The sequence below is a fragment of the Globicephala melas genome, chromosome 17, assembly GCF_963455315.2.
Source record: "Globicephala melas chromosome 17, mGloMel1.2, whole genome shotgun sequence".
Lineage (NCBI taxonomy): Eukaryota > Metazoa > Chordata > Mammalia > Artiodactyla > Delphinidae > Globicephala > Globicephala melas.
In genome coordinates this window covers 36,973,394-37,117,572 of record NC_083330.1, presented here as the reverse complement: position 1 = coordinate 37,117,572, position 144,179 = coordinate 36,973,394, and the positions used below count along the sequence as shown (strand labels likewise).

The 144,179-nt window shown below is 34.4% G+C and overlaps 1 protein-coding gene across 7 annotated transcripts; it reads left to right on the top strand.

Annotated features, from left to right (window-relative positions):
* The first annotated feature begins 47,825 nt into the window (after positions 1-47,825).
* Positions 47,826-138,638, top strand: TRIQK (triple QxxK/R motif containing). Of its 7 annotated transcripts, XM_060287359.1 has the most exons (7): positions 47,826-47,951; positions 48,936-49,114; positions 62,554-62,602; positions 64,667-64,826; positions 100,724-100,805; positions 132,942-133,027; positions 138,207-138,638. In XM_060287359.1, the coding sequence occupies exons 5-7, from the start codon at positions 100,745-100,747 to the stop codon at positions 138,318-138,320; spliced, it is 261 nt and encodes an 86-aa protein (XP_060143342.1). In that variant the 5' UTR covers positions 47,826-47,951; positions 48,936-49,114; positions 62,554-62,602; positions 64,667-64,826; positions 100,724-100,744; the 3' UTR covers positions 138,321-138,638. The 7 variants fall into 7 exon arrangements, with proteins under 7 accessions (XP_060143342.1, XP_030718733.1, XP_030718730.1 ...); XM_030862873.2 differs by lacking the exon at positions 62,554-62,602 and having other exon boundaries at positions 100,727-100,805; XM_030862870.2 differs by lacking the exon at positions 62,554-62,602.
* Positions 138,639-144,179: the final 5,541 nt, after the last annotated feature.

The following is a 144,179-nucleotide window of genomic DNA, read 5'->3' as shown; positions in this document are numbered from 1 at the left end:
AAACTGCATTAATATGGTTCATATTTTAAGTCCCAAAGTTAACCATTATTTGTGTTATTTTGATTCTTATATAGGTTCTTTTGTTTGCAAGAAACAGATTCATTCAGGTTACTTCATACACGGAATCTTACAAAAAATAAGGGAAACAGGAATCTTAGCCAATCTTCGAGGAAAGCCAGAAAAAAGCCGTTTTAAGCAAGAATAAGAAACACTGAACAGCTAGACCTTGTGGCAACTGGAATGCAGCCTCTGCGCCAATGCAAGTTGTCTCATTGTTTTCTCAGCTGCCTGGGCCCCATCCCCCGCAGTCAGCATCCAGTTTCTGCCTTGTCTGAGCTCCTTCTGGTATGTTTTCACTTCCATTTCCACCACCAATGAGCTACCTCTTTATGTGTCTCCCAGTCCAATCCTACCCAGGAAGAAGATTGGCTATCAGTGTCCTTGTGAAGTAACACTCTCACTTCATGTCATCTCAAAAGCCCCTGGACACCCTGAAGTTAGATGTCCACTGTAATAAATCATTGTGGCCAAGATCGCAGGGTCTGTTGGTAGAGAACATGACCACCCATGACCAAGCTGCTGCCTGGAGTCCTCACTTCAGGCGACTTATTAAATTACTAATAGTTACTTCTAACACTTTTAGTGTGTGACATAGTTTCTTTGTTGTATGCTGACATGAGCACTCTTTATGCAATAAAATAGTGGATTACTTTCCAGGAGCTTCAGTTTTCTCAGGAAACATGAGCAGCATGTAGACAAAATTGAAACCAGAAGCAAGTACATTATCTTTTGCATCAAACAACTTAAAAAAAAAATAGTAGTCAGTATCTGGCATTAAATAAAGTGGATGAAATAAAAATAGGATTTAAGTCTCTAGGGATTTACCAGATGAAGATTTATCAAAACAAAATGAAACAGTTGCCTCACTGAATTAACTAAAATAGGTGGTCAAGAACCATGAACTCAAATCAATGTGTTAGTTATTCAATGTTTTCACTGTTACCTCTGTGTTTTGGCGTTATACACCTATCACTTAGAATAGACATGTTGCAAATGGGCAAAGTCATGTAAATTGTTATAAATAATTTAAAATGTCAATAACCCATTTGCCAGCATTTATTGACTGCTTATTATGTTATATACTCTGCTATTTTGATATATTAACTTATTTAACATCTTAGCTCAGTGAGTTAGCAAATATTAATTTGCCCTATTTTCAGGTGAGAAAACTATATTATAGAGAGGTTCAATTATTTGCTCAAGGTCAACTCAAAGCTAGTGAGTGTTGGGGCCAGGATTTTGTGACAGGCACACTGGGTCCAGAAGCCCATTTTTTACATCATCATTGTATGAGCTCCTAAAGAGAAATGTTTAAATGAATAGATTATCCTGACTTTGGAGGAAGTTTTGCTTCCTCCAAAGCTGACTCTGGTTAAATTCATGCTAGGTCCATTTTGAGGTGTAACAATTGGGGAAAACAGGAGTGAGCAAGGCTATACGTGTAATTGTGTGTGTGTGTTAGGGGGGTGGATCTCTATGAAGTATTGGGACTCTGAAAACTACCTGTTAAATACAATACCAATGAGTCTTCACTCAAGCACCTTTAAGCTTACTTGAAAGGCAAGGCTAAAGGAAACTGTCAAAGCCATACATTTTATTCAACTTATTTAACTGTAAAAACCTGCCTTTCTTGTCTTTGGGGTAAAATAACTCTCTTTAATGAGCAGATTATTTCTCCTACCATTGCTAGAATACTGGATATTGAAGAAACTCTGCAACAAAACTAAACCACATACAAACTGAACTTTGGCTACATTAACAGTATTTTTGTCTCAATACCTGTATGAAATCAGATGCTCTGAGGGGCAACATCTTTCTCCATTCATGGTTTCCATCACGAGGGATTTTCCATAAACACATGTCAAGAATCAGAACTGGAAGGATGCAAAAATAGTTCTATAGTTTGTGCCAAGTTTTTTCCTTTACCAGATTTCTTTTTCTTTCCCCTCATTTCTGTTCAAAGTGATCCTTAACCCAGGAAATGGAACTCAGGCTCATTAAGTTCAGAAGCAGTGTGGCTTCAATAAATTTTTGTCAGTTGTTCTTAGAACCTAACCCATCTACAAGGCATTCGAGTGTCTTCAAGTTCTGTTCTTAGTCTACCTTTACTGCTAACATTATGTCCAGCCTCATACTTTGTGTATGGAAATATTCCAAACTTAGAGAAGAATCAAGCAAGTATCATAATACACATGTATCCTTCAACGAAAGTAAATGAGTGTTAACATTCAGTGGTGCTTTCTTCAGAACATTTTTAAAGAAAATAAGTTCTTCATTTATTCAACAAGTATTCTTGAGCACCTACTGTGAGGCAGCAGTTCTTCTTGGTGTTTAGGATACATCAGGGAGAAAAACAGACCCTAATAGCTGCTAGTGGGAAGTTTGCATTCTTCATAAGTTATTTTTAAATCTTCTAGAGGAGGAAATCGTACTGCCCACATGTGCTGTTTCCTTATACATAGAGGTAACTGTCATTAGCACAGCAAAGCTGATCTCTTGCCTCTCTTCTGAGAAGGGGCCGCTTATCTTTTTTTTTTTGCGATAAGCGGGCCTCTCACTGCCGTGGCCTCTCCCGTTACGGAGCACAGGCTCCGGACGCGCAGCCCCAGCGGCCATGGCTCACTGGCCCAGCCGCGGGGCATGTGGGATCTTCCCAGACCGGAGCACGAACCCATGCATCGGCAGGCGGACTCCCAACCACTGCGTCACCAGGGAAGCCCGGGGCCGCTTATCTTGTTGGTGAATCTGGATAAAAAACCTGGGCCTGGGTGTTCATCTCCTCCTCCTCAAACAGTAAAATCACAGTATTTCTCTCCAAAAACACATCAGTTTTACAGGGAGAAAGATATGACCCTACAGGAATGATCTATATAAGTCCAGAGCTGCTAGTGACAGTGTAGACAATTTTGTCTAAGTCTACTTTCAATATTAAGAAATCTATTTTTCTGTATTTCTACACTACAGTCCTCAACCTAGACTTGATCAAAATAGAGGCACTATTTTGCCCTTCAGTTGCCAATTTTTTTGCTTGTTTGTTTGTTAATTAATCCTGAGGTTAGTAAAGGGGAGAGTCAATTATCAAGACCTCTCAAGCACCCTGAATCATATTCCTCTTCCAATCTCCCCAGAGCAATAACTTTCTAATATTGGTTCATATTCTTCTGGTCTGTGGTTTTGTTTTGTTTTGTTTTTTGACTACGTTTGTGTATAACCATAAAAAATTCAGTATTAGTTTATGTATTTTTAAACTTTACATAAGTGTTCTACATGATATATATTCAGTATCCTGTTTTTTTCCACTGAATTTTGTTATTAAATTCTATTCATGCTAAACTGTGTATAGCTAGTTTGTCTATAATCATTGTATAATTTTACATCATATAAACATAACATAAATTTCTTACCCATTCCCTCTGTGATGGGACTTCTTTAGCTAGCCTTCTGACTTTGCTCTAGCTGTACTTCAGGTCTCCTGACGCACAGTGTACTCAGCTCTCGGCCTTTGCACCTGCCACGAATACCTGTCCCTACTCAGCCCATCCCCCATCCCCATGCCCTATGCCCATGGACTAACTCCAGTTTTTAGGATTCAGCTCAGACATCTATTCTTTCATGAAGTCTCCCCTAATCTGCATCAGGCCTTGCCTTGCCCAGATCATAGGGATCCACATTTCAAAAATAAGGCCTGAATTTGAAAGTGTTTTCTAAGCTGGATTGATTTCTCTATATAAGTGAAGTATTTGTGAGGTTCATTCTGTAAATTCTCTGTGTGACATCTCAGCAAAATTAAAAATAAAAGTACACTTTTCTCCATTGTTGGTAAGTCTGTTTCTCCAAGACTAGCTTAGAAAAACTAGTTGGTAATGAAGCCAAATGTGCATCTCATACTCTCTTTTCTACATATCACACTGAATAATTTCTAATTAGAATCTTAAAATACCCCCGATTTAAAATCTCTCCATGAGATCAATGCCAGAAGACACACATAAAAGCAAAAAATTGGTCTCTTTTGAGTTAGCAAGTGGGCAGCATTTTGTTTTAAATAAGAGGCATTGCTTTGCAAAATGTACTTTGTTCATTTATTGTGATTGCTGTACTCTAGTTTAAATTATTTATGATGATACTTTATACTATATTATAGTCTGAGGAATATGAGTCCTCACTAAAGCGCTTTGCTATTAAATCTTTGCTAAGAAGCCTTGAAGATCTAGTTTTCAGTGAGGATTTCCAGAATTAGTAAAAGAATTAGTATGTGTTTAGGGTATAGTATACATAATAAATTAAATTCTGAGGAATATAAATCTGTGTGCATAGCCCAGGGAAGTTTTTGGTTTTATTTTATTAATTTTTATTTGGGAAAAAAGATGTTTTTGTTTCTGATGTACAAGGTGTTTTGTGGGTAACACTCATTAGGGTTAATGGGAGTAAGATGCAAAAATCTCTCCTGCTTTGTGAGAAGTACAGGCCCCATAATGTTTCCAGGAGGAATACTCTGAAACCTTCATAAAACATTTATATCAGTTGGATAGAAAGAAAAAAAAAGAAAAGAAAAATCTCCTTTAATAAAACATTTGCCCCTATTACACTATGCTGTCATTAAAATTTTATTTATTCAAGAATCATATGTAATAAATTTGCATTACATGTACATTTTGTAAAGAATGAGAACATGCCAGTGCCCTCATGTTAAATAAAGATAGCCTTCTGCACAGTGAAAGTGAGGATTTTGGTAAAAACTTGCATGTTTCTCTGCTGTCCTGAGTTTATGTGTATGCCATCCCTTGTATGTATTCCAAGATCTTTGTACAAGCTTTTGGCCTCAAATTAATATGAAAAAGAAGCTGAGAAAGCTTATCCTTATCTAAGTTTCTGAATGAAGGGTGAGTAAACCTATAAAACTAAAAATTTATAATGGGAAAAAATAGCCAATTTCAAAAATGAAAGAAATATTTTTGCAGAATAACCTCACACTAAATTTATTTGCAGTACTGTCTCTCTTTGATTATATGTTATATATTATAATTTAGCTGGAATTTTAGAAATATGCTGGAACTATGGAGAGGCGTTTTAAAACAATATACTTTTTGAAAAGTCTCTAAATAAATAAATTTTAAAAATCACAAAAGAAAAAAAAACTTCTTTATATATTACTTCATGTCCATACATATGCATAATTTCATAAATTCTAACAAAATATTATTTCTGGTCAGTTTCTGGTAGAGCAGTATACAGTTAATATTTATACTGAGTGAAATATCTCATTCTTCTTGAGGAAATGTTAAAATGTTGAACATCTATGTTCTCTGCAAGTAAATAACACACTGTATAGCTACATTATGACCAGATTATATCTATTAGTTACTGCTGTGCACCATGTAAATCTCTAGAGTCTCCTGGGAAATGAGAAAATCATTTCAGACTTCAATAACTAACAATCAGTTATTGCTCTGGGCAATAATAAAGCTGAATGCAATTACCTAAAGTGAAGTTAGCAGTGTAACAAATGAAATACAGATTTTTTTCCTCCTCTCTTAAAATAAATGTAGCATCTCACTCCACACTAGTGTGTAGTATAACAGGGTCTTCTAAACAATGTATTCTCTGCATAGTCTATTTGAGATTTGAAATATATGTGATTAAAAGTTATAAAGTTACTTTTTATGGTATCACTTGATTGTTGCTCAAAACAGCAACAACAATTACAAACAAACAAAAATCAATAAGTAAGATCCACAAAATTGCAAAACATAAGATATTTATTTTATTTAAAAAATTTCCTAGACAGGCTTGTGTCTAAAAAATATTGGATTTTTCCAATGAAAATGTTAAAACTTTTTCTTAGTATTCTGTTCATATAGCAAAATGATTTGTATGAAAAAAATGAAAAGAATTTTTCAGGGTTAGCTATAATGGGCTTACATGTATATCATTACTCTATTGAAATGCATATTAAAAAGAAAAAAATTTCTTCACAATAATGACTAATTTACAAATTTTACTCTTAGAATTTCTTTTTTTTCTGTAACCTTTATTTATTTATCCACAATTGATTTCTAATTCATTATTTGCATATATTTCCTATTTGTCACAACACAGCACAATTATACTGAAACAGATTTCCCAGTAGAAAGTTAATCCTGCTGTTCCACATTTTGTTTAACCATTTTTTATGTATAATTGTAGTCTGTGTTTTGGCATAGACTACTCCTGAAACAGTAGATTTTCTGGCAATTTGGCTGTTAGCATACATTTGATGGTGAATATAGCCTTTCATTAGCTCTGTATTCAAATAGCACTGCCAAAGTATTTTTCATGTTCTTTACTCATTTCTGTTTATAATAAATCCTTGGAAGCTTGAAGCTGACATCTGTTTTCTGAAGTAATCCTTTCTCTTTCCTCTGTATGGGCACATACTGACCTATTATTGTATGGTTGTTTATTATATTTGGGTTGCTAGCAATTATTATTATTTAAGAAAAATGGATTGTTTTGTTGGGGGGAAACACTTAGGAAAACTGCATGAATAATGTTACAAAAGGATATGTAAAAACTGGCACCTACAAACACTGACAGCATCTGCTTAACCGCATATTTATATCCTGTAGTTTTATTATATGTTGAGTAATTTGAGAGATGTTTCTATTTCATGGACCACACACTATTTGAAAATCAAATTCATGCACCGTAGTAAAATCTTTATTGAATTTGTGTGTCTGAAAACCGTATTTTAACTCCTTTATCTTATTCAAGTTGATTCTTCTTTCTCTCCCTCCCTCCAAATCTCCCTTCCCACTGTCTTCTTTCCTTCCAATAGCATTTATTATTTATTATTATTATAGCTTACTGTGTTCCAGGCTCTGTCACTGACAAAGGCAGTGTAAAAGTCAGTGAGATGTGGTCCCTAACCACAAGAAGTTCACCATCTAATAAGGAAGAGAGATATATAAATGGACAATGACAATTATTTTTTTAAGTTGGATAAGAGTCAAGCTAAATAGTCAAAGTGTTTCTAAATAAAACCTTATTGAATAAGCACATATTCTCTTTAATTAAGGATTTTCTGTGAAAGGGATCTTGGGGAGACTTTCTCTCTAACCACCACTGAGTGATCAAAAGTTCTTGTAATGTAAAGGTCTTAGAAATCTTCTCTTAGTATACCCCGGACAATTCTTAAGTGTTTTAGCGAAGACAGTTTGGATGATTCTTCTTGTGTACGATGTCATCTTTCTTCACATTCCCCTCACACACACACAAAGATCCACTATACCAGTGATTTTCAAATTTAGCGTACAGCAGAATCACCTTGAGGGCTTGTGAAAATGTAGTCTTCTGAGCCCCAATTTCCATTGTTTCTTGTCCAATAGGTCCAGAGCCAGGCCTGTTCTGACAAGTTCTCCAGTGATACTGATGCTGTTGATCTGGTTTTGATTTTGAGAACTGCTGCATTATATCATTTAGGAATATTTTCCTAATTGAGAGGGTTTGGTAAAGAAATCAAACTTCCTGACAAATTGGTACTGGAATTCAAGATTTAAGCAGGTGCATCACCTGTTAAGAGATGGCAGGGCTTCCCTGGTGGTGCAGTGGTTGAGAGTCCGCCTGCCGATGCAGGGGACATGGGTTCGTGCCCTGGTCCGGGAAGATCCCACATGCCGCGGAGTGGCTGGGCCCGTGAGCCATGGTCACTGAGCCTGCGCGTCTGGAGCCTGTGCTCCGCAATGGGAGAGGCCACAACAGTGAGAGGCCCGCGTACCGCAAAAAAAAAAAAAAAAAAAAAAAAAGAGATGGCAAATTATTGCTATTTTATACTCTGCCTTGGTAACAATGTACAATTAATGGCAAACTATGAAATATATCTGAATTTTGGTTTAAAATTAAAGAATTAAAGACCAGGAAAACTTTTCAATAATTTGCCAGTTGAGTTTTCCTTAACCGTTTCCGAGGTAAAACAAATGAGGCATTGGATATTTAAAACCATGACCAAGAATTTGCTCTCCTGAAACCACTGTGTCTACCTGTAACCACAACTTCTCCTTCCAGTTTGTACATTCATGAAATTCTGGCAGGTGGACAGAATCTTGGACACTCTGTGTTTCACCTGATCACCAACAAACATAGTTCAAACTATGCCTTTGGCTGGATTTAGGAGGTTTCTTCGTACAAAGTAAAGCCAGAATGGTAATCATTTTAATGTAAAAGAAAAAGTGGAAAAATAATTTTACCCTCTCAACAAAATTCTGGGCTCAAGACTTACAGGAGTATGATTGATCCATCCAATTTCAAGAATCCAAAATTAGCTCATCTTTCCTCTCATCCATTTTTTTTTTAACATCTTTATTGGAGTATAATTGCTTTAAAATGGTGTGTTAGTTTCTGCTATATAACAAAGTGAATCAGCTATACATATACATATATCCCCATATCTCCTCCCTCTTGTGTCTCCCTCCCACCCTCCCTATCCCACCCATCTAGGTGGTCACAAAGCACTGAGCTGATCTCCCTGTGCTATGCGGCTGCTTCCCACTGTTTTGCCTTCATAGTCCTATGCTAGACATTTGCTTTATGTCCTCTCGAGATACCTTTCTCCAGTTTACAAATATTTCCCCTCTCTCCCCTCAATTCTCCATCATCCACTCCTATCTTCTGCTCTCAGCATTTGCATATAGTTGGTTTTAATATATTTGCAGTTTCTAGTATGAGGATAGTGGGAAGAGAATGTGTGTTAGGTTTAGACTAATTTGAGTGTACGACTACTTTTGAATGCAGCAGGGAAATGCTGTTTAGGCAATTATATTTATTTATTCAACATTTCCTGAGAAGAATGTGATCTAGCTCATATCCATCTCCTCTCTCTCTCTCTCTCTCTCTCTCTCTCACACACACACACACACACACACACACACACACAGAACTCTGAATATTATTGTGTTACCAAACTCTTTGTAAATACTAGCTTGTAGCTCCCTGAAGCTAGAGACTTGTTCTTCATTGTATATCTAGCACCTCAGACACCTGGAACACAGTAGGCATTAAATAAATATTCTTTTGTGCTTGGATGAACCATGCTCTTTCATGTCTTTATGATTTTGAATCTGATGCTCCCACAATTCTATGTCCCTCTGCCAAAAACATTCCTTTCCTATCTTACAGCTTTTCTAATGGTCTCTAGAGACATTTTTGTAAATCTTTCTGTAAACTCTGAGATGTTCTTTCTTCACTGCTCCCAGTGAGCCTAGATTTTCACCAATTAAAGCATATTAGGCTCTTGGAAATGTTGATTTGTCTGATTTTACCACTGAAACATTAGTACCTTAAAGTTGCCATTTCATTCTTGTAGCTTTATGCTTAAAATAGTAAAGAGTAGGGCCTCTATAACTATCTTTTGAAATAAATACAAACTAATGAAATTACTACTTTCTTGTTATTTAAGATATCAGTAATAATTTTTCCAAAAGTGCTGTTGTAATCTTATGCTTACCTATAACTCACCTTATATTATACATAAAATATTTGTCCTGTTCACAGATTGGGGAAGTTTTGTTTATATCATGATAGTTCTCAAATTTTTTGACAGTGTTGTTGATGAGCTATAAAATACAGAGGTTTAAAAGTATTTATTTGGGCTTCCCTGGTGATGCAGTGATTGAGAATCTGCCGGCTAATGCAGGGGACACGGGTTCTAGCCCTGGTCTGGGAGGATCCCACATGCTGCGGAGCAACTAGGCCCGTGAGCCACAACTGCTGAGCCTGCGCATCTGGAGCCTGTGCTCTGATAGTGAGAGGCCAATGCACCGCGATGAAGAGTGGCCTCCGCTTGCCACAACTAGAGAAAGCCCTCGCACAGAAACGATGACCCAACATTTCTGCCAATTGTCTTTCATAAACTGAATATAAATCCTCACACTGAAGCTTAAACTCATTTTCCTTTTTCTCCACATTTTTATTATAACTGTAAATGGAAATAATTAAAATGAATATGGAAAGAGAATTAAAATACATCGATATTAAGTAGGCTAAATATTTAATATTTGATTACATAATACAATCATTAATAATTCATTCATTTATCCTACAAACATTTACTGAGGGATCATTAAGGGCAAAACACTGTGTTGGGAGCTTTATATAAAATATGAAAAATTAAAGTTACTGTTTATTGAAGTTTTAGCACAAAACTTTTTGCCTTGGGGCCAACTGACTGAGCATTTATATTTTTTCATTTGTATTGACAATTAGTCTTGTTTCATATATATAATTGTATATATCTGTGTATAGATATATTTTAAAAAATTTTACTTATTTATTTATTTTTAAAATTTACCTGATTTATTTAAATATTTAGAAAATTAATACTGTAACCAATTAATTTGTTGGGATTAATGAGTATTATAACATTTCTAGACTTCATTTTATTCTATTTTTGTCAGTTTTGTCTTATTGTTGGAAATCTTTTAATACTCTTTCTTGGTCTGTTAGGGCTAGAAAGATGCCCAGAGATCAAACTCAAATTCACTACATTTATGGATAAGAAAGCTGAAGCCTGAAGGTATCTCTACTAAACTCAGTTCCTTGACTCCTCATTTCATTCTTTCCTTTGTTCATTAATTATATCACTCATTCATGCATTGATTAATTGATTCATTCAACAAATATATATCAAAGTCTATTTCTCCATTTCTTCCACTAACACTCTTTCTATTGCTCATTAAGGATTTTTGTTAATTTATTTTGAAGATTAATTTAGCTCTCAATATCCACTGCAGTCTTATTATTTATTTATTTATTTATTTATTTTTGCAGTACGCGGGCCTTTCACTGTTGTGGCCTCTCCTGTTGCGGAGCACAGGCTCCGGATGCACAGGCTCAGCGGCCATGGCTCATGGGCCCAGCCCATGAGAATGTGATTGAATTTAGTTGCCATTCTTAATTTTTAAAAACTGAATTTGAAAGAAACTAATTAAATATAAAAAAGGATAAGTTCACAGCAACAAATAACATTTATTCTGAACCATGAGGCTCTGTATTATGAATGATAGTGATTCTTCCTGTTGCCATTATTTTCAGCCCACCTGAAACATTGTTCATGATCTTCCATGTTTCATTTTAATTACCAACACTTAAAATCGTATAATATCACTAATCATTAGAGAAATGTAAATCAAAACTACAATGAGGTATCACCTCACACAAGTCAGAATGGCCATCATAAAATATCTACAAACAATAAATGCTAGAGAGCATGTGCATGTGGAGCAAAGGGAACCCTTCTACACTGTTGGTGGGAATGTAAATTGGTAACGCTACTAAGGAGAACAGTATGGGGGTTCCTTAAAAACTAAAAATGGAGCTACCATATAACCCAGCAATCCCACTCCTGGGCATATACCCTGAGAAAACCAAAATTCAATAGAGACAGGTACCACCATGTTCATTGTAGCACTATTTACAATAGCTAGGACATGGAAGCAACCTAAATGTCCATCAACAGAGGAATGGATAAAGATGTGGTACATATACACAATGGAATATTACACAGCCATATAAAAGAACAAAATGCCATTTGCAACAACATGGATGGACTGTCATACTAAGTAAAGTAAGTCAGGCACAGAAAGACAAATATCATATGATATCACTTATATGTGGAACCTAAAATAAGGATATAAATGAACTTATTTACAAAACAGAAGTAGAGTCAAGGATGTAGAAAACAAACTTATGGGCTTCTGCACACAGCTGCCAAAGTGTCCAGCACAGTGTTTCTATGCTGGGAACACTAATCTAACGTGTTAGGTGCAAGACTTCTGCACGCAGCTTCTATAGACAAGTGAAAATAGACTAAGCACAAATGAAGGTAGACCTTATCACCTGGATTCCATCGTACTTTTCCTGGGGACCCCAGTGGGCTTTGCTGGTGACACCATGGGTGTGCTCTGAAAGAAAAGAGAGAGACAGGGTTATACAGGCTTGCACAACTGGATGATGGTAGATCTCTTAAGAATACCTCTGGAGACCTTCAAGATGGTGGAGGAGCAAGACGTGGAGATCAACTTCCTCCCCAAAAATACATCAGAAATACATCTACATGTGGAACAACTCCTACAGAACACCTACTGAACACTGTCAGAAGACTGCAGACTTCCCAAAAGGCAAGAAACTCCCTACGTACATGACCATGGGGTTGACAGTGTCTTGGGGCTCCTGCCGGGTGTAAGCCCTGTACCTCTGAGGTGGGAGAGTCGAATTCAGGACGTTGGTGCACCAGAGACCTCCCAGCTCTATGTAATATATACAGGTAAAAGCTCTACCAGAGATCTCCATCTCAACACTAAGACCTAGCTCCACTCAACTACCAGCAAGCTACAATGTTGGACACCCTATGCCAAACAACAAGCAAGACAGGAACACAACCCCACCCATTAGCAGAGAGGCTGCCTTAAATCATAATAAGGTCACAGACACCCCAAAACAGACCACTGGACATGGTTCTGCCCACCAGAAAGACAAGACCTAGCCTCAGCCACAAAACAAAGGCATCAGTCCCCTCCACCAGAAAGCCTACACAACCCACTGAAAAAAACATAACCATGGGGCAGACACCAAAAACAATGGGAACTACGAACCTGCAGGCTGTGAAAAGGAGACCCCAAACACAGTAAGTGAAGCAAAATGAGAAGACAGAGAAACACACAGCAGATGAAGGAGCAAGGTAAAACCCCACTGCATCAAACAAATGAAGAAGAAATAAGCAGTCTACTCAAAAAATAATTCACAGTAATGATAGTAAAGATGATCCAAAATCTTGGAAATAGCATGGAGAAAATATAAGAAACGTTTAACAAGCACCTAAAGAACTAAGAGCAAATAAACAACGATTAACAACACAATAAACAAAATTAAAAATTCTCTAGAAGGAACCAATAGCAGAATAGCTGAGGCAGGAGAATGGATAAGTGACTTGGAAATTAAATAGTGGAAATAACTACTGAGGAGCAGAATAAAGAAAAAAGAATGAAAAGAATTGAGGACAGTCTCAGAGACCTCTGGGACAACATTAAACACACCAACATTCTAAAGATAGGGTTCCCATAAGAAGAAGAGAAAAAAAAAAAGGGACTGAGAAAATATTTCAAGAGATTATAGTTGAAAACTTCCCTAATATGGGAAGGAAATAGTCAATCAAATGCAGGAAGCACAGAAAGTCCCATACAGGATAAATCCAAGGAGAAACATGCCAAGACACATATTAATAAAACTATCAAAAATGAAATAAAAGACAAAATAATAAAAGCAGAAAGGGAAAAACAACAAACAACATAAAAGGAAATTGTCATCAGGTTAACAGATGATCATTCAGCAGAAATTCTGAAAGCCAGAAGGGAGTGGCAGGACATATTTAAAGTGATGAAAGGGAAAAAAACTACAACAAAGATAAACCCAACAAGGATCTCATTCAGATTCGATGGCGAAATTAAAACCTTTACAGAAAAGCAAAGCTAAGAGAATTCAGCACCACCAAACCAGATTTACAACAAATGCTAAAGGAACTTCTCTAGGCAGGAAACACAAGAGAAGGAAAACACCTACAATAATAAACCCAAAACAATTAAGAACATGGTAATAGGAACATACATATTGATAATTACCTTAAATGTAAATGAATTAAATGCTCCAACCAAAAGATATAGACTGGCTGAATGGACACAAAAACAAGGCCCATATATATGCTGTCTACAAGGCACCCACTTCAGACTTAGGGACACATACAGACTGAGAGTGAGGAGGGGATTGAAGAAGATATTCCATGAAGATGGAAATCCAAAGAAAGCTGGATTAGCAATTCTCATATCAGGCAAAATAGACTTTAAAATGAAGACTATTAGAAAAGACAAAGGACACTACATAATGATCAAGGGATCAACCCAAGAAGAAGATATAATAATCGTACATATTTATGCACCCAACACAGGAGCACCTCAATACATAAGGCAAATGCTAACAGCCATTAAATGGGAAATCAACAGTAACACATTCATAGTAGGGGATTTAACACCCCACTTTCACCAATATTAGTGGGATTTAACACCCCACTTTCACCAATGGACAGATCATCCAAAATGAAAATAAATAAGGAAATGCAAGTTTTAAATGACACATTAAACAAGATGGACTTAATTGATATTTATAGGACATTCCATCCAAAAACAACTGATTAAACTTCTCAAGTGCTCATGGAACTTTCTCCAGGATAGATCATAGCTTGGGTCACAAATAAAGTTTTGGTAAACTTAAGGAAATTGAAATCACATCAAGTATCTTTTCTGACCACAACATTTTGAGACTAGATATCAATTACAGGAAAAAATTTGTAAAAAATAATAAACACATGGAGGCTACCAATACACTATTAAGTACCCAAGAGACCCCTGAAGAAATCAAAGAGGAAAACAAAAAAAATACCTAGAAACAACTGACAATGAAAACATGATGACCCAAAACCTCTGGGATGCAGCAAAGGCAGTTCTAAGAGAGAAATTTATAGCAATACAATCCTACCTCAAGAAACAAGAAACATCTCAAATAAACAGCGTAACATTACACCTAAAGCAATTAGAGAAAGAAGAAGAAAAAAAAAAGTTAGCAGAAGAAAAGAAATGATAAAGTTCAGATCAGAGATAAATGAAAAAGAATTGAAGGAGAAATAGCAAAGATCAATAAAAGTAAAAACTTGTTCTTTGAGAAGATAAACAAAATTGATAAACCAGTAGCCAGACTCATCAAGAAAAAAAAGGGAGAAGACTCAAATCAATAGAATTAGAAATGAAAAAGGAGAACTAACAACTGACACTGCAGAAATACAAAGGATCATGAGAGATTAGGACAAGCAACTATCTGCCAATAAAATGTACAACCTGGAAGACATGAACAAATTCTTAGCAGAGCACAAACTTCTGAGACTGAACCAGGAAGAAATAGAAAATATAAACAGACCAATCACAAGCATTGAAATTGAGACTGTGATTAAAAATATTCCAATAAACAAAAGCCCAAGACCAGATGGTTTCACAGGCGAATTCTATCAAACGTTTAGAGAAGAGCTAACACCTATCCTTCTCAAACTCTTCCAAAATATAGCAGAGGGAGGAACACTCCCAAGCTTGTTCTACGAGGCCACCATCACCCTGATACCAAAAACCAAACAAAGATGTCACAAAGAAAGAAAACTACAGGCCAATATCACTGATGAACGTAGATGCAAAAATCCTCCACAAAATACGAGCAAACAGAATCCAAAAGCACATTAAAAGAATCATACACCATGAACAAGTGGGATTTATCCCGGAAATGCAAGGATTCTTCAGTATATGCAAATCAATCAATGTGATAAACCATATTAACAAATTGAAGGAGAAAAACCATATGATCATCTCAATAGATAGAGAAAAAGCTTTCAACAAAATTCAACACTCATTTATGAAAAAAAAGTCCAGAAAGTAGGCATAGAGGGAACTTACCTGAACATAATAAAGGCCATATATGACAAACCCACAGCCAACATCATTCTCAATGGTGAAAAACAGAAACCATTTCCACTTAGATCAGGAACAAGACAAGGTTGTCCACTTAACATAGTTCAACATATTTTTGGGAGTTTTAGCCACAGCAATCAGAGAAGAAAAAGAAATAAAAGGAATTCAAATCAGAAAATAAGAAGTAAAACTGTCAGTGTTTGCAGATGACATGATACTATACATAGAGAATCCTAAAGATGTTACCAGAAAAGTACGGAGCTAATCAATGAATTTGGTAAAGTAGCAGGATACAAAATTAATGCACAGAAGTCTCTTGCATTCCTATATACTAATGATGAAAAATCTGTAAGAGAAATTAAGGAAACACTCCCATTTACCATTGAAACAAAAAGAATAAAATACCTAGGAATAAACCTACCTAAGGAGACAAAAGACCTGTATGCAGAAAACTATAAGACATTTTTGAAAGAAATCAAAGACAATACAAACAGATGGAGAGATATACCATGTTCTTGGATTGGAAGAATGAACATTGTGAAAATGACTATACTATCCAAAACAATCTACATATTCAATGCAATCCCTATCAAACTACCAATGGCATATTTCACAGAACTAGAACAAAAAATTTCACAATTTGTATAAAAACACAAAAGACCCTGAAAAGCCAAAGCAATCTTGAGAAAGAACAACGGAGCTGGAGGAATCAGGCCCCCAGGCTTCAGACTGTACTACAAAGCTACAGTAATCAAGGCAGTATGGTACTGGCACAAAAACAAAAATATAGATCAACGGAACAGGATAGAAAGTCCAGAGATAAACGCACATGCACCTTATCTTTGGTAAAGGAGGCAAGAATATACAATGGAGAAAATGGAGAAAAGATAGCCCCTTCAATAAGTGGGGCTGGGAAAACTAGACTTATACATATAAAAGAATGAAATTAGAATACTCCTTAACACCATACATAAAAATAAACTCAAAATGGATTATAGGCCTAAGTGTAATGCCAGATACTATAAAACTCTCAGAGGAAAACATATGCAAAACACTCTATGATATAAATCACAGCAAGATCCTTTTTGACCCAACTCCTAGAGAAATGGAAATAAAAACAAAAATAAACAAATGGGACGTAATGAAACTTAAAAGCTTCTGCACAGCAAAAGAAACCATAAACAAGACAAAAAGACAACTTTCAGAATGGGAGAAAATATTTGCAAATGAAGAAACTGACAAAGGATTAATCTCCAAAATTTACAAGCAGCTCATGCAGCTCAATATCAAAAAAACAAACAACCCAACCCAAAAATGGGCAGAAGACCTATATGGACATTTCTCCAAAACTACAGATTGCCAACAAACACATGAAAGGATGGTCAACATCAGTAATCATTAGAGAAATGCAAATCAAAAGTACAATGAGGTGGGCTTCCCTGGTGGTGCAGTGCTTGAGAATCACCCTGCTGATGCAGGGGACACAGGTTCATGCCCCAGTCCAGGAAGGTCCCTTAGACTGTGGAGCAGCTGGGCCTGTGAGCCATGGCTGCTGAACTTGCACGTCCGGAGCCTGTGCTCTGCAACGGGAGAGGCCACAACAGTGAGAGGCCCACGTACCACACACACACACAAAAAAAAGTACAATGAGGTATCACCTCACACTGTTCAGAATGTTCATCATCAAAAAATCTACAAACAATAAATGCTGAAGAGGGTATGCAGAAAAGGGAGCACTGTTTGTGGGAATGTAAATTGATACAGCCAGTATGCAGAACAGTATGGAGGCTTCTTAAAAATCTAAAAATAGAGCTACCATATGACCCAGCAATCCCACTACTGGGCATATACCCTGAGAAAACCATAATTCAAAAAGAGTCATGTACCACAATGTTCATTGCAGCTTTATTTACAATAGCCAGGACATGGAAGCAACCTAAGTGTCCATCAACAGATGAATGAATAAAGAAGATGTGGCACATATATACAGTGGAATAGTACTCAGCCATAAAAAGAAATAAAATTGAGTTATTTGTAGTGAGGTGGATGGACCTAGGGTCTGTCATACAGAGTGAAGTAAGTCAGAAAGAGAAAAACAAATACTGTATGCTAACACAAAAAATAGAACCTAAAAAAAAAAGAAAAATGGTTCTGAAGAACCTAGGGGCAGGACAGGAATAAAGATGCAGATGTAGAGAATGGACTTGAGGACACAGGGAGGGGGAAGTTTAAGCTGGGACAAAGTGAGAGAGGGCATGGACTTATATGTACTACCAAATGTAAAGTAAGTAGCTAGTGGGAAGCAGCTGCATAGCACAGGGAAATCAGCTCTGTGCTTTTTGACCATCTAGAGGGGTGGGATAGGGAGGATGGGAGGGAGATGCAAGAGGGAGGACATATGGTGATATATGTATATGTATCGCTGATTCACTTTGTTATACAGCAGAAACTAATACACCATTGTAAAGCAATTATACTCCAATAAAGATGTTAAAAAAAAAAAGAAAGAAAGAAAACAAACCTATGTTTACCAAGGAAGAAGGGTGGGAGCATAAATTGGGAGATTGGGATTGACATATTCCCACTACTATTTATAAAACAGTTAACTAATAACGACCTACTGTATAGCACAGTGAAATTTATACTCTGTAATGGCCTATATGGGAAAAGAATCTAAAAAAAAAATTGTGGATATATGTATATGTAAAACTGATTCACTTTACTGTACACCTGAATCTAACACAACATTGCAAATCAACTATACTCCCATAAAAATTTAAAAAGTCAACTGTATAACATACTGTATATTTGGCTTATTTTTCTGGTTTATTGTCTGTGTCATATTGATCTTGATCAAGTCCATGCGGACAGCGTTCTGGTCTGTATTTTTCTCTGCTATATCCTCTGATCCTTGAACAGTGCCTGGCATAACAAGTAAATTAAAAGAAGAATTAAATAAAAAAAGAAATAAGTAATCTTTTCCAGTTTACTTTTGAGGTAATAACTAATGCAATAAGATAAGAAAATTGTGTTAAAAAAGACAAAATTACTTCTTTGTTTTGACAATTGCATACATAAAGAAAACCTAAGGACACAAATTAAAATTTTTATAGCTACTAAAACTAATGAACTGTTTGGTAGGAGGTGGAATCTTTCTTCCAGTAATTTAAATCTGGACTGGTACCTAAATCTTCACCGTGGTGGCTACTACTGGAATTGAGTCATTCTGTTAACTGTATCCTAATACACAGTTCCTAGGCCCTTGCTCCTGACATCTCTGAAGCTCCTCTAACTCGTGGTTCTCAATTCTATGACCCAGCAGTAAATTTAATTTTTTCTGGCTCAAGTTAATCAGTCAGTTTTTGTCACTTGATATCAATAATCCTACCTGGTTGCACTACCTGGTACAATAGGTAAAACTTGATTTTTGTGTTTTTCTTTAATTTAAAGATCAAAAGTATAAACAGATCTTTGGGAAGTCTAATAAAAAAAATACAGAAAAAGCACAAAGAGAAATCATAGAAAATAAAACAGAAGGATCATCACAGCAAAAATAGCCTCAATAGTAGCATCAAATTGACTGAAATTCTTAGAGAAGCAGGTGTTCTGGTTAGTTTAATTTTCTTATTAATTGACAAAAAAGCTCCCAACACTTGAGAAAATATTTATGAAATATATTCCTTCATTTTATTGTTTTAATAAGCAATGTAGAGAGCATAATATAAAATTTCTTTGGTGATTCCAGTGTTATGTTTCAATCTTACCACATTCTGACCAGTATTGAATATTGTTATACCAATACTATATTTTTAATCTGCTTTTAATGACCTTAGTTATTGAGGTATTAGTATTTTTTTAAATATTAAAGTCATTAAACTTGGGGCAATCTTCCCATTATTTGTTTGCCTGATTTTTTTTTTTTTGACAAACGAGTTTTTTCAAAAAATACTCTTACATAGTCAAATGATTCTGTAAATTCCTTGATCATTTGTTCACTTACTTTCATACTTAAATGGTTCTGATTATCCAGATATTATGCCATATTTTATTCTAGTCATAATTTCTTCTATGCTTTAGTTTTAACTTTTGATACACCTGGAATTTATTTTTATTTTTTGGTTGAACTCTAGCTCTAAATTTATTATTTTAAAATAGAAACATATTTTACTTACTAATCTTTTCATTCCTGACATGTAATATTACATTTATAACATGTTAAATTAAATCCTCATGGCTAAAAGTTTTGTTTACGGATTCTCTGTTCTTTTTTAGTGATTTGTCCACATATTTTTGCATCTGTAATGCACTAATTTTCTTAGCTCTTCTTATTCATTACTTTTCCAGATAAAATATAAAATAGTTTTTGCATGTCCACTGTGAAAAGTGAATAAATCACTGCTCTTGGAGTGGAACTAAAATTACAAATTGGGGGAAAGGGGTAGAAATTTTTATAATATTCACTTCAACTTGTATTCATCATATAACATCCAAAGGTATAAGAAGTTGAATGAGATATAATCCCTGATTTTCAGAAATTTATGGTCAATAAAATTAGCTAAGTGTTTGGAAAAGAGTCTTCTGGTGTAAAGAGAACACAGAGAACTGATATATGGGCCAAACTGGGGATCTTGGAAAGCTTTGGGGGACAGATGGTGTTTGAGATGACTAATCTGTTAAGGGTAAATTTTACTCAAGTAAATGTTGGAGATTAGGTAGAACAGAGACAACCTGAAATAGAATAATTTTAGAAGAGTTAAATTACTAGACAAATTATAATGTTTGAAAATAAAATTGACTTTATGTTTTCTGATATGAAAGTAAAAAATAAGTATACCCCATCAATCTAGTGCCCTTTTTGATTTAAATGCCAGAAAAGGTGGCATGGAATTTAAAAACTCACATACTTATAAAAACACACATTTCGGGCTTTCCTGGTGGCGCAGTGGTTGAGAGTCCTCCTGCCGATGCAGGGGACACGGGTTCGTGCCCCAGTCTGGGAAGATCCCACATGCCGCGGAGCGGCTGGGCCCGTGAGCCATGGCCGCTGAGCCTGCGCGTCCGGAGCCTGTGCTACGCAACGGGAGAGGCCACAACAGTGAGAGGCCCGTGTACCGAAAACAAACAAACAAATAAAACAAAAAAACCCCACACATTTCTTCCTCTCTCCTTCCTTCTGTGACAATAAAGAGAATAAAGAATGAAAAGAAAACTTGGAGGCTTTAAGACATGTCAGACATGGACAAAAAAATAAATATATGAAATTAAATGTTAGCCTTTGGCTTTCCACAGCAAATGGAAACTGAAAGCAGGGTGAAGCCAAATCTCTTCTAACATCTCTAAATTAAGCTATTCCTCCATTTCTTGTAGGAAAAGATTGGTCCATTGATTTCACTTACCACTTATTATACGATGGGAATTGTTAGGAAATCAAAAAGAAAGTGGAAGAAGAAATAGGGGATGGAGTCTAGAAGCTATGGCATGGTCACAAGGAATGAAAACTTCATGGTCCTTAGCAAAATTTTCAATAAGCATTTACTCTACAGACATTCCCTCTCTCTTTTGCCTACACATACACATTTCAGTTCACTTTTTAGCAAAAAAAGCTATGTGTTTAAGAAACGATCTCATACAATTTTGGAGATCAATAATGGTCATTCAAAGTCAATCACAGTGTCAGTCAAATTTGAAAAAGAAAACTAAATGAAAAAAGTATATAGTAGTATCTGACTTGAATCTAGGAAAGAAATTAAGATAATGTGTTTATTAACCTTTGGACACATGATAGGTTGAGAGAACTTTTTCCTGATAACTGACAGAAGGACTATTTTATTCTTACATGGAATTTTGTTCAGTTAGAGGTAACAAGTGCTGCATTATACATAATTGTTGAATATCCTTTTCATGATTTCCAGATTTTATAAAGACATAATATACAAAATCAAGAAAATTTGTGGAAAAATCATGAAAAAAATGTAGGAAAAAGAGAGGGAAAGGCAAAATGGAAAGTAAGAGAGGAAAGAGAAAAGAAAGAATTGTTTTTCAGTCTATCTAAAAATTATAATGTGGGCCTTCATAGAACTGGCATACCTTCTGATTTGCATGAAAAACAATTTAATCTTAAGTTGCAATTTAGATGATTAAGGACAGGGTTGTGAATGTTAATGTTATTGGAAAGGAAATACGTTTTGAAAGTTAGACTAATGTCTATAATAGAATAAAAGGGGAACTAAAGAATTAAGTTCCTCTTTTCAATTCTTTGATGAAGTATTAGCTTAAGGTGGAAACTAAATTTTTTGTGGTGAGCTTGCTGTAGTGTATATGGAAGTAGAAATATAATGTATGCATTGAACTTACATAATGTTATAAACCAATGTTACCTCAATAAAAAAACAAAACAAAATTAGAGGATAAATTCAAGAGGTTAAAAAAATAACAACAAACAAAACCAACCCTACTTAGGTTTCTCTATTATTCCAATATCTAATATAATGTTGATGACCAACTGAATTCTCCACTTTTCAGACCCCAGCCCAACCTGACCTTTAAAAACTCCTTTCTTATCGCCTTCTGAATCTTTGTCTTCCACACCCTTGGTTCATATGTAATGGTATGATGTTCTCTGTGATGACTTCATTTTTTTTTATATCATAGTTTATTTGAATCATGTCAGTACAAGAAAGTGTTAACTAAACATAGATTCCAGCTGTATAATACAGGTGAAATTCAAATATACTTCTGACATTTAAACAGCATGATTTGCACAGGCTTGCTAATGGATTTGATGAAGACAGGGCAGAGTGGAATGGAATGCCAAATCATTATTATAGTAATTTTTCAGCTATCTTTTCATTAGTAAAAATAATGCCTCATACTTCCTAATTTATAAACACATTTTTATGTATATCTCAATTTAACTTTCCATTTCTGTAATTTAGATAGACATTTTTCAGATAACCAAAACTGGAGGAGGTTGAATGACTTGAACTTTACAAAGAGCTAGGTATAAGAATCCAGCACTGAAGCAAGATCTGCCGAGCTAAACTGATTAGCAAATTATAAACTATTCCTGCATTTACTCTTAAGTTTAATAAAAAATTGGATGTTTACTTTTAAGACTGTAAGAAAGGAGTGTGAAAAAAACTTAGGTGAGGAAATTCAAAAGAAAAATTCAGTTGACTCCCTGCCCTTTTTCTGGCATCTGACCAAATGACATCTCTGGCAGGCAGAAACAATGCTACGTATTTACCAAACTCTGTTTTCTTTCTGACTTTGTACACACAGATTATATCTCTAAACCTCACCTTACCTAGTTGATGGGATCATATGACTTAAGTTCTAGCCAATGCAACATGAAAAACTTGGAAATAACACATACAACTTTTATACATGTTCCCTAAAGATACACCCATGTTATTCTCTATTCTTACTCTTTTTTACTTTTCTTTCTTGCTAGATGCAATAGATTCACATGTGATCTTCAACACTCTAGGAATAGTGGAACCTCTAGATGAAAGAAACTTCATTCCCTGGATGACTTCATGGAGCAGAGGTCTCACTGTCTTCCTATATAGGAGTCAAAGAAATTGCAAAGTCAGCAAGAAATAAAATTTGCTGTGTTAAACCACTGGAATTTGGCACTTGTTTCTTTCATCAGTTAATCTACTCTGTGCTTATAAACAATCACAAAATATTTTGTCTTGATTTGACCTGAAGTCAAGATCTTTCATCTCCTGTCTGCTTCTACTTTGTGTCTCCTGTGGCATTACTTCCAAGGGAGCTGTCTGATAGGACTAGTATCTGTATGATAGGATAGGTAGCAACCCTGTTCCTCTCCTTTGTCCAGCACTTCTAGGGTAAATAAAAGTAATTTATTGTAAAGTTAAATTTAGGAAACCATATCATTCATACCTTGGGCCTTATTGTATTTATAACCTTTCAAACACTATTTTATAATAATTTTTACAGCAGCACTATGAACTGGATATTATCAGACTAATTTTATGGATGAGAACTCTAAGGCACAGAGACATTAAATAACTTTCGCAATCTGTCACATATAGATTAGATAGACCTAGCATTTAAATTCAATTCTGAAAGTCCCTAGAGCTCTTCAAAATGGATTGCAGCAGGGTCCAATTTTCTAAAATGTCTTTTAGTATTAAGGCACCACAACCCCTACCTAGGAGGAGGAAGAAGAACCTCAATATCACATCACAACTTCATCCTACTTCTGGGCTTATAATGTGACCCTCTTCAGGAAGCATAACAGAAGACAGCTGGCTACATGAAAAAGAGAATGTAATAGTTCCCATTGATATTGGGACATCTGATCCTACAGGAACACTTAAAAGACCAACATATCTTTAATCTACTCAACTATTTGAAAAATAAAAACAATTATTTATCTCTGATTTTTTTTTTTTTTTTTTTTTTTTTCGGTACGCAGGCCTCTCACTGTTGTGGCCTCTCCCATTATGGAGCACAGGCTCCAGACACACAGGCTTAGTGGCCATGGCTCATGGGCCCAGCCGCCCCACAGCATGTGGGATCTTCCCGGACTGGGGCATGAACCCATGTCCCCTGCATCGGCAGGCGGACTCTCAACCACTGCGCCACCAGGGAAGCCCTAACTCTGATTTTTGCATCAGTTCTGGTAGACATTACAGCATGAGAAAATTGCCTAGAAAGCAGTCAGTCATGATCTATCCCTCATCCTGGATATTCCCCACCAGTAAAGAATATAGGGTTAATTCAGTGAACGACAGGTTGCTAAAGGATTCTTTTTTTTTTTTTTTTTTTGTCCAGTATCTATGCATTTGGCTGACTGACAAAAAAACATTATTTATTTATCTATTTAAAATACAGTTTTATTTAAGACATTGAATTTTCCACTTACAACACACTGCTTATAAAGTGCAAAGTTATTTCCTTTCCTTGTGCACATATTCCATGTTCAAGTATCAAGAATGTCCAGTTATTTACTATAGCAGCTCAACTTTAAAACTGTCATGGAATTTGCTACATATTTGGGTCCTTCAATGTTTTGTGTGGAACAGTGCTAAATCTATGCTAGGTTTTAATTATCCATAACACATATATCATACATAAAATCTTTATTTCCATTAACATACAGGGAATGTACATGACTGAAATTAACTTGGGGTCAACTATGTTTTCCTTCATTAAGTCTAATTGAAACTCAAAATTATGTTTCCCATAAAAAAATTAAAATAAGGTAGTACTGCAAATTATGATGTTGCTAATTTGGCAGATTTCAAATAAAAGGTGACCAAAGAGTAGCCAAATTTCCAAAACGTAATGTCTTTTACTAGTGATTGCTAATTTAAGTATTTCTGTTTTGTCTCTATTAATTTCTTTTTCTAAGATTCTTACAAAAATAGAAAGCCTTATTTACTTTTTTTCTGTACAGCGTGAAAATGAAGCTTTATTGTATGTTCTGAAATGTACAATGAAAATTATATTTTCATAAGGAAAAGTAATGCTCTTAAGATGTCATGAAATGCTGCAGAACTTAAAAATACTATAATGCACTAAGATCAAAATAGCACACTAGTTAAATGCTACATCCTCTCCCTCTGTTTCAATTTATTGGATTTGGTATTAAAAATATATTTAAAATATTCATTATTGCACTGGAAAACAAAAAGTATATCCCATTTTGGTCTAGAAACTATCAGAAATTTAAAATATTCAAAGAAGATTGAATTCAATGGAAGTAGGAAACCTCACCTGGAACAAAATGACACAGAAATATTGGAATAAAAAAATAAAGAAAAACAGATAAGCCAGAAACTTGTTAAGAAAAAAATGAATAGCAACATTAATATTAGACAAAATACAATTTAAGGTAAGCAGCATTAAAGGAGGTGAAAGGGATAGTTCATACTGATTAAATATAATGTAGGAATTTTAGCAGTATATAGTAGTAATTGTTCTTTATGTATCAATGAACATAGCTACAAAATATATAAAATGAAACTGATAAATACACACAAAAAAGTAATAAATCCATAATCATAGTGACAAACTTTAGAAATTTTTGATTTGTTGAATGGCAATGTGAAAATAAGTTAGGATATAAAATATATGCATAACACAATTAACTAATGATGTAGTAGATATATGTAGAATTTTATATAAGATTGTACTCAGCAAAGGATATAAACACAAATGGAACACCAAAAGAAAACAGAAATCAAGTGACTATGTAATAATTACAAAAGGAATCTAAAAAAGATACCAAAAGATGTTATCATGGAGGCCATATTTACTGAGAATGTTGCAAGAAAATAAGAAATCAGTCACAAAATCATAACACTTCTTCAGGCTCCCTCCAAATATACAAACATATTGATTAAAGAAAATGTTTCTAAATAACGCTAAGAAATACTAATGATAAACTTTTAAAGGGTAAAAGACACTATTTATTAAAGTGTATACTCTATGTCCATGATAGAACACAGGTAAAAATTTATAGACCCAAATGCACTATTAGAAAACAATAGACTAAAAATAAATAAAAAACAGCAAACAGAAAAAAAAGTCAATAAAATTAAATATATATTAATAAAATTAAAAAATAATTTCTAAAGCTGATCAACAGAAAATAAAAGCAAGATTTTGGAGAGATTAATATTAAAAAACTGCATTTAAAAAAAAATATTTCTGATCTGATTGTTATGATTTCTTTCCTTCTACTAATTTTTTTGTTTTGTTTTGTTTTTTTTGCGGTTCTTGTTTCTTTTTGTTCTTCTACCTCTAATTACTTTAGGTGTAAGTTTAGGTTGTTTATTTGAGAGTTTTCTTGTTTCTTGAGGTAGAATGGTATTGCTATAAACTTCCTTGTTAGAATAGCTTTTGCTGAATTCCATGGTTTTGGGTGATTGTATTTTCATTGCCTTTTGTTTCTAGGTATTTTTTTATTTACTCTTTGATTTCTTCAGTGATCTATTGGTTGTTTACTAGTGTATTGTTTAGCCTCCATATGTTTGTATTTTTTACAGTTTTTTCCTGTAATTGATATCTAGTCTCATAACATTGTGGTCAAAAAAGATACTTGGTATGATTTCAATTTTCTTAAATTTACTGAGGCTTGATTTGTGATCCAAGATGTGATCTATCCTGGAGAATGTTCCATGTGCACTTGAGAAGAAAGTGGACCATGTTGGTTTTGGATGGAATGTCTTATAAATATCAATTAAGGAAACAATAGTGAAGATCAATAAAACTAAAAGTTGGTTCTTTGAGAAGATAAAAAATAATGATAAACCATTAGACAGACTCATCAGGAAGATAAGGGAAGACTCAAATCAACAGAATTAGAAATGAAAAAGGAGAAGTAACAACTGACACAACAGAAATACAAAGAATCATGAGAGACTACTACAATCAACTATATGCCAGTAAAATGGACAACCTGGAAGAAATGGACAAATTATTAGAAAAGTGCAACCTTCCAAGGTTGAACCAGGAAGAAATAGAAAACATAAACAAACAAATCACAAGCACTGAAATTGAAACTGTGATTAAAAATCTTCCAACAAACAAAATCCCAGTGCCAGATGGCTTCACAGGTGAATTCTATCAAACATTTAGGGAAAAGCTAACACCTGTCTTCCTCAAATTCTTCCAAAATATAGCAGAGGGAGGAACACTCCCAAACTCATTCTACGAGTCCACCATCATCACCCTGATGCCAAATCCAGACAAAGATGTCCAAAAACAGAAAATTACAGACCAATATCACTGATGAATATAGATGAGAAAATCCTCAACAAAATACTAGTAAACATAATCAAACAGCACATTAAAAGGATCATGCACCATGATCAAGTGGGGTTTATCCCAGGAATGCAAAAATTCTATAATATGTGCCAATCAATCAATGTGATACACCATATCAACAAACTGAAGGAAAAAAAATGTATGATCATCTCAATAGATGGAGAAAAAGCTTTCAACAAAATTCAACATCAATTTATGATAAAAATTCTCCAGAAAGTGGGCATAGAGAGAACCTACCTCAACATAATAAAAGCCAAATATGGCAAACACACAGCCAACATCATTCTCAATGGTAGAACACTGAAAGTATTTCCTTTAAGATCAGGAACAAGACAAGGGTGCCCACTCTCACTACTATTATTCAACATAGTTGTGGAAGTTTTAGCCATGACAATCAAAGAAAAAGAAATAAAAAGAATCCAAATTGGAAAAGAACTAAAACTGTCACTGTTTGAAGATGACATGATACTATACATAGAAAATCCTAAAGATGCCACCAGAAAACTACTAGAGCTAATCAATGAATTTGGTAAAGTAGCAGGATAAAAAATTAATGCACAGAAATCTGTTGCATTCATATACACTAATGATGAAAAATCAGAAAGAGAAATTAAGGAAACACTCCCATTTACTATTGCCACAAAAAGAATAAAATACCTAGGAATAAACCCACCTAAGGAGGCAAAAGACTTGTATGCAGAAAACTATAAGACATTAATGAAAAAAATTAATGATAATACAAACAGATGGGAAGATATACCTTGTTCTTGGATTGGAAGAATCAATATTGTGAAAATGACTACACTACCTAAAGTAATCTACAGATTCAATGCAATCCATATCAAATTACCAATGGCATTTTTCACAGAACTAGAACAAAAAATTTTACAATTTGTATGGAAACACAAAAGATCCAGAATAGCCAAAGCAATCTTGAGAAAGAAAAACAGAGCTGGAGGAATCAGGCTCCCCAATTTCAGACTATACTACAAAGCTACAGTAATCAAAAGAGTATGGTACTGGCACAAAAACAGAAATATAGATCAATGGAACAGGATACAAAGCCCAGAGGTAAAGCCACACACATATGGTCACCTTATCTTTGACAAAGGGACAAAAATATACAATGGAGAAAAGACAGCCTCTTCAATAAGTGGTGCTCAGAAAGCTGGACAGCTACATGTAAAAGAATGAAATTAGAACACTTCCTAACACCATACACAAAAATAAACTAAAAATCAATTAAAAACTTAAATGTAAGACCAGACATTATAAAACTCTTAGAGGAAAACATAGGCAGAACACTCTATGACGAAAATCCCAGCAATGGGTTTCCCTGGTGGCACAGTGGTTAAGAATCTGCCTGCCAATGTTAAGGACATGGGTTCAAGCCATGGTCTGGGAAGATCACACATGCTGCAGAGCAACTAAGCCCATGAGTCACAACTACTGAGCCTGCGTTCTAGATCCTGTGAGCCACAACTACTGAGCCCGAGTGTCACAACTACTGAAGCCTGTGTGCCTAGAGCCCGTGCTCTGCAACAAGAGAAACCACCCAATGAGAAAAGCCTGCACACTGCAATGAAGAGTAGCTTCTGCTTGCCACAACTAGAGAAAAGCCCGCGTGAAGCAACAAAGACCCAATGAAGCCAAAAATAAAAATAAATAAAAAAATAATTTTTAAAAGAATCACAGCAAGCTCCTTTTTGATCCACCTTGTAGAGTAATGGAAATGAAAGATAAAAACAAATGTGACCTAATGAAAGTTCAAGTTTTTGCACAGCAAAGGAAACCATAAACAAGATGAAAAGATAACCCCCAGAATGGGGGAAATTTGCAAACGAAGCAACGGAAAAAGGATTAATCTCCAAAATAAACAAGTAGCTTATGCAGCTCAATATCAAAAAAAAACAACCAAATCCAAAAATGGGTGGAAGACCTAAGAACACATTTCTCCAAAGTAGACATACAGACTGCCATTATACACAAGAAAAGATGCTGAACATCACCAATCATTAGAGAAATGCAAATCAAAACTACAATGAGGTAACACCTCACACTGGTCAGAATGGCCATCATCAAAACATCTACAAACAATAAATGCTGGAGAAGGTGTGGAGAAAAGGGAACCCTCCTGCATTGTTGGTGAGAATGTATATTGATACAGCCACTATGGAGAACAGTATGGAGTTTCCTTCAAAAACTAAAAATAGAACTACCATATGACCCAGCAATCCCGCCACTAGGCATATACTCTGAGAAAAACCATAATTCAATAGAGACTGGTGCCACCATGTTCATTGCAGCACTATTTACAATAGCCAGGACATGGAAGCAACCTAAGTGTCCATCAACAGATGAATGGGTAAAGAGAATGTGGTACATATATACAATGGAATATTGCTTGACCATAAAAAGAAACAAAATTGAGTTATTTGTACTGAGGTGGATGGACCTAGAATCCGTCATACAGAGTGAAGTATGTCACAAAGAGAAAAACAAATACCATAGGCTAATATATATATATATATGGAATCTAAAAAAAAAAATGGCTCTGATGAATTCAGGGACAGGACAGGAATAAAGACGCAGAGGTAGAAAATGGACCTGAGAACACGGGGTGGGAGAAGGGTAAGCTGGGACGAAGTGAAAGAGTAACATTGACATATATACACTACCAAATGTAAAGTAGACAACTAGTGGGAAGGAGCTCCATATCACAGGGAGATCAGCTCCATGTTTTTTGACCACCTACAGGGGTGGGATAGTGAGGGTGGCAGGGAGATGCAAGAGGGAGTGCATATGGGGATATATGTATACATATAACTGATTCACTTGTTATACAGCAGAAACTAAGACAACATTGTAAAGTAATTATACTCCAATAAAAGTGTTTAAAAATAAATAAATAAATAAAATAAGAAATAGAAGATATTGCAACAACAGCAACAACTAAAAACTAAAAATAGAACTACCATATGACCCAGCTGTCCCACTACTTGGCATATACCCTGAGAAAATCGTAATTCAAAAAGATACATGTAGCACAATGTTCATTGCAGCACTATTTACAATAACCAGGACATGGAAGCAACCTAAACGTCCATCGACAGACAAATGGATAAAGAAGATATGGCACATATATACAATGTAATATTATTTAGCCATAAAAAGGAACGGAATTGAGTTATTTGTAATGAGTTGGACTGACCTAGAGTCTGTCATACAGAGTGAAGTAAGTCAGAAAGAGAAAAACAAATACCATATGCTAACACACATCATGGAATCTAGATAAACGGTACTGATGAACCTACTGACAGGGCAGGATTAAAGATGCAGATGTAGAGAAAGGACTTGAAGACACAGTGGGGGAAGGGGAAGCTGGGACGAAGTGAGAGAGTAGCATTGACATATATACACTACGAAATGTAAAATGGATGGCTAGTGGGAAGCTGCTGCATAGCACAGGGAGATCAGCTTGATGCTTTGTGACGACTTAGACTTAGAGGGGTGGGATAGGGAGTTGGGAGGAGGCTCAAAAGGGAGGGTATATGGGGATATATGTATACATATAGCTGATTCACTTTCTGTTAGTTTCTGTACAGCAGAAACTAAGACAACATTGTAAAACAATTATACTCCAATTTAAAAAAAAAAACTGGAAAGTATGGTCATGAAAAAGGGGAGAACACATTAGAAACTCAAACTGACAAAGTTATTGAAATAACTTTACAAGTTATTTAAGATATTGTAAGAGAATGTAGAATTCTAGGCCATAAATTTTTAAGCCTACATAACATGTATATGCTTTTGGGAAAATGAATTTTTAAGTGTGTTCAAGAGAAAGTAGAACAATTGAATTAAACCTTTAACCCCAGAGTAAACTGAAGCAGTATCAAGACCAGAAGATTTTTCCCTAGATAGCGAGTTCTGGTAAGACTCTACTAAATAAACAATTTTCTAACTTCTGCAAAAGATTCCCAGAGCAAAGAAAATAAGGTGAAGCTACCTACCTCTTTTTATTAACCTAATATATTCAACAGTTACCAAAACTGGGAAATGATAGTAAACACACCCACACACACATACATGCCCCACAATATGCCAATTACACTTCCTAAATAGGTACAAAAAAACATATAAAGTATTAATCAGCCAAATTAGGCAGCATGATAAAAAGAAAAAAAGGCACGGCTCAGTAGTGTTTCTCCATGATAAAATATATTCTCACATTAGAATATCTACTGATGTAATAACTGTAAAATGCTGTTGTTTATTTCAATGGGTAATAATAAACATTAAATAGAAACAAATATTCATTCCTAATAAAAATATTTAACAAAACAAATCTAGATTAGAACATACTTAATAAAGTACCAGAGATTTAAGTGAACGTCATGTCACAATGCTGAAACGTTAGAAATATTTCAAATTAGAATTGATACACAAGATGAAGATTCTCTTTATTGTTGCTATTCTTCAACATCATATTGGAAGTCCTAGCTAAGGGAATAATAAAAATAAAGTGGTATATATATTGGAAAGGAGAAAAAACTCTTATCAGTCATACATGATTCCAAATTCCAAGACAGTTTATCATTATTTGTACATGATTCTAAATTTCAAGAGAATCAACAAACTTTTGTAGCAGCTAAAAAATTAAACCAAGTTGAATGGCTTTATACATGATCAGTTTGCAAAAATCAATAGCTTTCCCACAAACCAGTAGTAAGCACTTAGAAAATATAGTGCATGTAGTAAATGCAATTCATAAAACCACAAAAAATACAATATTCCAAAAAAAAATCTAAAAATAAATATGCATGACCTGAATGGAAAAAATTATACAACTTCAGTTAATGAGAGCTAAAAAAAAGACATACTATGTATGTTCAAGAGTAAGAACACTCAATATTATAAAGGCATCTAAAAATCAATATAGGCATACCTCATTTTATTGCACTTCACTTTATTGCATTTTGCAGATACTGTGTTTTTTACAAATTTAAGGTTTGTGGCAACCCTGCATTGAACAAGTCTACTGGCACCATTTTTCCAACAGCACTTGCTCATCTCATGTCCCTGAGTCACATTGGTAATTCTTGCAATATTTCAAACTTTATTATTATTATATTTGTTATGATGATCTGTGATCAGTGATCTTTGATGTTACTAATGTAACTGCAGATGTGATGGAAATAGCAAGAGAAGCAGAATTAGAAGTGGAGCCTGAAGATGTGACTGAAATGCTGCAATCTCATGATAAAACTTTAATGAACGAGGAGTTGCTTCTTATGGATGAGCAAAGAAAGTGGTTTCTTAGGATGAAATCTATCCTTGGTGAAGATGTGAACACTGTTGAAATGACAACAAAGGATTTAGAACATTACATAAACTTAATTGATAAGCAGGGGCAGGATTCAAGAGGTTAAGCCTCCAGTTTTGAAAGAGGTTCTTCTGTGGGTAAAATGCTATCAAAAAGCATTGCATATTACAGGGAAATCATCCATGAAAGGAAGAGTCAATCAGTGCAGCCAACTTTATTATTGTCTTGTTTAAAAAAATTGCTAGAGCCACACCAGCCTTCACCAACCACCATCTTGATCAGTCAGCAGCCATCAACATCAAGACAGACCCTCCATCAACAAAAACAATATGACTCACTGAAGGCTCACATGATGGCTAGAGTTTTTTAACAATAAAGTATTTTTAAATTAAGGTATGCATATTGTTTTTTTAGACATAATGCTATTGCACACTTAAGAAACTGTAGTGTAAACATAACTTTTTATCCACTGAGAAACCAAAAATTTGTGTGACTCACTTTACTGTGATACTCACTACATTGTGGCATTCTGCAACCAAACCCACAGTATATCCAAAATATGCCTGTAATGAATATCAGTGAAATACCCACCAAAAAATGGATAATATTTTTGTGGAACTTGAAAAAATGATTCTCAAATATATATGAAAGTTGAGAGTTCCATATCTAGTGATATTTTATTGAACCTAAATATCCCGATCGACCTCTGGAATTCTTCATGCTGAAAACAAATAAAAATGCTGAAGACTGGATATAGATATAGACATAGATATAGATAGATATAGACATATCTCCAAAGACCTAATGAAACAAAAGCATTTTTCAATCACAAATGTAATAGAGGGTATGGAAAGTTGTATTTTCCAAAGATGGACACAATAATATTTTCCATCTCACAGATCTGCAAGGTGAGAATTCCAAGCCACTGAAATGCTATGTACAGGTCCTCTTGTCAATAGTCCCAGCTAAGTGCAATCCAGCTTTCAAAACATCCTAACCCAGGTAGCAGACATTTGTATAGAGGAGCTTAAAGATGATTGATTCCAATAGCCAGCCATTTGAGTCATTCCCCAGGAGTTTAGGTTTCCCTGCTGAGACCCCAGACATTGTGGAACAGTCAAGCACTTCCTGTTGAGTCCTGTCCAAATTCCTGACCCATAGAATTTTTGATCATAATAAAATTACTATTGTTTTATATCACTAGATTTTTGGTGGTGTGTTTTATAATAACAGTTAATTGAAACAGCTGTATTTCAGCAAGTGGCAGGAATACAGAAACTGCTTTTGCCCTGAATGTGTATGCAGAAGCTGGAAACTTCAGTGGTTTTCACAGCCTTCATGAGTCAGGGAGCACCCAAGGTAGGAAATCTAATAAGAAACTCTCAAACCCTGAGATGGGAACGTCGATGCAAGGAGGAAGCAAAAGTAAATATACGCATGCCTCTATCCTCAAAGGACTATGGTAGTCCCGACTCTGAGCAGAGAAAGGAAAAAAAAAAATCCCTGGGAAGTTGTACCCACAAGGTGGACTTTGAATATATTTGCAGTCAAAAGTTGAGACTCTTATGCTTCAATTAAGTTTTAAATTATTCTACATCCTTACTGACCTAAAGTGCTTACAGTGGTAATACAAATCCTCTCTGGAATAATACTCCTTCCTCCTACACCCAAAAATTCTGATAATTAATTTTCAAATAAAATGGAGTAGCACAAAACTTCTGTTCCCAGCTATGATTAAGTAATAAAGATCAGATCTAACCTTCACCTAAAACAACTACAAACTTGGTGGAGTAGAAACTCTTGAGCTTACCTCCCTCACAAAAACACCAAAATCACAGCAAACTGCTGAACAACCATCAGCAAAAAAATGCTGGAACCTACAGAAAAGATATTCTACATCCAAAGACAAAGAAGATGTCACAACGAGATGGTAGGAGGGGTGCAATCATGATAAAATCAAATCCTATACCTGCCAGGTGGGTGACCAACAAACTGGAAAATAACGATATCACAGAGGTTCTCTTACAGGAGTGAAAGTTCTGAGCCCCAGGTCAGAATCCCCAGCCCAGGGGTCTGGCATTGGGAGAAGGAGTCCCCAGACCATCTGGCTTTGAAGGCCAGTGGGGTTTGATAGCAGGAATTCCAAAGGACTGGGGGAAACAGAGACTCCACTCTTGGAGGGTGCATACAAAGTCTCAGGCACACCAGGACCCAGGGGAAAAAGCGGTGACCTCATAAGATCCTGGGTCAGACCTACCTGCTAGTATTGGAAGGTCTCCAGTGGAGGTGGGGGGCAGCTGTGCCTCATTGTGAGAACAAAGACACTGGTGGTGGTAGTTTTGGGGAGTACTCATTGGTGTGAGCCCTCCGGGAGGTGGCCTTTTTCTCACCAAAAATTGGACATCTCAAATAATGTTTTCTTTTTTTTTAACATCTTTATTGGAGTATAATTGCTTTACAATGGTGTGTTAGTTTCTGCTTTATAACAAAGTGAATCAGTTATACATATACATATGTTCCCATATCTCTTCCCTCTTGCATCTCCCTGCCTCCCACCCTCCCTATTCCACCCCTCTAGGTGGTCACAAACCACTGAGCTGATCTCCCTGTGCTATGTGGCTGCTTCCCACTAGCTATCTATTTTACATTTAGTATTGTATATATGTCCATGCCACTCTCTCACTTTGTCACAGGTTACCCTTCCCCCTCCCCATATCCTCAAGTCCATTCTCTAGTAGGTCTGTGTCTTTCTTCCCGTCTCACCCCTAGGTTCTTCATGACTTTTTTTTTTTTTCTTAGATTCCATATATATGTGTTAGCATACGGTATTTGTTTTTCTCTTTTTGACTTACTTCACTCTGTATGACAGATCTAGGCCCATCCACCTCAGTACAAATAACTCAATTTTGTTTCTTTTTATGGCTGAGTAATATTCCATTGTATATATGTGCCACACCTTCTTTATCCATTCACCCTATAATGGACACATAGGTTGCTTCCATGTCCTGGCTATTGTAAATAGAGCTGCAATGAACATTTTGGTACATGACTCTTTTTGAATTATGGTTCTCTCAGGATATATGCCCAGTAGTGGGATTGCTGGTCATATGGTAGTTCTATTTGTAGTTTTTTTAAGGAAACTCCATACTGTTCTTCATAGTGGCTGTATCAATTTACATTCCCACCAACAGTGTAAGAGTGTTCCCTTTTCTCCACACCCTCTCCAGCATTTATTGCTTCTAGATTTTTTGATGGTGGTCATTCTGACCAGTGTGAGATGATACCTCATCGTAGTTTTGATTTGCATTTCTCTAATGATTAATAATGTTGGGCATTCTTTCATGTGTTTGTTGGCAGTCTGTATATCTTCTTTGGAGTAATGTCTATTTAGGTCTTCTGCCCATTTTTGGATTAGGTTGTTTGTTTTTTTGTTATTGAGCTGCATGAGCTGCTTGTAAATTTTGGAGATTAATCCTTTGTCAGTTGTTTCATTTGCAAATATTTTCTCCCATTCTGAGGGTTGTCTTCTGGTCTTGTTTATGGTTTCCTTTGCCGTGAAAAAGGTTTTAAGTTTCATTAGGTCTTATTTTTTAATTTTTGTTTCTATTTCCATTTCTCTAGGAGGTGGGTCAAAAAGGATATTGCTGTGATTTATGTCATAGAGTGTTCTGCCTACGTTTTCCTCTAAGAGTTTGAGAGTGTCTGGCCTTACATTTAGGTCTTTAATCCATTTTGAGTTTATTTTTGTGTATGGTGTTAGGGAGTGTTTTAATTTCGTGCTTTTACATGTACCTGTCCAGTTTACTCAGCACCAGTTATTGAAGAGGCTGTCTTTTCTCCACTGTATATTCTTGCCTCCTTTATCAAAGATAAGGTGACCATATGCACATGAGTTTATCTCTGGGCTTTCTATGCTGTTCCATTGATCTATATTTCTGTTTTTGTGCCAGTACCATACTGTCTTGATTACTGTAGCTTTGTAGTATAATCTGAAGTCAGGGAGCCTGATTCCTCCAGCTCCATTTTTCATTCTCAAGATTGCTTTGGCTATTTGGGGTCTTTTGTGTTTCCATACAAATTGTGAATTTTTTTGTTCTAGTTCTGTGAAAAATGCCAGTGGTAGTTTGATAAGGATTGCATTGAATCTGTAGATTGTTTTGGGTAGTAGAGTCAGTTTCACAATGTTGATTCTTCCAATCCAAGAACATGGTATATCTCTCCATCTATTTGAATCATCTTTAATTTCTTTCATCAGTGTCTTATAATTTTCTGCATAGAGGTCTTTTGTCTCCTTATGTAGGTTTATTCCTAGATATTTTATTCTTTTTGTTGCAATGGTAAATGGGAGTATTTTCCTAATTTCACTTTCTGATTTTTCGTCATTAATGTATAGGAATGCCAGAGATTTCTGTGCATTAATTTTGTATCCTGCTACTTTACCAAATTCATGGATTAGCTCTAGTAGTTTTCTGGTAGCATCTTTAGGATTCTCTGTGTATAGTATCATGTCATCTGCAAACAGTGACAGCTTTACTTCTTCTTTTCCGATTTGGATTCCTTTTATTTATTTTTCTTCTCTGATTGCTGTGGCCTAAACTTCCAAAACTATGTTGAATAATAGTGGTGAGAGTGGGCAACCTTGTCTTGTTCCTGATCTTAGTGGAAATGGTTTCTGTTTTTCACCATTGAGGACGATGTTGTCTGTGGGTTTGTCATATATGACCTTTATTATGTTGAGGAAAGTTCCCTCTATGCCTACTTTCTGCAGGGTTTTTATCATAAATTAGTGTTGAATTTTGTCAAAAGCTTTCTCCGCATCTCTTGAGATGATCATATGGTTTTTCTCCTTCAATTTGTTAATATGGTGTATCACGTTGATTGATTTGCATATATTGAGGAATCCTTGCATTCCTGGAATAAACCCCACTTGATCATGGTGTATGATCCTTTTAATGTGCTGTTGGATTCTTTTTGCTGGTATTTTGTTGAGGATTTTTGCATCTATGTTCATCAGTGACATTGGCCTGTAGTTTTCTTTCTTTGTGACATCTTTTTCTGGTTTTTGTATCAGGTTGATGGTGGCCTTGTAGAATGAGTTTGGGAGTGTTCTTCCCTCTGCTATATTTTGGAAGAGTTTGAGAAAAATAGGTGTTAGCTCTTCTCTAAATGTTTGATAGAATTCACCTTTGAAACCATCTGGTCCTGGGCTTTTTTTTGTTGGAAGATTTTTAATCACAGTTTCAATTTCAGTGCTTGTGATTGGTCTGTTTATGTTTTCTATTTCTTCCTGGTTTCAAATAATGGTTTTAAACACTGGGCATTATGCAGCAGGACAGTCATTTCTGAGGGAGAAAAAAAATATTAACTGAGGGCTATTACTGCCTTACTTGCACCCTGCATAGTGTTTCCAGCCCATAGTTCAGGGAGAAGACACCTAGGTGGAGCCTGGTGGTGTTGCTCAGTTGAGATAATGAAGTTGAGAACTGGTGAGGCCAAGGCAGCTGCAGTTCACAGGGTCAAATAGCAGAGAGGAGAGTCCTATAGAGTGAGAGCTCTGCATAGATAAAGCAATTACTTCTTGAATTTCAACTGAATACTGATCAGTGAATCAGTGTCAGGAAACTACCTGAATTTTTAAAAAGTACTATTTGGAAGAAACAGAAAGAAAAATCTGCAGGGTTAACACAGGGTCAGGAAAAGTTTGTGTCCTTACCAGCCAAAGTAGTAATTCAATAGTAGTAACATCATAATTCAAAGGGTTAGAATAAACAAAAGTGTATTTGGTCAGTGGTGGAGAAATATTAATAGACCAAATTCTCCTCTGCTTCTTCCTACAAAACTTAAAACAACCCTGAAAAGGATTAAATTGTGTCTAGTAACACCTGCTTTCCACAAAAAAAATCCTCAGGTATATTTTAGGAACATAAAAATATCTAGCATCCAGCAAGGTAAAGTTCAAAATATCTGGCATTCAATAAAAAAATTGCCAGATGTGCAAAGAAATCACCCATATAATGAAAAGAAATATTCAATCAATAGTAACAGACTCAGAAGTGACAGATGATAGAATTAGTAGACAAGGATAATAAAACAGTTAATATAATTATCTTCCAAATGTGCAATAAGGTAGCGGGAAGGATGAATATATTAAGAAAAGTGATGAATGGTATCAAAAAAGTATCAAATTGAATTTCTAGCTCCATAAAATATCTGATATTAAAAATATACACTGGGTGGGATTAACATCAGAAGATATAAATGAACTTGAAATATAAAGCAATAAACAATAAAACTATCCTAAAACAATAAAAACTATCCAAAATTATATATATAGAGAAAAAAATATTAAAACATACTAACAGATCAAGTAGTCCAATGTATGTGTCTGGCGTACTTGAAGGAGACAGAAGAGTAAGGAATAGAAAAAATATTTGGAGCAATAGTGACTGACAATTTTACAAATCTGATGAAAATTATAAAACCAAGAATCCAAGAAGCTCAACACTTCAAACAGAAGCAACATGAAGAAGTCTATACCATGACATACAATCAAATTTCTTAAAGTAACTGCTAAAGGGAAATTTTTAAAAAACAGCCAAAGAAAAAAGAATCATTACTTAAAGAAGAACAGATATAAGATGATTGCAGATAGAAAACTTCTTTTTGCAATCAATGCAAGGCAGAAGAATGTGGAGTAACATTTAAAATACTGAAATGAAAAATGCGAACCTGGAATTCTATACCCAGCAACAATATCTTTCAAAAATGAAGGCAAAATAGAGACTTATTCAGGCATACAAAAGGTAAAATAATTCATCATTAGCACCATGAGTTATGTTCAGGGAAGTCCTTCAAGCAGAAAGAAAATAATACCAGATGGAAACATGCATCTACACAAAGAAATAAAGAACACTGCAAATGATAAATATGTGGGTGAATATAAAAAAAAACCTCTGCTTATTTTTAAAACGTTTCTGAAGGAAAATTAAATTGTTAAAGGAAAAATAATAACATGTATTATCAAGGCCATAACAAATGAAGAAATAAAATGTATGATAACCGTATCACAAAGGCTGAATAAATGGAAGTACACAGTTTTAAGGCTCTTTTACTGTATGTGAAATGATATGCTATCACTCATTTCTTACCAGCAGAAACTGCGGTGGCCATAGGAGCAGGCCACCCGGGTAACATATCTTATACACCAGGTATCCTTCTTTGTGGGAGTTCCTTTCATGCTCACTGGTGCTGACTGGGGAAGGGGGACATACAATGGAGGGTGGATGTCTGTAAGAGTTAGGCTTGCTAGTAATAGCCCAGTAGAGGTAGATTCAAAGGAGGATAGAACCCCAAAACCAAAGACTTTTTTGTTTCCCTCTCAGCTTCTGTAGGAAGAAGCAGTGCCTTCTGTCTGTCTTACTTGTATTTTTGGTGTTGCTGAACTACCACACATCTGGAATCCAACAGAATTCTGTGCTCCTGGGGCATCCAGAACTCTGTATGCACATGGGATGCCCAGGAATGGTGCCAAACATACTGTGCTTATCTCCTCTGCTCACGCACATGCTCCTGTATCCAATTCAACTTCCTTAACAAAGGACAAGTTCAAAGATAAAATTATTATTAAGAATTTCATGAAGGGAATAGGACAGCATTAACCAAACAGGAGGCCCTTCTGCAGGTTCTGTGTGCCTGCACAGTTCTCATGCCATAAATCTGGCCCTGAGCGATACATCCAGGAACTCAGTAAAGATCGAGTGAAAGTCTTGGTTTATGTTAAGGGCTGAGCACTGGTTGGCCTTCCACTTGGTGGGATTGGCCTTATTGCTTCTTTTTCTGTTCACTTCCCTGATACCTTGCCCAGGTACAGAGGTAGTGTTTTTACCCTCCTGGTTTTGTTATCCCATGTAACATGATGCCAAAAGATGTAGAAAGTTTCTGGTTTCCAATGACCCACTGAAGCCCTGTGTACTGGCAGCTGTTCACCTTGGCCACCAGTCAGGGCTTCAGCTATACCTGGTAGGATGGTGGGGGAGCCACTGGGGTTAAATTCAACATTGAAAAGTATTAATTTAAGCCATAACACCAATAGGAAAATTTGCAAATCTTTATGATCATTTCAAAATGCGCAGAAAAAGATTTGATAAAACTAACATCCACTTGTGATTTTGTTAAAAAAAAGTCTTTGAAATCTAGATATAAAAGGGAACTTCCTTAACCTAATAAAGAATATTAAAAAAATTACACCCAACAAACATTCAGTGATAAAATATTTAAAGCTTTCCCTTTGAGAATACAGAATATGTAAGAATGCCTTCCATCATCACTTCTATTTAACATTTTAGCATGAAAAAGACATAAAAATTATTTTAAAAAGAAAAATAAAATAGTCATTATTTACTGGTGGCATAATTATGTAGAAAAAAATACAATACAGATAATTTAAAAAGAAGTTTAGCAGAATTGCAAGATACAGAATTAAAATACAAATGTCAATGTAGACTTCTGCCTTAAACCATGGAAGAGTAGTTAGTAACAGACTAGCCTTTCTACTTAAATAACTGGACAAGTTATGTGAGGCAAGATTTCAGGCCTTGGGCATGAGTCAGCATATAGCTGTCATCCCTGAGAGAAGTAAAAAACATGATATAAAGTCCCATGTTCACTGCAGCTCTCTGTCTGAAGTCAATTTCCTGATTACAGCTTACAAAGCTGGAAAACAAGCAAAGCACATCAGTTCCAGTTGCCTGTGGAGACAGATTTCAGAATTTGGGGCTGTCAGATTAGCTGGAAACTGCAGGGCAGGCGGGAAAGAAGAAAGATGCACATAAGGCAGGAACCAAAAGTCTCGTTGGGGGTTCCCTATAAGTCCTTACTCAAGGATTAGGCTGTGCCTATACCATGAAAACCTTTACAAGGCTTACTAAAGACTAGCTGTTGTGAGATTGAGAGAGTAATAAAGATATTAGAGGTTGGCCAGAAATGGGAAATGAAATTCCCATCCAAGTAGAGTGAGGAAACCTCAGAAACACTCAGGGATAAAACTGAGACACCAGAAAGGCCATAGCTTAGGTGCAATGACCACTAAGGCTTACTGGAGACCTATACTAACAAAGCTCAAAATCAAGCCTGGACAAGAACAAGAGGGAATTTGAAGACAGTCAATGTAGAGGGTCTTGGAAAACATTTTGGAATTTTCACTGATCCACTGTAACAGAGTATACAGCCAAGCCTACATAAATGCAAGTTGATTGGATATATTGAACTGACTGCAAGAAAAAAAACAACAACAACACTTTTCAGAGGAATATAACAGAATTCAGTGTCCTTACAGCATATCACCCACAGCATCCAATACACAATGAAAGGTTACCATATCTGCAAAGAAACAGGAAAATATGACCAACAACAAAGAAAAATAGCAGTCAATAGAAATAGTTGTTGAGAAGGCAGAAATGTTTAATTTCAAGGTGAAGTGTTTAAAACAGCTATTATAAATATGTTCAAGGGCTTAATGGGAAATATGGTCACAATGAGTGAAGAGTCAAGGAATCTCAGTAGTGAAATAGAAATATAACACTTAAATGGAAATTTAGTGATTCTACAGTAAATGACTTTTAAAAATTACTGAATAAGCTTCAGGGCAGAATAAAGACAGCTGAAGTGGGAATCCAATCTGAAGAACAGAGGATAAGAGCTTGGAAACTAACAGAGCCTCAGGGATTTAGGGTGACACAATTATCACCATATAACTGGAATCCCACAATGAAAGATCACTTATGATGGGCCAGAAAAATTATTTAGAAAATATATCCAAAGCTTTCCAAGTGATATAAAGTATTGGCTTATAAATCCAAGAAGTTCAGCAAAATCAAAGTAGGGTAAATACAAAGAGAAGTACACCTACACACCTAGATATGTGATAGTCACACTGCTGAAAACCAAAGGTAACACGTGGAAAGCAGTGTGAGGTGGAAAAAAAAAGATAGATTGCAACAGAGGACTAGTTAGGTAAATAATGGCAAACCTCACATCAGAAACATGGAGGCAAGACGATCCAGAATTCTAAATAACCATCAAAAAAGAGAGGGAAGAAAGACCTTTTCCGATAAATAAAGCTGAGAGAAAGTATCACCAACACACTTGGTGTTGCTAATTCTGCAATATGAAGGGAATTGGTTCCATTGGAGATGTAGGAAAGAACAAAACACCAGAAATGGTAAATATTAGAGTAAAAATTTTAAGTTGAGGTTTTACAATGCATTTAAAAGAAACATACATGACAACAATAATACAAAAGATAGGGTGGGAGTGTGAAAAATAGAATTACACTCTTACAAGGTTTATACATTTGTGAAGTATCATATATGAACAGGAGGTGTGAAGTACTGTGTGTGAAATGTGAAACTGTGAACTCCAGCTCTGGAATACTGGAGTTGGGGAGAAAACTGAGGGTAGTATGAAAGAAGAGCATAGGGGGATCCCTCCTAAATATGTAATATTAATGGATATAATATTGATGAATCTTAGCAATTATTTAAGTATGCATACTATTCATCCTAGAATTGTAGAACACTACATTTAACAGTTGCAGAATACACATTCTTTTCTAATACACTGAGAGCAATCATTGAGATAAACCATATGCTGGGCTATAAAATGAGTCTCAATAATTTTCAAAAGTTTGAAATCTTATAGAGTGTGTTGTCTAACAAATTGTAATGAAATTAAAAGTCAGTAACAATAAGATATTTATAAGACACCCAAATACTTGAAAACTAAACAACAGAATTCTAAACAAATAACAATGATAAAAGAAAAACTCACAGGGAAATTTAAAAATAATTTCAAATGACTTCTAGTTAAAACACAACATACTAAAATTTATGGGATATTAATAAAGCGGTTCTTAGGGGTAATTTTCTAGATTTAAATGCTTATATTATTAAAGAATAAAAGTTTAAATCAATTTTTTTTAGTTTCCATCTTAAAGACATAGACAAATAAGAAAGTTAAATAGAAAAAAAGAAATAACAAAGAGCAGAAATCAATGAAATATTAAACAGACATTAGAGAAAATTAACAAAGACAAAATTTGGCTTTCTGAAAAGAAATACATTTGAATCTCAGAAATACTTCTGTTAGGAGAGCAAAATAGTACAGCACCTTGAAAAAACACTTTGGTATTATATTTTCATTTAGAATGTGCACATGCTCTAGAAATCTGTGATTTTACTCTAGGTTATAAGCCAAAGAGAAATTCTTGCGAATCTTCACCAGGAAAATCATATAAAAATATTTATAAGCACCCTGTTATAGAACAAACCTAAAAACAGCCCTAAAGCACTATCACAGGACAATAGATATAGGAATTGTGGCATATTCATGAGTTAGAATAGTATAAGGAATTAAAACAAATCGATGACAGCAATTAATTTAATTAAAACTTTTCTTGTGTACCTATTAGGTGTTAGGCACCTGGGATACGTCAATTAATAAAACTGACAGAATAGATCTCTACTCTCAAGCAACTTACATTCTGAGGTGAAGAAAGATAATAAACAATTTACATAATATATAAGTAAATTATGTATAAATTATACTAAAAAGTGATGAATGACTATTAACAAAGGAACCAGTAAAGCATGGTTAGGGGACATTTGAGTTGGAGAAACTGAGGAAGTAATACACAAGGGGAGCATATTATCAATATTATGTGTACCACTAAGAAGGAGAAAATGCTATCAGGGAATTATTTATGAGCTGCATCCTGATTTGAGAAATGTTTGTGAAATATGTCATTGACATTTTGGGTTAAATGCTCAATAAGCAGAAAAAAAGAAGTAAATGTGAACATTTTCAGCTCACTACAAGTTATGCTTTTTATGCATGCCATTTGATGATTAAAGAAATAGCTGACAACTCTACATTTGACATTATATCCTCAAAATATTTGTAATATATGGTCCATATTTCTTCTGTGTACATAAAATAATTCTCTATATATGTTCTCACTATTAATCATCTGAAGAATTTTTTGAGATAATTTTCTTCTAGATTTCAGAGACAATATTGCATTCAATTATTCAAAAAGCAAACAAACACTGAAATATGTGTTTAATAACATGTCAGTTCTCTTCATGGAGTTCATTCTATATATGTGCTCTATAACTGTAATTTCAAATATAGAAATCAATAAAAATGTTTTTTTAAAGTTTATTAATTTTCTGAGTTTTGAAAAGGAAGGCTGTCTTTAAGAAAACATACCCATTTTCCAGGTTTTGTTAAGTGATTTAAATATAGTACAATAGATTAAAACCAAGACTTTCAAGTACGGACTTAGAGGATCACAGAGTTTTTAAATGAACTTACATGAAAAATCATTCGTTTAAATTTTTAAACAAAATTCACCCTAAACACCTCCCTGATGTTGTTCTAGGACAATCCCACAGAAATAATAATATGTGTGTTTGACCTAGTAAGTAGCCGATTCCAGCTACTGAGAAAGCAAATTTGGATAATTCAACTTTTAAAATCTAAGGCAAAAGACTGCTTAACAAGATTAAGTAATTTGATATGCTATTTCTTATTTTAATATATTCAATGAATTTCATACATTTTGACAGGATTATAATTTCTGCAAATTGATCCAAAATGATTCTCCCAAATTTCAATCTATATGCACATTTATCTAGACTAAAGATGATGGCACATATAATTATTAGATTCTAGTTTACAATTCAACTTACCACAAATTTAACTAAATGACATATCTGCCACTATATAATAAAGAAATAGGCATATTCATAACATGTATCTGGATGTTTAATTTTATGTAAAGCCATTTATTTCTTGTTCAATGTCCCTAGATATATTTTATTTGATATTTGGTTAGTGTATTCCTCATAATTTCTTCTAATATATATTTGTGCCTAGGAGGGAATTTTAAATTATACATGTTCCAAGTATTGGAGAACAAGCGTGAGTTGAAAAATAAATAATGGAGGCCTGGATAACATGAGACTCTCCCACACCAAAAGTGTAAAGTATTAAAAGTTAATTTGAAACATGATTTTTTGGAGTTTAATTATTTTAAAAGATGCTTGCAAAACTACTTTGCAATAGCCATATTCATGGAAGGTAAGTTCGCTAGTGCCCACCTTATAGATCAGTAAACTACTTGCAGACAATTTGCAAGGAAAAGCTATCTCATAAGGATATGTTCAAGATAAGAAATTCATTGGCAGAGACTCATTACCCACTGTTCTAACCTTATTTCCTCACTGTGGATACAGTTTGAAAATTTATTCCTGTGTATGTGTAACACACTATTTTCTACGAGATGTTTAAATAGATATCAAGGTGTAGAGTTCCAGAAATTTGAATATATGCTTCAAACATCTGGAGTTATACATATGGGGAGTATACAGCTGTGTTTATTTCAATGATTACACATTTACATGCATACAATACATTTATTTAAATGTATAATTTCTTATATATGTGAGAATATTCAAACACATTTGCTGTACTTATTTGAATATGCAATTGAAAAAGGATTCAAATAAATAATTCACCATTTTTATTTAACTCTTACAGTATTTATTTGTATAAGGTACTTATTAATATACAATCAGAGCACTTTTTAGTGTAAAACCAAATATTTTTAAAAGATTGAAGTAACAATCGGGATCATGAGTCATACAAATGAAGAAATTTTTTGTACGGAGGTATTCATAGCTGGCAAACTTTCAGAAGAATTTGGAAATTCAGCAGGACGAGAATAAAAGCATTTGCAATTGGAATGTGTTTCTTTTATTCTAACAATTTTATCATAGTATAGTGGCCATTTTAATTGAATCTCAAAGCACTTATCCAGAGGCATTGTTTTTGTTTGTTTGTTTTTATTTTCTTTCTTACTACCTTATCTGACAAGACAAACACTTCTGGGTATTGGTATAATATAGAACAAAAAAGGATTTTATTATTTAAAAGCTGCACACATGCAAATCTGGTCAAGAGTATTAGTCTCATTTAACTCTACCTTTATTTCTGGAAGAGGAACTGGAGACCAACAAAGGATTTAGAAGGACAGAAAATAAAAGTACATTTTTAGACTCATATTAGTCTCATTTAACTCTACCTTTATTTCTGGAAGAGGAACTGGAGACCAACAAAGGATTTAGAAGGACAGAAAATAAAAGTACATTTTTAGACTCAATTCCTGGCCCTGGTATCTTGGGAGATTTCAGAGAATCTTCCAGTTAGTCTGTTTATACTTGTCCAGTTCTTTTGCATGCTATTTCCTTTCTCAAGGTTTTCTTTTGTTTGTTCGTTTGTTTTGAAAGATTTGATGGGCTGTCCTAGAAAAAGTGACTTATATTTCAGCAAAAGAAAAATTATATTGGAAGTCACAGGATTTTTTTTAAAGAAATTTGAGTTCAATTTATCACAGTATAAAAATAATGACTGCAGGCACTTTTTCATGTGTTGAACGACTGAATAAACGTCACTCACAGCCTCAGTTTCTTTGTTCTTAAGCTGTGGATAATAACATCTCACAATGGGTGTTTTGACGATTATATAAGATAAATCATTCAATTGTCAGATGCTTTGCAAATAATAACTAATAACAATATTTCATTCCAATTTTGTAGGTGTGAAGACTGGGTACCTGGACATATCTCCAAATCTTAGTTGTTGGTCAGATTTCAGGAATCACCTTTCCTAAACTGATTAATCTGTTAAAAGCTTGAATCTGCAAACAACATCGTTTTCAGACAGTTCATTCTTCCATCCAGGGATGCCCCCCCAGAGTGTGGATGGGGATGTGTGTATCTGTGTTACGTGAGAAAAATTCAATAATCAAAAGAACGTATTTCTGTGCTTTATATTGAAAAACAAGTCGCAGTCCTTATTTTCAGTTTCCACGGTCACTTCGTGAGACAGGTATCAGAGCCTGGGAATCGCGTCAAAAGAAAATGCCACAGGTTCCGCGCATTTCCTTCCAGGACCCGCGCAGAGGCGGGAGAGAGAATGACCAATCGGAGCGCAAGTTTAGGCTACTCCCGCCCCTTTCCGTCGAGCCCCGCCTCTTTTCCGTACCGCCCTCTAGGAGTAGGGGTGTGCAGCAGGCTCGTCCCGCCCCCTCCTCTGAGTGACAGGACCGTGGACAGCAACATTTCCAGCCGGACACATAGTTTGTTGGCCCTTGCGTTGGCTGAGCTAAGGTGTGTGTGTCCCGCGAGGGCGAGGGGATTGGGGAGGCCCTGCCCGGGAAGCTCGGGGTCGGGGACTGAAAGCAGGCGCACCTCCTTAGTGGGCCCCCAATGCGTTTAGGAGACGTTCGATCCGCCCCTGGGAGCGGCACTTGGGCGGGCTGGGCGGAGGGGGGGCTCTGGAAGAGGAGGAACCCAGAGCCCGGGAAACCCAGTAGGTACGGTAATGACTTAAGGACCCTTCCCGGAGAGCAGGGAGATCGCGGTGGGGGTGGGGATGGCGGGCGCGGGATTAGTGCGGTGGGTGGGCGTGGCCGCCGTGGTTGCTAAGGAACGCGCGGTTCCCGCCCTGCCAGCGTGTCTGGCGCTGGCTGCTGGGTCCTAGAACCGTAGCCCCACCCACATCCCAAGGCCTTCCACTAGGGTAGGGGCTGGCTCCCGTGTGCTGTCAGTTAATTCGCGTCTGTTAATTTCACTGTCCTGATCTCTGCGTCTATAGTTCCCGCTCAGGCCTCCCTCTCTCTTGTTACTCTTCTCAACATTTTTTCTCACCTCCCCTTCTAAAACGAACAAGTATCTGCAGACCAAAACATGTGCAGAGAAGGGCTTCAGGCAGCCTGAGGTGGCTTTATTGCCAGGATGGTGGGGCGGGATGGGTCTTTTCCTGGTGTTTGGTGAATCCCTTAACCCACGTGGTGTCCATGTGGATGACTAGGAAAAGGGAGATAGAAGATCTGATTTCTTCCACCTGGAATTCTTTTTAATCGGTGCTGCTGTTTGAGCTCAATGACCGTCTCAGGAAGTTGAGGCAGTTCATTATTGGACATGCCCTAATATATGATCTCCCTTTCGGACCCTATTATGGAGAAGGGTGGTACTAACCCTATAAAGCCCTCTTTTGCGTCACTGTCCCATATTTAATGATTACAGCAGAACAAACATTCCAGAGAGAAAATACAAAGGAGCTAAGAGTCTGCTTTTACTTCCTTCTGCTAGGTTTACTGTATAAATCCCCAAGAAGGAAGCTTGTACTACTTGTTACCACTGGGAAGAAGACTGGCCTAAAAGTCAGGAATGTAGCAGAGTTTGGAAATATTTGCCCTTGGGCAGTAACCCTCATAACTGTTTTCTCATCTGGAAAGTGGAGATACTTATGTGCCCTTTATTTCTAAAAAGTAAGGAGGAATAATTGGTTGTGAAAGTGTTATTAAAGTAATGATCTACACGAATGTAAACTGTTATTGATTACACTTTTAATCTATCTTTTTGTCTCTATGATCTCTGTTATTGATTCTGTATTAGTTCTTGTTAGTACCTGAAATGTCTTGCATGATATATATTTTTTTCCATTGACATCACTAGATTTTTCTCAAGTATATTCATAGCCTGAAAGAATTGGTAAAGAGTACTTTCTAATTCAACGATGAGTGACCTTTTTGGTGTCATATATCATTGTAAGAAGCCAAGGGAAGCTATTGATTCTCCCCTTAGAAAAAAACACAATTACAAGCATAAGTGGACCTTGGATAAAGAACACCTGTTTTTGATCAACTTCTTGAGGGTTAAGGAAATTACTCTCCCACCTTACCTCACTCCAAAGACTGAGTAATTTATATCCAAAACTGCTTGGCTGGGAGCAGAATTGGGTCTCTTTCCTTTCTTACACAGTGCATCTCACTGTAGCTTACCTTAGTTCATGGTCTTCAGTGAATCCTTTTTCTTTTCTTTTCTTTTCTGTTTTTAGTGTTTAACAAACATGAGCTACCAATGATCAATAAACTGTTGCTGTCTTTCAAAACCATGTAAATTGTATTTTATTCCAGATGCCCTTTGATCATCCTCTTAAAGAATATTCTTATATTTAAGCAAGTAAAAGATAAATTATTGTCAAATATTTTGGGAAAATGTAAAATTTTATTTTTGTAATTCTCTCTTCTATGAAAGTCCATTTTGGACAAAGAAAAGCTGATTACTTTTAGTGTATGCTACTAGAATTATTTAATTTAAATGAATGATCTTTTATAACATTATAATTTCCCGTGTCTAAAAAATATTGTGTTTGATTCCACTTTGGCTCTTTTCCTCTTTTCTGTATTAAAATGGAAGGCTAGAAATAGAGATATTTTGTTTGTTAATGTACCTTTATCTAGCTTTATCGGTAAAAGTGGGCATCAGTAGTAGATACTATCATTAGACAGAGAAAACAATGAAAAGGAAAAATATATAGCTTTTGTAATAAACATAAGAGTATATAGGAGCACTGATTGTTTAGCGCTTATAATTTTACTCGAACTGTTTAATATTTATTCCTTTGTTTACTCAACTCACTTCATTTCTAGTGGAGAAACTAGAATAAAGACAAACTGATTATAGCAAGAATTCTAATGGAATTAAAGTTTTAGGGCCTCAATAAATAATAGCTCTTCTCTTGAATTTGTAAACAGACAGGTGGAGTTGGCAAGATCTGCTTCCTTACTACAGAGCTGATTGGACATAGTGCTTTCAGTGGGAGACCAAAAATGAGTACTAGAACTTCCTTCCCCTTTTTAGCTCCACTCCCTTTCTCAGAACCTAGACTTTAGTCCAGTGAGAGAAAATTTCAGTTTAAAGAACAGATGCACTTACTCTGAATTGCTGGTCTGTATGATCCAGGGCAGAGAGGGAAGAGAAAGAAGATAAACCCCTAGTGTTTACAGGTTTATAACAGGTTATCTCTACCCATTGGAATAATATGGGCCAAAGGATTTCAGCTACGGATCATGTAACTCCCCTGTTGGGAAGCTGTGAATACAGAGTGGGATCTGAGGCCAGGACTGTTAATCTAGTGCTCTGGTTTTTCATCCTGGAGTGTACCTCTGGGCCATTTGAAACATGTGGAGGTGTTATTAAATTATTATGATATCTTTAAAAGCTACTGGCTTTTAGGACCCTGACATTTAAGGATGCTGAATATTGTATAATGTAGAGGTCCACCAGCTCAATGAAAGCTTTCCTTCCCCTACTCCAATGCCAAAATCATCTCGACTATTCCAGTGGAAGTTCCTCCATATAGAAACATGAAACTAGGCCAAATTTCACCCTAGTCTTTGTTCATATGTGCCATGTTTTTTCTTTCTTTTTATTTTTTTTAATTGAAGTGTAGTTGATTTACAATATTGTATTAGTTTTAGGTTTACAACAAAGTGATTCAAAATTTTTATAGATTATACTCCACTTAATGTTATTATAAAATATTAGCTGTATTTCCTGTGCTGTATAATATATCCTTGTGGCATATTTATTTTATACATAGTAGTTTATACCACTTAGTCCTCTATCCCTATCATGCCCCTACCTCTTCCAGTCTCCCCACTGGTAACCACTAGTTTGTTCTCTGTGAATCTGTTTCTGTTTCATTATATTCATTTGTTTGTTGTATTTTTTTGACTCCACATGTAAGTGGTAATTTACAGTATTTGTCTTTCTCTGTCTGACTTATTTCACTAAGCATAATACCCTCTAGGCCCATTCATGTTGTCACAAATGGAAAGATTTCATTCTTTTTATGGCTGAGTAATATTCCATTGTATATATACACACCACATCTTCTTTATCCATTCATCTATTGAGTATCTACCATGTTTTTGATATGAATAGATTTGACTCTAAATGTGAAGGTCTTAATAAAAACACTGCTTAGAATGTAGTTATTTTTTGGTATTCTCTCAGAATGACTAAAATTACATTAATGGAAAATAGCAGTACATAGTTCATCATATTTAATATCCTTAAGACTGAATATATCCTTACTGAACATATAAGAATCATATAAGCTAAATTTCTTTCACCCCTATTATATACATTTAATTCTTTCTTATATGGTACAAGTGTTAAGTATCTTTGCAACAATATAGTGAGTAGGTATATATTTTCATCAAAAAGAAAAGATGACTTCTTAGCTTACTTTTTAGTTTTGAAATGTTAACAATAGAAAGATAAATACTCTGTACTCAGTGGTTTAACAAACTCTGTTGTGTTGAATCAGAAGGTGGAGACAGTTCTGTAAATGAGAGGATCTTTTCAATTTCATGGTTTTCAAGCCATTAAACATGGAGAATGAAGCAGGAATAAAGTAGCTTAGTTCTTCTATAGTAGTATTATGTAGGACAAAGTGCAAAAACAGCAGACCAATTAGATTGAACAACTTAAAATTTTGGGGAAGATGAAGGGAAGATAGTTTAATACAAAAAGCATTTTTTACATACTTTGAATTTTAAAATATTCAAATATTGCAAGATATAGAATAAGAAATTATATGGATACCTGTGACAAAATCCTAATTGTAGATTACAGTTTATAACCTACACCAGCTAGAAAGTGCACTGGACTGAAAGTTTTAGACTTGGCTCCAGCAATAGATATATCATTTGTTGGGTTTTATAATGTCTCCAGGCATCAAGTTCCTTATTTGTGAATAGAAAGAGTTGAAGATTTATTGTTTTCTACCAGTTTTTTCTGAAGAATATGCTTGAGTATTATGAAAATTCTCATTATTCACAGTGATTCACTTATAGCAGTTTATAGCACTGAATCTTTCTGGGCAGGAGTGTATTAGATATTTTTTAGGTATAATTTTAAAAAGAATATCCCAGTTCCTGATTTCATTTTGTCTGTTCATAGAGGTCTATTCTCTGTCTCTTCTCCTTCCCTCAACATCCCCCTCACCCTCCACACATGCACACACTTGGAAAACACTGGGCTATGTAGAAATGATCTATACAGGCTCTTTCAATGCCAGGACTTTCTGGATAAATTCAGCATTTGAAATGAATAAAGTGGAACAAAAAATTCCCACAAAACCAGGGAAAAGGAAATTGGCAGAATATCATAGGCATACCTGTGAAAATCTGAGAAGAATTTTAAGCTAAGGAAGAATATTTGAAGGAATTTTTTGATATCTAACACATGCAAGAATGCATAGCCTCTATGGATAGGAGAACTTCATATAAAAATAGCAACAATTAAGTGACACTAGGAAGAGAATAAGATAAAAAGAGGACAAAAAAACTGAAAAATGTGAGAACTGTATTAGTTTTATATTCATGCTGTATAATTTCTATATTTCAAAGTCTGATATAGGTTTTACTGGGCTGAAATCAAGGTATTGGCAGGGATGCATTCCTTTCTGGGGGCTCTGGGAGAGACTGTTTCCTTGCCTTTTCCAGCTTCTGGAGGCTACCCACATTCTTTGGTTTATGGCTCCCGTCCTCCATCTTCAAAGCCAGCAACATTGCATCTCTCTGACTATTCTTTTGTAGTCAAATACATTATGACCACAACTAGGAAAACTTAACAACATTTAAAGACTCAGCTGGATAATCCAGGAGGTTCTTCATTTAATCACATCTGCAAAGTTCCTTTTGCAATGTAAGGTAACATATTCACAAGTTCTAAGAATTAGGACTTGGACATCTTTGAGGAGGGACATTTCTGCCTATCACAATAACATATTAAAAGTTCATATTTGAGGCAGTAAAGAGCAGAACTGATGTTACGGTAGAAAATCTAATGTGTGGAGAATAGACTTGAAAAAATGTCCTAGCTGAAATACTGAATGCATGAAAAGAGAGAAAGATGAAGTCCATTATATGAACATTTGGAATTTCTGAAGGAGAGACTAGAAAATAGCTAATTGTTCCTAAACAAGAGAACAGAACATTTGAAAAAAAAGTAACAAACAAAGAGATAACAGGAAATAAAAGTTTTATTAACTAAAAAATGACCAATGTATGCAGAAAGGATATTTCTTATATGAGATATAACAACTCAGAGACACAATATCAAAATTTTTTTCAAATTATAATGATAAAGGAAAAAAAAATTTCATGTGTATAGAAAGAGAGAGAAAAAAATTGCATATTATTATCAGGAAACAAAAATTAAGCTGGTCTCAGACTTCTTTTCTGTAGTATTAAATACGAGATGACAACAGAGCAACATTTTTAGAGTTTAAAACAAAATTCCATGCAATCTGTCTTGTTCACACACAGCGACAGAAAACCACTCTTAAGTATACAAAGAACTCTAAACTACATACTTTTTGCTTTGGGGGGAAAAAGGACAATAATTTATAAGAAGCTGATACAATATAAATACAAAAGTGATGGTATATTAAAAAACAAACAAAACTGATGATATATCTCAGAGCCCTAGAATATAGAGGTGGCTTTAATAATTACGTTAAGTCTAGTTAAAAATTCAAATGTAACAAAAAAAACTGCATGAGAAGGTATATAATGTAAAAATTAATTCAGCAACAGCAACGTAAATTTAAATAAAACATTGTGATTTTTTGATTTATTTATGCCAGAGATGAAACCTGGTAATTCAAGAGTATGAATAGATTAAAAAATAAACCATAGCTCAGCAAGCTATGACCTGGAGCCCACCCACATCTGGCTTGTTTTTGTAGGACCCATGAACCAAGAATAGTTTTTATGTTTTTAAATGGTTGAAAAGAATCAAAACAATGATATTTTGCAATGTGAAAATTATATGAAATTCCAACTTTATAATTAAAGTTTTATTGGAACACAGCTACACTCATTTGTTTACATATTGTCTATAGCTGCTTTTGTGTTAAAATAGCAGTGTTGAGTAATTGCAACAGAGATGTAAATGCGGTGCTCTCGTAGTAGCTTTGCATTGCTTCTCAGAGCACTACAAATCACAGTGACAAAATTGAGTTATAACTTAATTTTGTCTCTTGACCTGCAGAGCCTAAAATATTTATGATCTGGCCCTTTACAGAAAAACTTTGCAACTTCTAACCTAAACTATATATATGGACTTTAGTGTATAAGACTGAAACTTTCTTTTCAATTCACGGTACCCAGATTTACTCAGTTATTGCCCTTCAATGTTCTACTTACCCTAGTAACTCTTTGGTCTTATATGGACTTGGGTTAAAACCAAGAATCTATTATTCTTTATATTTAATAATCCAAATTTTCTCTTTTTCACCTCTGTGCTTTAGAAACAAAATTCTTGTAAAGATTTTAGAATATCACTTCCAAAGACAAAAATCAGTTAATACTGCAATACTGTAAGAAGAAAAAATGAGTACTTTACTATTGTATGCCAAAATTCTATGTGCTTATAGAGATAGATAAGCATGTACTACATTTAATAAGTAGGTTATATGTCAATCATTTAATAATCAAATATTTGTTTGGCAAGTATAGGTGAATTATTTCAGAAGAAGTGACATTGAAACAAGGTTTTGAAGGATATTTGTAAATTTAAGGTAGTTAAGGCTGGGGCTAAGGTAACATGGAGAATAAGATTTGTAAAGCCACTAAACTGTCAGTAGGGTCATGTGATTGGGAAATGTAAGAAATTCAGTAGCTGGAACAGAATTTGGAAAAAAAAAAAGTGGCTGGAGTTGAGGCAATAAGACCTGCTAGCCCAGGCCAAGAAGGCTATTATATGTCATGCAAAGCAATTCTCATCTTGTGGGCAATGAGGATCCATTTCAGATTTTTGAACTGTAGAGCAACATGATCAGATTAGTATTTAGAATAATTGTTCTTAAATTTTTCAAGTACAGCACTCCCTAAAATTCTTTAATGTTATGACTTATAACTTCATGAAGCAAAAGTTGCCTTGGGATATACCCATTTATGTTATATTTATAACAGTTTTTCCTCTGAGGGGGATATATAAACAATCCCCCAATTTCTTTTCTCCATTTTACAGATGTAAAGTCTATATCTCAGATAAATGATCTGAACACACTCTTCCTTGTAGAGGAAAGTGAGTGTGCTCTGTGATTAGACAGATTTGATTTTAAATCTCTACCCTTACCTTGTTAACTGCATGCTTGGAAAAGTCACCTAATCATTAGAAAACCTAGTTTTCCCAGTTGGGGTTAATTGTACTTATCCCACAGGAATATTATGAGAATTTCTGATAATGCATGCGCCATGCTTAACACAGTAAATGGAAACTGCTGCTATTATTATTATTAGTAATATTAATCATCATCATTATAAGGCTTCAACACCCATTATTCACATTTTCAAAACACAAAAGTTTTGAAAAATTATTTTTCTCTAAGTTTTCACAAACTAATTGGAGGCAAACCATCTTTGAAATGACAAAGTACTACTTATACAGTATTTATTTTTCTAGTCAGTGTCAATATCGATAAGATTTTGCTGTGAAGTATTGATGTGCTGCCCCTATACTCCTCTAAGAGTGTCATGTAATTATGGTAGATATGGGACACATTACCTTTCTATAGTCTCCAAAACACATCTCGCCCATTTTATTTTATTTTTATTTATTTATTTATTAGAATTTAAAAAAAAAAATTTAAAAATTAAAAAAATATTTAAAGTCTTTTAAAAAGACTTTAAAAAATCTGGACCATCCTTAAAGTCTTTATTGAATTTGTTACAATATTGCTTCTGTTTTACGTTTTGGTTTTTTGGCTGCGAGGCATGTGGGATCTTAGCTCTCTGACCAGGGATCGAACCCGCACCCCCTGCATTGGAAGGCAAAGTCTTAACCAGTGGATCACCAGGGAAGTCCCTCAAACATTTTAGATAAGGACTACAGATCTATATTATTGTGATTCTTTTATTTTAATAACAGCTTCATCGAGATATGATTCACAATCATAAAATTTATCATTTTAAAGTGTACAATTCAGTGAGTTTTAGCATATTCACAGAGTTGTGCAATCACTACTATCTAATTTTAGAATATTTTCATCACCTCAGAAAGTACCCACTATCAGTCACTCCCCATCTGTTCTGCTCTCACCCTCACCGTTAATCAAACTTTTTCTGTCTCTATGGATTTTCTCATTCTGAACATTTAATATAAAGAGAACAATAGGAATGATGCATTAATTGGACTTTTGTGAAAGGCTTCTTTCACTTAGCATAATGTTTTCAAAGTTCATCCATGTTGTACCATGTATCAATATTTCATTACTTTTTATGTTGAAATAATATTCAATCATATGGTTATACCACATTTTGTTTATCTGTTTATCATGGATTGTTTTCACTTTCTGGCTATAAGGATAATGCTGCTATTTACATTTGTGTACACATTTTAATGGGAACATACATTTTCATTTCTCTCACATATATACCTGGGAGTGGAATTACTGGGTCACATGGCCATTCTGTTTAGTTTTTTGAGGAACAACCAAACTGTTTTCCAAAATGGCTGCACCATTTTGCTTTCCCACAAACAATGTATGAAGGTTCTAGTTTCTCCACATCCACAGCAACACTTCTTATTATCTGTCTTTTGGTATAGCCATCCTTGTGGGTATGATTTGAATTGTGATTTTGATTTGAATTTCCCTAATAACTGATGATACTGGGTATCTTTTCATGTGCTTATTGGCAATTTGTATTTATTCTTTGAGGAAATATCTATTCAGATCCCTTGCACATTTTAAAATTGTTATTTGTGTTTTTACTGTTGTAAGCGTTCTTCATATATTGTCTGTATATGACCCTTATCAGTTATACAATTTGCAAATATTTTCTCCCATTCTGTGGGTTATCTTTTCATTTTCTTGATCATGTCTTTTGGAATACAAAAGTTGTTTTATTCTGATGAAGTCCGATTTACCTATCTTTTATTTTGTTGCTTGTGCTTTTCATGTTGTTTCTAAGAAACTATTGCCTAACACAAGGTCATGAAGTTTTACTTCTGTGTTTTCTTCCAAGCATTTTATAATTTCAGCCTTTACATTTAGGTCTATGACTTGATTTGACTTAATTTTTGTATATGGTATGAAGTAGGAGTTCAACTTTATTCTTTTGCAGCATCATTTTTTTTAAAAGACTATGCTTTCATATTGTGACTCTTGACCTGAATTATCATCATTATTTTCAAATAGTCTAAAAATTGCAAGCTATTTTTTTAATTGAAATACAGTACGTATGTATGTACAGTATGTATTGAATACATACAGTACAGTATGTATTGAAATACATTATGAAATGATCACCACAATAAGTCTAGTAACCATCTGTCCCCATATAAAAATATTATTGACTGTATTCCTTATGCTGTAACTTATTTATTGTATAACTGGAGTTTGTATCTCTTAATTCCCTTCACCTATTTCACCCACCTCCCCACCTCTCTCCCTTCTAGTAACCACCCATTTGTTCTTTGCATCTATGAGTCTCTTTTCATTTTGTTTTGTTTGTTTGTTTGTTTTCTTAGATTCTACATGTAAGTGAGATCATGCAGTATTGGTCTTTTTCTTCACCTGATTTATTTAACTCAGCATAATACCCTCTTGATTCTTTTGCATATAGCTATCCAGTTTCCCCAACACCATTTATTGAAGAGGCTGTCTTTTCCCCATTACGTATTCTTACCTCTTTTACCTCTTTTGTCATAGATTTATTGATCGTATAAGTGTGCATTTCTTTCTGGACTCTGTTCTATTCCATTGATTTGTGTGTCTTTTTTTTGTGCCAGTATCATACTGTTTTGATTACTGTAGTTTGTAGTGTGGTTTGAAATCAGGGAGGGTGATACCTCCAGGTTTGTTCTTCTTTCTCAAGATTGCTTTGACTATTCTGGGTCTTTTTGTTTTTCCATACAAATTTTAGAATTGCTTGTTCTAGTTTGGTAAAGAATCCTTTGGGGTTTGATAGGAATTGCATTGACTCTGTTGATTGCCTTGAGTAGTATGGTCATTTCAACAATATTAATTATTTCAATCCATGAGCACAGTATATTTTTCAATTGTTTGTGTGGCTTCAATTTCTTTCATCAATGCCTTATAGTTTTCTGAGTACAGGACTTTTACCACCTTGGTTAGATTTATTTCTAGGTATTTTATCCTTTTAAAGGCAATTATAAATGGGATTGTTTTCTTAATTTCTCTTTTTTGATAGTTCATTGGTAGTGTATAGCTATGCAACAATTTTTGTATATTAACTTTATTGAATTCATTGGTGAGTTCTAGTAGTTTTGCGGTGGTGTCTTTAGGATTTTCTATGTATTTATATATGTATATAAATTATATAGTATATACATATTTTATATATATGTATATATATTTTTATATATATGTTCATGTCATCTGTAAACAGGGACAGTTTTACTTCCTCCTTTCCAATTTGGATTTCTTTTATTTCTTTTTCTTTTCTCATTGCTGTGGCTATGACTTCTGATACTAGGTTGAATAAAAGTGGCAAGAGTGGGCATCTTTATCTTGCTCCTGGTCTCAGAGTAAATGATTTCAGCTTTTCACCATTGAGTATAATGTTGGCTATAGGTTTGTTATACATGGCCTTTATTATGTTGAGGTGCATTCCCTCTATACCCATTTTTGTCGAGAGTTTTTATCACAAACAGATGTTGAATTTTGTCAAAAGCTTTTTCTACATCTATTGAGATCATTTTTTTTTAAATTTGATAATGTAATGTATCACATTGATTGATTTGTGAGTATTGAATCATCTTGTGTCACTGCGATAAATCCCACTCGATCATGGTGTATGATTCTTTTAATGTATTTTTTGATTTGTTAATATTTTTTTGAGGATTTTTGCATATATGTTTATCAGTGGTGTCGGCCTGTAATTTTCTTTTTTGTGGTCTCTTTTTCTGGTTTTGGTATTCAGGGTGATGTTAGCCATGTAAGATGGGTTTGGAAGTGTTCCTTCCTCTTCAATTTTCCAAATAGTTTGAGAAGGATCAATGTTAACTCTTTAAATATTTGGTAGAATTCATCTATGAAGCCATCTGGGCCTGGACTTTGTTAAGAATACTTTTTTTTTATTACTGATTGAATTTGTTAATTAATGATTGAGTAAATTAATATTAATTTATTTATTAATGACTGAATTTCATTACTTGTAATTGGGGGTCTTCATATTCGGTTGGCCAAAAAGTTCATTCGGGTTTTTCCATTACATCTTGCAGAAAAAGATGTATGTTTTCCCATACGTCTTACAGAAAAACCCAAACGAACTTTTTGGCCAACCCAATATTTTCTAAATTCTTCCTGATCAAGTCTTGGGAGATTGTACATTTCTAGAAATTTATTCATTTCTTCTAGGTTGGCACATAATTGGTTGTAGTAATCTCTTATGAGCCTTTGTATTTCTGTGGTGTCAGTTGTAACATCTCCTTTTTCATTTTTCATTTTATTTATTTGAGCCCTCTGTTTTCCTTGATGAGTCTGTCTAATGGTTCATCCATTTCGTTGATCTTTTCAAAAAACCAACCCTTAGTTTTATTGAACTTTTCTCTCTCTCCCTCTTTTTTTTTTGTTAAGTCTCTGTTTTATTTATGTCTGCTCTGATCTTTGTTATTTCTTTCCTTCTACTAACTTTGGATTTTCTTAGTTCTTTATTTTCTATCACTTTAGGTGCAAGACCATATTGTTTCCTTCAGATTTTTTGTTTCCTGAGGTAGGCTTGTATCACTGTCAACTTCCATCTTAGAACTACTTTTTCTGCATCCCACAGATTTTGGATTGCTGTGTTTCCATTTTTGTTTGTTTTCAAGTATTTTTTTACTTCATTTGATTTCCTCTATTACTGATTGGTTTTTTAAGTAGCATATTGTTTAGCTTCCACCATGCTTGTATTTTCTGTAATATTTTTTTTCTTGTAATTGATTTCTAGTCTCATAGCGTTTTGATGGAAAAAGATGCTTGATATGATTTTAGTCTTCTTAAATTTATGAAGACTTATTTTGTGGCCTAGGATGTGATCTATTATGGAGAATGACCCATGTGCACTTGAAAAAAAATGTGTATTCTACTGTTTGGGGATGGAATATTTTATATGTATCTATTAATTTCATCTGCTCTAATGTGTCATTTAAGGCCAGTGTTTTTTTACTGATTTGCTGTCTGAATGATCTGTCCTTTAATATAAGTGAGGTGTTAAAGTCTTCTACTACTGTATTACTGTAAGTTTCACCCTTCATAGTGGTTAATACTTGCTTTATTTATTTAGGTGCTCCCATATTGGGTGCATTTATATTTACAATTGTTATATCTTCCTGTTGGGTTGATCCCATTATCATTATGTCATATCATACTTTGTTTCTTATTACAGTTTTTGTTTTAAAATCAATTTGTCTATCAGTGCTACCTCAGTCTTTTTTGTTTCAATTTTCATAGAGTACTTTTGTTTTCATTTCCTTACTTTCAGTCTCTGTGTGTCTTTAGAACTGTAATGACTTTTGTAGAAAGCATATGTATGAATCTTAATTTTTTAATCCATTCAGCTGCTCTATGTCTTTTGATTGGAGCATTAAGTCCATTTAAATTTAAAGTAATTCTTGATATGCATGTACTTATTGTCATTTTGTTAATTGTTTTGGGGTTGTTTCTGTAGTTTGTTTTTTTTTTTCTCCTTTCTTCTTTTGCTTCCCTGTTGATTTGATGGCTATCTTAGTGTTATGTTTAGATTCCTTTCTCTTTTTTTGTGTCGGTATCTATTTTAGGTTTTTGATTTGTGGTTACCCTGTGGTTCATATATAACAACCTATATATATATATATATATATATATATATATACACACACACATATGTATTGTGTATGTATGTGTGTGATTATTTTAAGTTGATGATCTCTTAAGTTTGAAGGCATTCTAACCGTCTTGTATTTTTATTCCCCCACCACCATGTTTAATGTTTTTGATATTATATTTTTGTTTTTGTGTCCCTTAACTATTTATTTTAGATATAGATGATTTTACTACTTTTGTCTTTTAATCTTCCTACTTTATAAGTGGTTGACTTACTGTATGTTTGCCTTTATCAGTGAGTTTTTTTTTTCCTTTCATAAGTTTCATATTTCTAGTTGTGGCCTTTTCTTTTCTGATTAAAGGAGTCCCTTTAATATATCTTTTAGAACTGGTTTGGTGGTGCTGAAGTCTTTTAGCTTTTGCTTGTCTGTAAAACTTTTGATCTCTCTATGAAATCCGAATGAAAGCCATGCCAGGTAGAGTATTTTTAGTTGTAGGTTTTTCCCTTTCATCATTTAAAATATATTGTGCCACTACCTTCTTGCCTTCAGAGTTTCTGCTAAAAGTCAGCTGATAGCCTTATGGGAGTTCCCTTATACATAACTTGCTGCTTTTAATAACCTTATGGGAGGTCCCTTATATATAACTTGTTGCTTTTAACTTGCTGCTTTTAATATCCTTTGTTATCATTAATTTTTGCTATTTTATTTATAAAGTGTCTTGGCATGAACCTTCTTGTGTTCATCTTGTTTTGGAATCTCTGTGCTTCCTGGACTTGGATGTCTGCTTCCTTCCCCAAGTTAGGGACTTTTCAGCTATTATTTCTTTAAATAAATTATCTGCTCTTTCTTCTCTTTATTCTGTGACTCCTATAATGTGAATGTCAGTTTGCTTGATGTTGTCCAAGAGATCTGTTAGACTATCCTAATTTTTTAATTTTTTTTTTTTTTTCTGTTCAGCTTGGGTAATTTCCAGTAGTCTATCTTCCAGATTGCTGATCTGTTCCTCTGTATCTAATCTACTATTGATTTCTTCTAGTAAATTTTTTTTATTGCAGTTATTGTAATCTTTGCTCTGTTTCTTCTTTATATTTTCTAGCTCTTTGTTGAACTTCTCATTGTGTTCATCCATTCTCCTCCTGCATTTGGTGAGCATCTTTATAATCATTACCTTGAACTCTTTATTGGGTAGATTACTTATCTCCCCTTTGTTTAGGTCTTTTTCTGAGATTCAACTTGTTCCTTCATTTGGGACATATTTCTCTGTTGCCTCATTTTTCCCAGTTCTCTGTGTTTATTTCTACATGTTAGATCAGTCAATTATGTTTCTTCATCTCGGAGAAGTGGCCTTATGTAAGAGATATCCTATGTAGCCCAGCAGCATGTTTCCCTCTGGTCACCAGAACTATATGTCTTAGGGGTGTCCCATACATGGGCTGCATGTGCCCTCTGTTGTGGCAGGGCTGACTACCATGGTCATGCTGGTAGGTGAGGCTGGCCCCAACCTGGTTGGCTGCGAAGCCACATGTTGTGTGGTAGCTGCAGGCCTGCTAGGGGATGGAATGAGCTCCCCATGCAGTTGGTTGTACAGCCTGGGGGCAATAGGACTGCTGCTCGCCTGCTGATGTGTGGGGCTGAGTACTAGCATGGCTGTTTGCCTGGTCCAGGTGGGCACTGAGCTGGCACTGGCCTGCTAGAGAGCATGGCCAAGTCTCTGGGCGGCTGTCCACACAGTCCAGGGAGGCATGGGTCTGTTGCTATCCCACTGATGGCTTGAGGGAGGATTTCAAAATGGGGATTGACAATGCTGGTGGTATTGCTGTAGAATGAGCTCCCAGAAATGGTTGTTGCCAGCTTCTCCATCCCCATGGGGAGTCCCAGTTACCTCCTGCCTCTCTGGGAGGCTCTCCAAGATCAGCAAGTGGGTTTGACCCAGGTTCCTCTCAGACTACTGCTTCTGTGCTGGGATTCAGAACATGTGAAGTTTTGTACATGCCCTTTGAGAGCAGAGAGTTTGTTTCCTATAGCTGTCTGGCTCTCCCAAACATAAGACTTGCTGGTTTTCAAAGCCAGACATTTGAGGATTTGTCTTCCTGGTGCAGGACCCCTAGGCTAGGGAGCTTAGTGTGGGGCTCAGGCCTCTTATTCCTTGGGGAGGAACTCTAAGATTTTGATATTTTTTCATTTGTTGTTTGACAACCTGAGGAAGTGTGCTGACTATACCACATCTCTGCCTCTCCTATTCATCTTCTTGTGGTCCCTTCTTTATATGTTTAGTTGTGAAAAATCCTATATGCTAGTCTTCATGTTGTTCTCATGGAGAATTGCTCTGTAAGTAGTTGTAATTTTGGTGTGTCCGTTGAACTCCAGGTGAGTTCATGGTCTTCCTACTCCACCACCTTGGCCACCTCTGCAAGCTATTTTTAATGATATAATTACAATTAGTAAAACTTGTATTCTCAAATACTTTGAGTTAAATTTTATGTTGATTATTATTGTTAGACAGCAGTTTGGAACCACTTAAATTTGATACTCTTGTCTATGTGAGAGCAATTGTGGCATAAAGCTAGAGATAAGTTCAGTGCCTGGCACATAATAAGTATTTAATAAATATTCATTGAACAAAAATGAATAAACCATACATTATTTGAATGTTTTCCTTGTTGCTTTTTAATTGGCATTTGGTTTAGAAAGTAACATGTACTTAACAATTATGGTTGAATAAATATATTTATAGGTCAACTCTACAAATTGCAATAACAGAAAATAAATTAAAATTAGTCTCTACATTCATATTTAAGTCTAAAATATAGTGGAAACATCTCTTAGTACTTTTCAGATAATCACTATACAATGAACCATTCTTCAAGTGTGATCTGCAGAAATAGTGTTACTGTTTATTACAGTGGAAGGGGGTCTTTACTTAAAAAAATTTAGGACACATTGGGTCAAGTAAATTTAAATAGGCTTTTCTATTATAGGACTTCTCAGAGCTTTTTTATGAAAGTGTACCTTGTGTAAAGGGGGAATAGTATGCAATGTTTTTCAAGTATACATGGCCATAGAAACTTAATTTGAATGAACATATAACAGAGTTAGCAAACCACAAACCACAACTTGGAAAATGCTACCACAGTGATTTTATTTTGTGGATGTTAAGGAACTGGAGATCATCCATTTAATATTTCCATAAACTCTGTTTTGGATTCCAGTAAGAAAAAGCAACCAAGAGTATTATTATTGGTATCTGGAGTTGAATTTTCCAGGAATGCGAGCGCAGCTTCCTCAGTAAAGATCTTGCCTTTGGAAACATCTTACTCCTTGACATCTCTCCAGAGTTAAGACTTGGCAGCCTCAAGGACACAGCACAAGGTGTGTTTATTTGATTTAACATTTGCCAAAAGGTGTTTTGACTTGTGGTTTGTTTTCTTTCACTTTGTTTTTCTTGTTTTGATTTGTTTGTTTTTGGCAATGAACTTGAGTTTGGAATTAGTTCTTTTTTATGGGAGGCAGGATTACAATGGGGAAATGTTTTTACTTGGATTTATTTTATGATTTTGGGTAAATCCAAGAAGATGAAGCAAGATCCATAAAACTATAACATTTTATCTGATTAATTTGTTAAATCATTTAGTATTATTGTCTATGAGAATTTGTTGCCACATTAAATATTTGATCTCTCTTGATGTTTGATACACTATGATACTTTGATACATAACTATATGTTGATAATTATATATTGGTTAAAATCAATGTCCCTGCATAGTAAGTAATGAACAAATTAAGATCATCATAAAATATCTATTATTCAACATTATTTTAAATCTTTCTTGATTAATTGGTATATCTATGTCTCACATGTTTTGTGGAGAGAGGAAATATGTTATAAAATGGAAGAAAATGGGCCCCCATTATATCTGTGACCCTATCTTCTACTCTCTTCTTCCACCCCTCATTCTAATTAGAACTCTTCAATGGCTCCCCATTTCACTCAAGACAAAAGCTAAAGCTTTGAAACTGGCCTGTATGTCTCTGCAAGACCTGGCTCCTTGTCACCTCTCTAATCTCATCCCTAACTACTCACTTGCTTAGCCATACTGTCCCCTTGTTGTTATTTGAACATGACAGGCGTGTTCCCATCTCAGGGTTTTTCCATTATTTTCTCTACTGAATTGCTTTCTCCCTGATATCTGCATGACCAATTTATTTACTTTCTTTTGGGTTGTTATTAAAAGGTCACTTTCTAAATGAGGTCTTACGTGGTCACCATTACAAAATATCCCTGCTCTGTGTTTTCTACTTAGCATTTATCTTACCTAATAAACTATGTATTTTATACTTATTTGTCTTGCTTACTGTCATTATCATTTGCAAGAATATTAGTTATTCCTATGAGGGCAAGGGATTTTGTTTGCTCTGATTTTATTCTAGCTACCAGAGTAGTCCCTGGCCTTTGATGAGTGAATGAATGAATGCTTAATTTAGCAAATATTTTTTAAGGACTTACCATGAGCAGTGCTAGTTGGTGAGGATAAGGAATGAAATACACAGTTCCTGCCCTCAGAAGTACACTTTGAAGGAGGTAGAAATTGCAGCAGTATGAACAGAACATTATCATTACTTGGGGAAGCAACATTTAATCAGACTGTGTTGGGCTCATGAAAGTCTTCCTGAAAAATGTAACCCTTTGAATCACTCAAATAGCCTAGGTTATGCTGTAGGAACAAAGAAGCCCAAAGCTCAGTATCTTTCTTTTTAAATTTTTATTTTATATTGGAGCATAGTTGATTAATAATGTTGTGTTAGTTTCAGGTGTACAGCAAAGTGCTTCAGTTATACATGTACATGTATCTATTCTTTTTCAAATTATTTTCCCATTTAGGTTATTACAGAATACTGAGCAGAGTTCCCTTCCACTATACAGTAGGTCCTTGTTGGTTATCTATTTTTAATATAGCAGTGTACAAGTCAATCCCATTCTCCCAATCTTAGCACAACAAATGTTTATTTCTCACCCAGACTACATGTCCAAATTGGATTGGTAGGGACTCACAGTGACCAAAGACACTGAAGACTTCATCTGAATGTATTTCCATGATCACTGCAGAAGTGAGAAGAAAGAGTGGCTAGTTATGCACTGGCATATAGAGTTTCACTGGTCAAAGCAAATTGCTTTATTTCAAATGGGGGACTGTGAAGTACAATACTGGCCTCTACGCAAAGGGAAAGGAAAATTGGAAGATATGTGAACAGAATTAATGACTACCATCTTTTCTACTGTTTTAAAGTAGTATAAGATACCCACGTAAAGAAGTATTTGAAAGCATTTTCAGAGAAAGGAAGGGCATGGGCAAACCCAGTAAGCTGTTACATATTATGATCATTTCAGAAAACTACAAGTAGTTAAAAGTAGTTGGGGTATAGTGCATGCGTGGGATAAAGACAGATAAAGAGATTAGTGGGAAAACAGGGGTTAGATTATAGCACACTATGGAATTAGAGCTCTATCCTAAAGGACTTAGGGAGCACTGAATGATATAATATACCTCAGAGGAATTTCTTGATTAAATTTAATTTGTGAGAGATTATTCCTGTTTTTGTTTGTTTTTTTTGTTTTTATTGAAGTATAGTTAATTTACAATGTTGTGTTAGTTTCAGGTGTACAGCAAAGTGATTTTATATATATATGTATATATACATATATATGTGTGTGTGTGTATATATATATATATACTTTTTCAGATTTTTTCCATTAAAGATTATAACAAGATATTAATATAGTTCCCTGTGCTATATAGTAGGTCCTTGTTGTTTATTTTATATATAGTAGTATATATATGTAGTAGTATAGTATATGTTAATCCCATATTTGTATCATTTTTATTAGATTCCACATGTAAGTGATATCCTATGATATTTGTCTTTCTCTGTCTGACTTGCTTCACTCAGTATGACAATCTCTAGGTCCATCCATGTTGCTACAAATGACATTATTTCATTCTTTTTATGGCTAAGTATTATTCCATTGTATATGTATACTACATCTTCTTTATTCATGTGTCGATGGACATTTAGGTTGCTTCCGTGTCTTGGCTATTGTAAATAGTGCTGCTATGAACATTGGGGTGCAGGTATCTTTTTGAATTAGAGTTTTCATGTGAGATATTATTCTGGAATCAGTGTGGGGGATGGCTTTGAGGGGAGGAAAAACTGGAGACAGTAAGACCAATTATGATACTAATGCAGTAATGCTGGTGAGACCCTGGATAAAGACAATGACAGAGGAAAGAAAAGGAGGGGAACAAAAGGTAAAAAGACAGGAAAGTGTTTATGGGGTGGACTCCAGGACACAGAGGAAGTAAGATACTTCTTACACTGGCAGTGTTTGTGCCTGAGCATGTGTATGTGGATTTTTGTTTAGTGTGTGTGTAAATGTGTATGTTGCTGTGTGTGAGAGAGTGAGAGTAAGCTTGCAAAGTCAGTTGGCATTACCTAAAGATCTATGTTTTCTTTGTGATTTGGTAAACAAGCTCATGTGCCCAGATTGAAACGAAGATGGGTTTCAGGAGAGCCCTGCAAGCTGGAATGGCTACTGAGTCAAATGGGAGATGGGATCACCTTGGGGCTGAGAAGTTGCTGGGTAGTGTTCTGTACTTGTAAAATATCAGATTACACATTTTACAGCAAAAATTGCTTTGGGAAGTTCAGTTGCGTTTTTCTTTAAATTGTTTAGCGTTCAGCAATAATTTGAAAATAAACATTTTAAATGAATTTGTGTATGCTATTTCCATTAGAGGGGCCCATGATATATAACCTATCCCCTGCTCCCAAATTTTGGTTAATGTGATAATGAAGACCCAATCATTTTATAATAGAGGAAAATTTTCTAAAATTAGTGAGGTAGTTATCCAATGTTTTTATAAAATCATTTTTGATGATAGACTGAAATAAAATACTATAATGTTATAGTGAAGTTTAATTTTCAAAAAGAAAATAGAGAAGTGATTGGAATACTTATTATATTTTTCTTAAAGTTTTTTGGAAGACATTGGAATGTACTATAATTTAAAGATATTCTGAAATTGCATTTCTTGTTTGCCATTGTATGTTAGACCCATGGGCATTTTAATTATTTGGGATGCTAAACTTATTACTGCAAATTCAAGTCTGGTCATTGAAAGAACCAGTTTTATCTAATGTCAGACTACTGCTCTAGTAGAAAGAACCATACTGACCTGCCCAATGCACGTGGTGGATATATGAGAGAAATTGTGACATATCGACTTAGAAATAACATCAAGAGTTTACAACTCCTGAACTCCTGATAAGAGAATATCAAAGAAGTCGTGGAAGTGTTGAACTGAGAAGATTCTTTTCTTAGAATGGAGAATAATTGGAGATTTCTGACAAAGATAAGAGATTCAGTTGTTAGTTTAAAAAATGGGGACTAGTGTTTAAGATTTTTGTTGTTGTTCAGAAGCCTTCCATTTTAGAAAGTATTTTTGCATACTGATTATGTACATATACTGTAAACATATAAGTAATAATCTATTTATTCAAAGTTTTCAACACACTAACAAGAAGACAGCATATGTAATTTGGCATTTTAAAAGTTATCCAAAGATACTTTTGCTGAAACCACTTAGCTGATTATAGAAGATAGTTAGGAGACCAAATAATAGCAGAAAAGGTACAATTTATATGTAATTAAGTTACACATAAGGTACATATTATGAGACCATTCTTTTCTTTTTGTATCTCATTGACTTTTTAAATGAATGTGAGCTCATCAAGTTCAGGTTATTATTTTTTTGTCTAAAAAAACCTATTTGGACTGTATGGTGCCTCAACAATGAGTAACTGATTAAGCCAGAATGATGTAATAATACTAACAACATTTATCGAGCACTTACTATGTGAGAAGCACCATGTCAAGTACTTTAAATGAACTAGCTATTTAATTTAATGCTTACAGCAGCCACATGGGATAGGAATTCTTACTGTACTGATTTTAAAAAATGATAAATGAGCTTAACTTCATAAACAACTAAAAAGTAACAGAACCAGAAAGGAAACGAGTTAAAGCAGGGAAGAGTTAACTCATACTTTATCAGGCTCATATTCTTATAAAAGATAGAGAACTTATAGTAATATTTTAAAACTCAAAGCATTTTTAAATTAAGTTTATAATAATTAAGCATAAAATGTGGATGTTTTAAGTTAATGTAACAGTCTTCTGAAAAATATATCTACTCAAAAATATACTGAGTGTCTACTATGTCCACAGTGTTCTAATTGTTTGAGATTATTTAGTGTACAAACAATTGTGGTACTACATTCTAGTGGAGGGAAGTCAGAAAATAAGCAATAGACTAAATTTAATATGAAAAGAACTTTTTAACATTTTAAAAGTAATAGTTGATAGGTCTAAGGTAAAAATAACTTTTCTTTTGCAACACTGATCGTATACTTGTTCATAAAAAAGGTGAATATTGATTGCTATAATATGGTTATTTATTTTAAATATTATTGACCATTACTTTGAAGAAATCTCTCCTTTCCTCCCTCCTTACACACTGAAGATGCAGCATTCCAAGAAAACAATTAAATGTCATTTGTAAAATAACTTTATTTTATTTAATTACAGAACTAAGTGCTCCATGGCTTAAACAGAATGAAAGTGAAAAGTCTTAGGACATATTTTTCCTATGAAGAACACATTTAAGTGCATTTTAGCACCAAAATAACTGCAGATGCCATGATTAAAGATTCAGTCGTTGTCCTTTTGTTTGCAATATATAGGGGTATGTTTATGTGTGTATGAGAAAAAGAGGAAGGGAAAGAATAAACATGAGAATGAGAATGAATAATGCCAAAGCTCCCTAGGTGCTTTTGTTTTAGTAGCTTCTCAGAATTCTACCTCTATAATTCAGGGAATTGACTAAACATTTATATATATTGTTAAAGTAAAGGATGCCATTTTCTCTGTTCTATGTTTCTTCTATTTTCTCTCAAGTGGTCTCAGTATTACTATACTGGATATTCTTTTATGTAGCTGTCTCTATTATACCACTCTGTAACTACTTGGTAGACCATCTTACACCTATTCTTTCTTGTGTATGCTTTAAGGAGTTAAAAAATGGATATAGTTTATGAACTTCATTATTGAAGTAGTAATGATGTGGTACAGTGAAAAATTAAAATGTTCAATCACAAGGTCATTAACAAAGAATGAAAAATAATTAAGGGCAAAAGATGAATAAAGGTTTTAAGATAAAATCGAAACTCAAGTATGAAAAGACCACTGTGTTGAGAGAGGCATAGGAAAGATTTTTGCAGAGGATATAATCTGTATTAAAAGTCCAGTTCTGTTAGGAACTAGACTTTTGTACTGAATGAGATAACATGAAAGTCTTTGGAACAGGCTGTAAAAAAGTTTTGGAAAAAGTAAAGGTAACAAAAGTGACAAATGTAGTTAAAAAATAAGCAGTAAGGAATATGATTCATTAGGGAGAATTTTGGACCATCCAGAGATTGTGATTATGGCCAATAATGTGAAAAATTTGGAAAACTATATTTTTCTTTATTAATTGCTTCATCAGTTTATTCATGCACTAAGAGTTGTTTACTTTCATAAAATCCCATTTTCTGATCTGAACTAAACAAGGCAAGTTTAAAGGCAGGGACTCAGAACAGTTCACAGCCTTTTCACTACATTCATTTCTAAATGCCTTATTTGAAAGAGAATGCCCTGGTTTATGATTTTCATATCTTTTTCCCTTTTAGAAAGAGGCAGATGGTATGAAAACTGGACTCCCTTATTTAAAGGGAATGTTGATATTTATAACCAAGCTTATCTCCAGCAAGATTTGTTTTTTGCAGCTGTTCCAGGTTGAAAAAAATATTATATTAAAGCCCTGGCTTGTTTTTCTTTCCATATTTGGGGGGGGGGTAATCTTCAGAATGTGAAAAAGTGATGTTTGATTTTAAACATGAATGCAATGTAAACTGTGATTTTTTGCTTCTATATGTGAATTTTCTGTTTGTATGCTGTGATGATATTACTCTTTTTGTTTCACTAATCTATTTCCTAGATACATCACACTTGAGAAATAATTTACTCATCTTTTTCCTATCATCAAAGTATTCTAGGAAGTATAGTAGATTTTCACTGAGTTAGCCTTTATTATTAAACAAACTATTTTCTAACTGTCCATTTTGATATGTTAGTCATTTTCTTTCTGCCCAGAGTGAGTATGTTTCACTGGGAAATCAACTTTTTCTGTTCTTTTTTTATAGTTATATTATTTTTTGTAAGATATGTTTTTCTTTCTTATTTTCTATTCTTTGTTTCTATTTTCAATTATAAATGCTGCTATTTTTCTCTGAACATGTTTTAGAAACTTTCTTTTATAATTTAATAGAAAATTAATTATATTTTATACTCTAAACTTAATACTTAGAGCTATCTTTTTGGGCATGTGTTGACATAGAATGAATATCTAAGCTTATACACACACATAATCTTTGTTCATATGTGTTCTTATTATGTACCCACATGTACAAAATTTTCCATAAAGAAGGATATTTTATCAATAGATATATTGATTTATTGTGAATAAATGTGATTATTGATTTAAGTGGACATAACTTACACAGCTTGCTTGTCAAGTTAAAGCAAGCCCCACTATTTTCATAAAGATTACCTTCTTGAATATGAAATATTATGCAAATTATGATTATGTCAGACATATATTTTTCCTTTTTAATAATTAAAGCTGAAACTTTTATTTAAAAGTTTTTAGTGTTTATCAGCACTCACAATTAAACTATTTAATTTAATATCATGAAAACCAGCATATTGCTTAAATTTACAAAACCCCAACCATTATTAGTAGTAAACAGTTTATTTCCAGAGAGTTTCTGGCTGTTTTCTAAATAAACCCTTTAAACTTCAATCTTTGATTCATAAAATAATCAATCTCTCTCTTTAACCACATAGAACATGAGTAACTTTAATAGATTTTATCAGTTCAGTTTATTCCACACCTCCCTTTATTCTTTATAATGATAATCACAGTTAAAAATGTTAAGTGAAGAATATGTGAACTCTTTGTTGGTGTGTCATCTCTCTCCCTATCTGTTTGTAAGGAATGCTTTTCACTCTAGTATGTTAGTTCATTGTACAAATGCCATTTTTTCCTTGCATGAGTGTTTGCCTAATGTGGGTTTAGTAAAAATTTAAATGGAATTCTCAAAATAAACAAATTGACTTGAAACACTTAGTGAAAGCTGCCAGCATTCTATTATTCTGTACTCTCACCATGTAACAAAGCAAGTGATTCTACAAAAGGTATGAAACTGCAAACAAAAGTCTTTCACCTTACTATTCCTGGTTTTATTATTATTGCTGCATGTTCCCAATGGATACCGTATGAGTGAGCATTTAAGGATCCTGTGACCTGGGGTTGTCTATATTCATTTTCTACTTCTTTAGCCAGGAGATCTAAAGTATATATTTCTCAAATTCTTTGAAAATAATAAAAATAATAAAGATAAATAAATATAATAAAATAAATAAATAATTTATTTATAAATAAAAATAATAAAGGGTGTTCTTTCAGTCAGTACCTTGTACATCTAAATCTCACATAAGTTCAAATACAAAGAGCTAGGGCAGAAATAAAATACATTCTTTTATTATATGATATGGCTGAAGGAGATGCTTTGTTTAGTCGTATAGAAGTAGTAGTGTATAAAAAAAGTGAAATAAAATATATTTATAAACTATATTAAAATAATTGAAATTTTAATTCAGAAAGTATTTATGTGTTTCCCAGGCTTGCAGCCTTTCATTTTGAACATCAGTTATCATTATTCTATTAGTTCATGGGGAAAATAGCAAACTGCTCACAATAATCACCCTCTTTTTTTGAAATATCCTTCTAGAGGACCTGATTCCAAGGCAAAATGTTAGCTTATGTGAAGGAGGATTTAATTAACACTTGAAAATTGACCAGTGGGAGAGAGAGAAAACTTGTAGAGTAGTAATGCCATTTTATAGTGAATAAAAATTGATTCTAAATATAATGACACTTTAATTTCTTAATAAGAATGTAGTTTAGGAAGGATCTAACAAACGTGACACATTATTTATTTATTTATTTTTGCGGTATGTGGGCCTCTCACTGTTGTGGCCTCTCCCGTTGTGGAGCACAGTCTCCAGACGCGCAGGCTCAGCGGCCATGGCTCATGGGCCCAGCCACTCCGCGGCATGTGGGATCTTCCCGGACCAGGGCACGAACCCGTGTCCCCTGCATCGGCAGGCGGACTCTCAACCACTGCACCACCAGGGAAGCCCTACACATTCTTTTATCTTTAAAAATAATTACTGGGAATTCCCTGGTGGTCCAATGGTTAGGACTTGGCGTTTTCACTGTGGGGACCAGGTTCGACCACTGGTTAGGGAACTAAGATCCTGTAAGCTGTGTGGCACAGCCATAAAAACAAAAAACAAACAAACAATAAATAAAATAATTACTAATAATAACCAACATGACTATGTTTAACTGATTCAATAAACTAGATATTAGATAATTAATTTCCAGGTATGTATTAGTTTTCTATTGATGCATAACAAATTACCATAAACTTAGTGTCTTGCAACAACAACCATTTATTAGCTCACAATTTTGTGGGTCAGAAGTCCAACATGGCCTGAATGGATTTTCTGCTCAGGGTCTTACAAACCTGAAATCAAATGCCAACCAGGCTGTTCAAGGCTCTGTGAAAGAATCCACTTTTAACCTCTTATATGTTCTTGGCAGGATTTAGTTTCTTCTGGTTGTAGGACTGAAGTCCTCATTTCCTTCTCAGCTAACTGATCTATTTCAGGTCAGCCTTATTTTTTGCCACATAGCCCCCTCCATCAATGGAGAATTTCTTATACCCAGAATTCCTTTGACTTTGAATTTCTCTGACTTCTCTGGCTTTGACCTCTAGACCAAGATTTAAAATGCTCATATGTGAAACCCCTTTGCTGTTAATGTAGCATAATCACAGGAGTTATATTTTATCATATTCACAGATTCCACCCACACTTAAGGAGGGGAAGAGATTTACAAAGAAAACCATATTGGAGGTCATCTTAGAATTCTACCAATCACATTTGATGTAGTCATTACTTATCAATATGAGTGTATGGATAACTTTTAATCGACGGTGTGCTCTAGGATTACCTCATTATTTTTGTAGCTAATACCAGGTCTTTCTTGCTCTGCTCACTTAAAATTTTTGTATTTACATCTAACATTTTACTTCCTACATCTCTGCTGCATTATCATAGTTTTCTTCTTATCTGTGTTTAGAACAGGTGAGACATAGGACCACACATTGAGATTTCTACTTTTAAAAAGCAGCTAATGAATTCCTAGGGAGAGTTATTCTGGGTCTCTTTTGGACATTCAAAACTGTTTTGAGAAAACACAGTTAATTGCAAAAAGCTGTAAGGTATTTAGGAATTGATGGGGCAGAAATAGAGTAATGAATTATATATATATTATCACACGTTCCCCAGACAACAGATTCTGAGGCTCAGCTTAACCTTGAGTGCAATACTAGGGGGACAAGAGTGAGTGAAAAATGGAAGAAAGAAAAACTTTAGATAAGGAGGAAAAACAAATACAAGGTGGTTACTAAGCTGGCCATAGGTGCAAGAGAAAATGTAGACTTTTGTGTAGTCATGTGGGACTTCTCCAGGCCGGCTGTATAGAACCAATTAGTTGGGTTGAGCAGAAGAAAGTAATTTATCTGCCAGCATCTGCCTATCTCTTATTTTTCACTGGTCAAAGCTCACCTCATGGTTTGTTACTATCCCTGTACTTTTCAGATTGTTGTTCTATGGGGCTTGGGATTTGGAAGTGGCAGGAGGAGCCAAGCTTCCTATGGGTCTAGGTGTAGGTATTGCTGTAGCTGTGGAGGTAGTGTTGGAAGCTGTACCTTCACCTTCACCCCCAGAGGAAGCCAAGTCAGCCAGTGGTATTTGAAGATTAGTTGAGGTTCATGGCTGGTGCTATTGGGTAAGTGATTGAAGATCCAGGAGGCAGTGAATCTGCGGAAGTACATAAATTGGGTCTAACATAGAATGACATGTAGTGATTGCATCTGGTCAATTTCTTTAAAGATTCCTTATAATATGTAAATGGGCCTTTAATAGTACCTATGTCACAGTTAAAACTCACTAAATGTTTATGAAGTTTAATTTTTAGATAACATCATCTCCTTGGTCATCAGATAGTCTTTTCAAAATTTAGATAGTTTATTTGTTAATAGATGGGGAAATAATCAAGCATAATTAATGTGAGAAGCAATAGATATCATTCCTTTGGATATCCATTGTTAATTGAGTCCTAGAGTTATACCGAAAGGCACTGATCTTGTGGATGTGTTACCTTTCAAATATGAGTATTCAACCAGGTCAATATTCTTTACAAAAGCCAATTGTCTAATTTTCACACCATTACTGTAACAGCAGAATTCAGATTAACATTTACATGGTCTTCTTATACAAAGATTTTGTTATTATTTATTTTTTGTTATTATTATTAGGATCAGGGTAGGATTGAACCCAGGTTCTCTGATAAGGCTTGTTGGACTGTCCAAGGTATAAAGGTTAAGAACAAATAGATGTATTTAATCTCTGAGGTTTCTTCTGATTCTGTGATTCTGTTGTACTAAATAAACTATTGTTTATACTCAGATCCTTCCTTTTATATATTTAAGGTAAGTTCCATGGCTTTAATACTACCATTCTCATTCAAAAACTGAGGTATATTCATATGTCTGTCTTTTAGTTAAGTTCTGTGGTTTTAACTACCATGTTTGTCCCAGATTTTTTTTTTCTTTCAAACTAACCTCAAATATTAATCTCTGGGACTATATTTTGATTGACTTTTGGAAAATTCTAACTATGAAGAAAATAATAGCTCTCTAAATTTTGTGGTTGATTGAGTGAACAAACAAACCAATCTAAGTTTGTATAATTCAAGTACATTTTCATTGTCAGTTGTACATGAAAAGCATATTATCTGTTTTATAATGAAATATTTCATTATCAAATGAAATGTTATATAACAATGTTATAAATATCTATGTCTCACCCCCAAGAGTAAGAAATAAAATTACAAATTGAAAGCTTCATCTTATGGCCATGGTGGAGGAATATGGGCCACACTTTGCCTGCTTTAAACAACTATCAATAACAAACTGGTATATTTCAACAATTTTAAACATTGGACAACAGACAGTAGAATTGTGATTCCTAAGAGAAGGAAAACGGTGAGCACTGGATTTCTTCCTGGAATTAATTTCCTGCTTGTGGGTATAGAGAGGAGGAACCCAAACAGAACCCAGCCACCTCACTGAATTTAGCTGATATGGATTGGAGTTTGGAGAAGCTGAGTGGGCTATATATGGTGGGGCAGAGTTCTGGAGGGAGCTATGCAGTCAGAGCATTTCAGAAATCTACATAGGGGTTCCCTTGCATCTTTATTGTGTGCTATGCCATACATGTGTAGTATGTAACTCTATTTGGCTGGGCATAGCATGGGAAGGGTGTGTTAAATTGAACAATTATGAGAACTTACACAGAGTGGGGAGATTAGAGCTTTGGCCAGTCAGAATGGAGGGACTTCATGGTCAAGTAGGGCATTTAGTGGGACCCTAGAGATTATAATGCCTTAGAAGTAGGACTGATCTGAGTGAAGGCTGTGCCAGACCCAGCCTAGAAAAACTTAAATAAAACCTGATCAGAGCTTCCCTGGTGGTGCAGTGGTTGAGAGTCCACCTGCTGATGCAGGGGACACAGGTTCGTGCCCTGGTCCAGGAAGATCCCACATGCCGTGGAACGGCTAGGCCTGTGAGCCATGGCTGCTGAGCCTGCGTGTCTGGAGCCTGTGCTCCACAACGGGAGAGGCCACAACAGTGAGAGGCCTGCGTACCGCAAAAAAAAAAAAAACACCTGATCAAACTGATTTGTAACTTAACTGCTTTCCCATCCTCCCCTTCCCCTAAAAGAAACCCAAAATGTTTCAAAGGAAGAAAATGATATCCAGACACTCAACAATGTAACATTTACAATGTTCATCATCCAATAAAAATTACTAGACATGTCAAAGTGCAGGAAAATGTGATCCACAACCAGGATAAAAGATAGTCAATAGAAGCAGACTCATAAATGACAGATTTGGTGGACCTACCAGCAAGGAATTTAATTAGTTATTATGAATATTTAAAAATTTTTGGTGGGAAACATGAAAATAGACAAAACATGAACAAAATGGAAGGTATTAGAAAGAATCAAAGGAAGTTCTAGTAATAGAAAATACAGTTTATGAATTAAAAAAATTTACTGTATGATATTAATAGATTAGACACCGTAGAAGACAAGATCAGTTTGGACATATTGTAAGAAAATCAGCCCCGAATGGAAAATAGAGAGAAAATGATTGCTTAAAAATAAAACAAACAACCAAAAACCCACAGAGCCTCAGTGACTTATGAGACAATATGAAGTAGCCAAATATATATGTAGCTTAAGTCCTAGAAAGTGGGGGGCAGGAAAATATTTGTAGAAATCATGGCAGAAAAATTTTAAAATTTGATGAAAACTTTAAACTCACAGATCTAAGAACTCAAGGAATCCTAACCAGGTTAAAAAAAAAAAATTAGACACCAAAACACATCAAATTGCTGAAAACAAGGATTTAAGAAATCTTCTAAATTAGCTAGATCAGGGGAGGAATATGAAGCAAAGAAAAAATGGTGAATTTGAAGAGTGTTCATCAAAACTATGCCAGCCAGAAGACTGAAAGGAAATATTGTGACCCTAGAATTCTATACCCAGCAAAAGTATTCTTCAAAAGTGAAACACAAAAAAATACTTAAAAAAAACCTTAGAGAATTTGTTGCCCAAACACTTGCATTACAAGCAATATTAAAGATAGTTCTTTAGGAAAAATGAAAATGAAACCTCAATTTATACAAGGAATAAAGAGAACTGGAAATAGTAAATATGTTGGTAAGTATAAAATATATTTTTCTCATTTCATAAATTTTTAAAAGGATGCTGGTTTAAAGCAAACATATTAACTATGGCTTGGAGTGTACTGTTGCAAGGCCTTATACTATGTTAAGTAGTAGAATGTTATTTGAAGATAGACTGTGATTAGTTATGTATGTGGGTTATAAATTCTGGAGTAACCACTGAAAATGTAAAACAAAGAGGAATAACTAATAAATTAAAAGTGAAGATAGAATATTAAAAAATGTTCAATTAATCCCAAAGAGGCAGGTAAAGAAGAACAAGGAAAAGAACAGATGGAACAAATAAAGAACAAATTGCATGATAGTAGATATAAACAGAAATATATCATAAGTCCAATAAACAAAATTATCTTAAAACTCCATTTGAAACAGGTATTTTCAGCCTGGGTAAAAAGACAAGCCGCAACTATATGCTATCAACAGATATAATTAAATACCTCTGTGCAAACTATCTCAATTGTTATCTTCCTTCCTCGTTTCCACCAAATAACTAAAGAATTTGGTGTTTTGGTGTTTATTATTAGGAAGCATGAATATACGTATATATAATATTGTATATATTTTACCTAAATAATATTGGCTATTGATTTGAATGTTTTAAAATGTTATATAAATGTATTAACACATGTATTTTGTCCATATGTTTTACTGCCTTATATTTCATTGATGAATAAATTGTGATGTACATGCAGGGCTTTTTTTTTTTTTGCTGTTATTAAAAATGTTGCACTGAACATTCTTTCTAGTGTTTTTGTGCATGTAAATCTAGAATTGTTTTTCTAATTCATATAACTAGCAGAGGAATTGATGATTCTGGTGAATGCATATTTTAAATTTTACTAGATATTGCTGCATCACTCCCCAAAATACTCATTAGTTACTGCTCTTATTTTATTACAGTAATCTATTCTCTTTAAAAAGTTCTGTAAGTGATCTTGCATGCATTTTAGAGGTATTCATAGTATTTATAGGTATTTTATAGATTTTACTGTTATAGTAATTATGATCTTTGTACCTAGATTTAATATACAGTAGCCTTGCTGAGCCCTTGTAAAGAATGTTGCACACATTCTAATAATTTGCCTGTAGTTTCCTTTCTGTCTCCCCAGTCATTTTATTTGTGAATAATAAGTTTTTTTTCTTTCTTTCCAATCCCTGTATCCTTTCTCCCCTTGTCTCACTATATTACCTGGATTTCTCAGTACAATGACTGTATTTGTCTTGTTTATGATTTTCACTATTAAGGATAATCTTTATCTGTTTGCCTATTCATAAGCAGAGTGAGAAAGTTCTTTTCTATTCCTGTTTCCTCCCTCCCTTTCTCCCCTGCTCCCACCCAACTCTTCCTTATTTTCTTTCTCTCTTCTCTTTAAGAATCAATGGGTAGTAGATGTAACTTTTATTTTTGCATCTATTGATTGAGGACTTTCATTTTTTTCTCTTCTTTAAACAGTTACATGCAGAATATTATTAATGTGTTATCTAATATTAAACTATCCTTCCATTTTTGTTATTGGTCCAGCTTCTTCATGGTGAATTTTGTTATTTTGATTATACATACTGGATTTAGTTTATAATATTATATTTAGGATTTTTATATCTCTCTTCATAATTGTGATTGGCTTATGATTTTTCACTCTCATAATGTTCTTATAGTGCATATTTGTATTTTTCAAAATAACTTATTATATATCTGATCTAGCTTGTTAAGGATTTTCTTTTCCTCGAATATTCCTTTCACATCTGAAGCTGGGGAGCTGATTGATAAGCATGTCTCTTAACCAGTTCTTGATATCTTTTATTCATTAACCAGATGCTTATTCCCTTCCTTATAATCCTTCTAAATCAGCTTTCCAATAATCTCTTTAATTCAACAAACTTTACATGAAACAGAGGTTTTATGGGATGATAATGTGCAAAATTTGAAAAGTTGGACAAGTAACATTGGAAACATAGTTTCAAGTCCTCTCAGAGATTGACAAGACACATGTGGAGATTCAGTAAAGCTTTGCAGAAAACTTGTCCTAAAACTACCACATTTTGGGAACTTGGTTCACATTTACTTCAATGTAAAATACATGTAAATTAAGAAAAATAAAAATTTTAACTTTAAAATAAGCCAAGCTTGGTTATAAATAGTGATTTTGATAGATTAAGAGTGAATCAGAATACTTCATCTACACAGATATATATTATTTTGGGCTAAACATAAAAAACATACTTTTTGCTAGTAAAGCTTTGTTTCAGGTAACTTACTGAAAGCTCTGAATAAGAATTTGCTAATGTTACTTCAGAACCAAGGTAAGGGAGTTCATATTGAGGAATTATGATAAAATAGATATACATCTGTTTACTTAGGAATTTCAGAGATAAGAATAGATGCCATCTGAGATGTTTGCATTTAGAGCTTATTGTTTTCCCTCATCTTTTAGCTACCAGTTTTTGGTAGCGTCTGGTTGGAATACAGTTTTTTGTTATTGATATGATAATTGAAACAATCTTGGGTTTCATAAAATTCCCTTAAAATAACCCCTCGTTTAAAGGGATTATAAGTATTGAAAAATCAAAGTTTGTGACCTTTAGAGCTAGAACCCTATTTTTAATTACTCTTTGTCTCTTCAAGAAAAATAGTCTGAAGCTGTGTTGGTCAAAGGTCAAAGATATGAAACTGCCTTTTCTCTGCTTGAGTCCCTCAAGCCAAACATAGCCTTGGTTCCTCTCATTCCTCTTGACTGTTAGTAGCTCTTAGCATGCAGTGTACACGTTGCCTGACTTACTGATTTTATACTAGAACTGTAGGTGTCTTTGCTCTTTTTACATGGTTGGATATGTGTCTCTTCTTTTATCAGCATTTTGTAGTAGTAAAAACAGGGTCTGGAGTTTTATTTATTTGGTACCATATTATTGTAACCTATAAAAACTTTTTGAAAGTGCAGTTTACAATAAAAATAAAATGCTTATTTGAAAGAGTGTAGTTTATGACTTTTTAATTAACTATTAAAAGTTATATCATAGGCCAATCCTAGCTTAATTATCTTTTGCAAATGTAATACGAGAAATTAACTGAAGTGCATTTCCCATTTTGCTGAATTTAAACCCTGCAAATCATAATGATCATTTTTCTGCTTAGGAACATGGTCCAGAGAGAAATCCTCTCCCTGTCAGATTTGAAGTCCCTATTCCTTTGATATTTATGCGAGGTTCAGAAATTTAAAAAATAATTCCATGGGACCCAGCTAATGTAACTCCCCCACCCCCAAATGATGAGCATTGCTGATGGTACATGCAGGCAGCTTTTTGTCTATTCTGGGCAGTATAAATTTAATGTGTTGTTTTCAAGTATGCCATGTGTCCAGATGCCACAACAATCTGTGAATTAAAAAGGCATTAAAATAAAAGTAAGTAAAATATTTGTAGGTATTTTTTTTTATGAAGGCCTGGGAATTTGTGATACAATTATGTTTGGATTAACTAATTCTATTAGGTTTCAGGAAAAACAAGTGCATTGTTTTCTTACAGCAATTTTAAACATTTTATGGTGTGGATTTATACTACTACTCTATCCTCATCGTCTAGCCCATACCTTCTTCTCCCGCTATATTACCTATTTCCGTTAATGACATTACCATCTCGCTAACCCAGTATTTTGCAAGTATAGGCCATGAACCACCTGAGTTTGAAAACTGCGGCAGGGAGCTGGTGCTTGTTTAAAATGCAGCTTCCTTGGACCCACCCCGACATTTCTGACCGGATGTCTCTGAAGAATAAGACCTGGGACTTTGTATTTTAGTTATGACTCAGTTTAAAAGCATAGTCATCTTCAGCTCTTCCTTTGACTCATACCCCCATCCAGCATGTTCCCAAATTCTAAAAGTCAAACACCAAAACATCACTTCCTTTCTATTTGCTGCATTCCTTCCTTAGTGGATTGCCTTTGAACACAACTAAATTTTTTTTAAAGCTTATTAATTATGTTCAAACCTTCCAGTCTTTCTAATATCATTAGAAAGTGTCTGATTTGGTTACCTCACTGCACAATACCCTTTTATGGTTTCCTGTTGAAAACAGGAAACCCGAGCCTTTTCCTCTGGAACTGAGATGCTCAGTTCTGGGCAGCTGACCCTTTCCACAGGGACTGGGATCTCCCCATTTTACCCAGGCCACAGCTGCCTCCTAAGAGGGAGGCCTGAGTACTGCATGCAGTTATGAGTTAAGCTGGTTCGAGATATTACACATTCGTGTTATATTCATTCACTTTTTAAGATGACCTATTTGCCCATTTTTCCTCCCCTTAACACTTATGCTCCCCATTATTTTGTTTTTGTTTTTGTTTTTCATGGACCACTCTTTTGCTGTTCCCTTATGTTCCTATATATTTTTTTATGTCCCTCTTGAACCCCATCCATTCTCAAGCAATTGATTATTACTTTTACCTCCTGGCATTAATTGAAACCTTATTCTTCTCAGAGACACCATTTCCCTGAAGCTTTCTTCAGTGGAAACTTCTTTCTTTAACCCTCCACATACCCATGGATCAAGATTTTGGTTATCTTTTCATTTCCTTATTACCACTTCCAGATCATTTCTTTTTCCATGCATATAGAATGACAAATGAAACAAAAAAAACCCAGCTCCTTTGTGGTTCATTCCATTAGACTGTAGTGCCCTTTACCTCTCTTCTTTGCTGTTATCTGTGGACATTCAGGTCACAGAGTCTCCCTAACTTAGAGTTTTCTTTCCATCCTACCCCAAATCTTTCCACCCTCCTGAGTACCTTCACTATTCATATGTATGAAGTATATATTATTCTGGTCTCTCGTTTCCTTATCTGTCATACTGTTTTTCTATCATTTTAGTCACCCTCCATGATGGGTGATTAATGTGCTTCATCCCGATAATAACATCAATCACCTCACACTTTCTATTAATAACCTTTAGTTCTTCTAGAGTAAATGAAGACTTTGGTTATTGGACCTCATACAAATCTTTAAGTCCAAAAATCAATCTATTTTCTGCTTAACTCTTAAATCCTCACGGTCTCCACTTCTTTCTCTATCTTTAAACTCCATGGTACATCATTTCACCCACTTTTTATAGTACCCTAATCTTCTTGCCCTACTGCCCTTCTGTTATGCCTGTCCGGGAAAAACAAAACTTTGCTTAATCTAGCTCTCTATCCCTTCCCTAGACCAGCAGTGCACAGCTGAACACTCAGAAATATATTATTTGCAATCACGTAGCTTGCTGCTACTGTGGATTCATGGTTACCAAATTAATGTGGTCTCTTAGTGTTTCTCATTAATCTGGTTTTCCCTAGACACCTCTTTCCATTTCTCCACAACAGAAATTCCAGCCTCTGCACTCTCAAATCTCCAAACTTCCCACCTTCCGTTTCACTCTTAGGAGATAACCTTGCTTCCTAATTCATGGTGAAAGGAGAGCTACAGCTTAGAGCTCCCTCTGCTTTCGGCAGCCAAACCTCAAAACTTACATATATTTTTACTCATCGTTTTTCCTCTTTCCTGCTGAAGTGAAATAGGTAGTCTGCTATGATTATTCCTTCAAGTGTACACTGAATTCTGTCCCTTCCTATCTACTTGGAAACCTCAATCATTTTCTGTTTTTTTTTTTCCTGTGTCTTCACCTCCTCACTTTGTGCTGGTTGCTTCTACTTACTATTTAGACCAACTCAAATTTCCATCTGTATTCAAAAACAAACATGCCCTCAAGAGTAAAACAAAGCAAAGCATAACAAAAAAATCTCCCTCAACCTCAGTTCCTCTCTACTTACTATCCTATATCTCTCCTTCCTTTTACTTATTTTATAATAGATTTGTCTAGGCTTTCCATCTCTGCTTTCTCACCTTGTACATATTCCTTAGACCATAGGAATTAAGTGTTTCAGTGTATGTGTCAGGGAAGAAGCAGGGATGACCATTGTTAAATCATATTATAAGGCCACTTATAATGAAACTGATGAATGCCCATTCAATTTAGGTCCAAAGGAGCCATTGCTTCTTTTGCTCAGCATAGTATTTTTGAGATTTATTTCCATTGTTGCACACTATCAGTAGTTTTTTGCTGGGTAGTATCTCATTATATGAATAAATTGCAGTTTATCAGTTTTTCTATTGATCAGCATTGGAGCTGTTTCCACTTTTTGGCTACTATGAATAAAAATGCTATGAACACCCTTGTACAAAGCTTTTTTTGTAGACATATGTATTTATCTCTCTTAGATAAATACATAGGAGTAGAATTGTTGGTAGTTAATTTTGTAAGAAATTGCTAAACAATTTTCCAAAGTGGTTGTATGATTTTACAACTTATATACATGAGAGTTTCAGTTGCTCCACATCCTCCCAATATTCTGTAGAGTAAATCTTTATTTGAATCATTCTAGTGGGTGTATAGTGATATTTCAATTCTAATTTTAATATGCATTTTGCTGATTACTAATGGTGTTGAGAACTTTTTCGTGTGCTTGTTTGTTATTTGCATATCTTCTTTGGTGAAGTTTCTGTTCAAGTCTTTTACCCATTTTTTGTTGAGCTGTATGTCTTATATTATTGAGTAGCTCTTTATACATTCTGGATGCAAGTTCTTTTTGTCAGATACAGGTATTATGAATATTTACTTCCTATAGGTAACTCACCTACTTATTTTCTTACTTGATAAAGTTCACTACATCCTTTTCTTTTTGCTTTTATGGTGCATACCATCTGTGTTCTCTCTAAGTGTTATTTGCCTACCCCAAGGTCATGAAAATAAACTTTTTTCCTAGAGCTTCATTGTTTTGTTGTTTTTCTCTTTTGTTTAGGTCTATGGTCTATCCTCAATTGAGTTTTGTGTGTGGTATGAGATAGGGATCTGTTTTATTTTTTTTTCCCCATAAGGACATAGAGTTGTTCCAGCACTATTTGTTGATACTGTAATTACTTTAGTTCTAAGTATAGATGAAGGGTAGTCCCAATCACTAAGATTCCTCTTTTGGAACATGACTTTTTGGAGTCATACAGATTACTGTCTTGTAGTTACTTTTCTAATGAACTTTTATATCAATGTTGGCAAGTGATCAGGATTTTGGAAATCACATTTTCACACATTCGAGTTTTTACATACTCTTTCTGCAGCTACAAAGGAAATTAATTTGGCAAAGTAAAGATGAAATGGTCACCTTGATCCTTGAAAATATAAGGAAGACCACTGTTTAGCTCTCCAGTTTTATACAATAGGAATTTGTTCCTATTACAGACTTATCTCACTATTACACTTATGTCAAGGTATACATTGTCTACTTGGATGCTGTGTCACATTTTGATAGTCTTCTAATTACTTATTTTTCACTTCCTCAAGTGTGGAGAATTATCTCAGGAGATCTGAATCATGTACCCTTGCTTGAAATATTAAAATATAGATTCCATGAGTGGGGGAGGGGTACGGAAGTGACATTTAAAGTAAATTGCAGAGTTTCAAAATCATGGACCTAAAAGCTGAATTTGATAGTGCACTGGAACATGAGCAGGGAACAAATGACAAACTTGGATCATTAATGCTTCTTTATACCAAGGATTTTTGCGTCATATAGGAAAAAGGCCATAATTTGGATGACTTAAGTATGTTAATTACATGATCAGCTTTGAAATTTTAAAACATTACTCTGGAATGTTAGATCAGGGACCCTTATCTTCTTCATTTACTACTTTCTTCAGTTCAGCTTCTAGCATAAGATTGTATTTCATGATTGATTCTCAATTCTGATCAAGCTATAGCCAAACATCTTTTTTGCCTGTTTATAACTTAATACTTAGGTTAGAGGGGTTTTTTTTTTTGTTTTTTTTTAAGTGAGAGTCTATCTTGTAGTCTTAAAAACTGAGATGGTTAATTTTTTGTGGTCATGGGTTGAATTTTTTTTAATAACCTTTGTTTCGATCTGTATTTAAATGTCACAGTCTGGATTGAATGCTTTTTCTGGAAGCAGAGACATATGTGAAGGCTTCAGGTTTCTTATTTCTTTACATGTTCTTTCTGGATTTCATAAAAAAGATATAAATGAGCAATAAAATAAGTTGGTTGGAATGTGATTAAATATAACACTACCTTTGTTTTTTTTTAAAGGTCACATATTATGCTTAAAAATATGTATGGGAAATTGCTGTGCAAAATTCAGGTTAAGAAAGGATATTAAAAACAAAAGTATTCTCTTTAATTTTAAAAGTCCTAAAGAGTGTACAGTTTTAATGGAGTAAAAATTAATTATGAATTATTTTAATATGCAATTTAGGTATTAAATAAACTTTTTTTCTTCCTTAAAAATGTGTTATCAAGTTTCAAGAATGTTAAAAACTTCTCTGATGATTTAATCTAAAATAATTCTTACAGCAAAATTCATAAATAATAACTATCTTATTAATCCATATTTTAGTTTAGCTGGGTCTCAGAGCAAGTTAGTTCCTCAGGGAATGTCGTCTTCTTTGTAAAAGAAGGTGATGAGATGTAATCTCCAAGGAATTAAATTGTGAAAACAATCTTGGTATTGTACATGCTAATATAAATCTGTTATTCCCTTTCTGCATCTATCACAACACACTTTAAATTGTGACTGATCTTGTATGCAAATAGCTGTCTTATTAGAAATTGTGGCTGTATGTGCTAGTGTCTCCCTGGATTTCTAGGGGGTTTGCTATCTAACCATCAAACAATAGAAATGAATGATGATTACTGCAAGGCTTTGAAGAACAAAGAAAAGACAGAGCATTTTAGAGGTTCTAGATGTCTGAGGCATTGACAGTTTGCACCATACACATGAATGGGTTTCTCTTTAGATCATTTAAAATAGCCCCAATGTGTTTATTAGGAAAGTAAAATATTTTCCACCTTCTTGTGTTTGTGGCAACTGATAAAATGTGAGTCATTTGTGCATGTGTGTGCTCTCTAGGCATTTTTTTGTTTGTTTCAACATTTGTTCAAATGTAACCTTGCTTAAAAAAGGTTCCCTGGTGGCGCACTGGTTGAGAGTCTGCCTGCTGATGCAGGGGACATGGGTTCGTGCCCCAGTCCGGGAAGATCCCACATGCTGCGGAGCGGCTGGGCCCGTGAGCCATGGCCGCTGAGCCTGCACGTCCAGAGCCTGTGCTCCACAACTGGAGAGGCCACAACAGTGAGAGGCCCGCGTACCGCAAAAAAAAAAAAAAATAGAATATAATAATTTCAAAGATAAGAATAAAGTTTAAATTTTTGAAATTTTGCATAAGGGTTATCAATCACCAAAATAATTAGGAACAAACATTTAAAACTAGTTCCTCTTTAATATATCTCCTAGGTTGAAATTCTCTTAAAGTTTTTATATTCACAGGTTATTATACACATAAAATGTGTCATTTATAGAGTGTAGGCCCTTATAAACCTTTAGGTTCTTTAGCTTTTTTTTTTTTTGATATAATTTTGTGTATTTAAAGTACATTTTAAAGTAAATAAAGTCCAGTTTACTTTGGTGAAAAGATTCTCTATGAGTTCCTGACTTTTTTACTTACTACAGATAATGAATGAATAAAATACTGGCCTCTAAAGTGTTATCTCTGTTTGGATGTTTGTTTAAATGACTAGGAAGGAATTGGGGGAAACATAGTTAGTGACTGTTTTGGTAGGTTGCCTTAGTAACTTGCTTTTTAAACATTTAAGCTATTCCATAAAGGCAAAAAAACAAAACTAAATTGAAGAGAGAATAATATCTTGTGTATTTATTCATTTAAACTAACTTCTCTCCTAAAATGTAGTGATATCTTCTCTAGTCCCACACAATCAAGATTAAAATAACTTGACTCCTCTCTACAATTAACAAATGCAAAACAGTATGCAAATGGAATTGCTATATGAATAAATTATAATATATCTGTTGACATTATTTATGGTACTTCTTTATCAGAATTATTTTTGATATTCTGAATTACAACAAGTGAGAATATAGGATTAGGTGATGTCTTAGTTTCAATTCTGAAATTTTAAGCATGTGTTATCTTAGATGTAATAACTACATGGTTTATGAGAGATTAAGACAATTTATTTGACTTTTTGTCTTGCTTTGTACATTCCTAGATATTACCATAATATTAAATCTGAAGATTATTATGAATATAAAAATAAATTTTTAGCTGAATTTATAATTTTCCTATATATAAGTAGAAATTATTACTTTGGAAATGCCTTTTACTGTATAAAGTGGGGTCATTGTTTTCATTGCTCTATCTGTGTGACCATAAATATAAATAAACAATACAATTTGGTCTGAACAGATTTCAAATGTGTTTGGCATTTGGCATTGTTAATAATGCTCATTTACAGTTAGATAATTGCATCAGTTTATATGGAGACATCTATACATCTATTTGTTTTAGTTAGGGTGATACTACCTACTGTGGCAAATAGATGCAAAATGTATAGAGGCTCAAATGCTACAAGTTTACTTCTTGTGCTTATAGCAGTATGAAAGGGAAAATAAGTTGGTTGAATAGCTAGCTGTTCTCCATGCAGTCATTCAGGATCCAGGATGTCATGGGCTCTGCCATCTTCATCACATTATTAACAGGGTCATTCTGGAGGTCATCTCCATTTCAGCCAGATGAATGAGTACATATGAAAAGTTTTTATAGTTTAGTTATAGAAGTAGCAGACATTAATTTATTCATATTTCATTAATTGAAACTCAGTCACATTCCCACAACTAACAGCAAAGGAGGCTGGAACATGTAATTGAGTGTGACCAGGAAAAAAAAAAAGAGAGCATGTAATTTAGGAAGCAGCTTTTCCTACATTCCACCTTTCTGGTCATGATATAGCCATGCACATCCTTTTTCCTGCCTCCCCAGTAGGGAGATCCTAAAGTTCCCCACTTACTGAATCCCGCACAAAGTCAAGGATCTCAAGCCAATGCACTGTCTGGTTACTTGAGGTTTACAGACTATGAAGTTTACCTACTGTTTCCCAGCCTCACCAGGCCCCTAATAAATAACAGCAAAGCAAAGGATAACTGCTTCATAGCTCCAATAATCACTCCCATTTAGAAAGGGAAGAATGGGAAACACACAGGGATCATTGATCCATGCTGTGCAGGATACCGCTGAGAAGGCCCATTATACTGACAGTAGAAGTTTCTTGCTTAGACCCTAGTTATGGTCTTTTTTAGAGAAATTCCCTTGTCATGGCTCTACCTTCTGGATGGTTCTCCTTCCTAGTCTCATATGAAGTGAGCGTTACAAATCCACAAAGTTTGCCTTCTTTGGGGGCAGCACTCTGCTGGTTTAAGTTTAGAGGCCCAGGGATTGGTTTTCATTCACAGAATTTTTTAAACAAAATTTCTGGTTTCCCTGTAAATATAGTTCCCTCATATTTTAGTAACATTTTTACCATTTCTAGTTAGTTCCATGTGCCAGTAATCACACTGCGATTTCTTTCTTAGACATGGTTCTCAAGTCTGCTTTCTTTATAAACATCAGATCTCCCACGCGTCTCTTTCTATAGTGGCTGCCTCTAGGTGATCTGGAACATTACGTTCAGGTGAGAAAGGAACACCCTTGATCTGCTCTTTGCCCCCCTCTCTCTCTCTTTTTTAACTGAGATGTCTTAATGAGCATTTGTTTTTCAAAATCTGTTTAACTGTCTTCAAAAATTTTTTTAAAGTTTTATTGAAGTATAGTTGATTTACAATGCTGTGTTAATTTCTGCTGTACAGCAAAGTGATTCTGTTATACATATATATACATTCATTTTTTAAAATATTTTTTCCATTATGGTTTATCATAGGATATTGAATATAGTTCTCTGTACTCTACAGTAGGACCTTGTTGTTTTAGCCATTCTATATATAATAGTTTACATCTGCTAACCCCAGCCTCCCACTCCATCCCTCCCCCAACCCCCTCTGAGTCTGTTTCTGTTTCGTAGATAGGTTCATTTGTGTCATATTCTAAATTCAACATGTAAGTGATATCATATGGTATTTGTCTTTCTCTTTCTGACTTCCCTTAATGTGATTATCTCTAGCTGCAAATGGTATTATTTCATTCTTTTTTTATGGGTGGGTAATGTTCCACTTTGTGTGTGTGTATAGATAGATACATAGATAGATAGATAGATAGATAGATAGTTAGATATCTCATCATCTTCTTTATCTGTTCATCTATCAATGGACATTTAGGTTGTTAACATGTCTTGACTATTGTGAATAGTGTTGCTATGAACATAGGGGTGCATGTATCTTTTTGAATTATAGTTTTGTCTGGGTATATGCCCAGGAGTAGGATTGCTGGATCATATGGTAATTCTATTTTTAGTTTTCTGAGGAAGCTCCATACTGTTTTGCAAAGTGGCTGTACCAACTTACACTCCCACCAACATATAGGAGGTTTCCTTTTTCTCCACATCTTCTCCAGCATCTGTTATTTGTAGACTTTTTAATGATGGCCATTCTGACTGGTGTGAGGTGGTACCCCATTGCATTTTTTTAAATTATATTTTTTATTGAAAGTGGGCATAGAGGGAACCTACCTCAACATAAAAAAAGGCCATATATGACAAACCCACAGCAAACATTATTCTCAATGGTGGAAAACTGAAGGCATTTCCTCTAAAATCAGGAACAAGGCAAGGGTGCCCACTCTCACTACTATTATTCAAGAAAGATTTGGAAGTCCTAGCCATGGTGATCAGAGAAGAAAAAGAAATAAAAGGAATCCAAATTGTCAAAGAAGAGTAAAATTGTCACTGTTTGCAGATGACATGATACTATATGTAGAAAATCCTAAAGATGCTACCAGAAAACTACAAGAGCTAATCAATGAATTTAGTAAAGTTGCAGGATACAAAATTAATACACAGAAATCTCTTGCATTCCCATACACTAACAATGAAAGGTCAGAAAGAGAAATTAAGGAAACAATCCCATTCACTACTGCAACAAAAATAATAAAATATCTAGGAATAAACCTACCTAAGGAGGCAAAAGACCTGTATGCAGAAAACTATAAGATACTGATGAAAGAAATCAAAGACGACACAAACAGGTGGATCAAAGACGACACAAACAGATGTTCTTGGACTGGAAAAATCAAAATTGTGAAAATGACTGTACTACCCAAAGCAATCTATAGATTTAATGCTTCTCTTTAACTTTTATTTACTGCTTTTTGGCGTTTAGAAGTTGGCATTTCCAATCTTGTTCCCAAATTACTGGGCTCTCTATTCCCTCATAGTTTTGCTTGTGAACTGGCCAGATCTTGCCTGACTTCATCTTTATCCTGTAGCTCCTTCCTCGAAGTATTGAGGAATGCTTCCAGGCACCCTCTGGGGAACACTTAAGTCTGTAATAGTCCCCACCAACATACATGATTCAATCACAATAGAATTTCATTTCTTTTTCAGTAAAGTCCAATGATAGTTTGAACTAAAATATTGCCTGCCGTGTCAGGAAACAAAGGATGTGGCAGCCATCAAGCCATCACATTACAGCCACTGGATGGTGAGCCCTGAGGGAACTCAGGGTGGAGACAAACAGGCTGCCCACTGCCAAGCTCATCTAGCAGTCAGCCACTGTAGCCACCTGTGATAGTACACCAGAGGAAACTCAGGATGAGAAAACACAGGATACTGGCCCCAGGTAGCTGAAGGGCATATCAAAGGAATGATTTCAGTGAACCCAGACTCTTGCATCTTCCTATACATAGAAAAGAGCTAAATTCCTTAATCTGAGCTATCTGGTTTTCTTTAATTAATAGTAATCTTTTGATGTTCCAACTACCTGGTCTTTGTTGCAGAAACTCCTGTATATCCTGACTTCCCCCCTTGCCTCTTTGAGCAGTCTCTCAGAGTCATCTGAGATGCCTCCTCCCAGGCTTGAAGTCCTAAGAATGTTTACTGAATAAAACATAACTCTCAACTTCTAGGTTGTGCAGTTTTTTCGGTCGACAATAGTAAATGAGTTACAGAATACCCTCCTCCATCCCAGGAAGATCAAGATTCTGTGTTCTTACAAAAATACCCTTATGGTTTCTCTGGAGATTATTTCCATTCTAGCCAATTGGAAGGGGAAAAAGAACACAGGATTCAACACGGGAGATTTTTAGTGTTCAGGTCTGGAAGTGGCACACGTGACTTCAATTCATATTCTGTTGATAAGAATTCAATTAAATGTTTGATTTCAGGCTAGGAAAAATAGTGCCAGGAAAAGGACAATATGGATTTTGGTTAGTAGGTTGCAGTCTCTGCTACAATATCTAAATTCAGTAAAAAGAATAGGATTTGAAAGATATGTTGTGGATTAAAACAAACAGTGCATATAATGTAGTGTACAGGGGGGAAGAAATTTTCTTCTACACTTCTAGGTTCTTCTGGCTGGTCTAAGAATTAAATTGACGTGAGACAGATTAACAGGAGAAAATCAAACAGAACTTTAATAACATGTATACATGGGAGAGACCCAGGAAAACAGAGTGACTCATCAAAATGGCTGAAACCCTCACCTTAAATACCCTGATCTCCAGCTCTGTAACAGTGTGGTTTCATTGAGCATTAATAGTACTTGATAAAATGAATGTTACCAAGAATGAATAATTGGGAAATTTAATTGTATTTATTTGCACCAACAATTGTATCCTTGACAATTTATTTGAAAGAATTTTATATTTTCTTTTTCTTTACATCTTTATTGGAGTATAATTGTTTTACAATGTTGTGTTAGTTTCTGCTTTATAACAAAGTGTATTAGTTATACATATACATATGTTCCCATATCTCTTCCCTCTTGCATCTCCCTGCCTCCCACCCTCCCTATCCCACCCCTCTAGGTGGTCACAAAGCACTGAGCTGATCTCCCTGTGCTATGTGGCAGCTTCCCACTAGCTATTTTACATTTGGTAGTGTATATATGTCCATGCCACTCTCTCACTTTGTCCCAGCTTACCCTACCCCCTTTCCTTGTCCTCATGTCCATTATCTATGTCTGCATCTTTATTCCTGTCATACGCTTAGGTTCTTCAGAACTTCTTTTTTTTTTTGATTCCATATATAAGTGCTGGCATATGCTATTTGTTTTTCTCTTTCTGACTTACTTCATTCTGGATGACAGATGCTAGGTCCATCCACCTCACTACAAATAACTCAATTTCATTTCTTTTTATGGCTGAGTAATATTCCATTGTGTGTGTGTGTGTGTGTGTGTGTGTGTGTGTGTGTGTGTGTGTGTGTATATATGCCATATCTTCTTTATACATTCATCGGTTGATGGACACTTATGTTGCTTCCATGTCCTGGCTATTGTAAATAGAGCTGCAGTGAACATTGTAATATATGACTCTTTTAGAATTATGGTTTTCTCAGGGTATATGCCCAGTAGTGGGATTGCTGGGTCATATGGTAGCTCTGTCTTTAGTTTTTTAAGGAACCTCCATACTGTTCTCCATAGTGGCTCTATCAATTTACATTCCCACCAAGAGTGCAAGAGGGTTCTCCTTTCTCCACACCCTCTCCAGCATTTATTGTTGGTCGATTTTTGGATGATGGCCATTCTGACGGGTGTGAGGTGATACCTCATTGTAGTTTTGATTTGCATTTCTCCAATGATTAGTGATGTTGAGCATCCTTTCATGTGTTTGTTGGCAATCTGTATATCTTCTTTGGAGAATTGTCTGTTTAGGTCTTCTGCCCATTTTTGAATTGGGTTGTTTGTTTATTTGGTATTGAGCAGCATGAGCTGCTTGTAAATTTTGAAGATTAATCCTTTGTCAGTTGCTTCATTTGCAAAAATTTTCTCCCATTCTGAGTGTTGTCTTTTCATCTTGTTTATGGTTTTCTTTGCTATGCAAAATGTTTTAAGTTTCAGTAGGTCCCATTTGTTTATTTTTGTTTTTATTTCCATTTCTCTAGGAGGTGGGTCAAAAAGGATCTTGCTGTGATTTATGTCATAGAGTGTTCTGCCTATGTTTTCCTCTAAGGGTTTTATAGTGTCTGGCCTTACATTTAGATCTTTAATCCATTTTGAGTTTATTTTTGTGTTAGGGAATGTTCTAATTTCATTCTTTTATATGTAGCTGTTCAGTTTTCCCAGCACCACTTACTGAAGAGGCTGCCTTTCTCCACAGTATATCCTTGCCTCCTTTGTCATAGATTAGTTGACCATCAGTGTGTGGGTTTATCTCTGGGCTTCCTATCCTGTTCCATTGATCTATATTTCTGTTTTTGTGCCAGTACCATACTGTCTTGATTACTGTAGCTTTGTAGTATAGTCTGACGTCAGGGACCCTGATTCCTCCAGCTCTGTATTTCTATCTCAGGGTTGCTTTGGCTCTTCAGGGTCTTCAGTGTTTCCATACAAATTGTGAATTTTTTTGTTCTAGTTCTGTGAAAAATGCCAGTGATAGTTTGATAAGGATTGCATTGAATCTGTAGATTGCTTTGGATAGTATAGTCATTTTCACGATGTTGATTCCTCCAATCAAAAAAACATGGTATATCTCTCCATCTGTTTTTATGATCTTTAATTTCTTTCATCAGTCTCTTATAATTTCTGCATACAGGTCTTTTGTCTCCTCAGGTGGGTTTACACCTAGGTAATTTATTCTCTTTGTTGCAGTGGTAAATGGGAGTGTTTCTTTAATTTCTCATTCAGATTTTTCATCATTAGTGTATAGGAAGCAAGAGATTTTTGTGCATTAATTTTGTATCCTGCTACTTTACCAAATTCATTGATTAGCTCTAATAGTTTTCTGAGAGTGTCTTTAGGATTCTCTATGCATAGTATCATGTCATCTGCAAACAGTGACAGCTTTACTTCTTCTTTTCTGATTTGGATTCCTTTTATTTCTTTTTCTTCTCTGATTGCTGTGGCTAAAACTTCCAAAACTATGTTGAATAATAGTAGTGAGAGTGGACAACCTTGTCTTGTTCCAGATCTTAGAGGAAATGGTTTCAGTTTTTCAGCATTGAGAATGATGTTGGCTGTTGGTTTGTCATATGTGGCCTTTATTATATTGAGGTAGGTTCCCTCTATGCTTACTTTCTGGAGGGTTTTTATCATAAATGGGTGTTGAATTTTGTAGAAAGCTTTTTCTGCATCTATAGAAATGATCATATGGTTTTTCTCCTTCAATTTGTTAATATGGTTTATCACATTGATTTGTGTGTATTGAAAAATCCTTGCATTCCTGGGATAAACCCCACTTGATCATGGTGTATGAGCCTTTTAATGTGCTGTTGGATTCTGTTTGCTAGTATTTTGTTGAGGATTTTTGCATCTATGTTCTTCAGTGATACTGGCCTGTAGATTTCTTTTTTTGTGACTGCTTTGTCGGGTTTTGGTATCAGGGTGATGGTGGCCTCATAGAATGAGTTTGGGAGTGTTCCTCCCTCTGCAATATTTTGGAAGACTTTGAGAAGGATAGGTGTTACCTCTTCTCTAAATGATAGGTAGAATTCGCCTGTGAAGGCATCTCATCCTGGGCTTTTGTTTGCTGAAAGATTTTTAATCACAGTCTCAATTTCATTGCTTGTGATTGGTCTGTTTATATTTTCTATTTTTTTCCTGCTACAGTCTCAGAATGTTGTACTTTTCTAAGAATTTCTCCATTTCTTCCAGGTTGTCCATTTCATTGTGATATAGTTGCTTATAGTAATCTCTCATGATCTTTTTTATTTCTGCAGTGTCAATTGTTACGTCTCCTTTTTCATTTCTAATTCTATTCATTTGAGTCTTCTCCCTTTTTTTCTTGATTAGTCTGGCTAATGGCTTATCAATTTTGTTTATCTTCTCAAAAAAATAGCTTTTAGTTTTACTGAGCTTTGCTATGGTTTCCTTCATTTCTTCTTCTTTTATTTCTGGTATGATCTTTATTATTTCTTCCTTTCTGCTAACTTTGGAGTTATTTTTTTCTTCTTTCTCTAATTGCTTTAGGTATAAGGTTAGGTTGTTTATTTGAGATGTTTCTTGTTTCTTCAGGTAAGATTATATTGCTATAAACTTCCCTCTTAAAATTGCTTTTGCTGCATCCCATAGGATTTAGGTCATCATTTTTTCATTGTCATTTGTTTCTAGGTATTTTTTGATTTCCTGTTTGTTTTCTTCAGTGATCTCTTCGTTATTGAATGGTGTATTGTTTAGCCTCCATGTGTTTGTATTTTTTACAGATTTTTTTCCGTAATTGATATCTAGTCTCACAGTGTTGTCATCAGAAAAGATACTTGATATGATTTCAGTTTTCTTGATTTGTGAATGAAGGCTTGATTTGTGAATGAAGATATGACCTATCCTGGAGAATGTTCCATGAGCACTTGAGAAGAAATTGTATTCTGTTGTTTTTGGCTGGAATGTCCTATAAATATCAATTAAGTCCATCTTGTTTAATGTATCATTTAAAGCTTGTGTTTCCTTATTTATTTTCATTTTGGATGATCTGTCCATTGGTGAAAGAGGGGTGTTAAAGTCCCCTACTGTGAATGTGTTACTGTCGATTTCCCCTTTTTTGGCTGTTAGCATTTGCCTTATGTATTGAGGTGCTCCTATGTTGGGTGCATAAATATTTACAATTGTTATATCTTCTTGGATTGATCCCTTGATCATTATGTAGTGTCCTTCTTTTTATCTTGTAATAGCCCTTATTTTAAAGTCTATTTTGTTTGATATGAGAATTGCTACTCTAGATTCTTTTGATTTCCATTTGCATGGAATATCTTTTTCCATCCCCTCACTTTCAGTTTGTGTGTGTCCCTAGGTGTGAAGTGGGTCTCTTGTAGACAGCATATATATGCGTATTTGTTTTTGTATCCATTCAGCCAGTCTATGTCTTTTGTTTGGAGCATTTAATCCATTTACTTTTAAGGTAATTATCGATATGTATGTTCCCATTACCATTTTCTTAATTGTTTTGGGTTTGTTATTATAGGTCTTTTCCTTCTCTTATGTTTCCTGCCTAGAGAAGCTCGTTTAGCATTTGTTGTAATGCTGGTTTGGTTGTGCTGAATTCTCTTAGCTTTTGCTTGTCTGTATAGTTTTTAATTTCTCCATCAAATCTGAATGAGATCCTTGCTGGATAGAGTAATCTTGGTTGTAGGTTTTTCCCTCTCATCACTTTAAATATGTCCTGCCACACCCTTCTGCTTTGCAGAGTTTCTGCTGAAATATCAGCTGTTAACCTTATGTGGATTCCCTTGTATGCTATTTGTTGTTTTTCCTTGCTGGTTTTAATATTTTTTCTTTGTATTTAATTTTTGATAGTTTGATTAATATTTGTCTTGGCCCTTTTCTCCTTTGATTTATCCTGTATGGGACTCTCTGTGCGAAGTGCACCTTATTGACTATTTCCTTTCCCATATTAGGAAAGTTTTCAACTATAATCTTTTCAAATATTTTCTCAGTCCCTTTCTTTTTCTCTTCTTATTCTGAGATCTCTATAATTCAAATGTTGGTGCATTTAATGTTGTCCCAGAGGTCTCTGAGATTGACCTCAATTCTTTTCATTCTTTTTTCTTTATTCTGCTCTGCGGTAGTTATTTCCACTATTTTATTTTTCAGGTCACTTATCCGTTCTTCTGCCTCAGTTATTCTACTATTGATTCCTTCTAGAGAATTTTTAATTTCATTCATTGTGTAGTTCATCATTATTTGTTTGCTCTTTAGTTCTTCTAGGTACTTGTTAAACGTTTCTTGTATTTTCTCCATTCTATTTCCAAAATTTTGGATCCTCTTTACTATCATTACTCTGAATTCTTTTTCAGGTAGACTGCCTGTTTCCTCTTCATTTGTTTGCTCTGGTTGGTTTTTAACTTGCTCCTTCATCTGTTGTGTGTTTCTCTGTCTTCTCATTTTGCTTCACTTACTGTGTTTGGGGTCTCCTTTTCGCAGGTGCACATTCGTTGTTTCCATTGTTTTTAGTGTCTGCCTGCAGTGGCTAAGGTTGGTTCAGTGGGTTGTGTAGGCTTCCTGGTGGAGGGGACTGGTGCCTATGTTTGGTGGTTGAGGCTGGATCTTGTCTTTCTGGTGGGCAGTACCATGTCCAGTGGTGTGTTCAGAGGTGACTTTGACCTTATTATGATTTTACTAAACCTCTCTGCTAATGGGTATGATTTTGTTCCTGTCTTGCTGATTGTTTGGCATAGCATGTCCAGCTTGCTGTTTGTTGAGTGGAGCTGGGTCTTAGCATTGAGACGGAGATCTCGGGGAGAGCTTTTGCCATTTGATTTTATGTGGAACTGGGAGGTCTCTGGTGGACCAATGTCCTGATCTCAGCACTCCCACCTCAGAGACACAGGCCTGACACCCAGCCGGAGCACCAAGACCTTGTCAGCCACAGAGCTCTGAAGAAAAGGGAGTAAAAAAGAAAGAAAACTGAATAAAATAAAATAAATTTTAAAAATTATTAAAAGTAAAATAAAAATTAAAAGTAATAAAAAGAAAGAAAGAAAGAAGAGAGCAACCAAACCCAAAAACAAATCCACCAATGATAATAAGCACTAAACATTATACAAAAACCAAAGAAAACAATCAAAAAGATCCAGACAGGCAGAACCCTAGGATAATGTTAAAAGCCAAGCTATACAGACAAAATCACACAAAGAAGCATACACATACACACTGACCAAAAGAGAAAAAGGGGAAAAAATATATATATATATAAAGAAATAGGAAGCGAGCAACCAAATCAATAAACAAATCTACCAATGACAATAAACTCTAAATACTAAACTAAGATAAACATAAAATGCTAAACTAAGATAAACATAAAATCAGAAACAAATTAGATGCAGAAATCAAATCCCAAGTCTACAGTTGCTCCCGAAGTTTACCACCTCAATTTTGGGATGATTCGTTCTCTATTCAGGTATTCCAGAGATGCAGGGTACATCAAGTTGATTGTGGAGTTTTAATCAGCTGCTCCTGAGGCTGCTGGGAGAAATTTCCCTTTCTCTTCTTTGTTCACACAGCTCCTGGCTTCAGCTTTGGATTTGGCCCTGCCTCTCTGTGTAGGTCACCTGAGGGCATCTGTTGTTCCCTTAGACAGGACGGGCTTAAAGTAGCAGCTTATTTGGGGGCTCTGGCTCATTCAGGCCAGGGAGAGGGAGGGGTATGTAATGTGGGGCAGAGGCCAATGTGACATTGCAACAGCCTGAGGTTCACTGTGTGTTCTCCCAGGGAAGTTGTCCCTGGATCATGGGACCCTGGCAGTGGTGGGCTGCACAGGCTACCAGAAGAGGAGGGGTGGATAGTGACCTCTGCTTGCACACAGACTTCTTGGTGGCTGTAGCAGCAGCCTTAGCATCTCATGCCCGACTCTGGTGACTGTGCTGATAGCCACGGCTTGTGCCCATCTCTGGATCTCATTTAGGCTGTGCTCTGATTCCCCTCTCCTTGCTCACGCCAAAACATTGGTCTCTTGCCTCTTAGGCAGTTCCAGACTTTTTCCTGGACTCCCTCCTGGCTAGCTGTGGTGCATTAGCCCCTTTCAGGCTGTATTCATGCAGCCAACCCCAGTCCTCTCCCTGGGATCTGACCTCTGAAGCCCAAGCGTCAGCTCCCAGCCGCCACCTGCCCCTGTGGGTGAGCAGACAAGTCTCTGGGGCTGGTGAGTGCTGATCGGCAATGATCCTCTGTGTGGTAATCTCTCTGCTTTGTCCTCTGCACCCATGTTGCTGTGCTGTCCTCCATGGCTCCGAAGCTTCCCCCCTCTGCCACCTGCAGTCTCCACCCACGAAGGGCCTTCCTAGTGTGTGGAAACCTTTCCTCCTTCACAGCTCCCTCCCACTGGTGCAGGTCCCATCCCTATCCTTTTGTCTCTGTTTTTACTTTTTTCTTTTGCCTTATCTAGGTACGTGGGGAGTTTCTTGCCTTTTGGGAAGTCTGAGGTCTTCTGCCGGCATTCAGTAGGTGTCCTGTAGGAGTTGTTCCACATGTAGATGTATTTCTGATGTATTTGTCGGGAGGAAGGTGATCTCCACGTCTTACTCCTCTGCCATCTTGAAGATCTCTCGAATTTTATATTCTTTACCAATATCTAATGGGAATAAGTCAAATGCATTTTTACCTGTTGCTTTAAAAATGGATTTTGTGAAATAAATTATTTCTGAAGTTTGTAGATAGTTCTTTTGATTTTTTAGGACTTCATCATAATTATTTTCTTTCTTTGCAGCAGGCACTTTGGAGATCAAAGATGGGAAGAAAAGATGCCTCCACTATAAAACTTCCTGTTGATCAGTACAGAAAGCAAATTGGTAAGCAATGAATTCCCTTTGATACATTCTTGTGAATTCAGATGAAGAAAAAAAGCAATTATGTGTGATATTAAGAAAATAACTTTTCCCTAATACATATGATGCACAGAATATGAATAACAAAGGACTGCACAGAATTTTTAAGGAAGAAAAATCAGTGCAGCCCTGTTTACCTCTGAAGAAATACCTTTTTTGTACTTATGATTTTTCAAAGCTCTTTTAGATTTTATTAGTTTGGTAAAGCAAAAATACTTTTATTGTTATTCTTAAGGCAAGGTGCTTGTGTATAATCAGTATTTTTAATATTAACATCTGTTTAATTATTTATTTTTATCCTTATAAAACCTTTCAATTCTTTTGACTCTTAGTGGCAATAATGTGATAACCTCAAAATTCTCTATTAAAATTTTAACTTAGTAAAATAGTGAACTAGAGGAAAGTCCAGTCAACAGCAAAGGAAGATAACAGGAAGCTTCCCTGTTTTAGACTATGCTCTAGGTACAGGATTTCCTACCCAATCTTTTCAAGGATGCATGGAGTATTTACAAAAAATTATCTCCATACTACGTCACAAACCAAGTCCCCTCAATTTTAAAGAATCAATATCCTGCAACCACAACTTTGAACAAAGTGTAGTAAATTAGAAATCAATTGGAAGCCAAAAAGTTAACTTCCCCTTCCCCACCTGCTACCCTCTCTTCTTACATGTTCCTTCCTTTTGCCACCTGTTCCCATTCTTTTGGAAATTAAAATAATAATAATAATAATAAAACCTCTTCTAAATAACTGACAGATAAACAAAGAAGTTACAATACAAGTCAGAAAATAAGTAGAAGTAATTGATAATAATAGAGTATATACCTGTTTTATAAATATGATACATAAGGTACACTCCATAAGGGAAAAGATGTTTCTGCAAAACAAAGGAGATGAAAGCAAAGTGAAAAATATTTAAAATATGTAACCAATTAAAAATTTACATGTAGAAAAATAAAGCCCTACTATAAATAAAATAATCTGGAAATCCAATAGTAAAATGGGCAAAAAATATGAGCAGGCAATTCATAAAAGAGGAAATCAAAATACACAAACAAAACCAAACAACTATTACAACAAAAAATGCAATCAAAAGAATCTTATGAAAGATTTAACTCACCTAACTGATGGATAATACAAATTAAAAAACAGTATTTCTGACTATATTATTTCTTAGGAGAAGGTTTATTATATTTGATTTCTTTTGTATATATCTTCCTTCACTTATAGGATGCAGCATGAGTAAATAGTGTGGGTTGTTATATTACTTATGTGTTTAAACAGAAGGACTGACTTACCAGATTGAAGTTTGATCAGATGGGATGTGCTAAACCACATAAATAAAGAATAACCATATTGGGGATCAATCCACATCCAACTCTTAAATAAACAATTCTTAGAATTTTGACAAGTGTATATATCCATGTAACCACATATGCCAATCAAAATATAGAACATTTCCATCTTCTCAGATAGTTCTAGTCAGTCCTTACCCACACCCCCCATATGCAACCACTGTTCTGATTTCTATCATCACTGATGACAGAAAAATAAAATAAAGCATCAGCTAAGATTTTTATTGAAATTGAATTATATCTAATGATCAATTTTTGAGAATAGACACCCTAAAAATCTAAAGTATTCTGTTCTATAAACATTGCATATCTTTCCTTTGATTTAGTTCCATTCATATATGTAAGAGCCAAGAAAGAATAAGACAGAGAAAGTAATATAATTGTAAAGTCTCAGCCTTCTTCTTATACTAAATTGTTCTGAGGATTCTGTGTTATGCATTATGTTCCCGTATAGAGTTCTCTTTCCTGTTTCACTTCCTCTTGAAAATATAAGCAGGCACAAGATCTACCCTTCTCACAGGATGCTTGTGAGATCCATAAAAAGTGTTAGAGCAGTTTATAAAGTAGAGTGTTGCATGGACATGAGTTATCCTGGGTAAACTTTGCAAATACAGTAATCATGATCAAACAAAATATACTAAAATTAAAATAGCAAGGGTATACTTTTGTTTACTCTTTTTAAGGATAATGCACTGCAGTGTTTAGATTTTCATGTATATACTATAGAATAATATAGTAATATTATGTAAGTAATAATAATAATATGTAAGATTTTGTAAAGACAGAGAAAAAAACGAAATAGAAAATATATTAATTAGTTAATTAATTAGGATATTAACTAATGCGAGAATTTTCTCAAGGATTTTTTTTTCTCACTTAATGCGTCAGAGTTAGAAAGTACCAGAAGCCTCAACTCATACTAATGATGATAGATGGTCTATCACCGACACTGTCTTCCTTACATGGAGTTCTATGTAGACATTTTCCCAGATATGATCCAAAATGTGAGGAGGGAATAAAGCAACTAGAATTATTTTAAGAAGATATTTCAGTATTGATGGTAAAAAACAAAGTACAAATAGCAAATAAACTGAGTATCACAGTGTTTTTCTTTTAGTATTCAAGCTGTTAGTAAGCTAATTTAGATTGCAAATAAAGTTTCCCAATGAATAGAGGCGTTGTATGTGTTCAGTGTTCACTTGTTACTAAATCTCATTTATTTATGTAATTTTTGTATGGTCAGTCAGTGACTGTACATGGCAAAACTAGTGCCATTTTTGAATGATGATTTCAGTATCATTGTTTAATATTTGTCTTCCACTAAAAGTTTTACCTTTTAAATTATGTAGTAAATGACAGTGATTAATGGCTTTCACAAAAAGCCTTTCTTACAATAGTCTTTGCTCAGGTAAGAATCAAATGAGCTGACACTGTGACTGGAAACGCCTCGTAGATAGAGAATTTTCACATTAAATGGACACTACGTTAATTACTGTATCATGATCTTGAAATGTGTAGAGAACTGAGATGGAATACCCTTCTCACTTTTAAGGCAGTATACTAAGAAAAACTGAATATTCTGAAATATTGCTGACTGCAAAGGGAAATAAATTGGTTTGGGCCTTAAATTTCTTCAGAAATAATGTTTTAAAAATAGATAGTGTGAGACTGGCTAATATTACATGTATTATTCTAGAGATAAATTATTTCAAAATTGAAAAAGAATAGAATTTTTAAAACTTCTAACATAATTAAGATATTTTATAAATATATATTATTAAATATATGAGGCCAAATAATACATGTGCTAGGTAAATCATATAAAAATTATAACTAATTTACTTATAAATTCCTATTTTCTTATATAACAGAGGTATTATAGGCATCTTGTGCCACGCACATCTTATTTCATCCTCATAGTAGTCCTATAGGAGCTTCATTTTTTACAGATCAGGAAAATACAGCACAGATGGGTTAAAGAAATTTCTCAAGGTGCTACATTTGGTAAGAGGTAGAGCCAGGACTCCATTCCAAGAAACCGACCACAGAATCCCTTCACTATACTGCTTCCTTGGGGCCAAAGACAATATTAGGTACTGGCAGATGCAAAAATAATTAAGTCATAAGATCTGAGTTCATGGAATTGGCAGTATAATAGCACTATGGCTATTATGACTGACTGAGGAAACTCTGCTCATAATTTAGAGATACAATGTCCAAAATAAATTCTGGTATTTCTTAATTCTCTCTATATTTTTAAAAATCCTAATGTTATTACTGTAGTTTATTCACTAAAAATTTGTATATAATGGTATACGTATTTACTGTTTCCTCTATTCCTAATTCTGTTTTATGTCCCAGACCTTCTATCTAAAATCATTTTCTTTTGTGCCTGGTAGACATCATTTTTTAGAATTTCCTAGAATATATGCCTGCTTGTGGCAATTTCTCAGTTTCTTTTTTTAAAAAGTGATATTGATATACCATTATTTCTGAAATATGTTATCTCTGGCTATAGAATTTGAATTTGGAAGGTTTTGTTTTTATTTCATTGTGTGTTCTTTCAATATATGAAAATATCACTCCTTTGCATTTTGTCTATTATTTTTACTCCTAGGAACTCAATCTAAATGTTACTTCTTTAAAAATAATCAATCTTTTTTTTTTAACCTCCTTTTAAGATTTTATGTGTCTTTGGATTTCTGCAGTTTCACTAAGATAAGTCTAAGTATAGGTTTGACTTCATTTATCCTATTTGGGGTTTACTGGGCTTCCTGTTGTTGTAGATTCATTTTTTAAAATATGTTCTTGAAAATTCTTATCCATTGTTTCCTGAAAATATTACCCCAGTTTCATTCTTTTTCTCTCATTTCTGGCAAATACCAGATATTCTATTGCTGTACAATAGAAAGGTGCATTTTCAGCTTTACTAAATGCTGGTAAATTACTGTCTAAAGTGGATGCACTCACTATTTTACAGTCAGAGAAATGATGTAAAATGTCAATTTCTCCATATTCTTTGTTACTTCTTAGACTTAAAATTTTTGCCAATCTCATACACATGAAATTGTATTCATTCTTATTTTAGTTTTCATTTTATTACTTACTAAGATTAATCATCTAATATATTTGTTGATCTTTTGATTTCTCTCTTTGACAATTCTATTACTGCCATTTTTCTTTTTCTTTTTTTGTGTGTGAGTAGACTAAACTACTATTCTTTTCTTTCATTCTTTTTTTTTTTTTCATCTGTTAATAGATCTATATTTTCTTGAACCAATTTGTTTAACATCCTGGGATGAAGCTGAATGAAATCTACTGAGTTGTTTTTCTCTCATTGCATTGTTTCATTTCTTTATTTATACTGATAATAATTCTCTGTTACTTTATTCCATTATCCAATTTGCTTCTTGCTTTGGAAATACCTTACTTGTTTAGTTACTATAGCTTTTATACTTTTATACTTTATTTTTATAGTCTTTAAAATGGTAGGACAAATCCTCACCCTTATTTGTTGTTTTTAAAACTTGTCTCAACTACTCTTGGTCCTCTATCTGCTCATGTGAATTTTAAAATTAACTTTAAATAGTCATGAAAAAGGCCACTGGTAGTCAAATTTGAATTCCATGGGATTTGTAGATTACTTCGTGGAGAATTTATGTCTTTATATGTGAAAATTCATATCAATTTTATCTTTTGAAATTATCATATGGCTGGTAAATTCAATAAATTTTTATTATTTTCTTTATAAAGTTATTGAGTATTTTTGAGCTAAACAGAAGTGATACATAATTTATTTGCTATTATTGCATATTTTTTTTGCTAATATAGAATTATATTTTGTAATTGGTTCTTGCTGCTATATAAACATGGTAATGAATTTTAATTATTAATCTTGTACTAAGCAACCTGACTGCATTTTATTAGAGTAATAATAATTTGTAATTTCTCTTGACTTTCTAATAGGCATAATTAAATTTTTTTAACCTTTTTATTTTATCTTTCATATCTTGTTATGTTGTGTTTTTCAAGTATCGGATATAAATTACTGACTTTTAAGAAAACACTTCAATCATTTTGCCATTATGTATAATACAGCTCTAGGATTTTGGTACATACTTGTTGGACTAAGGAAATTCCCCTTTGTTCTTAGTTTGCTAAGAGTTTGTTTTTCTTTTTTAAAATAATAAAGTATCTTGAATTTTATTGAAGTTTTTCTGTATCTGTTGGAAGGATATTTTTGTTATTTTGGCAAATTGTATTTATAGATTTTCAAATGTTAAACTATCCTTGCATTACTGATATATACTGATATATATCCTACTTTGTCTTGATATTTTTTAATACACAGCTGAATTTAGTTTACTAATAATTTAAGATTTTTTTAACATCCTTCTTCATGCATGAAATTGGCACCAACTTTCCATTCTCTTACCACCTTTGTTCAGTTTTAGTTTCAGAGTCATATAAGATTTCTATAATGAATTGGAGAAATATCTTTTTTATATGCTCCAGGATAGGTTATATAAATTTGAAAATATGACTTTCTGGAATGTTTATAAAACTCCCTAGCAAAACCCCTGTCTGAAGCTTTTTAGGTGAGTAGACTTTTAACTACCTTTTTTTTCCATCAGTTAATAGATCTATATTTTCAGCCAATTTGGGTAACATATTCAGTGATAAAGTTGAATGGAAAATACAGAATATATTCATAAACAGTTATGCATAAAATTCTTTTAATATTTTAAAATTATAACTGTAATTTCTATTTTTAATTGATGTTATTTAATTTTACTCTATCTCTTTTTTCATCACTCGAGATTTGTTTAAATTTTTTAGACATCTTAAAGAATTAGCTTTTGTTACTAGATTTTATTATTTCCTTTTCCATAATTCTAGTGTTGTCTCTGATTTCCTTCATTGTAATTCTTTAACTTGTCTCTTTCTTTTATAATTATTTGAGTTGAATTCTTTGCTATTTGCTTTACAAACATTTTTTTTTACTAATGTATTCATTTAATGGATCAGTTTTCTTCACTACATTATTGGCTCTATTATATTATTTTAGAGCTTTCTTGAGTTATATACAGTTATCCCTCAGTATCTGCCAGGGATTGGTTCCAGGACCCTCTGAAGGTACCAAAATCCATGGATGTTCAAGTCCCATAGTTGACCTTTGTATTAATGGCTCTGCATCTATGGATTCAGCCAACCTTGAATTGTGTGGTACTGTCTGTATTTACGGGAAAAAAAATCTTTCTAAAAGTGGACCTGCATGGTTCAAACCCATGTTGTTCAAGGGTCAACTATGTGTATATATATATATATATATATATATATATATATATATATATATATATACATACACATATATATATATTTCAAATTGATTTTTAACCTATTGTTTTCTGTTCAGAAAATGTTTTTAGAATAATGTTACTTTTTGATATTAAGCTCTTCTCTATTGCTTACTATATATATGGTCAATTTTGTTAACATTCTCTCTGTGCTTACAAGGGATAGGTATCCTCTAATATTGGGATGCAGTACTGCTTATATTAACTGTGGTGTTCAAATCTATTTTGTACTTAATATGAATGTATGAGCTGTCATTCTGTGAGAAAGAATAATTGAAATATTCTCACTAATTCCATGAAGCTGTCAATTTTTGTAATTCTGTCATTTTTTACTGTGTATATTTTGAGGTTATGTTTTTGTTGCATAGCATTTCTAAATTGGTATATATTTCTGATAATTATTCCCCCTTTTCTATTAAATCCTGGCCTTTATAAAGTGCTATTATTTTTCTTCAGAAAATCTTTTTTTGTCTTAAATTAATGTTGGTAATGACCTTTCTTTTGTTTAGTATTCTGATTGACATTTTTGTTCCTACCCTTTTACTTTCATCTAGACTTTAATGTTATATTTTATGATTTTGATACAGCCTAAGAATCTTTGTTTTGGGGCAAGCAAATTTAATCGTATATTATTTACTGTGAAAAAAATCTAAATATATTTCCACAATTTTATTTTGTATTTTTTATCTGTGGCAGTTTTTCCTTGCTAATCTCTACCCTAACCTTCTTTCCAAAAAAAAATTGGATTGTCTTTTTTTCTTTTTTCCTTCAAATTTTAGTTTTACTTTTCATTTCTTTCTCTATTTTCTTTTTTGTTTTTTTGTTTGTTTTATTTTTTCTTCCATCAAATGTTATCTGGTATATTTGACCTAGTGAAAACTGAAGTGTATCAATACTTTTATTTATCCTAAACAATATAAAGATTTTTAACTCTTCATATCTGATTACTTTTTCCTGTTGTTCTTGTTGTTGTGTGTATTACTTTCTCTCTTGTTTTCAACAGGATAATAATTATTATTTTTAACTTTTTAATCACCAATAATTACTTAGATCTAACTTTATGTTTGCTCTCTTTACTAACCACTACCTCTTATATTTTACATCTTCCTCCTGGTGAAGTTTCCTTGTTCCTTTTGCCTGAATGCAAATATCTATTAGGGAAAAATTCCTCTGTCTCTGCTTAAAAGACAATATTGTTGTTACATTGTACTCACACTTGAATTATTGTTTCAGGTGTTTCTGATGAGAACTCATCCATTAGTCTAATTGTCATTTCTTTTTGGTGTATTTTTTTTCCTGTCATTAAGAATTTTTTAACATATTATTCAACTTTAATTTAATGCAAATATTTATTTTTATTGGTAAAAAGAAAAAAAGGGGGTGGGCTTCAGAATTGCTGTGATTCTTCATCCTGTGGATTCTCGTCTTTCTTTAGTTTCAGAAGGACTTCAATCTCTGATTTTTTTTGATAATGACTATCCTCTCTAATCTCTCCTTCTGGAATTCCTATTATATATAAGTTCAGTCTTCACATTATAGCATCCATATCTCTTAAAATCACTTTTATATTTCATATCTCTGTCCTACTCTGGGTTACTTCTCAGATCTACCTTCCCTTTGACTAGCATTCACAAATTCTTTTTCCCTCTCTCATTTATTTATTACTATGTTTATCTTGCACCCATAGATGTATCATTTCAGTGACCTTTTTTTTGTCCTGGGTAAAAAGTCTATTTAATCATTTAAAAACTCATTCTGTTTTTATTCTGTTCCTTAATTTTTTCCTCTTTAATTATTTTAAGTAGCAATTTTATATATTCTTTCAGATTTTTTAAATTATTCCTTCTTCTTATGGTACCAACTTCCCCATTTGTTGTATTGGCTTATTTATTCTAGGTCATGCTGTTTTCTTCTTTTTCTTTCTTTTTTTTTGATCTCTCTGTGCTTTATGGTTCTGAGTTTGTGTGTATGTATTCAGCTTCAACAGAGGTTTGTTTTTGTTTCTGTTTTCTCCCTCTGTGAGAGTCCCAGCAGTCTGAATTATGAAATATTCTTATGGAACAGTGTTCTATTTATTTATTGACAATGGGGATTTTATAGATTTTGGACTATTATTTTGGACTTATTTCTTGGCCTAGGATTCCCACAATTTGGACCTCATACCTTGTTCTGGGTCTAACGGTATTAAGATTTGTATTTCCCACAGGAGACACATCTCTCTTCCACACCCAGAGCTTAGAGGAAGCAGAAAGATCCCTTGCTATTTCTCCTAACAAGCACAGAATTATTTTTTGTATGTTTTGGTCAGTGCTTTGAGAACCTCAACTTTATCCATATATCTCACAGTGGCACTATACAGACCTGGGCCTTTAAAATCTAATAGCCAAGCCTCTTGACATCTAATACAGGCACTAATATGACCACCCCGACTTCTGCAACCAGGGCCACTAGGACATCAGCTGGAACTAGCTGTCTTGTTTTGAGTTTTTTCCTTGTTTCTGGCATTTGAACATTTTCTCTATTTCCTTTATTTTATTATAAATATATGTATGTATGTGTGTGTGTAAATATGTGTACATCTAATATTAAGAGCTTTATAGAATGTTTGTCTGTTTGTTTGTTTTTTCCTACTGTTTCTATGTACTTATATCAGAGAAGGGTCCATCTCAGCCCACTCTACCATGTTTTCAGAACTGGAAGTCCTTTTAACATTTAACTTTGCTGATTGCACATACCACTTCCTTTCTACCTTGTTTAAGTATTTATATTTTTATTTGTACCTACTAGGACTTAAACATTTTTGCAGGCAGAAGCTCTATCTAATTTTTGCATCCTTAATGATCATCCCTCATGATAGAAGGTACTTAATAATTATTTGTTAAAATAATCAATAAAACAATCTCCCTAATTCTTAGGTAATTAAAATTCTATATGCCCTTTGTTTAACCTACTGTTTATATTATTTATTGTTTTGTAATCTCTCTTGAAATAATAAGCAGTATCTTTAACTAACTTGAAAACTTATTGATATATGCTGTTATGTAATTTTTCTGGAGTTTGTTTCTTATCTTCTGTGTGATACTTTTTGTTGTTTTCCTTTAATTTTATCTCTGTATCCCCAAGGCCACTTTACACATAGCAGCTACTTAAAAAAATGTTTGTTGATTTTTTTGGGGGTGGGGGAAGTGGTGGTTAAATACAAACTAAAGATTGAGATACTTTATAATACCTTTTACTTAACTACATTTCCCTCTGTTGGGGAGGAAGAAACTTTCCTGTATCTTTCTAGGTTCTTCTGGCTGGTCTAAGAATTAAATTGATATGAGACAAATTAATAGGAGAAAAATCAAACAAAAGTTTAAATAACATGTATACATAAGAGAGACCCAGGAAAAACTGATTAACTCACCAAAATGGCTGAAACCCTCACCTTAAATACCATCTTCAGCTAAAAATAAAGGAGGACTTGGGGGTAGTAGTTTGGAATTTTAAAGGAAAAGAAGGTAATTCACATGCAGATGGAAGCAAACTTTTGGTAAGCAAATGTTTGCTGGGCCCTGCAGAGATAATTAAACACAGAATTCACTGTGATCTGTAGGCACTGATGAGTTTCACCCACCACACCCAGCCCCTATTCTTGCAGATATCTCTGGTGATAGCTCTATTTTTAGAACAAGCTACCTAAATTTTTTAAACAGGAGAAGGTCAAAGTTTCTTCCTGAGTCTTTTTGGGCCTTGATTGTTTTAAGCTCAAAATAATCTGCATGCCAAAGAGACATTTTGGGGTGGCAAATTTTGCTCTCCATATATTAAATTGTTGCTTGGTTAACATTTTTAATGTATTTTTCTGGGAAGTTATATCTCATAAGCAACTTGTTGCATTATCTTTGTAGAAACCCAAAGTAAAGTACTTGTTTCTTAGTACTTAATGACTTAACGTGCTGTTAAATGGTGATGTGTCCTTTACAATGTATGATTAACGTTAAGTTGTTCTGTGCAAGCACTGAAAAATTATCATTGTTTGAGTTGCCTCTATGACATGATTTTAAAAGTTTGTGTGAGATTTTTGTTTCTGAGGATTAATTTACCAGCTTCCTCTCTATAGCCCAGATATCCCTCAATAATTTTAAGAAAAATACTATTTTCAAATTTACTTTTATAGATACCTCCTTTTTCTAGGTAAATATATGGCATCATTTTGTATGACTAAGTAAGTATAAAAGTGTACAATGCTGATGAGAGTCCATTAGATCTGTATTTTTTATTGTGTTCCTGGTTTTGTAATAATTTTCTTTTTATCAACTTGATGGATTAAAATTTTAATTATATTTTGCCTGTGACCACGCAATTTGTGATTTTATTCATCTTGCAGCTATCAAAATGCAGACTTTTTGTTTACTGGCATAGCTACTGGAGCTTGCTATAGAGTTCCATAAGAAAGACTATTGAACCTTGCTTTTGCAAAGCGTTTTCTATAGTTATTTGTAGTTTGTAATATAGTAACTAAAAATTGTGTTCATATAGTAGTTGGAAAATTACTTTATATGCCAAATAGTATTGTTCTTTTACGTGTAATTATGGTAATATGAGAAAAGTAAGATTTCAAATAGCATTTTGCTTTTTAAGGAATGGAGGAGGGATTTGAAGCAGTTGAGAAATTATTCTAAAGACGTTGTAGGAAATATAAAAGTCTTTATTGCTGATTAGCAAATTTTATTATTTGTCAGTATTTTTGACATGTTGTAAATAACTCATCTTCCAATAATTCAGTTGAGTAATTAAATTTAGATTGCAAATTTTTCTTTTCAAATATTTTGACTCTTATCTCTTCACTTTTCTATTGTATCTTAATTGGTGTGGTCTATATAAATGGACAATAAATTATATATCTTTGTTATAGAGATCAGACAGTGAATAGAACTTGGTATTCATCCTAGACAGAATTATGATTGAATGTGTTTGCAAGATTAAAGCACTGAATTTACTTTTTTCTAATTAAAGGCAATTAAAGATTTCCAGACACAAATAAAAGACAATGAATTGAGGAATAAGTGTAGGAGCAAGTCCATTTGCAGGTGAAAAGATGTGCCTTTGAAGCAGAACCAGCTGTATTTTCATTGAAAGAATAACAGTTGAGGAAGCTTTTCTGCATGTGCTTGCTTGATAGCATAATGTACTCATAAGCAGCTTATGCAGTATTCAGAAAATAACAGTGCATTAATTTTTAAAGCAGCAAAAGCAGAGGAAGAGCAGTACTGCCACATGATGATAATGAGTGTGGCTACTGTAAAGTCTACTGTTCTAAGAAAGAAAAAAAAAAGTGAGCTTCTGAAAAATGAACATTTATAAAACAATAACCAGATATTCACATGATAATGAGCTTAGGCCACAATATCAACAAAAGGCAAAGATGCAGTCTTGTTTCTGGGCAAAGCTAAGGAATTAAAAAGCCAAAAGCCAAAAGCAGTTAAGTAATCTATTATTTTATTAAACTAAGGAAACTGTCAGTAAAACTGTGGCACAGTTAACACAGACTATTACTTTAAATATAAAATAATTCTTGGCATAAATGTAGGTTTTTATGTCGAATTAAATAGAGCATATAAATTACTCTATTCTTTCCTAAATTAATGTAATATGAGGAATGGAAAATGATAATATTGAGGTAACAAAATATGATCTTTATTAAACATATGTTCTTATATCTACCCATGATTCTTTATAGAAACAGTGCCAATGCTAAAGTTAAATATATTTTAATTATACTGAATAAGAAAGGAATTTTTAACATATATAACATGTACTGATTAGAAATTATAAATGAAAATGGCGTTTTAAAGTATTCTGTTTAAAAAAGCAGACACTACACAGATTGTTTGCAAAGTATATATAAATAAAAATTATGAGAATGTAGGTATTATCTTTGCTATCAAAAAATTCAGGCATAATTCAAAAATTCTTTTGCATCAATGTTTTCTTTTTAGTTATTACTTTGCTCTTAGTTGATATTTATAATCCCTGTTTAAGACTTGAAACAGGAAATTCTGGTGATTATGTACAATGAGTTGTCAAGTATATGTTTTCAATTTATATTTAACAGGAGAAATCAGAGACAGACTAGTTTGTTTTGTTAAAGTTGCTTGAATTGGGAACTAAACACATATTATTAGGTGAATCTTAGTTCTCTGTCATTAGAAGTAACTTGAGAGATAATCTTCTGGGGCATAAGGATGATTAAAATGATCCCAAAGAAAAGTATACATTCCACTTTGCTCTTAGTTTTATAAAGTGTGAGCCAGGGCTGGAAATAGCTGTGAATCCAGAGTGAAACAAGAAATAAACTCTTATTCTTCTCTTATCTCCTGGAATCAAGAAGTAATCAATTAACCTCTCTCTCTCATTTTCATGTTATTTCAAGTTGGCTTTCTGTCCTTTATCATGAAAACAATTCTGAAGAGTATCTAAGAAGATCCTCAACAACTACACAGATATTTTCCAACCAAGCCAGGGACTGTTACTCTCCAAGTCTAGGATCTTAATTAATATTTAGTCTTTTTATTCTTTCTTCTTTTTTCTATTGTGATCCAGCCTAAAAGATGAGAAAGAAATATTTAAATTTTTATAATGTTCTTTAAAGGAGAAATTGGTTGTGTAGAGAGGATGGGCAGTACACTCTAGGACAAAACGAAGAACTATAGGTTCAGGTTATCATGGTCAGTATTCTAGCTGGTCATAGTAGTTATAATTTATGACCTTCATTCTCCAATATTCATTCCAGATCTTATCTCTAGCAAGAATCTTAGTTTGATGAACCCTTTGCTATTAGTGGGTAACACAAATCTTCGTTCCTGAAGTTTCTAAGTGATTCTTCTTGTTATAAAGTCACACAGTTGACCAATTTTTTAAATAGATATATGTGTTTATTTATTTATTTTTAACATTTTTATTCGAGTCTAATTACTTTGCAATGGAGTGTTAGTTTCTACTTTACAACAAAGTGAATCATTTGTACATATACATATATCCCCATATCTCTTCCCTCTTGCATCTCCCTCCCTCCCAAACTCCCTGTTCCACCCTTCTAGCTGGTCACAAAGCAACGAGCTGATCTCCCTGTGCTATGTGGCTGCTTCCCACTACCTATCTATCTTACATCTGGTAGTGTATATATGTCCATATATACACTACCACTCTCTCACTTTGTCCCAGCTTACCCTTCCCCATCCCCGTGCCCTCAAGTCTAGTAGGTCTACATCTATATACCCGTCTTGCCCCTAGGTTCTTCATGACCTTTTTTTTTTTTTTTAGATTCCATATATGTGTGTTAGCATACAGTTTTCCTCTTTCTGACTTACTTCACTCTGTATGACAGGCTCAAGGTCCATCCACCTCACTACAAATAACTCAATTTCATTTATTTTTATGGCTAGTAATATACCATTGTATATATGTGCCACATCTTTTTTATCCATTCATCTGTTGATGGACACTTAGGTTGCTTCCATGTCCTGGTTATTGTAAATAGAGATGCAATGAACACTGTGATACATGACTCTTTTTGAATTATGGTTTTCTCAAGGTATATGCCCAGTAGTGGGATTGCTGGGTCCTATGGTAGTTCTATTTTTAGTATTTTATGGAACCTCCATACTGTTCTCAATAGTAACTGTATCAATTTACATTCCCACCAACAGTGTATGAGGGTTCCCTTTTCTCCCCAACCTCTCCAACATTTATTGTTTGTAGATTTTTTGATGATGGCCATTCTGACTGGTGTGAGATGATATCACATTGTAGTTTTGATTTGCATTTCTCTAATGATTAATGATGTTGAACATTCTTTCATGTGTTTGTTGGCAATCTGTATATCTTCTTTGGAGAAATGTCTATTTAGGTCTTCTGCCCATTTTTGGATTGGGTTGTTTGTTTTTTTGATATTGAGCTGCATGAGTTGCTTGTATACTTTGGAGATAAATCCTTTGTCAGTTGCTTCATTTGCAAATATTTTCTCACATTCTGAGGGTTGTCTTTTCGGCTTATGGTTTCCATTTCTGTGCAAAAGCTTTTAAGTTTCATTCGGTCCCATTTGTTTGTTTTTATTTTCATTTCTCTAGGAGGTGGAACTCTCTCATAGAGTGTTCTGCCTAGGTTTTCCTCTAAGAGTTTGATAGTGTCTGGCCTTACATTTAGGTCTTTAATCCATTTTGAGATTATTTTTGTGTGTGGTGTTAGATAGTGTTCTAATTTCATTCATTTACATGTAGCTGTCCGGTTTTCCCAGAACCACTTATTGAAGAGACTGCTTTTCTCCATTGCATATTCTTGCCTCCTTTATCAAAGATAAGGTGAACATATGCATATGCGTTTATCTCTGGGCTTTCTATCCTGCTCCATTGATCTATATTTCTGTTTTGGTGCCAGTACCACACTGTCTTGATTACTGTAGCTTTGTAATATAGTCTGAAGTCTGGGAGGCTAATTCCTCCAGCTCTGTTTTTCTTTCTCAAGATTGCTTTGGCTATTCAGGGTCTTTTGTGTTTCCATACAAATTGTGAATTTTTTTTTTCTAGTTCTGTGAAAAATGCCAGTGGTAGTTTGATAGGGATTGCATTGAATCTATAGACTGCTTTGGGTAGTATAGTAATTTTCACAGTGTTGATTCTTCCAGTCTAAGGACATGGTATATCTCTCCATCTATATGTATCAACTTTAATTTCTTTCATCAGTGTCTTATAGTTTTCTGCATACAGGTCTTTTGTCTCCTTAGGTTGGTTAATTCCTAGGTATTTTATTCTTTGTGTTGCAATGGTAAATGAGAGTGTTTCCTTAATTTCACTTTCAGATTTTTCATCATTAGTGTAGAGGAATGCAAGAGATTTCTCTGAATTAATTTTGTATCCTGCTACTTTACCAAATTCATTGATGAGCTCTAGTAGTTTTCTGGTAGCATCTTTAGGATTCTCTATTTAGGGTATCATGTCATCTGCAAACTGTGACAGCTTTACTTCTTTTCCGATTTGGATTCCTTTTATTTCTTTTTCTTCTCTGATTGCTGTGGCTAAGACTTCCAAAACTATGTTAAATAATAGTGGTGAGAGTGGGCAACCTTGTCTTGTTCCTGATCTTAGTGGAAATAGTTTGTTTTTCACCATTGAGGACAATGTTGGCTGTGGGTTTGTCATATATGGCCTTTATTATGTTGAGGTAAGTTCCCTCTATGCCTACTTTCTGGAGGGTTTTTATCATAAATGGGAGTTGAATTTTGTTGAAAACTTACTCTGCATCTATTGAGATGATCATATGTTTTTTCTCCTTCAATTTGTTAATATGGTATATCACATTCATTGATTTGCATATATTGAAGAATTGTTGCATCCCGGGATAAACCCCTCTTGATTATGGTGTATGATCCTTTTAATGTGCTGTTGGAATCTGTTTGGTAGTATTCTGTTGAGGATTTTTGCATTTATGTTCATCAGTGATATTGGCCTATAGTTTTCTTTCTTTGTGACATCTTTTTCTGGTTTTGGTATCAGAGTGACAGTGGCCATGTAGTATGATTTTGGGAGTGTTCCTCCCTCTGCTATATTTTGGAAGAGTTTGAGAAGGATAGGTGTTAGCTCTTCTCTAAATGTTTGATAGAATTCACCTGTGAAGCCATCTGGTCCTGGGCTTTTGTTTGTTGGAAGATTTTTAGTCACATTTTCAATTTCAGTGCTTGTGATTGGTCTGTTGATATTTTCTATTTCTTCCTAGTTCCGTCTCAGAAGCTTGTGCTTTTCTAAGAATTTGTCCATTTCTTCCAGGTTGCCCATTTTATTGGCCTATACTTGCTTGTAGTAATCTCTCATGATCCTTTGTATTTCTGCAGTGACAGTTGTTACTTCCCCTTTTTCATTTCTAATAATATTGATTTGAGTCTTCTTCCTCTTTTGGATTGATCCCTTGATCGTTATGTAGTGTCCTTCTTTATCTCTTGTAATAGTCTTTATTTTTATTTTATTTTATTTATTATTTTTTTTTTTTTGCGGTACGCGGGCCTCTCACTGCTATGACCGCTCCCATTGCAGAGGACAGGCTCTGGACGTGCAGGCTCAGCATCCATGGCTCACGGGCCCAGCGACTCCGCAGCATGTGGGATCTTCCCGGACCGGGGCACGAACCCGTGTCCCCTGCATCAGCAGGTGGACGCTGAACCACTGCACCACCAGGGAAGCCCAATTTTAAAGTCTATTTTGTCTCATATGGGAATTGCTACTCCAGCTTTCTTTTAATTTCCATTTGCACTGAGTATCTTTTTGCATCCCCTCACTTTCAGTCCGTATGTGTCCCTAGGTCTGAAGTGGGTCTCTTGTAGACAACATATATATGGGTCTTGTTTTTGTATACATTCAGCCAGTCTATGTCTTTTGGTTGGAGCATTTAATCCATTTACATTTAAGGTAATTATTGATCTGTATGTTGTTTCGGGTTTGTTATTGTAGGTCTTTTCCTTCTCTTGTGTTTCCTGCCTATTGAAGTTCATTTAGCATTTGTTGTAATGCTGGTTTGGTTGTGCTGAATTCTCTTAGCTTTTGCTTGTCTGTATAGTTTTTAATTTCTCCATCAAATCTGAATGAGATCCTTGCTGGATAGAGTAATCTTGGTTGTAGGTTTTTCCCTCTCATCACTTTAAATATGTCCTGCCACCCACTTCTGGCTTGCAGAGTTTCTGCTGAAAGATCAGCTGTTAAACTTATGGGGATTCTTTTGTATGTTATTTGTTGCTTTTCCCTTGCTGCTTTTAATATTTTTTCTTTGTATTTAATTTTTGATAGTTTGATTAATATGTGTCTTGTCATGTTTCTCCTTGGATTTAACCTGTATTGGACTCTCTGTGCTTCCTGGACTTGATTAACTATTTCCTGACCCACATTAGGAAAGTTTTCAACTATAATCTCTTCAAATATTTCTCAGTCCCTTTCTTTTTCTCTTCTCCTTCTGGGACCCCTAATTCGAATGTTGGTGCATTTAATATTGTCCCAGAGTTCTCTGAGACTATCCTCAATTCTTTTCCTTCTTTTTTCTTTATTCTGCTCTGCGTAGTTATTTCCACTATTTTATCTTTCAGGTCACTTATCCATTCTTCTGCCTCAGTTATTCTGCTATTTATCCCTTCCAGAGAATTTTTAATTTCATTTATTGTGTTGTTAATGAATGTTTGTTTGCTGTTTAGTTCTTCTAAGTCCTTGTTAAACGTTTTGTATATTTTCTCCATTCTACTTACAAGATTTTGGATCATCTTTGCTATCATTATTCTGAATTCTTTTTCAGGTAGACTGCCTATTTCCTCTTCATTTGTTAGGCCTGATGGGTTTTTACCTTGCTCCTTCATCTGCTGTGTGTTTCTTTGTCTTCTCATTTTGCTTAACCTACTGTGTTTGGGGTCTCCTTTTCACAGGCTGCAGGTTTCGTAGTTCCCGTTGTTTTTGGTGTCTGCCCCCAGTGGCTAAGGTTGGTTCAGTGAGTTGTGTAGGCTTCCTGGTGGAGGGGACTAGTGCCTGTGTTCTGGTGGATGAGGCTGGATCTTGTCTTTCTGGTGGGCAGGTCCATGTCTGGTGGTGTGTTTTGGCCTGTCTGTGACCTTATTATGATTTTAGGCAGCCTTTCTGCTAGTAGGTTGGTTTGTGTTCCTGTCTTACTAGTTGTTTGGCATAGGGTGTCCAGCACTGTAGGTTGCTGTTCGTAGAGTGGAGCTGGGTCTTGGCGTTGAGATGGAGATCTCTGGGAGATTTTCGCCATTTGATATTACGTGGAGCTGGGAGGTCTCTGGTGGACCAGTGTCCTGAACTTGGCTCTCCCACCTCAGAGGCACAGCCCTGACACCTGGCTGGATCACCAAGAGCCTGTCCTCCACATGGCTCAGAATAAAAGGGAGAAAAAAAGAAAGAAAGAAAGAAAAAGATAAAATAAAATAAATAAAATAATATAAGATAGAATAAATAAAAATGTTATTAAAATAAAAACAAAAATTAATTATTAAATTTTTTTAAGTAATTAGAAAGAAAGAACAACCAAACCAAAAAACAAATCCACCAATGATAACAAGCACTGAAAACTACACCAAAAACAGAAACAAACAAACAAAAATAAACAGACAGAATCCAGGACAAATGGGAAAAGCAAAGCTATACAGAGAAAATCAAACACAGAAGCATACGCCTACATACTCACAAAAAGAGAAAACGGGGAAAAAAAAAAATATATATATATATATATATATATATATATATCGTTGCTCCCAAAGTCCACCTCCTCAATTTGGGATGATTCGTTGTGTATTCAGGTATTCCTCAGATGCAGGGCACATCAAGTTGGGTGTGGTGATTTAATCCACTGCTTGGATTTAATGAGGCTGCTGGGAGAGCTTTCCCTTTCTCTTCTTTATTTGCACAGCTCCTTGGATTCAGCTTGGATTTGGCCCTGCCTCTGTGTGTAGGTCACCTGAGGGCGTCTGTTCTTCACTCAGACAGGACGGGGTTAAAGGAGCAGCTGCTTCCGCGGCTCAGGCTCACTGAGGCCGGTGGGGGCGGGGGGAGGCAGTGGTATGGAGTTCGGGGTGAGTCTGCGGTGGCAGAGGCCAGCATGGCGTTGCACCAGCCTGAGGCATGCTGTGTGTTCTCCTGGGTAAGTTGTTCTTGGATCACGGGACCCTGGCAGTGGCGGGCTGCACAGGCTCCCGGTGTGGATAGTGACCTGTGCTCGCACACAGGCTTCTTGGTGGCGGCAGCAGCAGCTTTAGCGTCTCATGCCCATCTCTGGGGTCCGTGTTGATAGCCGTGGCCCACACCCGTCTCTGGAGTTCTTTTAAGCAGTGCTCTTAATCCCCTCTACTTGTGCACCAGGAAACAAAGAGGCAAGAAAAAGTCTCTTGCCTCTTCAGCCATTCCAGACGTTTTCCTGGACTCCCTCCCAGCTAGCCGTAGCACACTAGCCCCCTTCAAGCTGTGTTCATGCAGCCAACCCCAGTCCTCTCCCTGGGATCCAACCGAAGCCGGAGCCTCAGCTCCCTGCCCCCACCTGTCCCGGCAAGTGAGCAGACAAGCCTCTCGGGCTGGTGAGTGCTGGTCTGCACCGATCCTCTGTGCGGGAATCTCTCTGCTTTGCCCTCCGCACCCCTGTTGCTGTGCTCTCCTCCTCGGCTCCAAAGCTTCCCCCCTCCGCCACCTGCAGTCTCCGCCCGCGAAGGGGCTTCCTAGTGTGTGGAAACCTTTCCTCCTTCACAGCTCCCTCCCACTGGTGCAGGTCCCTTCCCTATTCTTTTGTCTCTGTTTTTTCTTTTTTCTTTTGCCCTACTCAGGTACATGGGGAGTTTCTTGCCTTTTGGGAAGTCTGAGGTCTTCTGCCAGCATTCAGTAGGTGTCCTGTAGGAGTTGTTCCACATGTAGATGTATTTCTGATGTAGTTGTGGGGAGGAAGGTGATCTCCATGTCTTATTCTTCCGCCATCTTCCAAATGGGGCTTCTTCTAGATGTATATTTACATACCACACAGTTGACCCTTGGTATCCATGGGAGATTGGTTCCAGGACCCCCATGGATACCAAAATCCTGATTCTCAAGTCCCTTATATAAGTAAAATGGTGAAATACAGTTGACACTTGAACAACATGAGTTTGAACTGCTCGGGCCCACTTATACACACACTTTTTTTTCCCAATAAATATATACGAGAGTCCTACAAGATCCTGGGTTAGCTGAATCCATGGATGTGGAACTGGAGATACAGCAGGCTGACTATAAAGTTGTACTAGAGTTTTGACTGTGCAGAGGGTCAGTGCCCCAACCCCTGCATTTTTCAAGGGTCAACTGTATTTGTGTATAACCTACACACATCTTCCTGTATACTTTAAATCATTTCTAGATTACAGTTGACTGTATATAAATTTCATTAAATTCTACCATTGGTCATGGTAGTACATGGGATTAACCAAGGAGTTCCTTCACATCTTTCCATATTCCTTTTGGCCCTCACTGTGTATTAACAAACCATTTTCTCCTTGATAGCCAACATCAATTATCCCAGCCAACACTGTGAGTCCCCATTTTACTGTTTACTCGTAGGCATGAATAATCCAAACTGACTGGGTAGCAGACTCAGCTTCCAATTCAGGAAAACTAATATTGTGTATTTTTTTTAGGTTACCTCTCTTTCTAGGTAAAGTACACAACAAAATGTGCTACTTAAACTTTGGGCACTGGGAGGATTTCCCTTATAAATTGTGTTTTAGGACCACCTCCAAAGATAGCAGTGTACTTCCAGCTTGTGCAGCATATTATAATGAACCATCCACATACATTATTTTTTAACTACTAAAACAGTACACAATATTTTATGATTTGTTGAATTAGATAACCCCCAATTCATGACTGCTAGCTCAGGCCAGATGGTCCCTGAGTCTCATGACCAGGTAGTCAGTCTTCATCAGAGCTTGGTAGCAATCCAGGAGTTGTTTCTTAGCAGCTGTTACCTGTTGAAGGAAGTATGGTGTTGTTCCAAAACCCTAGAGACTGCCACTTATTTTTAATTGGGACCTGCTAAAGACTTGTTTCTATGTCTCAGTTAGCTTAAAGCACTGCAGGCTCCATTGACTATGCCATGTCATAAGTTCTAAGAAGTAGAAGAGCTTGTACACCAATCTACTGGAGAACCTTTTATTGTACCATGTCTTAGCAGCTTTTCAGGTTCTTTACATATATAAAATATGCATGTAGATTAAAAAAATTAACAACATGAGCAACCATGTATCCATCATCTAGATTAAATATTAGACATATACCAGTAGCTTAGATTGCCTCTTTATGCACCTTCCCAATTGCTACACCCTCTATGCCTCTATACGTGTGAGAGATAACCACTATCTTGATTTTGTATTAATTCTGTTTTATGAATTTTCTACCTAGATATGTGTTAAGCGATATATTTTTTAGTTTATGAATTTTATATGAATGAAATCATGCTGTATATGTTGTTATGTATCTTGCTCTTATTGAACATATTTTTAAGTTTTATTCTTATTGATGAATGTTGATATAGTTCATTCATTTTCTATGCATTATAGCATTCCATTATATGACTATATCAATATTTTTCTATCCTACTCATTTTGACAATTGCATGATTCTCAGTTTTTTTCCTATGAATGCTATTATGACGATTCTATAAATATTTTCAGACATGTCTGTTCCATGTGCAAGAGTTTTTCTCTACAATATATACCCAGTAGAAAAATGTTGGATTATAGGTATGGATATGTGACATTATCAAGTAATGCCAGTTTCTTAAGAAGTTGTACCTATGTTCCCTTCTTAATGGTAGATAGAGCACAAAGCGCAGCAAGTTGACCTTTTCTTCTTGGAGATAATCTTGACATGCTCTAAATCAGTGGACTTCCATGAATCAGATTTAGTTGATAAGTCTCCGTATTTTTGACAGAATGTTCTTTCTTCTCCCAGATATAGACATAGATAGATATAGATAGCTATAGATATAGATATAGATATAGATATGAATGAGGCATCTCAGGCAGTTTTCATATCTTCTCCAGGGCTTATGTCTTATTGTCCTTGTGATATATTGCAGGTTGGTGAGGCAGTTGGTCTATTGGAATCAGATTATAGCATTAGATAGAGAGTTGATATAGTTTAAAAGCAGGTTTGTAAGTATACTGCTGTTCCTTCCAGTAAAGGCAGATAGTCTCTTGTGGTATCTGTGATCAGAATTTAGAAAAATGCATTGGCTAGATTAATTAGCTAGTTGTGACCATGTGCAAAGAACATTTATATTCTGCTATGGTAAGTACAGTAAAAAAATTCTACATTAAGTTTATATTTAATTGTACTCAGTCTCCAAGACCAACTAGCCACAGTGAGGAAATAAATAGATCTGCGAAAATAATCAGTGTAACTGCATATTTTGGGTTTTTTTTTTCTTTAGAGTAATCTTTTATTTATTTATTTTTGGCTGTGTTAGGTCTTCGTTTCTGTGCGAGGGTTTCTCTAGTTGCGGCAAGTGGGGGCCACTCTTCATCGCGGTGCACGGGCCTCTTCACTATCGTGGCCTCTCTTGTTGTGGAGCACAGGCTCCAGACGCACAGGCTCAGTAGTTGTGGCTCACGGGCCTAGTTGCTCCGCAGCATGTGGGATCTTCCCAGACCAGGGCTCGAACCCGTGTCCCCTGCATTAGCAGGCAGATTTTCAACCACTGCACCACCAGGGAAGCCCACATATTTTGTTTTTGATGATATACTCAGTTTCTGAAACTTCTCCAGGAATATGCATTCCCTTTGATTTACCATTTTAGTAAGCAAGGGGATTAATATTTCTACTTCACTCTTACTTTCAAAAGTTCTCACATCACATATCAGGGAACAAAGCTGAAGATCCTGCCTATTTCCAAGGTTATCATTTGAACCTATATACTCAGATATTGACAGTTGGTTCTGGACCACTGAGCCTGACATCAGAAATTGAACTTTTTACTTTTATTACCTATTAAGCTCTCTTTCTGACTTGGGAGACTTCAGTGACATTTTGGCCCCCTCCAGAAGTTAGTGTTTTCTGAATCTTTATACTTAATATGTTCCCAGTATTTGGAATTGCTTCCACCAGTTATCCACATGACTTCCTCCCTGACGTCATTCAAGTACCTGGTTAAGTGACATCAAATGATAATGTCAAGTGATGTTACCAAGAAGGCCTTCCCTAACCACTCTATCTGAAACAATACATCTCCCTCCTTTGTTTTCTGCTGCTTGCCAAATGTATTCTTCTATTTAGTGCTTTTCATTACCTAGCAAATTGAACCATTATTTTTGTTTGCTTATTATCCATCTTTTTGCAAGGTTCAAGATAATAGGCATTTGGTCTGTTTTGCCAAACTATTTTATTTTCAGTACCTTGAACACTGTTTCTATATAGTGTAAGTGCTCAATAATTTTTAATGAATGAATGAAAGCACTGCTTAAGAAAATAAGATATAAGAATTCTTATGACCATAAGTGAACATTTTCAGTTATGCTTAGGTACAAGGTTAACTAAGAAAAATTATAATTGGTGATATGTCCTGATGTTATACTATTTACAATACTATTCTCAGAGATTCTAGCAACTCTATCTGCTAACCATAAAAAATAATGTCTCATGCAATTAAGAGCTTGGATACAGGTGAAAATAATAATAATAATAGTAGTAATAATATATCTATATATAGATATATAAACACATAGGTATAACTTTTCTGTTTCCTTATGGATAACAATATTTTGTTACTTGCTAGCCAAAGTAACCTTATGTCAGAGATTTTACAATGTACTCAATAGCTATGTGTATATACTCATAGAGGTTTGATAATCAGTTGCTAATATTTGTTCAAAGAGCAATTTTATAGTACAGATTTCCTATGTGAAAATGCAAGCTTTAATGTTTTTTATTTTGAAATGCCCAGTTTTCAGCATTAAGTCCAGATTAATTTTGAAAAAAAAATTACTAAATTCTATTTTAGAATAAATAGCAAAGTTCATACATTCTAAGTGTATTTTTCCCTTATATAAGTTATGGTAAGTCCAGGCATTAACACGAAAGTTAATATGTTTTATTGTTCCAAGTGCATTACTTAGCTGTATCACTAGCATATTTGGGGACGGCCTTTTATATTTCTTCCCAAAATGATCTTGGATTTTACATGCAAAGGGAGAAGCTTTATAATGAGATATTGACAGAAACACACACTCTCTATTAAGAATCTCAGATTGTATTGAAGGAATTTTAAGTTTCAATGTCGTGATTTCAGAGAAATTTTCTATTTGTATTGGCAATATTAATAATGCAGTCATCTAAATATATATTTATTGTTAAGTCTTATACATAATGGATAATAGAATCTATATTCTTACTAAGCCATAAAAATAGTTTTCCGTATCATGGAAGTTTTACTAGAATAATAATTTTGCAACTTTATTTTAAACGTACAAAAGGTGGCATTTCATTATTATAAATATGTCTCATAAGTTTAAGATATAATATGTCATTATTTTAGAGAAAATCAAACGGAATGTTATGGCTGTTTTGATGAAAGTAATTGAGATTGAGGATTAAGAGTAACATTTGTGGGCTTCCCTGGTGGCGCAGTGGTTGAGAGTCCGCCTGTCGATGCAGGGGACACGGGTTCGTGCCCCGGTCCAGGAAGATGCCACATGCCGTGGAGTGGCTGGGCCCATGAGCCATGGCCACTGAGCCTGTGCGTCTGGAGCCTGTGCTCCACAGCGGGAGAGGCCACAACAGTGAGAGGCCCGCGTACCACAAAAAAAAAAAAAAAAAAAGAGTGACATTTGTCATCATTTATCAACCTGAACTTTGTTTTGTTCCTGTACTTTGTTTTGGTTTTACAGTATCAAGAAAATTCTATTAATACAAATAAATAGTTACAATATTAATGTAACTTTTTAATAGTACAGATCTAGCAATTTAAGCATACTCTTCAACTAAACTGAACACAAAACTCTAGAGAAGAGTAGTTAGAAATTTTATTCCAGAACTAAAACACAGGTATTATCTAAGGACAACCTGCAGTTTTTATCATGAATATAAAGTTTCAGTAACCAAAGTATAATAGTCCTTCTAACTATGCATGTGCCTCTCACTTTTTATTGCAAAACAGTTAAGCTATAATAAGAACATGCATCAAATAGGAACACCAGTGTCTTGTCTAGCATTTTTAAGGAAAATGCATCTGTGCTACAATAGTATATTCACTTGTATAATTCTTTGTCTGTGGACATTTAAAGTCCTGAATTATTAAAAGTCAACTGTATAGAAACAACTTTCCTAACCTATGACACATGTCCAAGAAGATCAAATATAAGTACAGCAAAGTCAAAAGAGATAAACAACAACTAGTTAAACTAGCACTGCAAAGCAATGTACTGCTTGTTTCCATTATATTAGAATGTGAAATGTATTGGATTGTGCATGTTAAATTTTTTTTAAATGTAGAATATCTTTAAAAATAGGAAATTGGGGCTTCCCTGGTGGTGCAGTGGTTGAGAATCCACCTGCCGATGCAGGGGACACGGATTAGTGCCCCGGTCCGGGAAGATCCCACATGCTGTGGAGCGGCTGGGCCCATGAGCCATGGCCGCTGAGCCTGCGCGTCCAGAGCCTGTGCTCAGCAACGGGAGAGGCCACAGCAGTGAGAGGCCCGTGTACCACAAAAAAAAAAAAAAAAAAAGGAAATTGAATAAAATATGATTTGAATTAGACTCTTAAAAGTTAAATGTATATTTTGTAATCTCTTGGGAAACTATTGAAACATTATTCTAAGAGATATATCAAAATACAATAAATGATTTAAACAAAATATTAAAAAATGTTCAAATAACTTAAAAAGGCATGAAAAGTGAAACAGAAACAAATCAAAGGAAACAAAAAGAAAACAAAGATAAAATGGTAGACCTAAATAAATATACATTAATAGTTTCATTAAATGTATATGTTTAAACATACCAATAAAAGGACAGAGGATTTTCAGGTTGAAATTTTATAAACTGATGTAAATATAGGCTGTAGATAAGAAATTCACTTCAAATATAATGAGATTAAAGGTAAAAGGATGGAAGAGAAGCACTTCTTGAATGGAAAGTAAGGACCTCAAAAGTCTGCTCTTCTATAAAAGCAAGAACAATGACAAAAAATTGTCAAAATCAAAATTTTCAGAAATCTACAAATTTTCAAAAAATTTAAAACAGTGCAAAGAGTGTTTATTTGAGAAAAACAGCTAACTCTGAGTAAGAACATCAAGCTTTGTTTTGTTCAACTTGCCTTAATCCAATCTTCCCCTCCTCAGCTTTGCAACAATAGTAGTCATGAAAAACAGCAGCCTGCAGTCACTGGAGAGGTCAAATGTGTTTGGAGCTACCCCAAATCCCATCCTCTGAGAACTATCACTATTTGATGTGTCTGGGAGCTTACTGAAAATCCCCATTCTCAGAAGTTGTCTTTATTTGACCTGACTTAGAGCTCATTCTGTGTGAAGAGTCCTTTCCTGATGGCATTTGGCAAAAACAATCAGTGGCAAGCATTTAACATCACGACTACCTGAGGCAGCATTACTAGTTGGGGCTAGCATAAGGCTGACCTAAAATTGTTTTTAAAACTGGGCAATGAGATGTTCATAGTGTCTTTTTAAATCCCTGACATAGATTCTTGGGAATCTAGAAAGTCATGAACCTGTGCAGGACTATGCCATGTCCAGTAAAGACCTGGAAAGGCCATAGCTCTCACTCTTTGCTGACCTTGAGGAAGCTAGCAGGAAGTGAAGGCTAATGCAGAACTATAAAGTCCTGTCAAAGTATGGAACACCTGTTCAACAAACCTGGAAGATATATTGGTAAAAGACAGTTAAGAAAATACCTGTCCAGTTATTAGATGAACATTAAGCTAAGTGACTCCATATAACAAAGAATACAGACTCTACAGAATTAGACCATAAAAGTCACTAAACAAACAAACAGTAACACCAACAAAAGAAGAACAAAGAGCAGCAACAACAAATCCTAGGGGAGATCTGTTTGGCCGAGTTGTCACATTACATTATTTAACTGTTGCTACATAACATTTTGTAGAAAACTGTTCTCTACAAAAATTATGAAACACACAAAAAAATCAGCAAATTATGGTCCATACACAGAAAAAGAATAGAAAGCATCTCTAGACAAGTTCAGACCTTGGACTTACTAGACAAAGACTTTAAATCAGCCATTTAAAATATGTTCAAAATATAAAGAAAACCGTGTCTAAAGAATTAAAGTATGAGAATGATGTACCAACAAATAGAAAATATTATTATATAAATGTAAATTATGTATATAAAAAATAGAAATTCTGGACTTGAAAAAAATATAATAACCAATATAAAAATTTCACTAGAGGGGCTTCGCAGTAGATTTGAACTTATAGGAGAAACAGGGAACATGAAGAGAGGTTAATTGAGATTATCCAGTCTGAGGAACATGAATAAAAAATAATGAATGAGATATGACAAAAAATGAACAGAGCCATAGATACCTATAGGACTCTATCTAGCATACCAGCCTATGCATAATAATAGTTCCAGAATGAGAAGAGGAAGAGAGAGTGTCAAAAAGAATATTCAAAAGACAAAAACCTTCTTGAAATGTGATGAAAAACTTTAATTTGTATATCCAAGAACCTCACAAAATTTTGAGAAGGATAAACTCAGAGATCCACACCTGGCCACCTCATAGTCAAACTGCTGAAAGTCAAACATAAAGAGTAAATCTTGAAAGCAGAAAGTAAAAAGTAATTCATTATATATGATGTGATGAAAGCAAAAGAGCGTCAACCAAAAATTCTACATCTAGCACAACTGTCCTTCAAAAAAGTGAGAAATCAAGATGTTCTTGGATAAACAAAACCAGAAAATTTGTCAGTAGTACACCTGCCCTATAAGAAACACTAAAAGAAGTCCTCCAGGCTAAAATGAAAGTGCATAAGGCAGTTACTAGAATCCACAAACAGAAAAAATAAGTTAACACCAGTAAAAGTAACTGCATAGGTAAATATATCTACAAGTGTTTTTGTGTATAACTTTGTTCTTCTCCTTGCTGACTTATGAAATGATGATAAAGCAGTACTTAGATGGAGATTTATACTTGTTAATGACTATATTAATAAAGAAGAAAGGTTTCAAATCAATAACTTAAATTTCTATCTAAAAAATTAGAAAAAAATGTGCAAACTAAACTCAAAGCTATCTGAGGGAAGGAAATAAGAAAGATTAGAGTGAAAATAAACAAAATACAAAACAGAAAAATGGTAGAAAAAAATCGACAAAACCCAAAATTTGTTATTTAGAAAGATCAATGAAATTGAAAAAACCTGTAGTTAAGACTAAGGAAAAAAAAAGAACAAATTACTAATACCAGTAACAAAACAGTGTAACTACTATCAACCTTACACATATAACATGGATTATAAGAGAATACTATGAACAATTAATTGTACACTAAAAAATTAGATAACCTAGATACAATAATACCAAGTGCTAGTGATGATGCAAAGCTATCAGAACTCTTATTCATTGCTGGTGAGAATGCAAACACTCTGAAAAATGGTTTGACAATTTCTTACAAAGTTAAATATATACTTACCATAAGACTCAGCAATCTTACCCTAGATAAATGAAAACTTATGTTCACATAAAAACCTGCATACCTGTGTTTATAGTAGCTCTTGTCATACTTGCCAAACACTGGACATAACCCAAATGTACTTCAATGAGTGAATGGATAAACAAGTTCTGGTACCTTCCTATAATGGAATACTAACCAGCAATAGAGAAGAATAAAATGCTGATACATACAACTTGGGTGAAATTTAAAGGCCTTAAGCTGAATAAAAGAAGCCCTTGTCACATTTTTGCTGCATTATTGAAAAGACAAAGCTATAGAAATGGACAATATATCAGTGGTTGCCAGGAATTATGGTAGGAAGGAGGGTGAGTTTAGAAAGTTAGTGCCAGGGAGTTTTTTGAAATAATATAACTTTTCTATATCCTGATTATAGTAGTAATTACATGATCTATACATAAGCATTAAAATTCATAGAACTGTATACCAAAAGGAAAAAAAATGTTATATTCACTGTATGATAAGTAAAAAATAAAATATAATGAAATAATATAATAGGAGCATATTGGAGGGAGGAAGCATAAATCAGTCCATCAGAAAGTGTGGAGATGGGGGAGAAAGCTTTTGTTACTTAAACTATGTCATAGGAAATTAAAATACAGAACTGTGATGAATGGTGTAATTGAGAAGAGAGAAACGAGATGATTGAGGTCCCATATTGGCTTTGTAGGCTCGAATTTCTCTCATATAAAATGTAATGAGCAATTGCTAAATTGCCACTTTTGTTATCGTATTATTGATATAACCAAAATCAGATCCAATTGTATTTAAAAAGCTGTCTGCATATGAAATCTAGATTACATAAATGTGTTTTTTCCTGGGTGTAAGTACTCAGAAGGCAGGAGCTTCTTATTTTATATTTTTTTTTACAATCATGTGCGCATAGGTATTTTTCATGAAGCCATAAAAAATTAAAATGTTAAATATCTTTTTGGGTATAATGGAGAGATCTGGTTTTAGTTATAAAGAACTTAACAAATGCCCCTGTAAACGTTTTCACTTAGTAGACTGAAACCACGTTTTGCAATATATACTTTTGGATATCACAGTCAGCAAGGAGAATGCTACATTAATGACAGATGCACTTTTTGGAGAAGTATGAGGTGTGTAATAATTTTTAAAACTGTCTTTTTATTATAAATACTGCTTCAAATGTTCATATCAACTTTAATATAAATTTAGAAGTATTATTCTTTAAGAGATTATAGGACTTGAATTGAAATAGAACACATTATTTAACCAATGGCAAGTGAAGTAGAATGATAAAATCTCACTTTAACATTGACTCTTTTAAGCATATTTGAATCTGCTTTATGACAGACACATCATCCAGAATATTGCATATGTCTACAAAAAGCAGATTGGTTAAGATAATCTCTTTTTTTGTTTATTTTGTCCCTGTTGCACCCAGAGTTTATTATAGGGCATATATAACATAAGAAATGACTTCTTGGCTTCAAATCTATAATATTGAAATTTCTTTTTAGGTTCTCATTAGAAACTTGCTTTGTAACCCTGAGTGGAGACATTTGATGTGTCACCAGTTTCATTGCTCTGAACTGTTTATATCTCAGCAGGAATAATGACATGAATAGTTTGACTGTTGACATGTGAAATCAGAGTGAACACTTGTCAAGATTTTTTCAGCAAAATTAAATGTTGCTAATTTAAAATGGGTCAGAGTAATATTTTTCTGTATTTGTTCATTCCATAATTTAAATTTAGATCATTTGATATACATTTTTACAATTGGCTCATTTCTGGATCATTAAACCCCATCATCAAATAATATTTATTAAGGTGCTGCATGCTCATAGATCCAGAATGACTGCTATACCATTGCAGTTAAGGAAATAGCATACACACTTCTTAAAAAAAAAAAGCTCTTCAGCCAAATAAATACTTTTATGTGTCTAATGAACACAGATATAGCATTTCTTCATCCTCCCATTCATTTGTCTCACTTCTCCCTGGCATTTCTAACTCTAAAAATCTATATAGAATTTTAAAGGTACTTTTGAATCATTAGCAAACACATTAAAAAATATATTGCACATTAAATTTTGATGGTATACTTTAGATAAACTGCTTTCAGATTTACTTCAGTGTGAGGAAGATGTGGAAATTAAAGTTAGCAGTTGTATTATTTTGATAGACTACAGGGGTAAGTTTTGGAAAGTAATTGATCTTTGAAAGGAAAGGGAATAAAATGGAAACAACAAGGCCAAATAGAAGAATATAAAATAGTTGAAGAGATTATATGGTCAAATGTTAACTCCCACTCAGAATGACATATGATTATATTTGAGACTAACTGGACCCAATTCTTAGCTAACAGGTTGGTTAACAAAAAGAGTATATTATTCTAGTCAATGCTTTTGTTGTTGTTATTGTTAAATCTGTTTTCCTCACAGGGTGTGTAATAGCTCTTTTGTTACCCATTAGTGGGGTCACCAGGTGGTATACACACACACAAAAAAGCAAATTTGGTGACACTAACTCAGTTTTGTTCATTTTTGGTTGTTAAATGTGGTAAAGAACATTGAAACTAATGTCTAAATATAGCTATCCTTCATCATTTATCTAGCCATATTTATTCTGTCCTCCACAGAGAGCAAACAAAAGTTAAATACTTTTTTCTAAAGAATTCAGCAACTGAAAGTTATTTACAGATCAGTCTTTAGTTTCTTACTTTGAAGATACTTCTCAGATTGATTATTGAATACTTAATATATCGATAATAAAATAAATTTCTAATGAACTGTTATTCTTCAATTATGAAGACAGAGTTAATCTTATCTGTTTAAAGGGATCTTATGTAATTTCATTTATTTCCACATTTGTCTCCAAATGCTTCTAAAGGTTTACTCTCTTTGCTTTAAACATCTTATTCTCTAAAAGAATTTTTTATCTTTGTTGATATTCACCTCACACCAAATGAAAGATGTCTGTCAAATCTTCTTCCTGAAAAAGTAAGAGAGAAGGAAAAATTGACCTTAGGGTGACCAGTTTATGGTTTCCATAACTGGGAATTACTTTGCAACTTTGTCTCCCAGTTTTACTCTATTTAAAGGTTCTTTGACATTTCAGATGGCCGTTAAACTTAAATTATAGCTCATTGTCTGAAATTATCTCTTTCTAGGTAAACAAGATTATAAAAAAACCAAACCTATTTTACGAGCAACCAAATTAAAAGCAGAAGCAAAGAAAACAGCAATAGGCATAAAGGTACCTGTATTTGATAACTTTAAAATGTGATATATTGCATGCCATCTCATTTTCTAAAACTGGATTGCATAAATGTTGAATTCTAAATGTTTTATGACATTTCAAAATCTAAGTCAAATGCCAGGATTAAAGGCTTTTAAAGAGAATTTACTTAATGAGAAACATCCTTCCCATTCTAAGATTTTATTAGGTCTTAGAATAAGACCTAATGTCACTTAAGAGAGACAGTTACACTTAAAGTTGCAATTTACTTTTTCTCTAGCTACTGTATTTATTGTTCAAACACTTCAGCGATATATGTGGCCTGGATCAAAAACTTTTCTCACTTGCAATAAGTTTCATTTTATGGTTGTTTAACTTTTAATTATAATTGTATATACTTAGATCATTAATATATGTAATTTTACACGTGTATTATTTTTGTTGTCAGTACTCCCTATGATGAAATTCTAATGATGTTTCCAAACTTGTTCTTTTAGAAAACCAGTGTTTTAACTGCTTAAGAGGGATAAAAGCAACTGAGAATGATGTTAGCAGATGCTAATCCAATGTGCTAGCACAATGAAGTTCAACAAAATTACATTTACATTATTACCCATGTCAACTCTGCCAAGTGTTTAGAGTAAAATTAAACTATAAATAGAAAAATTAATTTGACAGCTCTACTGTCAAATGTGCAAAAGTAAAGTGACTAGTACCTATATTTTATTTAAATATTAAAATGTTAAAAGGAGATTTTGGGTTTTATCTGGCAGATGAAAAATCAATTTTTCTAAGTTATAGCTTATAGCAAATGCCAAGGTATTACTACCAAGCTGTAACAGCTGTTGAACTGCCAGATGATATATTTGGTTGTCTTCCAGAATTTGCTATTATGATCACGAAACACTGCCTTCTTTTTACTCCTGATACTGATTTTGATCAAGCATTGCTGTGTGCTGCGGTATGTTTTCACAGCACAATCTCCTCAGTTAGTGCTGTGTGTCAGTTTTTAACGGAAGAAAAAGAAAAAAAAAAATGAATTGCCTTTTTGTTTGAAAGAGAGATGATTAATCTTTTGAAGTTTTCTTCTAATTTCATGTGAAATTTCATTCATCTTTAAAATTATTTCCATGACACAAACTTTCTAAAACCAGTGGTTAGTTTCTTATTTTGCAGTTAGTTACCTGATGATTGTCTCTTGTAATGAGAGCACTGTCTGTCATTTTCCAGGAAAGCAATATGTCACTTATTTTTATCTTTCACAATACAAGGCTTTGTTTTTGTCTTGTTAGAAGAATATTGGGGTAGCACAATCCACTTGTGGCACAGTATAATGAGCAGCTGCAAATTAGAATTTGAAAAATAGTGCAGCCATGCATTTATTGATGTATACCACTTTCCTGTATATATCCTCTATTTCATTTGCTCTTATCATTTTGCTATGGTTTTAACTTGAGGAAATAACCATATTCCTAGTATAAGTCTACCTTATAGTGCAATCTAATGTCTTTTTAAAAACAATATAGAATTTGTTTATCTTTTATGAGAAAAAAATTGTTCTTAGGTTTCATTGATGATTTAAAGTATGTACAGAAAAGTTTCTGACATCAAAAACAGCTCCTTTTTAATAAACTAGCATATCATTTTGATTTGTAAACCTGTGAAAAACAAAAACCTTATCTTTAAACACTGTTTACTTTGCTTGAAAATTTATGTAATGAACCCATTAAAATAATAGGAAACTTTTTAGAATCAGAACCATGGAGGTGTTTTACATTTCAAATCTGGCATACTAATTAGTTTGCCCTGTCAAACTTTGATTGCCTTGTCATTTTAGCATAGTATTTTAAATAACGAAATTTCTTTCAGCAATTGCCATTTAATGCTATTTAATTTCCCCAGTGAGTGATTTTATCCATGTTGATAATGTCAGAGAAGCAACTAAGGATTAATGAACATCAAACATGTTTGACTCTTATCTAGTTAATACAGGATGGCCATAATGTTATAATATTTTATCACTTTACTACTTATTTTTTAGAATGAATCATTGCTATGCTTTTAAAATAATTTAAATCTACAGAAAATATGAACAGCTGCAAGGAATAGGAAAATAACAGCAATGATAAAACTGAACACGAGAGAGGCCTAGAATCACATGACTCCTCTTACTGTTACAATGATCTAGCTGAGTCTAAACTGGCACATTTGTAAAATGGATTTTATGCCATTTACCTCACAGTATAGTCAGAAGAGTTAAATAATACACTTAACATAAATATTTCTTTGAATTAGCTATTACTGGTTTGCATAAATAAGACTGTCCTTGGATGTTTGTCATTGGCCTAAAGATCCCCTACTCAACTAAGTCTGCTTTGTGTTACTATACTACATATTACAAAATGTTTTCAGTTTTGCTGTGAAGATAGTATTATGGATATTATTGCTGTAAAGTTTTCAAAACATTACATAATTTTAATATACCTTGTACATAAATTATATAAATCTGACTCAATCCTTCATTTATTTAGAAATTGCTATGAGCATTACAATGTTGTAGAACCTGTGGAAAAAAAGATGAATAAGACACAATTATCTTGGAGGAATTTCTACAAGAAATCACATGATTGAGAAATCATGGATTAGAGATATAAAAATTACACAATAGGGTACTTACCCTCAGGGGCTTCTAGTGCTTTTTTATAAATGTATGTTTAGTGATAGAAAATTTCAGGGAACAGTAATGATTCAGAATAAGATATGAATATCACTTCTTCAAAATGTGGAATTATTTCTATTGAGAAGCTATTTTTAGTTTGTGTCTTTTACCAATGTAAACAAAATGTCATAATTTATGACCCAGTAATGAGTACCGCCTAAAAATTATTTGCACAACTAATATTTGCTATTTGGTTGCTGTTCAATTTGAAGATTATTTTTCAAGAGTTGCAACATCAGGGAAAATTTTTTTTGAATGCAAATAACCTGTGTTTCCTAGTATTTAGAAGGAAAAAGATAATCTATATTTGTTTATTAAGTAGTTTATTTGAAACAAGTAATTATAATAAAAAATAAGGATCAGAAATTTGATTTATCTGTTACATAAATAAAATATTCAAATGGCAACCAGATCCTGCTAACAACCCCTTGGGTTGAGCCAGCTGGAAGCATTATTTTTGTTCTCTTTGTTATTCCTGATCTAAAACTAAAAATGGCCAAGGGTGGGGAGAGTCATAAATGCCTGTAGGTCTCTAAGTTATGGTTAGTGTGACCAGAATTCTGAAAGCAGTATTTTCAAATTTTACCATAGTTTTAACCCTCCAAGTATGCAGTCCCCACAATACTTATCTCCTTAGCAGAATAGGGACATTCTGAAACAAATGATTTGCTGTACCTCCTCGTCCAATACTTCGGAAGCCTCACCCCCTACACCATAGTATGTTGAATAGACTTAATTGAATTAATGGATCTTCTGAAGTTGTATTCTATGAATGTTCTCTGCTTCCTACCCTTAAACCCCTTTTTCATGCCTCTGGATATTCTGAAAATGTACAATGAAGATGATACAGAGCTGTTTGAAAGGATAAGAAGGAGTTGAAAAACAGCAATTAGAGGTGATTATCAATGAGATGAGAATCACAGACTCTAATCAAGAGTAAAAACTTTAGTCTTGTGTTAAGCTTATGGGAATGGTGACTGCTGTTGAACAGTTTTTTGTCCACTGTACAGAACAGATGGAGTTTGCAGTTGTGTGTCACTTGTTTATTACATCCTCTTAAAATTAGTAGCTGTGTAACCAGATGGGTCTGGGAGCACAGCTGTGGATACAAGAAAATAAATGAAACCTGTCTGATGCTGCCATGCCCTTTTGAGATGCCAAAGTATTCCAACTGCAGCAGAGAAAATTCACTTTAATTTGACATTATATTGATAGAGTAGATTGAGAAATCAAATCTTACAAAAATAGTTGACACTAAGTCTTTCAACCCCATGTATTTTATTAATATTTATTTTTATAGTTTGCAAATCTAAAAAAATCTAATTATAAAGCTAAAAATCTGTATAAAATGTCCATTTGTAATTTCAATATCCAGGTAAAAATTACATGTTGATTATAAACCAAATTTATTTTAATGCTTTTAAAGTTTATTAGGTGGCATATGTTGAATTATTAATTTTGCATTCTTTTGAAATGTAAACTACATTTGTGTAAGTGCAAATAAATTGCTTCTCCATAAAATAATGTCAGGAAGGGGTGTGATATGCAAGTGAGAATTACAAGGGAATATTTAAGCCCCTTAGGATACTGTACTAGCACTATTTATTCTTCTTTCTGTTTAGCCAAATGATATGTTAATACTGAGACAATTCCTTCATGGTATGTGTGTGTGTGTGTGTGTGTGTGTGTGTGTGTGTGTGTGTGTATAAGTTTATAGACTTTTTGAAAAATAATATGATTTTTGCCATTGTATATATGGTAATTTTTTGGCTATTATTTCAGCATAATTGATTAATATAATCCATATCAAATCACCAAATGAAGTATCCAGGACCATCCTTCATAGTTGTGTTAATTATATCATATCATGCTTTATGAGCCAAGAGTACTTAGTTTTGTTCTGCCACATTGTAAACTATAGAATTTAGAATTTAAAAATGAGTTTTAAAAAGTAATATTTAATAAGGATGTTTACAGAGACATAATGTAGAAACTGGTTATAATAGTTTCTTCCTATTAGAAAAGGAATGATAATTTAAAAAAGAATCTGTGTCCAAATGCTATAGCTAATAATAAACGTATTGAAGCAAGAAATAATGTTATTTCTTTCTCAAATGTTATTTCTTTCTCAGATAGAGAAAGATAAACTGTGTAGGCACAAACTACATTGCTTACATCCAACAGTTTGATATCCAAACTACGAAAATATATTAAAATTATAAATGTTAATTTTACTATTAGAAAAACACAAATTTAAATAAAAATAATAATACACATCTATTATTATACCCACTGATGTACCTGCCATTATATTAGGTATTGTCAAGCACAAAAGTTTCTTTGCTTAATGACAGAAAATGTTAAACAAAAAGAATGTGATTATTAATTCTAGACTGTGTGTTTTTATCTCGTGAAGCTGATAAAGTTAACCAACCTCATTTCATGAATTTCAAATCTACTTTTTTTTTCCTTCCTCAGGAAGTTGGCCTTCTACTTGCAGCTATATTGGCCCTCCTACTGGCTTTCTATGCTTTCTTTTATCTCAGACTGTCCACAGATGTTGACCCTGATCTGGAACCAGATGAAGATTAGTTGAGCAGCAATCAATGCATGAAAAGGATATAATTTTATAAAAGCACCTCTAGGGACCAATACTTTCTGAAGTACTGAGACAGCAAGGTCTTGAATTTTTTCTGCTGGTATTTTCAGTTTGCAGAAATATCTTTTAAAATGTTGCATAGGATATCAAGAAAAGAACCTTACCTAGTAATGTAGTATGTGTGCTACCAGATACTTTTATAAATCTTTCTACTTTGACAGGCAACCTATTCATGGTGCATTTAGATAAAGTGAAAAACAGATCCTAAATTCTTCAGATGTCTTAGGCAATTTATGTGTATAACTCCATCACTTACAGATTACTAAATCTATTTTTGTTCCATATACATTCTAAGTAAAAGTATATATCCTCATTTACAGAAACATTCTCTAGTCACATTCAGAGCCTAAGAAGGAATGAAAACTCATGGGAAATTTTTCATTTTACAGAGAAACCCTGCTTTCTTTCCAGACGTAGTTTATATCATTAGAGAGACAATCTGCACATACATCTACAGTAATCTTTTTCCTTCTTTGCCAACTGTTCAGTGCACATGTGCTCCATCAGAAATGGCACCTGGATGACAGAAGCTCAAAGAGTCACATATGTCTCTAAAATAGAGTTGCTTTCCTCTTGGGCTGTCTGAACTGGTGTAAATAGAAAGTTCAGTTGATCTTGATTTTAATTAACTTATTACTCTATTAATATAAACTTGGAATTCTATTTTAATTATGTTGTCCTGGCTGCTTGCAGTATCAGTTTGCCCCTCTTGTTAAGGAGATATGTAGCAACCTGTTGTCTAATTGTGCAGTGTTTTTCACACAACGGTAATAGCAGAAGTCCTACCTACTCAGAGTCATTTTCTTGGGTTGTCTCTTATATCTGAACAATACAAACTTGTTTTACAAAATTGTATTTTGTCTCTTGGGAATTAAATCAATTAGAACCCTTTCATGAAAAGTAATAGAAGAAAATATATGTCTTATATTACTCACATATGGAGTTTTTTGTTTATATGATTTTTCAAGGTATTTTACATTTGTTGGAGTATAATGACTAATGTAGTCAGTATTTTTTACTGGTAATGGAATTTTAAAATAATTTTATAACACATGAGTACATAAAGATTAGAAAATGGAAAAATATGTGTCCACAGCAGAGTTGTTAGTTACTACCTTACATAAATATGTATAGAAAATGAATAGCTTGCAACATGTGCATAAGGTGTTTCATAGTAAATACATTGTATTTATAAAGAGTAAATAAAATGTTAAGATTGTTTCCATACTCTCCAAGAGAAGAAAGTATTGATAAATATCCTAGATAGTCTTTGAGACTTTTGCAGATAGTTGAATGTGGTTGTGTAGCATTATGTTCTGTAGAATTTTTTCAAGTAGCATAACTTATTTCATCAGTGTGAAAACAGCCAAAAGTTCCAGTGTCCTCACAGATCATTTATGCCAAACATCTGAGGGCAAAATTTAGCCAGTGCTGTTTCCTGGATTCTTCCCATTGAAATCACAAACTTAAGAGACAGACCAAGAGTTCCTATACATTCACCACAGTGGACAAATCCAAGTGGCATTTTTAGGAAAGGTTGCAGCATTTAATGCCATGTGGTATGTCTGTTTGTGAAGTGGGTGGCAAGAGAATATCCAAGCTGGCATTTTGGATATGATGGGTCTTTTACTTTCCTGAGTGACATGCCACATGTCAAGAAATACTGCTTTCCCCCACTCCTATCACATTTATGTGAACAATCTTCATTTAGTTATTTCCCCGCCCATCTGGTGTTAAATACAGTCATATAAAATAAAGATTATTTCTAATTTCAGTGGTAATTTAAATGCAAGGATATGTAATAATTGTCTATTAAATACCTATCCAAGTGAGATATTACAGAATTTACAGTATTTAAAATAGATGATTGTACTCTTGGAAATGTTTGAAAATTCATTACCCTGAAAAAAAGGAGAAAAACAACTTTACTATCCTGTTCTACTCTTGAGGTATTCTTTGGAGGAAAAATGTTGTGTCTGATAGTAATGAATATTAGCCTAGACACAGCATAACTAACTTAACTGATTAACTTATGGTAAGTCCCAAAGGCTAAACTCTGATTTTAATAAATAGCAGGTAAAGTGAGACAATGTATATTTACAAAATAATGTTTTCGTGAAATGCACATTTTTCAAACTCACATTAGCTGGGAAGCAGCCAATCCTCAGTAGAGAAATCCCAAGTTGAAGTCTGGTTTGAATCTTTGAAGACAGAGAGGTGATATCCGGTCTGCAGTTTCAGGGGACTACACTTTTAAATAGTGAGTGGTATTTGGCATAAATCTGAGACTGGCACCATACAAATTTTAGGCATGGGTTTTTCCCCTCCAATAATTCACTGCTCAGAGTAATTCAGAAGGCAAAAAAAAAAAAAAAAAAATTAATGACTTTTCAGAATGTTAGAATCTATCTGTTAACATACTCTTTCTGCAGAAGAAATTTCAACTAACGCAGCTGGACTTAACGTACAGCCTATAGAACACTTTGAATGAAGCTTGAATGGTTGCTGGTTCTTATATTGCATGAAAAATACAGAATATGTAAATTCATTTGAGAGGCGATGTTGTAAAAATATAACCTCATCTATAATTTCTTCTAAAACAAATGTGCCAAAATCCTATTTTACTACCAGAATGAGGTTTTGTTGTTGTTTTAAGGTGGCAAAATACTTGAAGATTTTCCAATCTTTTTCAATTTTTTGTAAATGTAGGTGAAGTACTCCCACTCCAACCAAGGATTACAAAATCCTGAGAATATGTTCTTATTCATTTCTGTAATTGCAGTAGTGTAGTGGTCTGCACATTTTTAGTAAATGCATGTTAGAATTTAAGTTAATCTCTTTCAGTCCTCTCAGAGCCTGGCACAGTTCTTGCATGTAACAGATGATCAAAAATTATTTGCATTTAATAAATAAAACTTAAAAATCACAATATTGATCAACTCAGCATTTAACATTTATGGTCTTTGGTTGTATTGGGACACATATATATTTAATCCTGGTTCTCTTTAAGATCAAGACAACTAGCATTGAATTTGCTACACAACAGAAACGTTGCTCTTTTCTAGGAAATCAAATATGCTATTTTCATCTTAGTATTGTTAAAAATCATACTCATTGTTTTAAATTTAACTTAGTCTAAATCTTCACTCCCATTGTAAAAAAAACTAAATTTTCATTATAATGCTATATTTATGTGAAAACTAAAGTGTTATATTTTCCAGAATCTAAATTATATAGTCATTGATAATTCAGTAGATCAAGTTATGCTTTAGATAAGCTTCAGAAATAAACTTCTAGATATTAAACTTAAATTTTAATGTATTTCATCCATAACATAAGGTTATTGTGTCAGAGACTATCTAAGATAAACTTTTATTTTTTTCTTACCAACAATTAGGTGAAGACACTTACCTGAGGCTTCTCTGGGGAGATTCTCACCACTTTTCCCTTAGCAGCACTGCCTTCTTTTATTAGAATTGCTCCAATGCAGCCTGGATAGAATGTTTGCTAGATTTTGTTCCACTGACACCATATCTAAAATCAGTGTAACCTACAGTAAAAATTGTAGCAGATGAATTCAGTGCCTACAGAAACACTTTACTATTTTGTATAGGTTTTAGCTATACAGGTAAGTATAGAGGGAACTGGGAGAGTCACTTCAAGAACTATATCAGTGTGGAAATATCTATAGTGGGTCAGTAAATGTATCTAAAACAATTGAACTGCTGTCGTATTCAGCATTGTGCCTCTTTGTTAGACAATTTTTTTTTTTTATCCCTAGCAACAGACATGAGATCCTTATTTCAAGAAAAATAAGATACTTTACATGCCAGAAGATTTTTTGATGACAGTACCCCCTCCTATTCTTCATTTTTTAAAACAACAACCAAAATGGTGGGGAGGCAGCCAAAATTTGAGGTACCAATGCCTCTCGAACAGATGTCGCACCATTATTTTTTAGCTCGTTTAGATGAATAAACATGTTAAACTGTGAAGTATTACATTTTAGATTTTTTCATTAAAAAAAGAGACAATCTGTTTACTGTCCTAATTGAGACAACAATCCTTGTGGTTGCCAGTTTTGGCAGTCATAACAATGAACTATAAATATTTGGACCAACCAAGTAAATGATGGCTATAAAGGCTATAGCATGTGTAAAGTTCTGTTTTCACGGGCACCCATCTTAGTATGGCATTTTTTTCTGACTTCTTCAAATACAATTGTTTGTGTAAATCTGAAGTTTCATGGTGAGCCTAAAAGAAATTGATTTCAATATCTAATTTTGTTCTAGTTTATCATCCTTTTCAGTGTTCAACTATCCATCTGCTTGTAACAAATTGCTTCTGCAGTTGCTCTATTGAATGTGACAAGGCAGGTCTTATTGGATTGCCTTCTCTGTACATCCTAGGATAATACAAAATTCAGAGGGTTTTTTTTTGTTTTTGTTCTCATATATATAAAGTGAGGTTAAAAACATTTTTAAAAGTCTCTTTAATTGCAGTTTTTTAAAAGAAGATTTTATAGATAAACATGGCCAAATATAAGTCTTGCTATAATGACCATGAGATGGAGGTCATAGTCTTAGCCCTTATCAGTATGCTTTACATAAAACAAGGGTGTGGGAGAAGTTGGTGGACCAAAGAGAAATAATCCAGACATTAAGAACCCATTTATGACACTAGTTCCTAAACATTTGTGATGCAGATAGCGAGTGCCCTTCTAGGCATCTTATTTGAGTTCTCTTGCTCACTTCTCCTACTCTTCACCCATGTACCTCAATTCTAAATTCTCAGCAATCTCGAACATTCCTTCTCTGTTTGTGTGAACCTCACTTGTACTTTGTAATACTTAACTTTGTGCTTACTATATTAACTGCCTCTATCTACTGTTTTACTTAGAATCATCATTGATCCTTACCTATATTTTCTACTGTCTCTTACTTCTTACCTGCTTTCTTTTTAATCTGTCACTAACCACAGGCATTACACAAAACTAGAGAATAGTACAATGAACCTCAGTCTACCCATCACCTAGTTTCAACAATTACCAATATTTTGCCACTGCTTTATATACTCCGTGCATTTTCTGTAACCTGAGGTATTTTATAGCAAAATTCAAATATGCTGACATTTTACCTGTAAATATCTCAGTATGCATCCCTGAAGGAACTTTCATATTTGTTTGTTTGTTATTTGTTAGGTATTATTTTTTGAGTTACTAAGAAGCTACTATTACAGCTAATATAATTAATTTTTTCTTGTTATCACTTAATACCAAGTCAATATTCAGATGTCCTTAACTGCCTCCAAGATACCTATTTAAGATAAGTTTTGAATCAAGGTCTGTACTGCATTTGGTTGTATGTCTTTTAAATTTCTTTTAAAGTTGACCCTTGAACAATGTGGGAATTAATCTCCTTATAACTCAGTCAGCCCTCCATATCCCTCGTTGCTCCACATCTGCAGATGCAACCAACCATGATCATGTAGTAGTACTGTAGTATTTACTATCGAAAGATATCTGCGTATGAGTGGACCCATGCAGTTCAAACCCATGTTGTTCAGGAGTCAACTGTATTCTGCAACAAACCTTTTTCTTTCATGCCATTGATTGTTGAAGAAACCAAGTTATTTGTCCTTTTGGATGTTCAACATTCTAGATTTGGCTTTTTCATTTTGTTATTCATTTTATTCCTCTATTTTTCCTATTTTCTGGAAACTAGGAGTTAACTTTTAAGTTAGATTAGATCCAGACAGTTTTGTTGTTGTCATTTGTTTGTTTTTAAGGCAAG

Bases quoted from the DNA above. Each gene is read 5' to 3' on its own strand.
- TRIQK (XM_030862871.2), top strand. From the start codon at position 100,745: ATGGGAAGAAAAGATGCCTCCACTATAAAACTTCCTGTTGATCAGTAC. The intron at 100,806-132,941 runs GTAAGCAATGAA...ATCTCTTTCTAG, and splicing joins TCAGTACAGAAAGCAAATTG to GTAAACAAGATTATAAAAAA. The intron at 133,028-138,206 runs GTACCTGTATTT...TTCCTTCCTCAG, and splicing joins AAACAGCAATAGGCATAAAG to GAAGTTGGCCTTCTACTTGC.